Raw genomic sequence first — 144,179 nt, 5'->3', positions numbered from 1 at the left:
ATATGTGCTTCATAATTAACAGGAAATTTATGTTGGCACATTAACAAAGACTTGTATTTACACATTCAAAGGAACATTATAGGAAGACTGTGCAGTTACAGCATGGCTACGAACAACCCATGGAATTTATCACGTCCACAACCATTTATACCTGTTTCTGGTACACCCATGTTGAAATGGGAGGACTGGAGTGAATATTTTAAAAATTATATTTCTGCCATTGATGATGAAGTGGAACTTACTGTTGAAAAAAAGTATAAGATTCTTCTACATTGTTTAGGACCGGGAGGCCTGAAGATTTTCAAAAACATTAATAAAAAACCTAGACAAGAAGGCCAAGGCGATATGTATGTCAATGCACTTGAGGATTTGGATAATTATTACAGACCTAGGGACTGCGTGGCTGTAGAATGTTCCAAGTTCTTTCATAGGAAACAAGGGAAAGATGAAGATTATGTATCTGCCTTGAAGAATTTAGCAATTAATTGCAGATTTGGTGATTTGCTTGATGAGCTTATACGTGATCAGATCCTTATGCAATCTTCCAACTCAAGTATCCAGGATAACCTTTGGGCTAAAGGGGAAAGCTCATTGCAAGAAGTTATTGATATTGTGAAAAGGGCAGAGTTGACTGGGAAGTGTGCCAAGGAGGTTTTAAATGAAAGTAAGAGTGATGAAACTATAATCGCAAGGGTAAAAGGAAGGAAATCCACCAAAGAACTTAAAAAGAAGTGGACTGGTAAAACAGATGGTAAACAGAATTTTTTTAGAACTGACGATAAAAGGAAATGTTACAGATGTGGCAGTTATGATCATTCGGCAAATGATAAATTATGCCCAGCTAGGAAGCAGAAGTGTTCGAAATGTGGTGTGATGGGTCATTTCCAAAGTGCGTGTCAGAGGAGGATCAGAAATAGTAGTAAGGTGTTGGAACTGGAAAACACCAACTCTTCAGATGAAGATGATTTAAATATGTGTGTTTTGTGTGTAGATGCATTAGATGAAGATACAATTCTGTGTACGGGTCAAGAAGGGAAAAAAGGAAGAAAAAAGGAAGAAAAAAACAAGTTGTGAGGTCACTTTGGGTGGAGTAACCTCATGCATTGTTGTACATTCGGGGTCCCCGTATACCATTGTCAATAGGAATGTGTGGGAAAGAAGTTTCACACACATTGTGGGTGAGGAGTTGTGTTTGTCAGACATGACAATTAAGACATTTACTAGGGAATTCATTAAATTGTTGGGCTTCAAGGAGTTGAAATTTCAATACAGAGATAGAGAAACAACGGGAAAATTATATATTGCTGTAATAGGTCCCTCTGTATTGTGTTGGATCGATCAAGGTAAACTAGGGATAGTATTAGACCCTAACAATCCTGAACTAGTTTTGACTGTGCAAACAGGGTTAGAAATTGGTCAAGTGATTTTGCAAAAATGTCCTAATGTATTTGCTGGAAGAATTGGGAAAAGGAGAGGGTATATGTATTTAATTAATTTAAAACAGAATGCGGAACCACAAGTGCATAAAGTAAGGAACATTCCTATTCATTTGAAAGAAGGTGTTAAATCGCAATTGGATAAACTGCAAGAGGAGAAAATTATAGCACCCATAGAATCCTCGGAGTTGGTGGCCCCATTAGTTGTGGTAAAGAAAGCCAGTGGAAATGTATGCATTGACTTGAGAGATCTGAACAAGAACATGCTAATTGATCAATTTCCCTTACCACATATTAATTAAATGTTGTCATGCACTAAGTGGATGAGATGGTTTTCTTCTATTGATTTAAAAGCTGCTTACCATGAGGTACGGTTACATCCTAATTGCAGGGATTTACCTGCTTTTGTTACACCTTTTGGGTGTTGCAGATTTAGGCGAGTACCATTTGGTCTGGCGTCAGCGGCAGCCATGTTCCAAAGATTGATTAGTTCAATTTTGGCAGGGATTGACAATACTATGGTCTTCCAGGATGATATCCTTATAATGGGAAAGACTAAAGATGATCATGATGAAACTTTGATAAAAGTCCTAAATGTTTTAGGTGGGAAGGGGCTGACAGCAGAATTCAGCAAGTGTTAGTTTGCATGTGATCATGTCAACTATTTGGGGCATGTAGTGTCTCCAGAAGGTATCAAAGCAAAAGAAGAGCTATTATCAGCAATAAGTAAGGCACCCAATCCTCAGAACAAGGATGAGGTCTGTGCTTTTTTATGTTTAGTAAAGTTCTATTCCAAATTTGTTAAAGATGTTTCTCTGAAAACGTATAATTTAAGACAATTGCTCAAAGCAAGGAATAGGTGTGAGTGGACAGAGATGTGCCAAAATGCCTTTGATATGTTAAAGAATGACATTTGCAATGCTCCCCCATTGCAAGATTTTGATCCAAGCCTTAAGTGCATCATTACGACGGATGCCGATTGCAAGGGATTCGGAGCAGTCCTTACTCAAGAAAATAAGGAGGGCAGTAAAGATAGTATTGCTTTTGCTTCGTGTTTATTAACTCCAACTGAAGAAAAGTATTTGGTTATTGAGCGGGAAGCACTTGCTTGTGTGTGGGCGTTGGAACACTCCAGGCAGTATATTTGGGGAACTACAATTATATTAAGGTGTGATCACAAACTGCTGGTGAAAGTTTTAACTAAGAAAGGGTTGTACAAGGCCTCTCCAAGGTTGACGAGAATGTCAGTACGTTTATTTGAATACAACTATGTTGTACAGTATTTGGCTGGAGTGAAAATCATTGTTGCAGACTTCTTAAGTCGCATGCCTTTGCCAGCCAAGAATAAGGAGAAGGAAATGAGAGAAGATTTGTGGGTGGCTATTGTGGAAGAAGGTATCTGTCGGGGTATTGCACGAGATGAGTGTCAAACAGAACAAGATTTGGATGAGACAATGAAGGATTTGAAGGTATCAATTAAAAAGGGGTGGCCTTTTAAAAAGATGATTGTCAAAACTTTATTGCCATTTTAGGAAGTAAGGAATTAATTATCCATGGAAGGTGGTCTGTTCGATAGAAATGGAAAGGTGATACCTCCCACTACATTAAGGAAGAACATTCTTGAAATTTGTCATGAAGGCCATCTAGGCATTGGTAAAACAAAGAATAGAGTAAAGTATTGGCACTGTTGTCTAGTGTTAGACAAGGATGTGGAAAAGATGGTGAGAAACTGCCTTGAATGCGAGAATGCGGATAAGACACAGGTAACTTTGAGACCACCTTTACACCCTATTACTTCCCCCAACATGGCTTGGGAAAGGGTAGGTATCGATGTTATGTGACCCACTGGTGAAGGTTACAAGCAGAACTTCTTGCTCATACTAGTGGATCATTTTTCCAAATGGCCGGAGGTAGAAATTGTGAGAAAAGCTGATGCATGTAGTATCCTTAAATTCATGGATAAAAGTTTCGTGAGAGAAGGTTTACCAAAGTGTATTGTATCTGACAATGGATCACAATTCATGTCATCAGTCTTCCAAGATTATGTAAAAAGGAATAGAATCAAGCATCATACCACCTCGATTTATCATCCAGCTGGTAATGGTGCTATTGAAAGATTTAACCAGGTACTCGAAAGTATAAATCAATTGTCCAATTGTAATCAGTTAGTTTGGGAAACAGAATTATGGAAAACCTTGTGGGCATTTAGGATAACTACGTGTGTTAGTACAAATGCTAGTCCGTTTGAACTCATGAGGGGGAGGCCTCCCATGTCAAAGGACAATATAGGTTGACTCAAGGCTGCCAAGAGAGTTGAATGGTGTCCTGAAAGAGTGAGGATGAATATTGAAAGGGCCCAGGGTAAATACAAAAAGTATTTGATGAAACCCATAAGACTAATGAGTTTAGGTTATGTGTGGGTGACTTTGTGAGAGTCAAAACCAATAAGTACACAGGGAAATGCCAAAGTAAATGTTCTTCTCCTTTGAGGGTAGTTGCTGTGCACAATAATTCGGTGAAGCTTAGTCATGGTAAAGTATGGCATGTATCTGCTTTGTCAGTGTGTAAGGGTGCCAGTGTGGACAGGGAAAAAGAATATAGCATACAAAAAAATTAGAAATGTAAAGAATGGTTAGAAGAAAAAGATGAGGGGAATTACCAGTGTCAACATAGGGTTGATAGAAGCACCAGTAATGCTAACAATCTTCCGACAACATTGTTGTCTAACAGTTTCAATGGATCCAGTGGCTCTGAGGGAATTCTTGATAGGAGTGAGAAGAGGAGGAAATCTGGCAGAAGAATTATGAAGCCAAAGAGGTTTGATGACGATTTCTCTTAGGAACTGTCACATATTAAATGTTCAATGGTTATTGTTTATAGGATTAGAGTACAAGTATATTCTATTTTATTTTTGTATTTTTATTTGTTGTTTTCCTTCACATTATTTTCCATTGTAAAGAGGGAAGATATGTAATGAATGTAGAGTTGTCACCGTTCTCAAATGCCTCGTGAGGGTGGACGACTTTGAGGCATTCGAGAACTGCAACAAGAGGCGTTGGTTGGAAACGGACTGCGGTGACTGCGTGTCTCCCTTATTCCGTGAAGCAGTTAATGGAATAAAGTATTTATAACTCTTCAACCGCGTATGACAGATCCTTACAGACCACCTACTTGATTTACTACTTTAAACTATGCTGAGTAAGTTCTACTTGAAGAAAAAAATAATATTGTGGATATTAACTGCAAAACAATAGCTGAATTACATGTTTTGGATCCTGCCAATGTTTGCAGATATTTCATCCACAAACTTCAACTATGCACCAATACTTGAGCAACAAAAACAAGACTCCAGTTGGAGAGGCACTTGATTTCTTTTGGAAAAAACAGTATCAAGCAAGAGGTGTTTCGTGGATTAAAGGTGCACCTAAGTTTGGATACAACTTTGCTGAATCCATTGTACATTAATTTCAACCATATGTAACTTGTGAATATCCAAGCAAAAAGCAAAACAAGACACTTTTTGACCAAGTTTTACGCTTTTCATCACATAGGTGTGGTACTATTTCTTAAGAAAATATTGTAACAAATCCATATATTATTCTAAATTTCACTTTGGGTTTCAATGGCCAATTTTACTCAAAGGAAAAGTGAGCAATTTAATGTTATTTGTAGGACATGTAGTTACTGACAAATAACCAAAAATACTTACATTCATAGATCACAATTGATCAACGACTACAGCTTGTTACTTCTATGTGGGACTCTAACATGGAATGCAATGTGTTGTATATAACTACAGCAGCTTGCAAGTTATGTTACTTCCTATATTATTAAGGCTCAAAAATCTTAAATGAAGGAAGTATGGGATGAAATATCTTCTGAGCAATTTTTAAGTTAAAGGTTAGATCGATTTAGCCTTCAAATTGTATCTCACCAAGAGAACAGTAGCTATGAAGCATGTGGCCATTTGAGTTCTTTAGGCTTTCATAACTAAATCCCAGGCAATACTGTGGCTAGGCTGAGGATTGTCATCATCATCATGCCGGAGAGTTCTCTAAAGCTTACCTGAAATTGAATAACCTGCACATTTTTATCCATCCAATATATACATTTGAAAACCAATATATTGTACACATATTACCCCAAACAGATTACATTTGTTAGAAAACCTATAGCTCTATGAATTTGCTCAGTTTGAAACATATCGAAATAATGTAGCAGAAGATAATGCTGGAAGACCTGGAGTTCAAGGGACCAATGGATGTTTAATATGTCAATCAAATCTTGCTCTCATTAAACATCAGAAACTGAGTTGTGAGACAGGAGAAACAAAGAATTCAACTATTTAGCAACTATTTAAACCACGACATAAAGAGGAAGAGATTGAAGGATGCTATGAATCCTATGAACATGCATTTCATATATATAAAAGTGAGTTTGCAGTACCTCGATTTCAGGCATATTTAAAAATGTTGTACTAAGAAATACCAGAAAAGAATAACATGAATGTCAAAATACAATGCAATACTGCAACCCCTACTGAGTGTTCACTTCTAGGACTGCTGACTCACTTGCACAACCAATATTTGATAATGAACCCATGGTTGAGGTTGAACATGCAATGGGCGAAGTTAAAAAGGATGTGGAGAATTTAGACCACTTAGTATGTCAATTAAATTCAGAACTACAACAAACATACAAAGATACAAAGACATTAAGCAGTCAGTAGATCATGGACTTCAACAGGAAAATGGATTATGTGATAATAGTAGTTTTGAACCTATAGTACAATATGCTAGTGGCCAAGCCGAAATTGGAAAAATTATTTCTCGTCAAAATGATTTCTGCTTTTGTCCATAAAGCTACAAATTCAAATTCATCTTGTGTAGTCACTGCTCCTATTGGACTAGCAGCACATAACTTAAAAGGAATTATGTTACATTGTCTACTGTTACTGCCTGTGAAGCATGCTAACCAATTTGAATACTTTAAATTAAATATTGATACATGTCAAACACATGGGAGAGTTATAAAAAATTAAAGATGTTGATCATAGATTATGTCAGCATGGTTTCCAACTTAACATTGACATTTGTTCATCTACAAATGTTAGAAGTATCCTACAAGCTTATAAAATCCTGTGTAGAGGGAAACATGTCATTGTTTTTGGAGACTTATTAAACCTTAAACTTGTAAAAGATTAACCAATTTTCAAAATAAATTTGAAGGAGCAAACTCAGAATTCATTGAGTACTAAGGGGAATTTGAACATTTGGTAGAAATTTAGATACAGAGACCGTACACAAACTAATAGGCAAGGTAATGCTGAAGAATAAGGTAAAATGTTACAAGACATTTGCATTGGCATTCTCATTCTCACAATCAAAGCAAAGATTATCCTAAAGGAATTAACTACAAGTAAATTGTTCCCTAGCCATGACTCACCTGCTCAGGCAATGCATTATATTAATTCACTCTCACAACCTGTGGTTTGTTTACTGGTAACTCTTGAAGAATACACTCAAATAAATTATTGGATTGCTACATCTGGAAAAACAAGGTATTGTACATCTTCCGTAGAAAGATAAAGTAGTGAGTCATGGACTAAATATACCTATTAGCAAAGATTTATTTAAAAATGACAAAATATGGAAAAAACTGTCATGTATGGCTGTAAAAATTTACATGTTGAAGGAGAACATGTAAATGTAGCCACAGTATACTTAGCAGCCTTCATTTTGTCTACAAAGACTGAAGAGATTGAATTTATTGTTGTGAAATTTGACCACATTGACAAGCAAAACAAATCTTGCAGTGTGCAGCACTAAAATATATTTTTAATGATATAAACAGTAAACATCATCAATGTTGTCCATACATAAAATAGAAACATAGAAATTCAAATTACAACACAGACTATCTTGGCTTATTAAGCATGAAGAAGGGCCCAACACATTACGACAAATAAAGGGGCATACACCCATGTAGCAGGGGGAAAAAGACAATAATATGACCAGCAATGCAGCCAATAATATGTGAGATCCAGTGATAGTAAACAAATAGAGATCTGTTAGGATATATTGAACAACAAGGTAGAGCAAGATTATCAAAGATTTATATTTTTGAAAAGAACAGTTTTCTATTGATTTGGCCTTATGCAGTTACAATACATACACATAACACAAGTACTAACCTTATATTATGCAACCAATAGTACTGGCTCTATGCTAGTCAAAGAGGGAATGACATACGTTGCTCTGTCTCACATTAAAAAGTATAGACTATATATTATTGATTTTGTTGACACACAAATTAATGCAGACAGTAGCTGTGACAGTGAATACAACCGTTTGTGAAAAGCATATGCTCCTCATCTTAATGAATATCCCATTTTTACAAAATCTAAAAATGTTTTTCAAAAGACAACTTACATGTGACTACAATTATGAAGAAGAATTGAAACAACCTAAAAAGAAAAAAGAAAAGACAAAACATGCAGACATGGAGAGCCAGGACTTCAGGTCCCAGGGGTGACCATATGTGAGTTTTTATAGGTTTTCATAGGTGACCCTTTCTACGGATGTTATACAAGATATCCGTGTGTCACATACAAATGAAGGAATCATTGTGAAATATCTACCATCGGTTTGTCTAATCCTGTGCTCCAGTGTTCTTACCTTCTATCCTGAGCACCTACACTATTCAGTCATACCATTGCTGGTGGGGATAAAACCATCATAGCATTCCCAGAGTGAGAGCCTTCTTGTGGAGTCACATAAATTACCATCCAATGCACAGTAGGTGCCCAGAGTTTCTTGAGCCTGACATTTTGTTGGGAAATTAAATCCTTTCAAGGAGATCCCTAGTTACCGTCTGACACTTAATATGAGTGCAGGAATGCTGCACCCTATGGCCGGGTGGGAACATTTTGTGTTCTATACATTTTACTGTGATCTGTGGTTTCTTGCTGAATTTAATGCCCTGATGTTATAACCTATATCCAGCATTTATGACTATGTCAGTGTTCCCTTGCAGTGTCTACGAGACAAATCGTGTCTGCACAGTTGTATTAGTTGGAAGCAGTTATGATTCTTGCATAGGATGGGCTCTATTTATGGAGTATATCATCTGATTTTGTATTACCAGGATAACATGTACTATGTCAGTGATGACATGCTCTACACAGAACTTATGATTTATGTCATTTTGGTCTAATGATATATATGTGTAATACAGGAACTTATTATTATGTAATCGCTGTGGAGTCTCTTTTGTGGTGTATTTATTGTGTCACTAGAGGAGTGTGTTGCACAAACGCTTTACACATGACCTCTGAGGAGAAACCTGACTGCTCTGTACCAAGCTAACAGGGGGTGAGCACACGTTATCTTTGGTGTATAATTTACTCACTCTGACTAGAGTGGTGCATTCTGTCTGGCTTAGGTGCAAACCCTAGCCAACCAGAAACCCACATTTTTAACAGGACTTATCAACCATCCCTTGCTAAAAAGGTTCTCATTGATACCCTGTCTATATTTCCTATCACTACAGTGCCTGGGTCACCTAGCTTGCAGCTCCAAGAATGCAAGCTATGCACTTCCACTGTATGGGATGCTGTAGCTATTATTACTTTATGTCCCATTTTAAACCAGGGGGTTTCTAAAATGGATCCTATTAACGCCAGCAATAAGACTCTCACCACAACTCTGTGTCTTGACACTATCCACACTGTACATACACTCACTTCAACGCTCAGAAAGCATTTCAACACAAGCATCTATGTGTGTTTGCAAAGGTCCAGGGGCCAAGTGTAGCAAAGGGTTTGCACCTCGCAAACAGCGAAAAAGCCCTTTGCTATGCAGAAATGCATTTTGCGAGTCGGATCCGACTCGCAAAATGCATTTCCGACTCGCAAATAGGAAGGGGTGTTCCCTTCCTATTTGCGACTCGCAATGCGATTCAATTCGCGGTCGCAAATGGAATCGCAGTTACCATCCACTTGAAGTGGATGGTAACCCAGTCGCAAACGGGAAGGGGTCCCCATGGGACCCCTTCCCCTTTGTGAATGGACACAAAAATAATTTTTCAGAGCAGTTAGTGGTCCTATGGACCACTGCCTGCTCTGAAAAATACCGAAACAAAAGGTTTCGTTTTTTTTTTCTAAGTGCAGCTCGTTTTCCTTTAAGGAAAACGGGCTGCAGATAGAAAAAAAAAACTGCTTTATTAAAAAGCAGTCACGGACATGGTGGTCTGCTGACTCCAGCAGGCCACCATCCCTGTGAGTGCCCATACTCGCAATGGGGTCGCAAAATGCGACCCACCTCATTAATATTAATGAGGTGGGTCTTTGCGACCCCATTGCGAGTTGCAGAAGGTGTCTGAGACACCTTTCTGCATACCAAATTGCGAGTTGCAATTTGTGAGTCGCACGGACTCGCAAATTGCAAGTCGCAATTTGGCTTTTTTTCTACATCTGGCCCCAGGAGTATTTTAACTGGAAGAAGGGACCCATGAGGACTTACCTGATCTCCCTTGTGGGCCTGCACCAGGTCAACGACATATAATACAAACCAAAGAAAAGGTGAGTGAGACAAAAGAAGGACACAAACAGAAAGTACAAAAAAGCTGAGAAACAAAGAAAGGACTCTACTCCCAAAAGGAGGAAGATGAAGGCAGTGAACGAGCGGAAGGACAACAGGAGGAGGACCCAGAGGGAGCTGAGGGTCTGAAAGACATTGAAGGTCCGGGTGAACGGAAAAGCTACAGTGGGAATAGGGACAGACAGATGAGAAATGCTGTGCTTACTAAAGAGTCTCTTGAGCACAGACACCTCTGGAGAGGCCTGCAGTCCTGCCGCACTCCTGGAGGAGTGTGGCTAACCCAGGTGCGTGAAAGAGTACAGGAGTGGAGGGCACAGGGGGAGAGTAATTGGGTAATCAATCAAAAAGAGGAGGGGAGAAAAATCCTGCAAGGAGCATGAGCAATGACAGTTTGACATAGCATGTCACAAGAGCCTAGAAAAAGAGAAAAAATTGTGGAAATTCTATGACTAAGGTATAATTCAAATTATGCTAAGAGAATCAGAACCAATCGAAGGTATATACAAAAAAACAATCAGTCAGGATGATTTCAGTTGGAATTGTTTTTGTTTCGGAGAGTTCTTTAGGTTTCTTCTCCTTGCTCCTCAACAAACTGTTGAGAACGTCCTACCTAGTGGAAGCGAACGAAGAAGACTCCGTGTAGGCAAGATCAGTAAGGAGACAAGGCTATCATGAATACCCAGAAGGAACTGAGATGTAGATTTAGCCATTAACCAGGAATAAGACAAAGTAAAGAGAAGACACACTGAGATTTCCGAGAGAAAGTAAAAGGGTAATTGAAACCACACCAGAATAGAATACTTACCTGTGGTGTACTTTCTCTTCCTGGGGGATTCCAGACGGGACACCTCCACCTGAAAGGTGAAAACCAAAGGAAAAGTGAATAAAGGACTGACCACAAGACCTCTTCCACATGAACTTCGGGAGGACCCTGCTAAAAAGAGAAAAGAGACATATCATTGTGGTGATAGGTCTACAGAAGTGTCTACAGAAGTGAAAATAAAACCACAAACTAGCAATCCTACATCAGATTTCTATGTCATCCATTGATTTACCCTTACGGGTGAAGTCAGACAATGAACCCCTATTTAATAGAAAAAAGAATTCCCATGTGTGGGTTTTAAACATCACTAAAAAAGACAGGCTCTATGGGCTATAGAATCAGGTACGACAGCCCCACTGGTGACTCACCAGCTGAGCTGATGTTGGAGAGAAAGCTTCAAAGATACTGCAGCTTACTGATGAGCTAACACCTCCATTTCAGTTTATTGTAGGGCCTCATAATACAGAGAACAAAATCTAGATGAGACCATATGACAAAAAATGCCATAGAGTTAAAATGTCTGGCATGTGTCAAAGAGATCTTTTGCTGGTCAGCCTCTGCAGAAATTGCAAGAAGTATCCCAAATGTGATCCCCAAACCTATGTGATCTTTAACATCAAGGAATCAATGGCCTCCACATTTAGGGATGACCATGTCATCACTTAGAACTTCTCACAATTCAGAGGTTTACAAGATGACCCCTTCTTGTTGAGGAACAGTATTATGCATGAAGACACAATCTCAGAAATAGAATATGCACGCAATGCCTCAGATGCAGATGAGGCAGACTTCATTTCAGCTGAGCTTGATATGGACTGTGAGTCAGATTCTAACTGTGTCACATATCACAAACCTATTTCCGTCCTTCATTCCTCATTGACTCTTCCTCTTTCCTCTTCATTCTCTGAACCTTCCTCTGTATCTCTGATCCTTCTAGTCCTCATCTCAACCACTTTGAATCGTTAAACCTCCAGAATGGCTTATGGTTATCTTGGATTGCTCTGAATTCATGTATTTGTTAAGAGGTGCAGAAAGTTCCCCTGCATTGAGAAAGGGACATATTGACAGGAATCAGGCAGGAAAAGTGCCCAAGTGCAGGCTACGATGTACAGAAAATATGCTGTTTGCCTATCATCCTCTTTGTTGTTCCCACAGAGTGCCCTGGTACAAAGGCACTGTGTTGATGCATGGCTCATGTGTTACTTGTCAGCCACCGTTACTTAGGTTACAACAGAAATAGATTGTAATTTTTCAAGTATAAGTCTTGTTTTAAGCCCTTGGCCCACTTACTTGGGGTAGGTAGGAAGGGCCTGTCCTCCTCTAGGTATTCGTGGGTGTTAGAAATGGGGTCTTTGGTTGACAGTCAGGTTACCTCCTGTTCAAGCAAGGACCCTCACTCTAGTCAGGGTAAAAGAGAATCACCCTCAGCTAACCCCTGCTTACCCCCTTGGTAGCTTGGCAGAGCAGTAGGCTTAACTTCAGAGTGCTAGGTGTAAAGTATTTGTACCAACACACACAGTAACTCAATGAAAACACTACAAAATGACACAACACCAGTTTAGAAGAATAGGAAATATTTATCTAAACAAAACAAGACCAATACGACAAAAATCCGACATACACAAGTCAAGTTATGAATTTTTTAAGATTAAACTCAAAAATAGCGCTTAGAAACAAAAAATGCTTCGATGAGATGTTAACACGGCGTCGTGACGGAGTCGTTCCCAACAAGCCGACACCAGCGGCCCCAGACACGGAGTCGTGTAGACTCCCAAGTACAGTACCTTTGGTGAAGAGTGAAAACAAGCCGATGTGCAAAGTCGGGGATCGCGGCGTCTGTGCAAAACTTTGAATCCACGCGCTTCGAGCGACGTCGGTCACGACATGGTGCGGCGACTTCCACGGAGTCGCAGACTTCAGCGGGGCTGCCGCGGCGTCGGGCCTGTGAAGAGCGTCGTGTTCCAGCGAAGGTCACGGCGTCGGGTGCAGGGGGCGTTACCGGATTCAGCAGCGGCGTCGGTCCGAAGTCGTCCGAAGTCGATTTCCTTGGATTTCCACCAGCTTTTCTTTCAAGGGCCCAGGGACTGGATAGGGGCACCACTTGTCAGAGCAGGAGTCTCTCCAGAGACTCCAGGTGCTGGCAGAGAGAAGTCTTTGCTGTCCCTGAGACTTCAAACAACAGGAGGCAAGCTCTAAATCAAGCCCTTGGAAATTTCTTTACAAGATGGAAGGCACACAAAGTCCAGTCTTTGCCCTCTTACTCTGGCAGAAGCAGCACTGCAGGAAAGCTCCAAAAAGCACAGTCACAGGCAGGGCAGCACTTCTTCCTCAGCTATCAGCTCTTCTCCAGGCAGAGGTTCCTATTGGTTCCAGAAGTGTTTCTAAAGTCTGTAGATTTGGGTGCCCTTCCAATACCCATTTTAGTCTTTGAAGTCACCTTTCTTCAAAGGGGACTCAAACCTACTTGTGAAATCCTGCCTTGCCCAGGCAAGGCATCAGACACACAGCAGGGGGTTGGAGCCGGCATTGTCAGAGGCAGGCACAGTCCTTTCAGATGAGAGTGACCACTCCACCCCTCCCTCCTAGCAGAGATGGATAATCAGGAAATGCAGGTTATACCCCAGCTCCCTTTGTGTCACTGTCTGGTGTGAGGTGAAAAACAACCCAACTGTCAAACTGACCCAGACAGGGAATCCACAAACACGGCAGAGTCACAGAATGGTTTAAGCAAGAAAATGCCCACTTTCTAAAAGTGGCATTTTCAAACGCACAATCTCAAAATCAACTTTACTAAAAGATGTATTTTTAAATTGTGAGTTCAGGGACCCCAAACTCCACATGTCCATCTAATCTCTAGGGGAATCTACACTTTAATCATATTTAAAGGTAGCCCCCATGATGTCCTATGAGAGAGACAGGCCTTGCAACAGTGAAAAACGAAATTGGCAGTATTTCACTGTCAGGACATATAAACCACATTACTATATGCCCCACCTTACCCATTCACTGCACCCTTGGGGCTACCTAGGGCCTACCTTAGGGGTGCCTTACATGTAAGAAAAGGGAAGGTTTAGGTCTGGCAAGTGGGTACACTTGCCAAGTCGAATTTACAGTGTAAAAATACACTTACAGACACTGCAGTGGCAGGTCTGAGACATGATTACAGGGTTACTTGTGTGGGTGGCACAACCAGTGCTGCAGGCCCACTAGTAACATTTGATTTAGAGGCCCTGGACACCTCTAGTGCACTTTACTAGGGACTTAACAGTAAAACAAATATGCCAATCATGGAGAACCAATTACGTACAATTTACACGGAGAGCATATGCACTTTAGCACTGGTTAGCGGTGGGAAAGTGCTCAGGGTTCAAAAGCCAACAGCGACAGGTCAGAAAAAAATAGGAGGCAGGAGGCAAAAAGATTTAGGATGACCCTGCATAAGCAAAAGTCCAACACGACCCCCTACCAGCCTAAAGCCAGGGGAGAACAATCAATACCTTGATGTACTTCCCTGATTGGGGCGATAGAACAAGGACCCAGGCCCACAACAGCAGGGGCATGTTCCAGTTCTATGCCTTCCGGACTCCAGTTGGATCCCTCTGTCCATACTCTCAGGGCCCACTAAGCTAACCCATGGGGAACCCTTCTCCACATCTGCAGACACCATCTGTGCAGCGCCTAACTTTACTTTGCTCACAGATGTATTGCAATGGGCAGATAGTACCACCAGGGCCAACACAGTGGTGTTGCCCACTCCACCCCTGGGGTGTGACTCTCGTTCCCCCCCCAGGGGCAGCTCTGTCCACCAGGACAGCAAGCCACAGTGACCCTTGACAACTGTCAGGGATGAGAGCCTGACCTCAGGCCTCTCCAACCACTGTGACTGTGGAGAGTAGGGGGCGGTAGCCCCAGGTGCCTGACACCCTTTGACCACTCTACCTTCCACCAGGTCAGAGAAGATAACCTGACCCTGGTCCTCCCCTCTGGGGCTCTGTACCCTCCCTCCAGGAGCGGCACCCCCAGAGTAAAAAATTGTCGGGGTGCTTATAGAAGCAGTCCTGCACAATTCTTCCACCAGTGCAGGGATGTTAACCTGCAACTGATCCTCCAACCTGGGGTCTGTACCTTCAGGTTGGACCTGGGCCAGGGGTGAGGCTTCCCTCCCCCTGCCCTCTCTTCTGGGGTCCTGAACCACCCAACTAGGAGTGCCCTTCCCCAGAAGACAACATGGTAGGGGCACTGTTAGCAGTAGCCCCTTCCTCCAGGTCAGGGGGGACACCCTGAACCTGGCCTTCCAATCCAGGGTCTGTACCCTTAGATTGCTCTGGGGTCAGGGGTGAGTCTTTCTCTCCCCTTCCCCTACTCTCAGGGTTCTGCACCCACCCCTCAGGGAGAGTACCCCTTGAAATCACACCAGGGGGGGTGATTGGGCAAACCGCCCCCCCCCTTCAGGTCAGGGTTTATCCCCTGCACCTGATCCTCCAGTCCAGGGTCTGTACCCACAGACTGGACCACTGCCTGGCAACCCAGGAATTCCTGGGGGGCATACCTACCCCCACCAGGTCAGAGTTTACCCTCTGAACCTGGTCATCCAACCCAGGGTCAACACCCTGCGGTTGAACCACTGCCTGGCACACCAGGACTTCCAGGGGGGCACACTTACCCCCATCAAGGGACACACTGTCCCCAAGGGCCACACAAGAGTCTGGCTGGCGCAGGTCTCCTGACCTCTGCCCATCTGACAGAGTCTGGATTCCCCCCAACCCAGAAATGGTCTCACCAAGGTCATTCCTGGGGGGCTCTGCTCTCAGAGCTGACCCCTGACCCTCCAGGTTCTCCACTGGGGTCGGCAATCCCTCTCAACCCTCTGTCTGAACTTCTGCACCCCCTCACTAGGAGTGGTACTGCCAGACACCAGAACTGGTCGGACGGTGGCTACAGCCGCCCCCCCAAGTTCTCCTGACACTGTGGGATCTCCCTCAACAGATGGCCCTATGGTACAGGCTAGACTCCCCTCCTGGTGTTCCCTCATGGAACCCTCCAGGACCTGGGACCGGATCTCGGGCACCTTGGACCTCAGCCCATCCCCATTCCCTCTCCTCAGAGACTGGACATGGGGACCCTCACCAATCCCACTACACTGGGACCTACCTGGGACACTACAATCCTTCCCTACCTCACCCGGTTGGGAAATACATAGACCACTCCTCTCAGGAGCCCCCCCAAATGCCTCTTCAGACTCTCTGGTACTCACCAAGAGGTCTGCCTCCATTGTAAGCTCCCTGGGGTCAGAGAACTCACACTCCACCTGGTGTTGGCGTGGCTCTGGAAAATAAGGACTAGACATATACTCTCCAGCAATTACATCACTCAGCCCCTTACATGAATTAACCAAAGTACCCTTCAACCAACCATCCAGTGACTCTGCTTTGGGAAAGCACCCCACATCACCCTCCTGAGACTGGTGAGACAGTACCTGACTGTCCCTGACACTCAACCCACACTCTTCTGGGATGTCTTCACACTCCATAACCAGGACTTCTACCTTGGGGGAACCCCTCTCCCTGTCACTCTCACCTAGAGTCAGTAGAGCGTCCCTCCCACCAGTAGGAATATGACACCCCATGCCAGTTCCTCAATCCACCTCAGGGACCCTGTGCATCACTGGAGCTACCTCATACCCCTGAACCTCCTGGCGTGTGTTAACTCCCTCCTTCAAGTATTGCAGTATTTCACAGTCAGGACATATAAACCACATTACTATATGTCCCACCTTTTCCATACACTGCACCCTGCCCTTGGGGCTACCTAGGGCCTACCTTAGGGGTGCCTTACATGTAAGAAAAGGGAAGGTTTAGGCCTGGCAAGTGGGTACACTTGCCAAGTCGAATTTACAGTGTAGAAATACACTTACAGACACTGCAGTGGCAGGTCTGAGACATGATTACAGGGTTACTTGTGTGGGTGGCACAACCAGTGCTGCAGGCCCACTAGTAACATTTGATTTACAGGCCCTGGACACCTCTAGTGCACTTTACTAGGTACTTAACAGTAAAACAAATATGCCAATCAAGGAGAACCAATTACGTACAATTTACACGGAGAGCATATGCACTTTAGCACTGGTTAGCAGTGGGAAAGTGCTCAGGGTTCAAAAGCCAACAGCGACAGGTCAGAAAAAAATAGGAGGCAGGAGGCAAAAAGATTCAGGATGACCCTGCATAAGCAAAAGTCCAACAGTGGGTGTTATTAAGGGGGCCCGTCAGCCCTGCCAGGGCACCCACTCCTGCTTACAGAGATAAAGGGCCTGATGTACGGCCACTTTGGATTGCGATTTGCAAATTGGGAGACGCAATCTCTAATGTACAACAGTGTCTGAGACATTCTTTGGGATTCACAAATGAGTCGGAAGGGACCTGCCTCATCAATATTCACAAGGCTGGTAGCGATATGTGACCCATTGCGAATGGCTACAATCACAGCAATGGTGGACTGCTGGGGTCAGCAGGCTACCATGTCTGTGACTGCTTTCTCAATAAAGATTTTTTTGTTCAATGCAACCCATTTTTCCTAATGGAAAAATGGATCTATTAAAAAAAACAAAAACGAAAAGTTTCTCTTTCATTTTTAGGTCGAGCGTTAGTGTTCGGCCTGCTGTCTACTAAAGTATACAATAGAGTGAGTTCCGGCGTTTTGATTTGTTAGCTGCAGTGTCCTTCAAAAATCCTTGCTTGCTAGTGGTCAGTTCTGCCTCATTGTCCTGCCTTTTTTCACTTTGGGATCAGCACAAAGAACTGTGTAATTACGCTATGTCCTGTTTATCTCTTCTGAAGGGGACTTTTTCTTTCAGTATTGGCTTGTTTGCCTTGCACTGTGGGTGTGTGTTCAGTCCCTCCTCCCCACCAGCTACCTCTGTAAACATAAACCAACATCAGAGGGGGGCTTTTCCAGGGCTATCTCGTTCTTGCTCTTGCTCTTGCTCTCTTCCTTTTGTTATTTTCAGTCTGTGTGGCAATAAATGTCAAGACAATAATTCACGACGCTATGAGCTCTAACTCGAGCAAACACAAGACTATTACATTCCAAATGCTTGTTTGAAACTGACCGAAACAGGGAGGTGGCTTAAATTTAGTATAGCCTTGACGGAGATGCTTCAGTCGTGTTTTACCGTTATCAGGAGGCCAACATTCAAGAGCAGCTATTGCAATTTATATTCATATTATCGCTAACTTGCATAACAAAGAATTACCATTACATTTTAAGTTGTACTCTACCTGTAGCTTTGTGAGCAATATTTTTGTGAGTACGTCGTCCTTATGTGGGACGGGCTTGCTTCCGGGTTCTTTTGACCACGAAGCCAGCTTGCTTTGTACACAGAGGCAGTCGCCTTGTCATTTGGAGCGGTCTTCTCCTTCACTGAGCCGGTTAGTGTGTTTTTCGTGAGCAATATTTTTGTGAGTACGTCGTCCTTATGTGGGACGGGCTTGCTTCGGGGTTCTTTTGACCACGAAGCCAGCTTGTTTTATACACAGAGGCAATCGCCTTGTCATTTGGAGCGGTCTTCTCCTTCACTGAGCCAGTAAGTGTGTTGCTGTACTTGGGTCCCAGGCTTGGAGTAGATCTGCAGGCTCCGAGGATGATTCACAAGCTGCTGTTGGGGCTGAGCGGGTATCCGGGGAGCATCTTCACGTGGAACAAGCGCCCCGGCCTGCAGGTAACCCAGGACGAAAGTGGCGGCAGAGAAGTGGTTGCAAGAGTTAAGAGATCATTGAGCCCCATGGTACACATAACACAGGCAGGCTTGAAGGGTTGGGGCATCGAAAAAAGAGGGGTCCTGAGCAAGTGGACATTAAGACGTGGGGAGCAAAGGGGGCTTCATAATGTTTCCGGGTCAAGGGACCCGGGTACAGTAACTCACCCCTGAACTTGGGCAGAGTCAGCACAGGCAAGAGAGAGAGCAAAAGGAAGATAGATTAGCATTGGCAAATTGGCCATCATAGGCAGGGGTGCGTTACGGGCGTCTCCGCTCTCAGTTGTGTTGTTGAGTGTTCTGTCTCGTATCCCTCTGCCTTGTGATGCTGTTGCTTTCAGCATCATGCTTTCGTTGTCACGGCTGTGGCAATCTGCTCGGTAGACCTAAGAGGTCTATAGATAATAGATTTATTTTAATAGTGCCTCCATGTGGTTGTGCAATTAGGATGTTGAAAACTTCTCAGTATCTTGTTTCTTGCAAGAACTCTTCCATGCAAAGGATTTAATTTTAATTATCATAATATAAATATATAGGCCCTCATTACAACCCTGCTGGTCCAAGACCGCCAGGGCTGTTTCGGAGGAAGCACCGCCAACAGGCTGGCGGTGCTTCCCAAGGCATTATGACTGCGGCGGAAGCGCTGCGGTCGCACCGCCAGGGCCGGCGGTTTCCTGCCACAATGGCCCCGGCTGTTGTAATCCGCCAGGGCAGCGCTGCTTGCAGCACTGCCCAGGGGATTACGAGTCCACCTACCGCCAGCCTTTTCCTGGTGGTTTGAACCGCCAGGAAAAGGCTGGCGGTACGGGGAGTCGCGGGGCCCGTTGGGGCCACTGGCATGGGCAGTGCAGGGGCCCCCTGACAGGGCCCAATGCAGCTTTTCACTGTCTGCTATTCAGACAGTGAAAAGCGCGACGGGTGCCACACCGCTGGCTCCATTTGGAGCCGGCTCCTGTGTTGCGGCCCAGCAGCGATCTCCAAATGGCCGCGGCGGGGTGCGGCTGCATTGGCGGCCACCCGGCGGTCCGATCTTGGCAGGCGGCTGGTCGTAATGAGGGCCATAGTATTTATCGCGCTCCAAATGAGTGAAAGCAGCGAGGAATAGTCAGCGCGTCTGCATGTGACCGTTTTCAATAGGCCCTGTTACAAAAATGTTCATCTGAATAGGCCAAGGGTATGTTCGTGGGGGCCAATGAGGGCCCTTTTTTTTTGTCAATTCTGGAGGTAGCCTAAGAGCCCTAGATTTACATCATATCTTCTTCCAAACAGGCGTACAGTGCATCTAGAGAGTTATTTGAGATTATGAGCTGGTGTCTGTTCTCAGCAGCCACAATCCTAACAATTTCAAGCAGGCCAGGCTTTGACAGAAGTACCTGGATTCCAAGTGGACTGGGTCATGGTCGTTCAAGGTTAAGGAGGTTCCTGTTACCACACCTAAGCCTTGACATTTCGCACTATGAAGACTGGCATACTGTTTAGTTTGTAACTGGTCATTTTCATGTTCTTTGCAGCACACATATTAATTCTGGGACTTGTAGTTTTATTTTTATAATGTGATGCAAGCTGGAAACCAACCCTTGGAGTAGTATTCGTAAAGTTGTCCAACTACCTAGTTCGATGCGTGATTTGCTATTTTATGTTTCAACTTTGCACTCTGGGACTTGTAGTTTTATTTGTATAACTTGCTATAAGCTGCGAATATAAAGCAGAAACCTAACTAGATGAACTACACACATTTGAGTTTGTGAAACTTGAGCTGTGTGTGTGTGTATTTATAAAGCCAACATCGAGGAGAGCTTACAGTTGATTATTCTGTACGGTGATCAATATTTTATAACTAATATTTCAGTTGAAGAGTGACTGAGGATCATTAATATCATGTGAGGTGGCACTCCACAAGTGTGTGGAAAATCATGGGCATTTTGTTCAACTCCTCAAACTGCAGTGAAGGGGCAGTGATCCAGTAAGCATGCATTCTTGGAGTGCATTATTTATTCATTGCCCTGGGGGCTATGTCGCCTGTACCAACTGCCAAGTAATGTTTTGCAACTGGGATTAGTTTGTGTTTTAAGGGCCTTGTTTACAAAAATATTCCAGTAGGCCTTCTAGCCCTTTAGTTATTTTCTGGGCCACTGGAAAGTATGTGACAGAAAGGACCAAAATATGCATAGTTGACCAATTCATGTGGCAAAGAAAGTCCAGTTTGCATTTACAATGGCAATTGCTCCAACTCGTGTAAATGTGAGACCTATTGCATTGCAAATGCTTGTTTTAAAGTAGGCAGTTATCCATGGGGCAACTGCCTGTTCTGAAAAAAATGTTTGGGCCTTCACTCTTGCGAATGGGTTACCACCAATTTGAAATTGATGGTAACTGTAATTGTTTTGCGACTGCATTTCCGGTCTCAAAACAATCATATATCCCCTTGGGAGTCGCTATTAGGAAGGGCCGTCCTTGGCATGCCCCTTCCTAATAGCGAGTCGCAATCCTACTGACTTGCAATATAGAGATGGTACATGGTACAAGGCCATTTTGCAGTCGCAAAAGGCGAATTTTGCCTTTGCGACCGCAAAATAGCTTTGTACATCTGGCCCAAAGTGTATAGGAGTGTATTGCTCACTGGAGTTTGTAATCCGCGGGGAATGTCTACTGTGAAATAGATCAACAAGTGATGTTTATTTCTAATGTAAGGTAGCCCTGCCACAGGGCTACCTTAGATAATTGTATCTTATAATAGCAATAACAATCAGTTTGCTGGTTTTGCTGTGTTCCACCGTATGTGTCTACAGAGATAAAAACCACCAGACAGACAGGGGAATTGTCTGCTTCACTAGATTTGTTTTCCAAAAAAACATAAGTGAAGGTTTAGCCGTTGTTTTGAGATCCCGCTCGGGGAGGGGGGCAAGGACAGGGCGAGGATGGGTTAGAGTCAAAGCGCCCTCCTTATTGTGAATTATGTCCTTGGAGACTATCTTTGAAATAAGCCCTTCGGCATGCACACCCCACGGCCAATGCGTCCGTGCTGATATGCCTTCTTGCAATAGCGCGTCCTTCTGTGTGCTCCGCGCCGGTGGCAGGGAGAGGGCGCAATCGCTGGGCTCACGTACTGCAGCCGCTGGGAGAGCTAAGTAATTTCACTCACACACAGTATTACTAGTATGGACTTTTAATGCATCAAAATGTAGGCCGTGGACGTCATTTATGGGTCGGCAGAGGTCATAGCTGCAAACTCGGATATGTGTTTACGACCCCTGACACTGTTCTTGGGATATATAGCATAAGAGGGGCCAAAGGGTGAAAAAGAGAAAGCATGCTTGGCCATTCCTTTGGAAACAATAGTCTTGCTGTGTAACTTGCTCACACGCACGCCAGTGCTATATTTGTATTAATTGGGTTAGAACATTAACAAATATACAGAAAATAGTTTAATACTTTAAAAAGAGCTCAGAGATACTTGTAACTAATACGCACACAAATAATGAAGTTGCAGAGTAACAGAACATCAGTGCCATTTGAAAGGACTGAAAGGACTACAGTGCAGTGAAAAATGTGCAAATTCGCAAAGGAACCACATCAAATGCACCACACTGAAGAATACAGAATATTAAACTTGTCAAAATTGTATGAATTGTTGCTCTATAAAACAGAACGCAGAACCACAGAGGTCTTCCAAAACAGGTGCGCAGTGAAGTATTTTTTTGTTGGCATATTTTTACTTGTTTCCGTTATATTTTGCTACGTTGATAACCTTACACTTAACTGACAGAGCACTTTCTATAATGTGATTGTGACCAAAGGTTATGTGGCACCACTTGCTAAGATATCAGGAGGATCAACAGTCATAACATGTCACATCCTGTGATGTCATCAGGGTCAAAGGGTATGTGATGTGTCACTTCCGCTACCCTTGGCATTTTTGTGAATCGACGCCCGTGATGTAGACTGTCGTTGCTTTTCATGCTTTGTAAATACAGGCTTTGAATCGCGTAACTGTCATGCCGTTTAGAGTAGTCTCAGCCAGCATTGTGCACGTGTCCTCATGTGTGCCAGCTTAGGTGCGGTAGACTAACACAAAATAAGGGGCCCCCAGGGTAGGATTGGGACAGAAATTAGTCCTGGGCATCAAAGTAAATGTGGTTCCCATTATCAAATCAGGCAGCTGAAAAAGTAGCCCACATTTGCTAATCTGGGCAGTTTTCTACTTGTGTGAGGCATATATGTATTTTGCAGAGCATGGGCTACTGCACGCATTGTGATTGCTGCAGGTAATGTTTGCGGTAATATCTGAGAAATCATCCATGAAAATGGGCCCACCAGACGATTAAACAGGTCCACAAAAAATAGGCCTGTTAGACCAGATATCTGGCACTTCCTGATTGTCCTATAGGCCACTCTGACCCTGATGGGTCCTACTGTAGAACGTGAAGAGGTACCCCTGAGTCTCTCATTGCTTACATATATTTACCGGCAACTGAAGGATTAGAATGCCCCTAAACAGTTGAGGGCCCAGCTAGTTCATAAGGGTGCAGGAGCCAGTCTGAGTAAGGCTGCTGTTTAGATGATGTGGCGCTTTGTAACAGTTCCACTCCGCACTAATGTGCTAGAAAGGTGTAAGATGAAAACAAGAGGAAACCTCTGCTCATTTAACCCATCCTTGAACAAATCCTCTAAGAATATTTCCCATGCTTGCTACAAAGCAATGATACTCAAAGTCTGCATGCTGCCCTCCTGACCTTTTCTTGCAGGCCCCAGGTCAATATCAGCAATGGACTACTTTTTTGGGAGACTCAGCACTAACTTTAAAAAAATGTTAACTAAACACACTTTCAGGTTAATTGAAGTTAGAAAAAACGATGTAAATAGGTTATCTTGCACCTTTTAACTTGAGTTATACTTTAATTTGTAAAGACATCTTGCAGCAAACGTGTAAAAATATAACATCTCTTGAGAATTAAAAAGTGTATTTCATTAGCAAGCAGAACCGTTTCACCTTAGTAAGATTATGGGCCAGATGTACCAAGAAGGCCTTTTGCGAGTCGGAAATAGCAATTTTTAAGAAATCGCTATTTCTGATTAGCAAAATGTAATGTATCAGATTTGCGATTTGGTAATAGCGATTTTTTAAAAATCGCAAATGCTATTACCGAATCGCAAATTGCGATACCGGCCCCATTCGCATCTATGGGCCTGTAGGCCCATATCTGCTAATTTTTTGAATTTCCAAAATTGCGATTTCTTAACTGGAAATCGCAATTTCGGAAATGCAAAACCCCAGGGTGCTGGGGGCCTAAGGCCCCCTCTGCTTCATCCCAAAATAATTTTTTACAACATGGAAGGTGCACACATGCCAAAAGGGCATGTGTCCTTTACAAGTATATTTTAAAAATGCATTTTAAATGCATTTTTAATATTTGCACATGGGTACCACCAGGTTCAACCTGGTGGTAAATAGCGATTCCTAAATGCCCGATTCACATTTAGGAATTGCTTCTTACATGTGCTTTAGAAATCGCAAATAAGGAATCTTTATTTGAGATTTCTTATTTAGAGAGTCGCAATTTGAGACTCTCTAAACAGGGTCGCAATTTTAAGGAATCGCAATTTTAGCGATTCCTTAAAATTGCTTTCAGAATGCCTTTAATACATTCTGAAATGGCTTTTTGCATTCGCAAATGGGCATTCGCTCCGTTTGCAAATGCAAAAAGCTTTCATACCCAAGGGTAGGTCGCTCCCCCTGCCGCTGCAGCTCCTCCAAGTTCCCGAGTTCCTGTGTTCCTGAGACCCACCTAACTGTAAGTACCCCCCTCCTCCCAGCCCCTCGCCCTGCCCCGCGCCACTCACCTTCTCTCCTGCTCCTGCTTCTTTTCCTCCTCTCTGTCTCTTCCTCCTCGCTCCCCCTCTGCAATCTTCTTCTGTGTTCTTCTGTTCTTCTGTTCTTCCCTTCTGTTCTTCTGTGTTCTTCCGGTCTTCTGTGTTCTTCTTCTCTGTTCTTCTCGGTGCTTCTGTGTTCTTCTTCTCGGTTCTTCTGTGTTCTTCTGTGTTCTTCTCTGTTCTTCTCTGTTCTTCTGCTCTTCCGATCTTCTGTTCTTCTGTTCTTCTGTCTTCTGTTCTTCTGTTCTTCTGTCTTCTGCTCTTCCGGTCCTCTGTTCTTCTGTCTTCTGTTCTTCTGTCTTCTGTTCTCCTGTCTTCGGCTCTTCTACCTCCTCCGTCTTCTTCCCCCGAGCCTGCCCTCCCGCTCCTTCCTCATCCCCCTCCCTCACTCGCCTCCCCCTCTCTCACCCCTAGCTAACCCGTTCGCTATCTACCTCCCTCACTCCTCCTATCTTCCTATCTCTCTAGCTCCCTATCTCACTATCTAACTCCCCCACTCTCCACCTCCTCCTACCTACCTATCTGTCTATCTATCTATTTCCCTATCTATCGACTTCTCTATCTATTTTCTCTATCTATTTCTCTATCTCTCCCCCCCTCCCGCCACCCCCTCTACTACCTATCTCCCTATCCTCTCACTCTACCTCTCTCCCTCACCCACCTCTACAACCCCCCCTCCCCTATCTTCACAACCCTACTCCTATCTCTCTCCCTAATCTCCAAACCTCCTAACACTCACCCTCCTCCACCCTAAACCCCCTCCCCCAGCTCCTCTCACTCTACCTGTCCCCCCCCTCCCTCGCGCTTTCCCGCCGCGACCTCCTGCACGCCCCCGCCCCCCAGCTCCCATTCGCCCCCAGCTGACCCCTCCCCCCCCCTCCTACCTCTTATGGCGGCCGCTGCGCGACAGTGGTAGCGACCCTTGACCCAAGGGTAGGTCGCTCCCCCTGCCGCTGCAGCTCCTCCAAGTTCCCGAGTTCCTGTGTTCCTGAGACCCACCTAACTGTAAGAACCCCCCTCCTCCCAGCCCCTCGCCCTGCCCCGCGCCACTCACCTTCTCTCCTGCTCCTGCTTCTTTTCCTCCTCTCTGTCTCTTCCTCCTCGCTCCCCCTCTGCAATCTTCTTCTGTGTTCTTCTGTTCTTCCCTTCTGTTCTTCTGTGTTCTTCCGGTCTTCTGTGTTCTTCTTCTCTGTTCTTCTCGGTGCTTCTGTGTTCTTCTTCTCGGTTCTTCTGTGTTCCTCTCTGTTCTTCTCTGTTCTTCTCTGTTCTTCTGCTCTTCCGATCTTCTGTTCTTCTGTTCTTCTGTCTTCTGTTCTTCTGTTCTTCTGTCTTCTGCTCTTCCGGTCCTCTGTTCTTCTGTCTTCTGTTCTTCTGTCTTCTGTTCTCCTGTCTTCGGCTCTTCTACCTCCTCCGTCTTCTTCCCCCGAGCCTGCCCTCCCGCTCCTTCCTCATCCCCCTCCCTCACTCGCCTCCCCCTCTCTCACCCCTAGCTAACCCGTTCGCTATCTACCTCCCTCACTCCTCCTATCTTCCTATCTCTCTAGCTCCCTATCTCACTATCTAACTCCCCCACTCTCCACCTCCTCCTACCTACCTATCTGTCTATCTATCTATTTCCCTATCTATCGACTTCTCTATCTATTTTCTCTATCTATTTCTCTATCTCTCCCCCCTCCCGCCACCCCCTCTACTACCTATCTCCCTATCCTCTCACTCTACCTCTCTCCCTCACCCACCTCTACAACCCCCCCTCCCCTATCTTCACAACCCTACTCCTATCTCTCTCCCTAATCTCCAAACCTCCTAACACTCACCCTCCTCCACCCTAAACCCCCTCCCCCAGCTCCTCTCACTCTACCTGTCCCCCCCCTCCCTCGCGCTTTCCCGCCGCGACCTCCTGCACGCCCCCGCACCCCAGCTCCCATTTGCCCCCAGCTGACCCCTCCCCCCCCCTCCTACCTCTTATGGCGGCCGCTGCGCGACAGTGGTAGCGACCCTTGACCCAAGGGTAGGTCGCTCCCCCTGCCGCTGCAGCTCCTCCAAGTTCCCGAGTTCCTGTGTTCCTGAGACCCACCTAACTGTAAGTACCCCCCTCCTCCCAGCCCCTCGCCCTGCCCCGCGCCACTCACCTTCTCTCCTGCTCCTGCTTCTTTTCCTCCTCTCTGTCTCTTCCTCCTCGCTCCCCCTCTGCAATCTTCTTCTGTGTTCTTCTGTTCTTCCCTTCTGTTCTTCTGTGTTCTTCCGGTCTTCTGTGTTCTTCTTCTCTGTTCTTCTCGGTGCTTCTGTGTTCTTCTTCTCGGTTCTTCTGTGTTCTTCTGTGTTCTTCTCTGTTCTTCTCCGTTCTTCTGTTCTTCTGTCTTCTGTTCTTCTGTTCTTCTGTCTTCTGCTCTTCCGGTCCTCTGTTCTTCTGTCTTCTGTTCTTCTGTCTTCTGTTCTCCTGTCTTCGGCTCTTCTACCTCCTCCGTCTTCTTCCCCCGAGCCTGCCCTCCCGCTCCTTCCTCATCCCCCTCCCTCACTCGCCTCCCCCTCTCTCACCCCTAGCTAACCCGTTCGCTATCTACCTCCCTCACTCCTCCTATCTTCCTATCTCTCTAGCTCCCTATCTCACTATCTAACTCCCCCACTCTCCACCTCCTCCTACCTACCTATCTGTCTATCTATCTATTTCCCTATCTATCGACTTCTCTATCTATTTTCTCTATCTATTTCTCTATCTCTCCCCCCCTCCCGCCACCCCCTCTACTACCTATCTCCCTATCCTCTCACTCTACCTCTCTCCCTCACCCACCTCTACAACCCCCCCTCCCCTATCTTCACAACCCTACTCCTATCTCTCTCCCTAATCTCCAAACCTCCTAACACTCACCCTCCTCCACCCTAAACCCCCTCCCCCAGCTCCTCTCACTCTACCTGTCCCCCCCCCTCCCTCGCGCTTTCCCGCCGCGACCTCCTGCACGCCCCGCCCCCCAGCTCCCATTCGCCCCCATCTGACCCCTCCCCCCCCTCCTACCTCTTATGGCGGCCGCTGCGCGACTGCGCCCGTCCGCGCCTGGCCCGCGCCCAGCGCCACAACCCCTGGTCCCCAGCTCCCCCAAGCCCCGCTGATCCGCTATGACCCCACCACCCTCCACGCCCTCAACCCAGGGCGCTCCAAAACCTGCTTCCTAGCTCACCCCAAACGCACCCATGGACCCTTCGCCTGCAACTCCTGCAAACGCATCTTCCACCACGCAACTACCACGACCACAAGCCCACGCGCCATCAACCACCTCAAGTGCATCCTGATCAACGCTCGTTCCGTCCACAAGCACGCCGTTGAACTTTGGGACCTCCTGGACTCCACAGCCCCGGACGTCGCCTTCATCACGGAGACATGGATGAACGCCTCCTCTGCTCCAGACATCGCTACCGCCATCCCCGAAGGCTACAAGATCTCCAGAAAAGACCGCACCAACCAAGTAGGAGGAGGTGTCGCCATCATCTTCAAAGACTCCATCAGCGTCACCACCTCCACCGAAGACCCCCCCCTCGCTGCTGAACACCTGCATTTTCAGATTCGCACCGACCCAAGGACCACCCTCAGAGGATCCCTCGTCTACCGTCCTCCCGGACCTCGCGCCTCTTTCAGCGACGCCATCGCCGACTTCATCTCCCCGCACGCCCTCGCCTCACCGGACTACATCCTCCTAGGCGACCTCAACTTCCATCTGGAACAAAACAACGACCCCAACACCACCACCCTGCTCGACAACCTCGCCAACCTCGGCCTCAAACAACTGGTGAACACCGCCACCCACATCGCCGGACACACGCTCGACCCTATCTTCTCCGCCAGCAAACACGTCTTCTTCAGCCACACCTCTGCCCTACACTGGACCGACCACAGCTGCGTCCACTTCACATTCCGACGCGAGACCTCCCACCTCCGCACTCAACCCATCCCTCATCGACAGTGGAACAAGATCCCTGAAGAGCAACTCTTCTCCGCTCTCGCCGCCAACCAACCCACCCTCACCACCGACCCCAACGACGCAGCTCTCAACCTCACAAACTGGATCTCCAACTGCGCTGACAACCTTGCTCCCCTCAAACGCACGCATCGACAGACCAACACCAAAAAACCTCTCTGGTTCTCTGACACCCTCAAAGAATCAAAGAAAACTTGTCGTGCCCTTGAGAAGGCCTGGCGCAAGGACCGCACCGCTGACAACATGACCGCCCTCAAGAACGCTACACGCGAACACCACCACCTGATCCGCACTGCCAAAAGGAACTTTTTCACCGACAGACTAGACAAAAACAGCCACAACAGCAGAGAACTCTTCAGCATCGTCAAAGAGTTCTCCAACCCCAGCGCCAGCGCCAACGCCGTCACGCCCTCACAGGATTTGTGCGAATCCCTCGCCACTTTCTTCCATCGCATGATCAGCGACCTCCACGACAGCTTCGGACACCAGACCCAACCATACACCACTGAACCCGCTTCCCCGGACATCACCCTCAACAACTGGACCCACATCAACACGGAAGAAACCAAATCCATCATGAACTCTATCCACTCCGGCGCCCCTTCGGACCCCTGCCCGCACTTCATCTTTAACAAAGCCGACGACATCATCGCCCCGCACCTCCAGACCGTCATCAACTCTTCTTTTTCTTCTGCTACCTTCCCCGAATGCTGGAAACACGGCGAAGTCAACGCCCTACTAAAGAAACCTACGGCTGACCCAAGCGACCTGAAAAACTTCCGCCCCATCTCTCTTCTACCTTTCCCAGCCAAGGTAATAGAAAAGACCGTCAACAAACAGCTGACCACCTTCCTGGAAGATAACAACCTGCTCGACCCTTCACAAACCGGATTCCGAACCAACCACAGCACGGAAACCGCCCTCATCTCAGTCACAGACGACATCAGAACCCTGATGGACAACGGTGAAACAGTCGCCCTCATTCTCCTCGACCTCTCGGCTGCCTTTGACACCGTCTGTCACCGCACCCTAATCACCCGCCTACGCTCCACCGGGATCCAAGGCCAGGCCCTGGACTGGATCGCCTCCTTCCTCGCTAACCGCTCCCAAAGAGTTTACCTCCCTCCGTTTCGCTCAGAACCCACCAAGATCATCTGCGGCGTACCTCAAGGCTCATCGCTCAGCCCGACACTCTTCAATGTCTACATGAGCCCCCTCGCCGACATCGTACGCAAGCACGACATCATCATCACCTCCTACGCCGACGACACCCAACTTGTACTCTCCCTCACCAAGGACCCCGCCAGCGCCAAGACCAACCTACAAGAGGGTATGAAGGACGTCGCAGATTGGATGAGGCTCAGCCGCCTAAAGCTGAACTCTGAAAAAACGGAAGTCCTCATCCTCGGCAACACCCCGTCCGCCTGGGACGACTCCTGGTGGCCCACGGCCCTCGGCACCGCACCGACCCCCGCAGACCACGCCCGCAACCTCGGCTTCATCTTGGACCCTCTTCTCACCATGACCAAGCAAGTCAACGCCGTGTCCTCCGCCTGCTTCCTCACTCTCCGCATGCTCCGCAAGATCTTCCGCTGGATCCCCGCCGACACCAGAAAAACCGTGACCCACGCCCTTGTCACGAGTCGCCTGGACTACGGCAACACCCTCTACGCCGGGACCACCGCCAAACTCCAAAACCGCCTGCAACGCATCCAAAACGCCTCGGCCCGCCTCATCCTCGACGTACCCCGCAACAGCCACATCTCCGCACACCTGAGACACCTGCATTGGCTCCCAGTCAGCAAAAGGATCACCTTCCGTCTTCTCACCCACGCACACAAACCCCTCCACAACAAGGGACCGGAATACCTCAACAGACGCCTCAGCTTCTACGTCCCCACCCGCCCCCTCCGCTCCGCTGGCCTCGCACTTGCTGCCGTCCCTCGCACCCGCCGCTCCACGGCGGGTGGGAGATCTTTCTCCTTCCTGGCGGCCAAGACCTGGAACTCCCTCCCCACCAGCCTCAGGACCACCCAGGACCACTCCGCTTTCCGGAGACTGCTAAAGACTTGGCTGTTCGAGCAGCGATAACCCCCCCTTTCCCCCCTAGCGCCTTGAGACCCGCACGGGTGAGTAGCGCGCTTTATAAATGTTAATGATTTGATTTGATTTACATCTGGCCCCATATCTTATATTTGTTTTTTAATGTGATATTTTTTAAAACATGAACTTGGAAACATTTTTTTTTTCCCTAGCAACAATGCTGATTGTAAGATACGGGGTATGTCAGTTGTTATGTGACCCTTTGGGTGGTCTGGATTCCTATTATACATGGACATTATAGTTTATTAAACACAGGAGAAAGTATGGTACAGTGTGCATGCTGAAGTCCTGTTTGATGAGTCATCTGACATGATAATGGAGGGAAAGTGAAATAAAACATCTGCCTAGGAACACACAATTTGGTAACGTTTGGAAGCCGGGATTAATTCCATGTTTTCTGGTTTCACATTCTGCAATTCAGCCAATAGGTGTATATGCTTTGCTTCCCCTAAACTCATCTTACCTCCAACACTCCCTCCATCCAGCCCCTCCCCCCCCATCCAAACACGACCACCACCCTGTTGGCATCAGTGTGGCCCTTGGTTACATCACAGACAAAAATGTTGGCTCCTGGGAAAATCTTTGTGAGTACCAATGGTGTAAGGTCTTGTTATGCCCTTGGCTGTACCACGGGTGGGCACCAACACCACAAAGCTGCTTTCATTCCACTTAGTACTTTTTCCACTGGAGCACCAGAGCTTTTGTATTTAATAAGAGCAGCCCTTTCTGCCATGGATGCCTCACTGTAAATCCAGAAGTACTTGCTGCTGTCCCTGGGGACAGGCGCCATCTGGTATCACCGAAACACGACACACGCGCTTGCTGTCGCAAAGCAACATTTCAACATACTCGCTAATAAAATAACATTTGCAGTGAAAATGAGACTCCAGGGGTTTGCACACAAATCAGACGGTCAGCTCACCACATCTCTAAGTACTCGACTAACCCCAGGGGCGGTTAGTCCCTAAAGTGGGAACAACACACAGATATGGAACTGGGCGTCGCCGTCTCCAACCTCTTTTCATTTTCTCTGCCAAGATGCTGCCTGGCATGTAATGCGTGGGCTGGGTCACAGTACACTCCTTAGTAGCAGCGATTTACAATCAAGGTTTCACTTCACCAATCAGACGAAAGACTTTTAAAACAGAGGGTTTACAGCATGACTTGCCTTATAATTGTAATCTGATATACTCCGACAGTTCAGAGACTAATTTTAAAAACAAAAGAAAATACCTCTCCTGGCCAAAAAAGAATTGTTTTAGATAGCGACGTTCTTACTGGACATAAACGTGCTAACACTAACAGTTTCTCTTCAAGTACATACAATATGTTTTAACACGTTGTCTAACAAGCGCCAGAGCCTACGAGTTATTTTTTAAATCTGTTGTGTATTTAGCCTGCTCTTGAACTTAATGAGATAAAACGTACACTGGGAGTATTGGGTACATTGCAGTTTCGAAGCGCTAACCATTACGTCCTGTGTAAATAATTGACAGCTTTTAGAAAACGAAAAAACTGTATAGCCCTCCATAGGTCAAACAATACGTTGTTTGTCACGTGCTAGTTTAGTGTAGGGCGTATGGTTGCCCACAGCATTATCTATTAGCTGTCTTATCGAACGGTCATAATAACACGCCCTTTGCTGTCATCTAAATTTTCAAGTAACGTGTGGCACGCCGCGGTCGAACCGCCTTTGTATTTTAATATCTTTATACTTCAATTTTAAATACAGCTTCAGGCTGAGAACTGTTCGTGTGTGGTTGTTTTCTCACAAAGACTTTCCACTATATTCCTGTTTTAGCCACGTCTGTTAATATTTAAATGTGTCCCTGTGGGAGATTCAGTTGTCAGGCACATTTTCCCTCAACCCCCTCCAGCTTCCTAAGAGCAGAGGGACTGCAAAGCCAGTGATGGATTGGATTTATTGTGCTTATCAAGAAGTTATTGTCTGAAATTGATATACTTCGTAGATGCTTTGGAGTAATAATGTAAATTGACGTTCTATTGACAACTACTTGCTGCACTCCAAAGAAATCATCCATCCAAAGGTGAAATCTTTGGGGGTGATTACAAGTGTGGTGGACCGACCGCCACATTGCAACCCTGGCGGTCAGAACACCAGGAAACCACCAGCTCTGCCAGTATCTCGGGTCCCGGAGATGGTGGCGGTCCTAATCTGCCAGGGCAGCACTGCAGGCGGTGCTGCTCTGGGGATTAGGACTCCCTTCCCCGCCAGCGGTTTCATGGCACTACCACAGCCCTGAAAGTACTGGCGGAGAACGGGTGCAGGGGCCTTGGCATGGGCTTTGCAGGCCCCCCCCAAGCCAGCAGCATCACAAATTTCACTGTGGGTGCTGGTGCACCCTGTGGGTTACAGCATTGCCGCCTGCTCAATTACAAGCCAGAGACAATGCTGTAGCCTGTGTCCTGCTGGGCCAGTGGGTAGTAACTTAGATTCTGCAAGCTGACCTAGCAGGAAACCCATAATAGCTCCAGCAGGGAGGTCACTGCATGGGTGGTGACCACCCTTCAGGAGTTTGGCAGACAGAATTTTCCATCCACCAAACTCAAATGACCCCGTTTGTGTTTAAAGGAATAAGGCAGGGGACCGAGCTGGAGCTTTTTTCCATAAAGGCGATTTATTTTACTTGATTGTCCCTTTGAAATATGTATTCAGGTATCTGTGTATTATTGTAATATTTCCAATATTTCTCATCAGAAAGTGGGCTATGGCTTTAAGAAGGAGGTACCTTACAGCTTTAATGAACATACCTTGCATTGGTGAAAACATAGTTGCAGGAGAAACTTTGTCATCTCTATTAGCTGTGGCATTAATAATATGCAATTCACCAGAGAAATAGATTTTAAGTTCAAGTAGCAGCAACAATTTCAAATTCAAGAAGAAATCCATACAATTTCCAGATCAGACTAGATAATACATTAAGTAATTCATAGACTAGATCCAACATGATCTAAGAAATCACAAAGCACAAGTCATGCTTCATGGTTCATCTGGACCTAGGCATTATTTCACATGACTGTAGTTGAACAGATAATAGCTACACCAAGCAGGTTGCACTGACCAAACTTTTTTACCTCCCACCAACTCACTTGTTCTAGCTGAAGTCTACTCAACAGCTTTAAACATTGATATGCTGGCGGTTTTTGAAAACCAAACATTGTTACATGACTTTGACAGCTGTGGATCCCAACAATTTTACTTGCATGAAGCTTTTTATGCTGGGCTGATTCTTCCTAACCCAAAAGTACATCCTTAATTAGTGACTACTTACTGACAATATCCCTACCTACCTGCTACCACAGGCCAAGCCATTGTCTAGGTTATTATGTAGCCATTCCATGATGTGTAATGGATATATGAACCTCTTGTCAAGGATGCCACAGTCAGAGAAGATAGTTTGAAGCTTTTGCAAAGTACAAAAGCTACAAACAAATCTGTCATTGTTTACATTACTACCTAACTCATTCAGTGCCAAACCACAGTAAACAGCTACCCATTGAGAACCATTTTGAACAGGTTGAAAATGTTACTGACATGCGTTACTTTCTCATATCTTGTCTTTGGGATCAGGACGTGCCTGGTGCTAAATCTCCTCATATTTGTGGTGAAATTGAGGTCACAGCTATTACTCCCATTCTGAATAAAATCACATCAATATTCTATACCTGCTCCATCATTTCAGGTATGTGTCCACCAGGGGTAGCTTGCAACCACCAAAAGTGGTAGGGCGCTCAAATAGGTGGGCATGCATGCGTGCTACATGAAAGGGGGAGCATAAAAAAACAAAATAACTTACCTTGTTTGAAGTTGCTGACAGATGCGTCCTCCTCGTTCTGGTTTCCTTCCTCACTGTAGCCACCACCTCAGGCCTCATGCAACTCCCTTAACCAATCCTGGCGTTGCTCTCATGCTGGTGACCAGCAAGAAAGCAGTGCCAGAATTAGAGGGAGGGGTCTTATTCAGCACTCCTGAGGGCACTGGAGGCCTGGACTTTCTCTAACACATGCTGTCCTATGACAGCTGGGTTGGAGACGTTTAAAATATGCATGTCTGGCCGGCCGTTGCAAGACAGCTGGCCAAAGGGACATGCACACTTTAAACAAGTGCACAGGCAGCCTACCCTCCTCTCTGCAGCTGTCACTTAGGTAGCCCCACCCCATTCTAACACTCAGTTCAGTACGGATGATGAAAAATAAAATATTGTTAAATTAACTTTATCACCATTTTATTTTTAATCTCTGGGCAGTGCCTAGGTGCATTTTTCCCATGGGGGCCACACTCCTCCGCTCTAAAGGAAGGGTCGTCCCTGGTGTTCAGGCATGTGTTTACACAATGCCCACTATATTTTTCTCCTCATTGATTCCTTGCTCCATACATTTTGGCCATTAGTATTCCAATTCTTGCCTGTTCTTTGTCTGCTACAACTCTCCCTTCCAAAATTCTAAACTTTATTTAAACTCGATTTGACATATACTATGCTTGCGAGGGCTTCTACAACTTGAAAATCAGTTGGCTAAGATCCAGTGAAAGTGATGCATCTATACTTATGCATGAAATGCAGAACCTCAGCAAAGGAAAATGCATGTTACAAACAGGATTAATGAAATGCTGAGGCTGAAATATTCCACTTAGAGCCTAAAGCCCTGTTTCAAGTTCATGAAAACATGTAAGGAATACCAGAGAAAGATTTTAAATGCTAGTCTAGTTTTTACCCACTTGGGAGGTATGGACACACTTGAGATGTTCAAAGCACCAGTTCTCAGGTGTCAAGGACCTGCCCAGCACATCCAAATATCCACTGTAGAAGCACTGGCACTTCCTCTTTCACCGTCTCTCCTCCACCAGTAATCTAAAGATGTCAGCATGTACCCAGTGTTGCAAAGTGATCAAGAGGCCCTGGGGATGCACCTGAAACAATTTGCTTTCAGACCGTATGCAAGGGAGGACCTGTTAGGTAAGTGCTTCCACCTGGGTGGGGATTGAGCAAAAAGAAACACACCATGAAAAGGAAAGAGTTTTGATTCTCTCCTAGTGTCTCTCTTCAGTGCATACCTGCTGAAGGATCCCAGGGTATGAGTGCAATTACAAAGCAGGCATGCACCCACTAGTTCACCATGTATTGTTTTTGGTGGGAGAGTGACCCTTTTGGCAACAGTCACTCCCAGATTTGGCTTACATATATTTTGTCTGTTTATCACCACCCTACTGCGGGCAGATCAGTCATTTTCTAGGCCGATATGCTCTTTGGGTGGGGGGGTATAGAAACCCACTAGGCACCAGGGATATAAATAATAATTCTTTATTGGGAGCAGCCCTTTTGGGCAAGGGTTGTTTCCCTGAAGGGGTCGTTTTTAGGGTCGAGCCTGTGAGCTCATGTGCTAGCGTTGCGTCTCGCTTGCAAGACTCTGTTGTGTTCAGTATAGGACTTGGAGCCCACCTGTGACTCACCATCTGTTGGTTAATTCGTCAAGGGATGCTTGGCGTCACTTCTGTTTCTCTGTGGGGAGCAAAGATCAAGCACTAATTGATGCAACTTAATTAGTGCTTGTCCACTGCTCCTGAAGTGATCAAGGTACTATTTGTTGTTTATAACTTTGAGTGCCCCACAAACAGAAGCCTTGTGATTGGCAAAAACAAAACAGGCACAAAATTCCATAGTTTTATTTTTTAAAGCTAACTTTCTTTTATTTTGCCAAGTTGTCTTTTCTCTATTTCTTCTCATTTTTTCTTTTTTTTTGCTCATACGTCCTGTTGTCAAAATATGACAATTAATTTGGTACTTTTGTTTCCACCTTGCCTGGGGGGAAGATCCGCCATTTTTAAGACTGCTCTGCCCCCGTTGGTGGGAGCGGTGGACAATCAATTTAGATCAGGGAATATGTTTCTTAATGTGGGGGGAGCTGTCCCTGGGGGTAAGGGCTGGTTTCATTCTAGGGTGCAAAAACTTGCCCTTTCTTTGTGCCCCTCTAAAGTGTAGATCTCCCTTTTTGATTCCAATATATCTTTCTGAGCAGACTTAATTGTGCTTTATAATGTTAACTGTAAATAAATTTTTCTTTCATTGTAGAGGTGTATCCTGCTTGTGGTTTGGCATTTCTAGGTCTGCCCCAGTTTCTACAGTTGCATGGGTTTCGTAAGGAAATTATTTTGTAATGTTTACTTCAAATGTATATAATTGGCATGTTTGACTGTTTTTTTCTTACTGTTGTAACAATATTAGTAAATTATGTTTATGTTTTATTGTCTTTCAAATTCATGTTTGGATCTATGCAAGATCTGTAATGTACCTGTTGTGTGTAATTTTATTTGTGTTTCCTTTCTAGTGAGATATCTTTAGTGTTTGCTGTGTCATGCCACATGTTGCAGCATGACACACAGCTCACACTACTGCCTCCATAGTGTCCTCATTTGTACAGTGGGATGCACTGAACACTTACCTGCACCCTGAGGAGTCCTGCAAGAGGCTGCAGCGGGCCATTGTTGGACTCGCTTGACGGGTAAGCTGGAGCCATTTCTCTCCTTTGGGTCCATACTTGTTCTCTGTAGTTTCTTCTTCCTAGAATTCCTGGGGAAGGGTTTTATTTAACAAATCCATCACAGAGGCTTTATCGTGTATTGCTGCCAGCATTTCCCAATCCATCATGTCAGCTTCACTTATTCCTTTGTGTCACTTTCTGTTTATGGGTATATGAGGAGCAGAACTGTCTTTCTTGTTTGCGTTACAACACTCCTCGCTCCTGCTAGTGTCTCCTCACTCCTGCTGGTGAATCATTGCTTCTGCTGGTGTCTCCTTGATCCTGCTGGTGATTCTTGCTCATGTTGCTTCCCTTCTGAAACATTCTAATCTCCTGGTTCTGGCATTTCTACTACCCTTGTCTGCACCTTCTGAGCCTTGCTACAGTCCTGGTCTTCTATCATCAGTACCAGTCCTCATCAGCCTTCCAGGAGTCTCGGATCGCCATCAGAGTTTTTTTCCCTTATGGGTTTTTCCTCTTCTTTCTGGAAGGCACTATCTGATTAGACGTTCCTTTGTTGAAGGCATAGTGGCTACTATAAGGGTTCCCCCTACCTTTGGCAGACAAGGAGAGTCAAATCCTGGGCTCGCAGATTTTCCCATCACTCCAAGGCTGCAGATAGAAGTCTGTCTGCTGAGGAACCTGATGTGTTGTGTCTGTGCAGAGTAGGTGCAGTTGATCTTCAGTCTAGCTGTCTGTGGCAAATAAGAGGTATATAGGTATCCTTTTATAGTAGTAAGTTCATTGTGTGATTGGTATTGATAGTTTCTTCCCAGATCATTATATTTCAATTGTTGTATTGGCTGTTTTGTTCTGTTTATAATTGTTTTTTTATGAAAGTTTTATCAGTAAACATTACAGCTATTTGCAGGTTGACTGCTCAAAAGGTTGTTGGTTTGCGTTTTGAATTTGCCTCTGTAAATTACTTTGAGATTCCTGCATCTGCAGAAGAGGAGCAAGAATGATGAATCTACTATTAGCGCTGATGAAGTTTCTCTTTTAGAGAAGGGCATTGAGGTGCTTGCAGTGCAGCATGAGTGAGCTGGCATGCAGCCAGGGTCTGGAAGGCTTCTTATTGGAAGGGCTGATCCCTGGGTTGCCCCTAACATGGTGCAGCCTGCTTTCCCTGCCCTTTAGTGGTGTTACAGGGGGGGTAGAGTTAATACAGAATACTTTTGACTATCCATTTCTTCCAGCTCTTTATTGATGATGTGTTTCTGGATGATATTGTTGAGCAGACAAATGTATGCAGAACAGTATTTGTAAATAAACACCCTTTTAGATTCAAATTCCTTTTGCATATTGGTGGTTAGAAAAGAGCTTGGCCACTGCTGATTTATTTTGATTACTCATCTGACTATTGAGCCTGTGTTAATTCTATACTAGTTTAGTAGCCCTAGCTGTCATGCCTGAATAATTCATTTTGCAATGGGAAGTATTTGCAAGTATCTCATGGTATAGTCTGCTCTAATAACATTTTCTTGTTTTGCTAGGAAATTGATGGATATAACTTCACACTTCAATTAACTTCCACTTTCTAATCTTTTTAACCTGTGTGTTTAGACTTGCAAGTGTGTGCCAAATACCAGTCTTTTCTCCTGGCTATTCTGATGGTACTGACAGAAAAAAATATGCAAAACCTATTTATGTCTCCAAAATATCTTTAGTATAATCACTGGGAGAGACTCCCTGTTTGATGTTCCTCATTTGTTCTTGCAAGACATCTCCCTGATCTGTGATTTTTTGGGGTCTTAACATGTGACTATGAGGAAGATGTTTAAGTTGTGCAGGATGAAAGGATTGACAATACAGGTAATTGTTTCTGTCTATAGTTTTTGGTGAAGATAGTAGTATGCCAGTGATTGCTATCTTTGCAAAATGTGAACATCCAAAAAACAAATTTTAATGTCCAAAATTTCACTGGGGAATTTAACAGTTGTTGGCAACTCATGAAGGTTTTGAATGTTCATCCGCAACTGCTGTTTACTGCCACATGGATTTTTTTTAACCAGATACAAAAGTGGCAAAAGGGTTTTTTCATTAACATTCTTTCTGCAAACCACTGGAATTTTGATAGGTTAAAATCTGGCCAGGGCAATGTCAGGCTATAAACTCATTCAACAGAACATAGGGCCCAATTCACAAAGTAAAACTTAGCAAGGTTAGACCAAAAGTCTAAGCTTATTACTTTTTGATATTCAACTAAGGTAAGTTACAAGTAGTATCTTTAAGTCCACACTTAGGTTGGAATCTCCTCACTCTGGGCTGACTCTCTCCACTTGGGGTGGACATTCCGAAATCGGGCAGACTATGCGCACTCGGGGTAGAGGAATTAATCTTTCAGACTGATAACCCTATGTCAGTACCTACCATCCCCCCACCCAGCTCTAGCTGAAACTCCTTAATCCCAACAGCCAATTCCAGCCTTGCTGCACACATCAAAGCAGAACTGCCGAAAGCAAACCAGTTCAGGCCTTTTAACATGTCGCTGAATGTGTTTTTTAGTTTGCCCCTTGCCATGCGACAGAAGGATTTGAGGAGAAGGAGAAGCAGGAGAGTAGAGAGGATTTTCATTCAAAGGATAAACCTCTTTGGGATGTCCAGTCAAGATGTCATGGCCAGATACCATTTTCCATCTTGAAGATGGTTTGTGAGTGGAGGCAGGATCTGGACTCTGTGACCTGCCACTCCCATGCCATCCCAGCCTATGCCAAGATCCTAGCGGCACTCAATTTTTTGTTACAGGGGCATTCCAGAGGGTCTCCAGTGACCTTGTGGGCATCTCTCAGGCAACTCAGTCCTGATGCTTGCATCAGGTACTGAGCTACATCAATAGGAGAGCCCATCTCCACCCATATACAGGCCAGAAGGCAAAAGTTAGCTAAGGATTTCTACCCATTTCCTGCCGTCCACATGTGCTAGATGCTATTGATTACACTCATGTGGCTGTTCAGCCACCTTGCCACAATGTACACATCTTCTACAACAGACACCGCCAGCACTCTATGAATGTGCAGGCTTTCTGTGATGCCAGTGGTAGCTTAATTGATGTTGTGGAGGGTTCATTATACACTCTTCTTGGGCACACATATTTTAGCTTCGCTCAGACCTGTGGCCTGTGCCCTTTTACCTACATATGTGCTCTGATTTCATGTATTCAGTTTCATTAATTTTAAGTTAGCCTGCTTTCAGCAGGGATGTTTTTATTTCTTAGTCAGCTGTAACTTTGTGATTGTGCAAAAGCATTGTTATCAATATTCTGTGCATGACATTTCACCATGTACCCCTGTCCAAGGTTAACAAGTCTGAGGACATGGTAATCCAGATTGCAATTGTCGCCAAAAGAGTTTGAAAACAGTCTGACATTTAGGCCCTTGCCCATGTCAGGCTTTTTCATGGAACAAAATTATGTTTTCCAATAAAACCACTGTGTAGGCCAAGGGATAGCAGGGAGGTCATTCCCGCCAGGATTCTGTCCACGCTGCATACCATTTCATTGCTGCCTTGTCTCTACAGCCAACCACCATAGAAGATGGGCAGACCCCCAACCTTCAGGTAATGGGAGTGAGTGCTCCTCTTATGGACTAAGTATGGACAGATTGGGCTATCACCGCTATGCTCTCACTTAGGAGTTAGGGTTTAGGTAGAATTGATATAAGTATGTTATTCCAATATGTTGGGACTGTTTATTTTCTTCTTGCTGATCACCACTATTCTAATACTGTTATGACTTATTGCCCTAATATTTGCAGCTCATATATTTTATTGTTAAATGCAGTATGTATTGAAAATTGTCCTGCATCTCTGTCTTTGGCCTATGTGTGTGTGTATGAGACCTTTTGCTAATGAAAGAAAAGGGTGAGACTTATCGATCACAGCTTCCCCAAGAAGCCACAGAGTGTCATGTTTCAGGCTGCCACAAATAATCTTTTCTTTCAGGTGTGGGTGAGGTTCTGCTAGCTAGCCAAAAGGGTTTCTTCGACAGCTGCCAAGATGGTGTGGTATTGACTCAGTCACCCACAAACAGTGGTGCGGCCACTCCTAATCCAGCAGTCTCGGTCTCACAGTGGGAGTCCTATGACATGGTGCTGCCATTGATGGTTAGACACTAATGACACAGGTCCCTGAGTTTCTCTGTCTCAAACACACAAAGGTACCCTAAGTACCATTTTATGGAGACGTCCATGGCCTTAGGGAAAATCCTCCTCAGCCGAATAGGGAGCACCTATCTAGACTGTAGGTTGATCAAGCTTGAACCTTAAAAGGATTCCCCCATTGGTGTTCCAGACTCTGATGCCTGTTCCTTAATATGGCACAAGCAGTAGATATTCAAGAGAACTGTAGAAAACCTGTTACACAGTTCCTTTTGGCCAATGGCTTAACAAATGAGAGTGGGGGTGTCACATTCGTAGTTGTACAGAACATACCAATATTAAGTAATACCTCTAAATTATCCAGAACACCAAGATTGGTTTAATGGTGCTCTTTCACATGTAATACAACCCATTAGGTTAGGTCCTTTAAGAAATAAAGGTCCAACGTGACCAACATTGTCCACAGAACACACAACATCCCTATGTGCAAGCCAGTAGCAGGAGAATGCATGCTATACAAAGAGCTAGTAGCAATACACAGATGATTAATACAATTCATAGTGCAGACTTTAGACACACTCCAGTGAGGGCTGCTCCAGCTATAAATCTATTTTTTGCTACAGGGATTAATCCACAAACTGCCCTTTCAGTAATGGGAAAAGCGCCCACTGAGCAGGAAAAGATTCCATTCGCGGTTGTGCAAACAGCATATCAGGTGGAAGCAGTGTTTCCCAATACAGGACCCCAAGACAAACATAGAAATCTCACAATGTGCTTCCCATTTAGAATGGTTCCCTCAATAGAGGACTACGCCTCTTGGGGCACAGTCTTTGCCACAATATATACCTCTACACGTGGTACACTCACACTTGTGAATCTACAGGATGTGTTGAAGCAAATTCCAAAAGAACACGGGCAGCCCCAGCCCCAGATCTGGGGATGAAACTGATGCACAATTTTGACTCAGTGTCCTCAGCAAGACCAGGAGCATGAGCTGCCAAAGATTAATTCTGAAACTTATACTAGTTTAGGTCAGGTTGGTCTGGGGGCCAGGCCAACTAAACCTCAACTTCAGAGTACCACCACTAAGGTAGGTACTAAGCAAGCACAAGAGAGCTCTAAAAAATGCTGAGATAAATCAAAACAAAAAAAAGATAGAAGACCACAAAGAGGAGAATCTCCACCACCAGAGACCTCCCAAAAAATGAACAACCTTAGGAATAGAGATACTTTAAAACTACAAGAGCGATATCAATATTCTGACAGTCATCCATCTCGTTGCTTCCAGGACACACTGGATAAGTGGAGTGACAGAGCACTGAAACGACTATGTGAAGCAGGAAAAGGACTCACAATGCTCCTCAGAGACTTTCACAAAAAAGGAAGTGAAACTTCTGCAGCAAAAGCCTCAATGTAAAAAGAAAAAGGTGGCAGTAATTTTAATTATAGATGCCACTCGTACTGGGAATGTTGTTGAAGAACAAGACATGGACAGTGACTGTTCTAGACAGCACAGCAGAGGTCACAATATGTCATTAGAGCCTTATAGATCTTATGTATGTGAAACCAACTAACAACTTCCTTGAAGCCAAGACAGTGACAGGCGTGTCTCTGACCCGACAGGGTCTACAGATTAAACATTCAGATTGAGGGAGGCATTGAGCGCACTAATAAAGTAATCTTCTGGAGAAAACGAACACTGAATTATGATATTTTATTGGCAGAAAAAGATTGGCCAATTGAATTTGTCTGCTTGCTTCCACAAGGGGAAGATGCCATTTTGCCTTCTTTCTCAGTCTTAGTTCTAGATGTAGTAAAGGAAACCTACTCTGCTGATTGGGCTTTGGCACCGGCTCCTGCACTGTATCGCAACCATTGAGGGTGGGATAGAGATTATCCCTGTCATATGATACCAATTACATCTACTGCACAGATCCAGCCTCAATATCCAATCAAACATGAGCAAAAGTACCTGTGAGAGAGAGCCTCCGACATCTTGGGCGCCAGGGAGGAATTGAACCCTTCATCTCTGCAACGAATAACCCATTATTCTCCTTAGCAAAACCGGACCATTCATACAGAAAAGTCTTAGATTACATACACTAAAACAGTCATACAAACATTTGCAATACAAAATGCACACAACACAGCACTCATTAACAATATAGTACAAAAAAATACAAAACAACTTTGAATATTTCCAATGTTTTTTCCTGCTGAAATCAAGCACCTGAGAAAGTCTGGATCTATGCGCCGTTAATACATTAGGCTCTCAGCTGCGTTTTTGTCTCTTGTCCCAAACGTATAACAACAGCCCATTGGTATTTTCTGCCAGTGTAACATTGAAATTACATGATATTGATCCAGAGGGGTTGTCTTGTGTTGATGACGTTTCCCTAACAGATGATGACCTCAATGCACATTTGGCAAGGGTGGATCGCATTGTTTTAGTATTTGCTGCCCAAGGCTACAAATTTAACTTTAAGAACACCAAAACTGCATTCTTAAGTGTCCTATTTTAGGATTCAAATTGTCTGATAAATGCAAAAGCCTAGCCCCCCACTTTCTCGAAACGTGTACTCAACTTCAACCTTCAAACACCATCAACTGCAGTCCTTACTAGATTTCTTCACATTTGGCAGAACATAAATTCCAGATTACTACTTTATGATTTAGTCCAGATTTTTCAACCAAGCACTGGACACAAGAACATACATGCATACTTAGAGATTGCAACAAGACATGCTAGAAGAACCACACTTACACACACGAGACAACAAAAAACATCAGAGTAATTCCTGGTGCCATCTAGTTCACCTATGTCACATTTAATGAGGGTGACACAGTACCCAAAACATACAAATCATATTTTTACTCCAATGCAGAACAGTTTGCACCAACAGAAAAAGTACTGACTGCTGTATGGATGGCTGTTGTTGGAAAATAGCCTCTCTGAAGGGTCACTCCAAACTTATTGCCTTCCTCCTCTTCCTTTCTGACACTGTTTTTGCTGGTTTTAGGACTCTGCACACCTCACCACTGCTAATCAGTGCTAAAGTGCATATGTTCTCTCCCTTAAACATGGTAACATTGGTTAGTCACCCATTGGCATATTTGATTTACTTATAGGTTCCTAGTAAAGTGCACTACATGTGCCCAGGCCCTATAAATTAAATGCTACTAGTAGGCCTGCAGCACTGGTTGTGCCATCCACATAAGTGGCCCCTTAAGCCTGTTTCAGGCCTGCCTTTGCAACGCCTGTGTGTGCAGTTTCACTGCCACTTCGACTTGGCATTTAAAAGTACTTGCCGAGTCTTCAACTCCCCGTTTTCTACATATATGTCACCCCAAAGGTAGGCCCTAGGTAACCCATAGGGCAAGGTGCTATGTAGGTAAAAGGCAGGACATGTACATATGTGTTGTATATGCCCTGGTAGTAGAAAACCCCTAAATGTGTTTTCCACTACAGTGAGGCTTGCTCTTTTCATAGACAAGCATTAAGACTGCCCTCATATCCTTTTGAGTGGTAGATTCTGATCTGAAAGGGGTAACCAGGTCACATTTAGTATGGCCAAAATGTAAATAGAAAATTCTGCTTATTCGTGAGGATGGATTTTATATTTCTATTTTAGAAATGCCACTATTAGAAAGTGACCATTTCTCTGCACTTAAAACCATCTTTGCTTTACAGCCTGTCTCCAAACAATGTCTGGTCAGTGCTGATTGACAGCTCCCTTGTGCATTTCACCCAGACAACCACAAACACATGACACTCAGTCACACCTGCATTTATTTGCATACCCAATGGGTCTTCCTGGGCTGAAAGGGTGGAGGGCCTGACACGTACAATTGAAAGGCCAGTGGTCTGCCCTCACACAATAGACTGATAACCCCCCACTGGGACCCTGGCAGACAGGACTGGGCTAAAAGGGGAACTTGTGCACTTCAAAACCACTCTTTTAAGTCTCCCACACTTCAAAGGCATTTATGGGTATATAAACTGGGCTTCTGACCCCACCAATTCAGACACTTCTGGACCTATACCTGCACCCTGTCAGAGGATCTGCCTGGCTGCCCAAAGGACTCATCTGGACTGCTTTGCTGGGAAGGACTACTGTCCTGCTGTTGCCCTGCTGCCCTGCAGGCCTCTGACTTTGCTGAGAAGGACTCTGCCTTTCCCAAAAGTGCTCTCTAAGGGCTTGGATTGAGCATGCCCCCTGTTTCTGAATTCCATGGGTCAAAAACAATTCACCTCTTCAGGAAAGTCCTTGTGCGTCAAAAATTGACGCACTGCCTACCAAAATCAATCCGAAGCCTGCATTGCGACCGAGAAATCACTGCACAGCTGACCGAAAAGATGAAGCCCCCAACTTCCCGACTGGAAATTCGATGCAGCGCCTGCCTTGTGACGGAAAATTTGACACTTCACCTACCGGATTGTCGCAGCACCAGTGCCTACTTCCTGCACGTCAAGGATTTCCCCCGCTTTGTCCCTGGGCGTCAAAACATCCCCGCACCCCAGTGAGGAACCGAGACTGTGCGCCGAAAAGCTACACAAACTCCTGGCAACGTGGAAAGAAGTGACACATCATCTGTGCTGCGTCAGAAACTTCAATGCAACACCCTATTTTTCCATGCATCTCCTCCTCTGCGGTCTCCATGAGTCGTTATTTTTTACCCATACCAGGTACTGTGTATAACCAAGAGATAACTGTTTATTTCTAAGCATTAAGACACTTTTAAACCTATTAAAAGTGATATTTTAACTTGGGCTTATTGGATCTTTGTAATTTCAACTTTATTTTATTCAGCTAAATATTATCTATTTTTCTAAACCTGTGTGGTGTATTTTTGTGGTGTTTTCACTGTGTTACTGTATGATTTATTGCACACATACTTTACACATTGCCTTCTAAATTAATCCTGACTGCTTAGTGTCAAGCTACCAGAGGGTGGGTACAGGATAATTTGGATTGTGTGTGGCGTACCCTGACTAGGATTGTTGTCCCTACTTGGACAAGGGTGTATACCTGTCCCTATTGGATACCTCATTTATAACAGCTGTCTTTAAGGAGAGGCCACTTTCCCAAGGGAAATGCATTATTGTTGTTACCCAAAAGCCAGCCCTTGAGGTAATTACTAAAGCTAGAATCCAAAATGCAAAAGCATTACATCCATGCTAGATTCAATGGACAACCTCCCTGACTACCACAGATGTCGATTGCAATTTTGATCCCATACTACAGACCCAAGAATTCCTACAATATGAACTTGAGTACCCTTGCCCTCTAACATCCTGCCTCTTGATCAATACAGAACGATAATTTACACTAATGGTTCAGCACAATCAGCAGTAGGTACAAAATATCAGTACTCCACCACTTGCACAGCAGTTAATGTAGACATGAGGGATGATACTTTCCACCCTCAAAATACCTACACGCATACCTTAGGGTCACTGCACTGCACAACTTGCAGAGCTCAAGGTTCTAATATTGGCACTGGAACATACAGATCTCAACAATCCATCTTGATTATGTGTGATTTGTATTACTGTGTCCAGTCATGCAATGATTACTTACATCATTGGCTCCTGAACAGGTTCAGAGATTCAAAAGGGATCACACACAAAAACTTGTGGGGGATGGCAGCTGATCTTAACGAAAGACTACTAAGGGCTCATGTAGTCCATACACTGGGCCACCAATGTGTAGGAGTACACGTTTTATGAAACACATTCGCTGATGAAGCTGCCAAATCCACAGCACCGAGGATTCTGTTGCTGCAATTACTCTTTCTCACACAAGACTGGACAATGAAACACCAACTGCCGTGAATGCCTCGGCTGAAGATAAGCCCCTACCCATGGCATACCCTGCTAAATGTACCTACCACCTCAGTGCCCAAAATATTGCATTCACAACAATTCTAGTGGACAGTGATCATGTGATTCCCAAACCAACTTCAGAGACCAGACCTCATTAAAGCAGCACATGAGGGTGTTGCTTCTGCCCATGCTGGTGTGGCAGCTGCTATATCAATGCTATTGGTGGCCAGGTCTGTACAAACAGACCAAACAGTATGTCCTTTGCTGTGACATTTGTCAACAACTCAAAGGTTCTACCATCAAACGCTCACCGCAGACACCCCTCCTGGTATTCAATAAACCACTACATTGTGTGTACCTGAGCCATTGCAACCTGATGCTGCATACAAATACATCTTAGTCGCTGTTGATTCATGTTCTAGATTCCTGTGGGTATGGCCACAACGATCAGCTGACACTGAACTGTTTTTACAGGTGTTGGACTTGTTTACTTATGCAGGGTCATCCTCAATCTTTTTGCCTCCTGCCTCCTATTTTTTCTGACCTGTTGCTGTTGGCTTTTGAACTCTGAACACTTTACCACTGCTAACCAGTGCTAAAGTGCATATGCTCTCTGTGTAAATTGTATTGTCGATTGGGTTATCCATGGTTGTCATATTTGATGTACTAGTAAGTCCCTAGTAAAGTGCACTGGAGGTGTCAGGGCCTGTAAATCAAATGCTACTAGTGGGCCTGCAGCACTGGTTGTGCCACCCACATAAGTAGCTCTGTAATCATGTCTCAGACCTGCCATTGCAGTGTCTGTGTGTGCAGTTTTAACTGTAAATTTGACTTGGCAAGTTTACCCACTTGCCAGGTCTAAACCTTCCCTTTTCCTACATGTCAGACTCCTCTAAGGTAGGCCCTAGGTAGCCCCAAGGGCAGGGTGCAGTGTATGGTTAAGATAGGACATATAGGGGTTCATTACAACCCTGGCGGTACAAGACCGCCAGGGCTGTTATGACGGAAGCACCGCCAACAGGCTGGCGATGCTTCCCAGGTCATTACGACCGCGGCGGATGCAGCGCTGGCCAGGGGATTAAGAGTCCCCCTACTGCCAGCCTTTTCCTGGTGGTTTGAACCACCAGGGAAAGGCTGGTGGTGCGGGGAATCGCGGGGCCCCTGGGGGCACCTGCACAGCCCATGCCAGTGGCATGGGCAATGCAGGGGCCCCCTGACAGGGCACCGTGCAGCTTTTCACTGTCTGCATAGGAGACAGTGAAAAGCGCGACGGGTGCAACACCACCCGTCGCATGGCCGCAACACCACCGGCCCCATTTGGAGCCGGCTCCTGTGTTGCGGCTGAGATCTCCGCTAGGCCGGCGGGCGGAAACCAGCGGGGATCTCCAAATGGCCGCAGCGGAGTGCGGACACATTGGCAGCCTCCCGGCGGTCCGATCTTGCCGCCCACCAAGGTCGTAATGAGGGCCATAGTAATGTGTTTTATATGTCCTGACAGTGAAATATTACTAAATTTGTTTTTCACTGTTGCAAGGCCTGTCCCTCTCATAGGTTAATATGGGGGCTACTTTTAAATCTGATTAAAGTGTAGATTCCCTTTGGGAGTGGATGGACATATGGAGTTTGGGGTCTCTGAGCTCATAATTTAAAAATACACCTTTTAGTAAAGGTTTTAAGATTGTGTGCTTGAAAATGCCACTTTTAGAAAGTGAGCATTTTCTTGCTTATACCATTTCTGTGACTGCCTGTTTGTGGATTCCCTGTCTGGGTCAGTTTGACAGTTGGGCTGGTTGCACCTCACACTAGATAGTGACACATAGGGAGCTGGGTGTAGTCTGCATTTCCTGATGATCCATCTGTGCTAGGAGGGTGGGGAGGAGTGGTCACTTACACCTGAAAGGGTTGTGCCTGTCCTCACACAATGCAGTCTCCAACCCCCTGGTGAGTGTCTGGGGCCTGGCCTGGGCAAGGCGGGATTTCACATTCAAGAGAGACTTTGCTTTGAAGTAGGCCTACTTCAAAGGAGAAATTGGGTATAAGAAGGGCACCCAAAACCACAGACTTTAGATCACTTCTGGACATCAAGAGGAACATCTGCCTAGAGAAGAGCTGAAGAGCTGAGGAGAAGTGCTGCCCTGCCTGTGACTGTGCTTTGTGGAGCTATCCTGCCGTTGCTGCTTCTGCCTGTGCAAGGGGACTTTTTAATATATATTCCTGTTTGAGAAGGACTCTCCAAGGCTTGGACTGAGCTTGACCCCTGTTCTGAAGTCTCAGGGCCATCAAAGACTTCCCTAACCAGCACCTGGACTCTCTGCTGAGACTCCTACCATGACAAGTGGTGCCCAATCCAGTCCCTGGGCCCTTGAAAGGAAAAACTGGTGAAAATTTAAGGAACTTGACTTCGGACAACTCCGGACCAACGCCACAGCTGAATCCGGTGACACCGCCTGCAACCGACTCCTTGATCTTTGCTGAAACACAACAACCTTCGCAGGACCGATACAGCTGCAGCCCCGCCGAAGTCCACAACTCCATGGAAGTCGCCGCACCACGTCGTGACCGGCGCCGATCGAAGTGCGCGGATTAAAAGTTTTGCACAGACGCCGCGATCCCCGACTTCGCGCATTGGCTTGTTTTCATTCTTCACCAAGGTACTATACCTGGTGGTCTGCGTGACTCCGTGGCTGGCGCCACTGGTTTCGGATTGTCGGAAATGACTCTGTCATGATGCCATGTTTCCACCTTATCAAAACATTTTGTGTTTCCAAGTGCTATTTTTGAATTTAATCTTTTAAAATGTATAACTTGACTTGTGTATTGTGGATTTTTGTAGTTTTGGTCTTGTTTTGTTTAGATAAATATTTCTAAACCTGTGGTGTGTCATTTTGTAGTGTTTTCATTAAGTTACTGTGTGTGTTGGTACAAATACTTTACACCTAGTATTCTGAAGTTAGGCCTACTGCTCTGCCAAGCTACAAAGGGGGTAAACAGGGGTTAGCTGAGGGTGATTCTCTTTTACCCTCACTAGAGTGAGGGTCCTTGCTTGAACAAGGGATAACCTGACTGTCAACCAAAGACCCCATTTCTAACAAAAGGTTTGCAAGTTTTCATCGGGACACATATGGTTGCAGCATTCCACTTGGACCAGGTGTAGGAAGTTGGCTCTGTATGCACTATTTCAAAGTAAGGAATAGTATGCACAGAGTCCAAGGGTTCCCCTTAGAGGTAAGATAGTGGCAAAAAGAGATAATTCTAATGCTCTATTTTGTGGTAGTGTGGTCGAGCAGTAGGCTTATCAAAGGAGTAGTGTTAAGCATTTGTTGTCCACACACAGGCAATAAATGAGGAACACACACTCAGAGACAATTCCAGGCCAATAGGTTTTTGTATAGAAAAATATATTTTCTTAGTTTATTTTAAGAACCACAGGTTCAAGATTTAAAAGTAATACTTCAAATGAAAGGTATTTCAGGTAGGTACATTAGGAACTTTGAATAAGCAAATTATCATATACAGTTTTCACATAAATGACATATAGCTATTTTAAACCTAGACACAGTGCAATTTTCAACAGTTCCTGGGGGAGGTAAATGTTTGTTAGTTTTTGCAGGTAAATAAACCACCTACGGGGTTCAAGTTTGGGTCCAAGGTAGCCCACCATTGGGGGTTCAGAGCAACCCCAAAGTTACCACACCAGCAGCTCAGGTCCGGTCAGGTGCAGAGGTCAAAGTGGTGCCCAAAACGCATAGGCTTCAATGGAGAAGGGGGTGCCCCGGTTCCAGTCTGCCAGCAGGTAAGTACCCGCGTCTTCGGAGGGCAGACCAGGGGGGTTTTGTAGGGCACCGGGGGGGGACACAAGTCCACACAGAAGGTACACCCTCAGCGGCACGGGGGCTGCCGGGTGCAGTGTGCAAACAAGCGTCGGGTTTGTAATAGAAAGCAATGGGAGACCAAGGGGTCTCTTCAGCAATGCAGGCAGGCAAGGGGGGCTCCTCGGGGTAGCCACCACCTGGGCAAGGGAGAGGGCTACCTGGGGGTCACTCCTGCACTGGAGGTCGGATCCTTCAGGTCCTGGGGGCTGCGGATGCAGTGACTTTACCAGGTGTTGGGTCTTTGAAGCAGGCAGTCGCGGTCAGGGGGAGCCTCGGGATTCCCTCTGCAGGCGTCGCTGTGGGGGCTCAGGGAGGTCAACTCTGGCTACTCACGGTCTCGCAGTCGCCGGGCAGTCCTCCCTGAAGTGATTGTTCTCCACAAGTGGAGCCGGGGGCGTCGGGTGCAGAGTGTCAAAGTCTCACGCTTCCGGCGGGAAACGTGTGTTGTTTCAAAGTTGCTTCTTTGTTGCAAAGTTGCAGTCTTTGGTGAACAGAGCCGCTCTCCTCTGGAGTTCTTGGTCCTTCTAGATGCAGGGCAGTCCTCTGAGGCTTCAGAGGTCGCTGGTCCCTGTGGAAAGCGTAGCTGGAGCAGTGTCTTTAGAAGTGGGGAGACAGGCCGGTAGAGCTGGGGCCAAAGCAGTTGGTGTCTCTGTCTTCTCTGCAGGGTTTTTCAGCTCAGCAGTCCTCTTCTTCTTAGGTTGCAGGAATCTAGTTTCCTAGGTTCTGGGGTGCCCCTAAATACTGAATTTAGGGTTGTGTTTAGGTCTGAGAGGGCAGTAGCCAATGGCTACTGTCCTTGAGGGTGGCTACACCCTCTTTGTGCCTCCTCCCTGAGGGGAGGAGGGCACATCCCTAATCCTATTGGGGGAATCCTCCATCAGCAAGATGGAGGATTTCTAAAAGTCAGAGTCACCTCAAGTCAGGACATCTCAGGGGCTGGCCTGACTGGCCAGTGACTCCTCCTTGTTTTTCTCATTATCTCTCCTGGACTTGCCGCCAAAAGTGGGGCTGTGTCCAGGGTGCGGGCATCTCCACTAGCTGGAGTGCCCTGGGGCATTGTAACACGAAGCCTGAGCCTTTGAGGCTCACTGCTAGGTGTTACAGTTCCTGCAGGGGGGAGGTGTGAAGCACCTCCACCCAGAGCAGGCTTTTGTTCCTGTCCTCAGAGAGCACAAAGGCCCTCACCACATGGGGTCAGAAACTCGTCTCTCTGCAGCAAGCTGGCACAGACCAGTCAGTCCTGCACTGAACAATTGGGTAAGATACAGGGGGCATCTCTAAGATGCCCTCTGTGTGCATTTTTTAATAAATCCAACACTGGCATCAGTGTGGGTTTATTATTCTGAGAAGTTTGATACCAAACTTCCTAGTATTCAGTGTAGCCATTATGAAGCTGTGGAGTTCGTTTTTGACAGACTCCCAGACCATATACTCTTATGGCTACCCTGCACTTACAATGTCTAAGGTTTTGCTTAGACACTGTAGGGGCATAGTGCTCATATGCCCTCACCTATGGTATAGTGCACCCTGCCTTAGGGCTGTAAGGCCTGCTAGAGGGGTGACTTACCTATGCCACAGGCAGTGTGAGGTTGGTATGGCACCCTGAGGGGAGTGCCATGTCGACTTATTTTCTCCCACCAGCACACACAAGCTGGCAAGCAGTGTGTCTGTGCTGAGTGAGGGGTCCCTAGGGTGGCATAAGACATGCTGCAGCCCTTAGAGACCTTCCCTGGCATCAGGGCCCTTGGTATCAGGGGTACCAGTTACAAGGGACTTACCTGGATGCCAGGGTTGTGCCAATTGTGGAGACAATGGTACATCTTTAGGTGAAAGAACACTGGTGCTGGGGCCTGGCTAGCAGGGTACCAGCACACTTCTCAGTCAAGTCAGCATCAGTATCAGGCAAAAAGTGGGGGGTAACTGCAACAGGGAGCCATTTCCTTACACCAGGGCCTTGCTTTTGCCTCCAGGGCCTTCAAAGACACAATGGCAATGATGGGTGTTAAACTCCATTATTTGTCACTGTATCATACTGAGGGAAATTCTGTTGTGGAGAGGAACAAACACGAATTAAAGCAATCCTTAACAGCAAGGACATTAGGTTCTGGTCGTAGTTGGCTTCATCCCCTATGTGGGGTCCAGAAAGCACTAAATAATATGTCCAGAAGGTTTTGGGAGGACTCACCCCTTAGGAGGACTTGTTTAGGATGCCTATTCATGTCTTTGATCTTGATGGCCCTGGTGCGGTCATGGCAGAAACACCATTTGACATGAATGAACGTGTCACTATTTTACAGGAAACACAAAAATGATTATGCCACCACCTTAGGAATGTGGAATTTGCCAACAACATCAACCAGATGGATTCCTAAAGATGGGGATCTAGTATGAGAAAATTGCTGTGAAGAAGGAATTTGGCCCATTCTATGAAATACCTGTTCCAGTCCTGGGAATACACAGTACCAGAACTGTCATCATATCATGTCAAATTGCACCATGTGGCCGATTCTGCACAGTAGACTATGAGGATTAATGTGTAGTTCCCTCACCTCCCTCACTACCCAATGGCATATACCTCTAAAATCACTCAACAATGCTTTTACAAGTACCAATGCTACATTTGTTTCCCTGCGCTTGGGGAGGGCCGAGAACAAGCTTCCGCTACTGTCACCACGTCACCAGCAAGGAACGTCCAAACTATGGATATTTTACACAGACAGATGACACTGTTTATTATGAACCCCCACCATTGGGTCCATCTACCAGTTCGGCACTGGCTCTGGTCCTTGCACAAATAGCATTAGGTTATTTTGTCAATATATATGACTTTTCTTCAAATTCATCTGCATCTGCAACTGCACCCGATTCAACATCATAGAAGCATTATCACTGGCTTAAAAAAAATGATTTGGTTCATTCATGGTACTGTCTATGGATAATGCTGACATTGCTTACCTTCCTGCTTTGGATTGGTTTAATCATCATTTTCTTTCTGCTGATAAATGGTTATTATCTTACTGAACGCTCTGCTGTTGAACTGGTGGATGAGGTTTTGACACCTTAGCTTTTTTCCCACAAGGTCCGAAGAGACATGTCCCTTTTGAACATTTTAGCTGTTCCAACTCCTGATGGGATTGTGTGGGATAAAGTACCATATGATATATTGGGCCCTACTGAGATCATTCAAATTCCATATATTTCTAAAGCTTCTGTAAATGATGCTATTACACATGGGGTTGTTTCTGGTGATTGGGATGTTAAAACAGCTGATTCCAGGCTTTCTAAGCTTGAATATTATACTATATTTGAAAGTGAAGATGTATTTATGAATACAGAGAATTATGGGGAAATGTTTTGTTACCACCATTATAAGCATCACTTTCTGCACCAAACTAGTATCGCAGGATTTTTTTTTAATTACACACAATTGAAGCATTGTCTGACTCCTCCAGTGGGGAGTTCCAAAACGTATGAAGAAATATTTGAATATTCTTCTGTGCATGATGCTAAAAATGCCCATTACTTTAAATTACCTCCTACCAATATGAGGGACATTTTGCTAACTGACACAAAACTATTCTATCCAGATTCTTTTGTTTCCCGACTGACCATTGTGGGAAATGAATTCTGTAAAAACTCTGTTGATATAAAGATGGTATGGAGAACACATGATTGGCAAATAAAGTGTAGGGAAGCTTTATTTAGAGCATGCCTTATTCCCGTACAAAAAATATTTCTGAATGACAGAGTTCAACAAACAACCTGCCTGGGGTTAGCAAAAATAAAAGAAGTGTATGCTCCCAGTATCGTGAAACCAGCAAAGTTTCACAATTGGCAGACATTTGTAAATGCCACTGAAGAGCAGCTTACTAGTTGGGTTTAGGATGGTACCTTCAATTCTTACTTTCACGTCTCGGCAGGTGGTTATTGTGGCCAGTGGAAACAAATGGTTGTCAGGCACTTTTTTTGTCAATTCCACACAGGGTTTCAGAGCAAGCCAACCAAACCCTCGACATGTCATAGTTCAAAACTCAGGTATCATTACTACATATAGTGAGGGTAAACTTTGCCAACATTCGTTACATTCCACCATGTTAGCAGCTGTCAAAGACGGAAGAAATCAAAATACAAGATTTCTTGCTGGGTGCTAGAAAACCATGCTCAAAACATTTTCTATATGCCATATATATTGAAATTTGGAAGCTATCACAAATGGAAGCTGTTGCACGTCTAAAGCAGATTGATAAAGAAAACATGGAAAAGGCTTTAGCCATTGTCGATAATGGCATGACCACACTGTCAAACTTCATTCACACACAAAATAACATTATGTCATTAGCTATAATGATCATTCAAAATGATTTGTCGATTTTATAGCATGAACAGATTCAATTTAGGCTAATTATGCGGCTGGGTTGGAAATTGCAGGTTCTCAAAAGTGATGGTGTATCCGGGCAGCATGTTAACTCTACTGAGCTATTTGCCGCCTTTCTTGTGCCGAGACAACAACAGATATTGGCTAAAAAAGAAGCTAGTTATGTTATGCTCAACACTAAGACATTGGGAAAGTTGCCTTTTACTGCAACGGTAATTCCATCAGCAGTATTGCTAAAATCCAGGTTAATCAGACTGCCCGTTTCCCCATTTCACTTTAGCAAGTGTTTGAAACATTTTGCAGCTGGCTGATTTGAGCAGCTAGGGGACAGTTCCATCCACGAGGTGTGGAAGTTGCCTTTCTCTTACAAATGTTTAAATGGCCAAACAGAGGTCTTTCTTAGCAGAAGTAAACGTGAGATTACTGATGGTCATTCTATGATTTGTAAGCAGGTGTCCTTGCAGAGCACTTGTAATGCTGCCATAGCGAACTTGGCATGCTATCTGAAGGGTACTTCTGTCTCCTTGATTCACCCAGTATTTCAAATACTTTCAAATGGAAGTTATATGATGCTGAATGAAGCCTGGAATTGACTATGTAATTTTGATTTCTCAAGTTGTAACTTGCTGAGGCTATGTGTTAAATTCCCTCCACATGAGAGATGAAAGTAGAAGAAATGTGGCTGCACATTGCTACTTCAAATGTAAATTTTGACATGATGAGCAGACTAAAGGTGCTATTGTTCCTAAAACAAGTAGCTCTGACGCCAGCCAGAGAGACCTATGACCTACAACTTGCAAGGTCATCAGCAGAGATACAGTCTTCTTTAAATATCAACTTCCCCAATCATTTTGGAGAGTTGGTGAATACATTTCTCAGCACATCCAACACTGTGGAAATTTTGCACTGTTTTAAGGCTGTCGGATCTGGAATTATGAGCACATTCAAAACTACTGGGGTCAGGGTAAATGTGGCGGTCCCACTGCTAACAGGCTGGCAGTGAAGACCGCCACATTATGAGTATGCGGGTTGGCCTCTGCCAACTCGCCACATCTCCACTCATACCACCATGATGGTCTGAACCTCTGGGCTGAAGATGTTCATCTCCGACACAGCGGTCCACAGAAGATTGCCGGCGGGATTAGGAGCCGGCCTTCCGACATGGTTTCCGCAACAGTAGCACCACCATGAAAACCATGGCGACAAGGCTACCGGTGACAGGGAGTTCCTTCCCTGTCACTGGTAGATGGTTCCTCCACCCCCCCAGCAAGCACTAGACCCCCACTCCAGTCCAGTGCCCTTATCCCCTCTTCTGACATAGCGCCCCAACCCCCCTCACCGCATACATGCACACATTCACATGCACCATGCATACACCCATTCACCTACACTTACATGCACCCATTCACAACAACATCCATACATGCATTCACAACTTTAAACATACACACATTTATAACTCCATTCATACATGCATTCATGCACGCATACTCACACCCATCCAAACATGCATACTCACACGCATATACACATACATACAGACACGCATACACACTGACTTACAGACACACATACCATTCACACACACATTCATGCACACACGCAGACACCACACACTCACACACACACACACACACACACAACACCCCCCACCCTCCTCACCTGTAGATCACCTTACCTGGTTGAGAGAGAAGGTCGTCCGTCAGGCAGCATCCCGCCACCCGGACTACTGGTGGGGCAGGACCGCTGGTGGAACCGCAAGAGAGCCTCCACCTGCCAGCACGACTACTGCTGGATTTTCATCCAAAGTGTGGTGGAAATCCAGCAGTACCCATGATATGGCGGGCGGGAGACAGCCAGCACTGGCAGTCTCCTGGTGCCCAAGGCTTTGGCAGTCTTCAAGGAAGACTGCCAAAGTCAGAATCAGGGCCTTTATTTGGAGTGGTACCTTCAGCTATCCATTCACTCTTCTCGAGTGTCTTTGGTGGAGAGGTGGTTGATGATGACACTATTAAGTGTGTGAGACCTCCTCTTCCATAAGGAATGCCTTCTCTCTATGTTTGGTCTGTTGACCCAATTTAGGCAACGACCTGTAGAGTATATTGATCTACCACACTTTAGGTGTTAAATGAATCCGATTGATTGCCATTTTTGCCTCAAATACTAAATTGGCCATTAATTTGGCCTGCCTGTTGGCCTGCCTTACTTGTCATCTTCAACATTTTATCTCTTTTGTGTATAGTTTAACATGCTTTTAGTGTTTAGGTTTAGCAGCACTTTTAGGTTAACACTCTTTCCCCGACAATGGGGAGGGTGTTGTGGGTTAATTTTACACTCTGCTTGGGCACTCATATTTTAACTTAGCTTAGGCCTGTGGCATGTGCCATTTTACCTACGTATGTGCTCTGATTTCATTAATTCTGTTTTATTCATTTTAAGTTAGCCTGCTTTCAGCTGGGATGTTTTCATTTCCTAATCAGCTATAACTTTAGGATTCTGCGAAAGCTTTGATATTATTATTCTGTGCGCAACATTTCACCATGTACCCCTGTCCAAGGTTGAGAAGTCTGAGTATATGGTAATCCAGACAGCAATTGTCCCCTCAAGAGTTTGCAAACAGTCCCACACTTAGGCACTTGCCCATGTCAGGCCTTTTTATGGAACGAAAATATGTTTTCTTATAAAAACACTGTGTAGGCCAAGGGGCAACAGGGAGGTCATTCCAGCCAGAATTCTGTCTAAGCTGCTTACTATTTCATTGCTGACCTTGGCCCTGTCTCTAGAGCCAACCACCGGAGATGACGGGCCGACATCTATCTTTCAGGCAGTGGGGGTGGGAGCGCCTCTCATGGACTAAGTATGGACAGATTGAGCTATTACTGTTATGCTTTTGCTTAGGAGTTAGTAATTAGGTAGTATTCATCTATGTATGTTATTTTAATATGTTGGGACTGTTTATTTTCTTCTCGTTTGTCACTCCCGTTCTAGTCCTGCTATGCCTCATTATCCTGTTGTGTAGCCATTTTTGTTATAGCTCCATGCATGTTATTTTAGCATACTAGGCCTGCCGCTGTGCACTTTAACCTAGATATATTTTATTCGGCTTAGTTTTATTATTCTTATAATAGTCACTTTTGCAGTTTTGTTTTATGTCTTTCTATGTAGCTGTTTTTGCCTAGGCCAGCACAACGTTCTCAAACAAGACATTCTTGCTCACTCTGTGCTTCTTTCAAGGCTATAGTAAGATAGGTTGTTGGTGAACGTGGTACAAGCTTTGTTGCAGACATTCTTAGAAAACACACATCCTTCCATAGGGACATTTTCTCAGAACAACAGCTGTTTTATTATAAAAACACTTCCCTGTCTCTTACACGTTAGAGGGAGATTCCAGCCAGAGAACCACGACTGTATGCTGATTGCTCAACGCTTCACAACAGCTGCTTATGCAGACTTCAGGCCTTTGCTCAGGTATGGGGGATGATGTCTTCCCAGGGGAACCTGAAGGGCAGAATTAGAGCTTAACACCCTGTGCTCTATTATAGAATAGGTAGGAATTAGTCTATTGACTCTAGGCACAATATGGTAGCGTTATTTCCATGCTTTACTCTTCTTGTCACTATTCTAATCTTGTCATGCTGTATCGTTCTGGTTATTGCGGCACATGCTTTGCTAACTAAGATGCAGTCCCTTCATTAAAATCTTATTGAAACACATACTGCCTCTGTTTGTCATTGTGTATATGAGACTAATGTAACAGAGAGAAACGGATGAGACCTGAGTGACCACAGTTTCCCTGAGAAATCAATTATGTCATACACTCGGCTGCCCAGTCATCCCTGCCCTTGGGTAGAGATGAGGCACTGCTAGTTAGCCAGAGCAAAACCTGGGTTGGGGCAACAGGTGTCATCCGTACTGGGTCAGACTCAGTCTCCCACACCGCAGGCGATTCTGCCGCTCAAAATCCAGTAGTCTCATTAGAATAATGAGAGCCTTTTCGACAATCCTACCAATTACAGCTCATATATTTTATCCTCAATTGCAGTATTTTCAATAAATGTATTGAATATCATCCTACATCTCTTTCTTTGACTATGTGTGTGTGTGTGTATGAGATCTTTTGTTAACAAGAGAAAGGGGTGGGAGTCGTCAACCGCGACTTCCCCTGAGAAGCCACAGAGTGTAATGATTCAGGTTTAGGTGAGGTGCTGCTAGCTAGCCTAAAGGGTTGGGCCGACAGCTGCCAAGACAGTGTGGGATTGACTCAGTCACCCACAAACGGTGGTGCTGCTGCCCCTAATCCAGCAGTCATGTTCTAACAACAGGAGTCCTATGACAATATGCATGCAGTGTTCCCAGGCAGTACCCGTGGCAGCTGTGTATTTCCCAGGTCACTTCTTGCTCAGCTGATGGCAGCAGGAAAATCTGGCAACATGTGGCTACTGGGTAAGTACCAATCACCACACATATCTGACATGCACATTTGTTTTTTAACATACACAACCATTATACAACATTAATCCTTTTGCCACATACATGCCCTCAAAAGACACATCATGTACTATTTCATACATCATGTATTTTACAGATGCAAGAGGGACATGTTTAAATATTACATAATTTTCTTCCTCAGGTAATGCTGTATATGCACTCTCCCCTCATCTCCTCACACCATACAGATGTGCAACCACTATATCTCAGCAGAGGTGCAATAGGGCACACAGACGTACATAAGCCATCATTGAGCACAGTTTTGGTCTCTTGAAGTCAAGATTCAGATGTCTTGACCATATGGGGGGTGCAGCTGTACTCTCCTCAAGTTGTATGCAAGATTATAGTAGTCTGTTGTGTTTTGTACAACATAGCATTAAAGCGTGGCTTACACATACCACTGGACCCTCATCTAAGTTTGAATCTGGGCAACCGGCCCATTGTACAAAAAAGAGGACAGGGTATGCAGGTGCGTGACCAACTTATTGACAATTTTTTCACCTGAGCAACCTGGTGTGTCATGGCCTTCATGTGGTTTGCGGTTTGCTGTCAATGATGATAGTTGGACACACATTCCACCCTGAGACTACTTTGTAAGCCATATATGATGTCTGTAAACAACAGCCGTTGACAAGAGTCAAAAGATTGGTTATGCAATACGTTATGTGCATGTCAGTGATTAGTGTGGACAATGTCTTTAATGGCTCCACTGCTCCAGGGTATTAAATGTCAGTGCATATGTGAGACCTCCCTGGAAAGTTCACAGGAGAGGTCTGAGTCACTAGGGGTCCCTGCCCTGGGTGCGGAGGTGCCACATCAGATGGTGAGTTTCTGTACTCAAGGCCCTATTGCTGCAATGAGATTTCACAGTGTAGAGATCCTGCCCCAAGTGTAGAGACTCCCCCACAACTGGGGGATATATGACATGGAGAGACTGCCACTGTTTGAGCTGGTAATGTTGTACTTGCACACACACCCTGATGTAATGGCACATCTAGGTCCATTGCAGGTACAAAGAGACACTACCCTGCAGTAGGCAGTGAATAAACACCATTGGGCGTATGCTACAAAGTGCCCCAGGTGCAGAGCAGGAATGTGCCCCCGCGCTGCACACCCCCAATGCACTTCTGTATTACAGAAAGGGCCACAGATGCTTGTGCTGCCCTTTCTGCAATACAGATAGCACTGCTGTAGATGTAGTACCTGCACTATCACCAGTGGGTTTCCACTCATTAGCATGGGGGCATAGCTCCATGCAAATTAGAGAATCCCTTTGCCTCGCTTCCTAAACCATATATTACATATGAACGCAGAGGCAAAGAAGCTGTCAGGAGGCACACTGATGGGTGTGCCACATAAAAGGTGGGGCACTGTCAGTAGAGAGGAGAAAGATGGTGCCACGGACCCTTCTGGCATACACTTGTAGGTGGGTGTAGTCACTCACTGCACCTGTCTACAAGGGCATCTCTAATCCTCCTCAAATGTGCATGCAGGTTGATGGCTGCATAGTGCTACACGGAGCGGATTCTTTCAGACTGCTCCTTTTTTCACTTTGTGGTTGCCCTGGGGGAAGCAAAGTCATTGTAATGGGGGAAAGTTATTCTGTTTGTTCATGGAGCCCCTTTTTCAAGGTCCGCTACTGTGCAAACAGAGAAAGTGTGTCCTATGTGTAAGGAGGTCCCCAATCCTATTGTATCTAGCAGCACTCATCTGTTCCTCTGGGCCCACAAAATGCAGCGACTACCTATCAAGCAACCCCCCAGTTAGTATGGTCATATCAGCATCACAAAATATGTGTGTGCCTTGTCCTCAGGTCCCTCAGCCTTGTTGGGTGAGGTGGGTTCAACAGTGCAGCAGGATGGCAGAGGATTCTGCTTGGATGTGAGGCTGATTCAGAATTACCATAAAATGTATGTCTGCCGCTCTGAGTTTCGAAGGGGATTGGGAGTGCTGCTCCCTACTGATGAAATACGAAATCCAGAAACACATATAAAGGCCTGATTCACAATGGTTCCCCATACTTGAAAATCTCATTGTAGAGATACTGCCCAAGTGCAATGGCTCCCCTCAGCTACTAGTGTGGAAGTTGTTTACAGGACTGCACTGGCTGTGGCCAGCATTGGGGGTTTCCCTGGTAGGCTGTAGAGGTAGGGTCTGGTTTTGTTCTGGGGGCTGGTCCAGAAATGGTGCTGCAATATTGGCCCCACCAGTAACAAAAGCAGAAATACAGCATAATCCACTTACTCTTGTTTCCAGCATCTGTGTGGAGGCTGGTCTGACAAAGTTGCCAGGGATGCCCTGTCCATTTGTGAATCAGGACCTATGTGTCTAGGGATCAACAGCACTATCTACCCCAACTTTGGTGTAATCCCAGAGTCTACTTTGATGTAAATGCCAAATATGGATCGCATGTACCATACTGCATAGGGGCAAACTGTGCTGGGATGTAATGTAGTATGTACCTAACACTCTTCCCTTCCTGAATTTGACTTCCTGACCTTCTTTAATTTTATTTCAGATTTTACACTCATTACACCTTGTTTCCATTCAGAGTGCAGATTATCTCCCCCCAGTGTGCATTCGCCACCCTGAGAGTGAAGTCAATTCCCCAAGTGTGAAGAGTATGCCCGAGTGCAGTAACTCCGCACACAGGAAAAAACTTTTCCTGTTCAACCTTGACCTCTTTCCCACACATCCCCCACCCCGTCCGTCTCATAGGATTGAACAGTGGGCAACCCACCCACTGTAGAGACCTGTGAGACTGTGGCTTTGCAATCCCCAGGTTTGAACAGTGGGCAACCCACCCACTGTAGAGACTTGAGAGACTGTGGCTTTGCACTCCCCAGGATTGAACAGTGGGCAACCCACCCACTGTAGAGACTTGTGAGACTGTGGCTTTGCACTCCCCAGGATTGAACAGTGGGCATGGGGCCCCCTCGTGGATTTGGCATCGTGCACTCAACCGGCTGAGGTGCCCCACCTTTCCCTTCCCCCTAAGGTGCCTGTTTTATTGGTATCTGATGCCCCTGCAGTGCTCTCTCCGTCATATGCCCCCTCGTGGATTTGGCGTTGTGCACTCAACCGGCTGAGGTGCCCCACCTTTCCCTTCCCCCTAAGGTGCCTGTTTTATTGGTATCTGATGCCCCTGCAGTGCTCTCTCCGTCATGTTCGGGTATTGAGTGAGGGCCTCGCCCATGCAGTATGGGCCCAGTGCTCCACGGACTTCAATGGAGCAATACCTGGACTTGAATTCTTGGTGTATGTATTTGTTTATAGTGTAAATATATTTTTGCGTACTGGATTTTAATAGATGACAATGGTTACACTCATTTCCTTTTGTCTTCGCATTCTTCCGGGGGGTTTGGAGGGTGTAACTGTAATGTATCATGCTGTATTGGTGTGTGTGTTGTCGTGGGTGAGGGTGGGGGTGTTGCGTGTTGCGTGTGTGTGTCCCTGGTTTTTCCCTCCCCCCTCCCCTCTGTCGTAGGTGCAGTACTCACCGTGGTCTTCGCCGCTGGCGTTCATGCTTCTGGTAGAGGAGCAAGAAGAGAAGGGCAGGAAAAATGTGAAGCTCTGGTTCCATGGCATCCTGGTTCCTCGTGGGGTGTGTAGAGGTGAGCGTTTTCCCTTCGAAGTCCTCTTTCCACCGTGTTTTTGTTCATGGTGAATCCACCCCAGAAAAGGTGGCAGATTGGTAGGTTGTGATACTATGGGTGGTACATTGTCCTCCGCCTGTCTGTTGGCGGTTACCGCTGCGGTGTTTGTTTGTACCGCCTTGGCGGTCGGAGTATTAAAGCGGCTGTCTTTGTTGGTGGTTTCCGCCACGGTCGTGATTCCAATTTTTTTCCGCCGGCCTGTTTGCTGTGTTACCGCCGCTTTAACACCGACCGTCAGGGTTGTATTGACCACCAAAGTCTCTTTCAAGCACAAAGTACCTGGGTTGGAGTGAAAAATTTCCGCAAAGGGCCACAGAGGAGGAGATGCGTGGAAAATGGTGTGTGCGTCGGTTTTGCTCCTTCACACATGGACTTGCGTCGTTATTTTTCACGCGGGGAAGATGTTGCGTTGATTTCGAGTGCGCGGACAGGTCTCCCTGTGGTCTGTGTGTGGAATCCTGGGCTTGTTGTCCGGCTGCGCGTCGTTCCGGTGGGCTGTGTGTGGAATTTTCTCCCTCACGGCAGGCGCTGCGTCGATTTCCCCTCTGGAAGTCGGGCGGCGTTGTCCATATGGGCCGTGCGTCGAAGTTCCAGTCGCACCGCAGGCGCAGCGTCGATCTTTTCATCGCTAAGTCGACTGGCGTCTTTCCGGTCCGGCGTGCAGTGAATTTTTCACCGCGGAACAAGCTGTGCATTGAATTTTTCACCGCACAAGGAGTCCAGTTGGAAGAGAGAAGTCTTTTTGGCCCTGAGACTTCAGGGAACAGGAGGCAAGCTCTATCCAAGCCATTGGAGAGCACTTCTGCAGAAAAGCAAGGGAGCAGCAAGACAGCAGGGCAACAGCAAGGCAGCAGTCCTTTGTAGAAAGCAGTCAGGTGAGTCCTTTAGGCAGCCAGGCAGTTCTTCTTGTCAGGGTGCAGGTTCTGGTTCAGGTTTCTTCTCCAGGAAGTGTCTGAGGTGGTAGGGCAGAGGCCCTGTTTTCTACCCAAATGTGCCTTTGAAGTGGGGGAGACTTCAAAGAGTGGCTTAGAAGTGCACCAGGTCCCCTTTCAGTTCAATCCTGTCTGCCAGGGTCCCAGTAGGGGGTGTGGCAGTCCTTTGTGTGATAGCAGGCCCTCCACCCTCCCAGCCCAGGAAGACCCATTCAAAATGCAGATGTATGCAAGTGAGGCTGAGTACCCTGTGTTTGGGGTGTGTCTGAGTGAATGCACAAGGAGCTGTCAACTAAACCCAGCCAGGCGTGGATTGTAAGGCACAGAAAGATTTAAGTGCAGAGAAATGCTCACTTTCTAAAAGTGGCATTTCTAAAATAGTAATATTAAATCCAACTTCACCAGTCAACAGGATTTTGTATTACCATTCTGGCGATACTAAATATGACCTTCCTACTCCTTTCAGATCAGCAGCTACCACTTCAACAATGTATGAGGGCAGCCCCAATGTTAGCCTATGAAGGGAGCAGGCCTCACAGTAGTGTAAAAACGAATTTAGGAGATTTACACTACCAGGACATGTAAACTACACAGGAACATGTCTTGCCATCCATGTACAAAATAAATACCAAGCATAGTAGTCCAGGTAGTGCACTAAGATAGTCCGTGGAACACTGGGACCACACGGTATGGGCGAGGCCTACACAAGATCCCCGACCATGACGGAGAGAACATTGTAGGGGCATCAGATACCAAGAAAACAGGCACCTCAGGGGAGGGAAGGGGGGGGCACCTCAGCCGCTTGAGTGCACAACGCCAAATCCACGAGGGGGGCCACATGCCCACTGTTGCATCCTGGGGAGTGCAAAGCCACAGTCTCTCAAGTCTCTACAGTGGGTGGGTTGCCTACTGTTCAATCCTGGGGAGTGCAAAGCCACAGTACCTCAAGTCTCTACAGTGGGTGGTCTGCCCACTGTTTAATCCTGGGGAGTGCAAAGCTACAGTCTCTCAAGTCGCTACATTGGGTGGTCTGCCCACTGTTCAATCCAGGTGAGTGCAAAGCCACAGTCTCTCAAGTCTCTACAGTGGGTGGTCTGCCCACTGTTCAATCCTGGGGAGTGCAAAACCACAGTCTCACAAGTGGATGACAGTATCCACTGGTTCTGGAGGGGGCATGGTGCCCAGAGTGCTTCATCCTGTTAAGGACAGAGGTAGTGGATGTCAGTCTCCACTGGTTCTGGAGGGGGCATGGTGCCCAGAGTGCTTCATCCTGTTAAGGACAGAGGTAGTGGATGTCAGTCTCCACTGGTTCTCGAGGGGGCATGGTGCCCAGAGTGCTTCATCCTGCTTGTGGCAGACTCAGTAGCATCAGTGCCCTTGGCGCTCATGGGCCAGCGGTGCTTGTGGTAGCAGTGTCCTGTTCAGCGGTGCTTGTGGCGGCGGTGTCCTGTTCAGCGGTGCTTGTGGTGGAGGTTTCCTGTTCAGCGGTGCTTGTGGCGGCGGTGTCCTGTTCAGCGGTGCTTGTGGCGGCAGTGTCCTGTTCAGTGGTGCTTGTTGCGGCAGGGTCCTTGGCAGCGACTCAGCTGCTGGCGGTCCTGTCTGGGCCAGCGGGGTGGTGCTGGCGGTCCTGGCTGGGCTAGTGGGCTGGAGCTGCCGGTACTGTCTGGGCTAGCGAGGCTGGTGTTGGTGGTCCTGTCTGGCCCAGCGGGTCTGGTGATGGCGGTCCTGTCTGGCCCAGCAGGGGTGGGGCTGGCGGTCCTGTCTGGCACAGCGGGCTGGTGCTGGCGGTCCTGTCTGGCCAGCGGGGATGATGGCGGTGGCCTCCTGGCCAGCGAGGCTGATGGGGCTGATGGCGGTGGCCTCCTGGCCAGCGGGGCTGATGGCGGTGGCCTCCTGGCCAGCGGGGATGATGGCGGTGGCCTCCTGGCCAGCGGGGCTGATGGCGGTGGCCTCCTGGCCAGCGGGGCTGATGGCAGTGACCACCTGGGCAGCGGGCTCATGGCGGTCTTCTCCGCCGTGCTGCTCTTCCCAGACTTGCTGGGGTTTCTCCACACTCCCACCTGTACCCCTGGGAGCGGCTTTGGTGGCTGGAGTCTTCCCCCTCTCCCGCCGGGCACTGGGCAACTTTTGATGCTTGACAGGTGGGGGATTGTCCATGCTGTGGCTCCTTGCCACACTGGTTGCCCTGCTGCCTGATGCACTCCAGAATCCAGTGACTACTGGCACCACTGGTCCCGGAGATGTTGTGGCTGAGGTGCTAGGTTGGGACCTGGAGAGTCGGGCCCTAGGAGACTGACGGGGTGGGGGAGGTGAGGGAAAGAGGTCAAGGGTGGACAGTAAAAGTTTCTTGGGAACACTGGGACGGGTAGCTGGAGGGGGTTTGGGAGTGGAGGAAGAGGTTGTGGTTGTAGGAGGTGTACGTTTGGTGACTTTGGGTGAAGGTGCATGCGCTGGAGGCTGTCGTGAGGTGGATGGCTGTTGGGTGGGTGTGTGCCCACGTTTTTGTACCTTGGGAGGTGGCGTCACAGACACACTGGGAGAGGACACAGGGAACGTGTGAATGGTAGTGGGGGTGGTGACTGCACGTGAGCGGGGTGTGGTGGTGTGTGTGCTGGTGGTGGAAGTAGTGGCTGTAGATGTAGTGCATGCAGGTGTGAGTGGAGACGAGACTGCGAGGGAGGAGGGAGATGAGGAGGAGGAGGAGGAGGACACAGTGGAGGCAGTGGATGTTGGTGTGTCTGCATGTGTGTGATGCTTGCGTGAGTGCCTGTGGGATGTGTGGTGCTTATGTTTGCCTGAGCTTCATTTGTATGTTGAGGTGTGTGCATGCTGGTCTGATGGTGTGCTTGGGGTAGGCTGAGGTACAGGGGATTGGGTCTGGGTGGAGGAAGTTGGAGGGGGAGGCTCGAGACAGAGACAATGGCTGCCATCAGTGCTGAGGCCAGAGTCTGAAATGCTCGCTGAAGGGCTGCCTGACCAGAATGAATGCCCTCCAGGAATGCATTGGTTTGTTGCAACTGCCTCTCTACACCCTGGATGGCATTCAAAATGGCAGCCTACCCAACAGTGAGGGACCTGAGGAGGTCAATGGCCTCCTCACTGAGGCAGCAGGGGTGACTGGGGCAGGGCCTGAGGTGCCTGGGGCGAAGGTGATGCCCACCCTCCTGGCTGAGCGGGTACAGGGCAAAGGCTGAGGGGCTGCTAGGAGGGCGGTGCTGGTGGCGGCTGTATCTGTAGATGCGGGGGCAAAAATGTTGCCGCCACCACAAGGGAGCTCCCATCAGAGGACGAGTCTGTGTCGCTGGTGTCAGCTCCTGTCCCCGCCGTGGAGCTCCCCTCGCCCTCCGTCCCACTAGTGAATTCACACTCCGAAGTGTCGCCCTCCAGGGCCATGTGGGATGCAGCTCCCTCATGCTCCATTGCCACTGCTCCTCCGCCTGATGATGCTAATCCACACAAGAACAGGGAGACAACAAAAAGGGGGAGGAGACAGAAGAAAGACATGTTGAGTGCATGCATTACCGCTAACACTGGCAGACACGACAGACACAGAAGCCCCCTGCACTACGCCGCGCTCTTGGGCTCCACTGTTCAATTGCTGGGAAATGGCCTACAAGCCTTTGGACGACATCTGCACACATAGATGACACAGGGGCATGACTAGCTGTACTTGGCACTCTACAGAGGTGGGCTGGGGTGCCACATGGCCTGACATACGGAGGGACCTTGCGTACGGAACTCGCCCTGGCCTAGGGAAACCCACAGCCCTCCTCCCCCACCCAGACACCTCCACTGCGCGCAAAGTCAGCAGAATGAGAGTGTACTTACCCCCTTGTGGCTGCTGTGATGCCCTCAAGCGCCCATCCAACTCCGGGTAGGCCACCGCCAGGATCCTGAACATCAGGGGGGGTCATGGTGCAACGGGCACCCCTCCCACATTGGGAGGCCATCCCCAGCTGAGCTTCTGCCGTCATCTTGCTCCAGCGGTGAATGTCCTCCCGTCTTTTCTGGCAGTGGGTGCTCTGTCTGTGGTAGACCCCCAGGGTCCGGACGTCCTTGGTGATGTCACGCCAAATATCTTTCTTCTGGTGGGCGCTGACCTACATGAAATGTACAGGGGAAAAAGAAAAGTTATTACCAACTACACCATCACAGTCATTGGTCCTCACCCCTACCCTTGCCATGTGGCACATGCACTCGCCATCGTTTCATGCACACCTCATTCTCCCCGTCCCCCATCTTTCATCCACCCCACTCCACACAGGCATAGACCATACAACATGCTCCCAGTGTACTTACCTGTTTGTTTGGAGGACCGTAGAGTAGCGTGTACTGGAGGAGGACCCCATCCACGAGTTTCTCCAACTCCTCCATGGTGAAGGCAGGGGCCCTTTCCCCAGATGCACGTGCCATTGTCTCTTCCAGACGGAGGTCACAGCTGCACTTGCAGTGTAGGTCCTCTCCTGTCGAAGATCATGTATCGAGTGATTGAACAGATAGAAAATGTCAGTCACGTCCGCGGCGGTGCGTACCCTCACCGCCGGCGTACTTCGTCATTGGCTCCTGGGACCCATAGGGTCCAATGTTAACCAATGCAGAATTGCACTGCGGTCTTTGACCGCCTACCGCAACAGTGTACAACGCCAGCGCAGTTTCCTCACATCCCATTGCCCCACTTTACAGGTCAGGCAGCCGCCATTTCAGGGGCCCACATGGCTTAATTTTTTACTGCGTCACACATACCTAGGCCTTGCCTCAACACTCATACATGCAAATTTCAGACTATGAATCGTGTTCTGTGTAAGTTGTGTGTACGTACCTCTGAGTTAGTTGACTCTGTGCTTGCTGTTGTCCTTCATAGGCACCGTCCGCTGGGACATGTGAGGAGATGGCGGCATCCTCCGGTGTACAGACCGCTGGTGGACCTGTTGACAATGGAGGAAAGACATGTGATCATCACCTACAGGCTTGATCGTGCCACAATCCTGGAACTGTGTGCCCAGTTGGAGCCAGACCTGATGTCAGCTATCCGCCATCCCACAGGAATCCCCCCTCTAGTGCAGGTGCTGTCAGTACTCCATTTCCTTGCAAGTGGGTCATTTCACACAACAGTGGCCATAGCATCAGGGATGTCCCAGCCTATGTTTTCCAACGTGTTGTCCAGAGTGTTGTCTGCCCTGCTGAAACACATGCGGAGCTACATTGTTTTCCCTCAGGTGGAGGATTTGCCTACAGTGAAAGGTGACTTCTCTGCCCTGGGACATATCCCCAACATCATAGGTGCCCTTGATGGGACACATGTGGCTTTGGTACCCCCCCACAGGAGTGAACAGGTGTTCAGAAACCGGAAGAGTTATCATTCGATGAATGTGCAGATGGTGTGCTTGGCAGACCAGTACATCTCTCATGTGAATGCCAAATTCCCTGGCTCAGTGCATGACGCTTACATCGTGCGGAATAGCAGCATCCCTTATGTGGTGGGTCAACTCCAAACGTGTGTGGTTATTAGGTGAGCACCTGGAAGCAAGTCAGTGGGAATGGTTGTCTGGGTCTGGGGATATCCCTACCGGTTAGTGTTTGTCTAACAGTTGTCCCTCACCATTTGCAACCCCAACCTGTCATGGCTACTGACCCCAGTGAGGAATCCCAGGACAAGGGCAGAGGAACGCTACAATGAGGCCCATGAGCGAACTAGGAGGATTATAGAGCGGACCTTCGGCCTCCTGAAGGCCAGGTTCAGGTGCCTCCATATGACAGGTGGTTCCCTATTCCACTCACCAAAAAGGTGTGCCAGATCATTGTGGCCTGCTGTATGCTTCACAACTTAGCTTTGCGACGACAGGTGCCTCTTCTGCAGGAGGATGGTCCAGATGGAGGTGTTGTGGCAGCTGTGGAGCCTGTGGACAGTGAATACGAGGAAGCAGAAGAAGAGGACATCGACAACAGGACCTCAGTGATCCTGCAATACTTCCAGTGAGACACAGGTAAGAATACAAACCTGCCTACTAAATGTACTTTAACACTACTACCTCTCTACTGTCTATCGTTTTCACCCAGTGTATGGTCACTGAGTTGTCACAGATGTGGGTCCCACGGTGTGACATCTGCTTTGTTTCCTCATGGAATAGAGCTGTGTGACATAGGTATATTGACATTACAATTGAAAGAGCATTTTGTCACTGTAATTGCTAATACACTATTTCGAAATCACAGACAGACTCCAGATTGTTTTGTGCTTTAAGGGTGTTTATTTAAGTGCTCAATATTGGAAGGTGCTGTAAAATGGTGATGGTGGAGGAATGTCCATGGCAGAGTCCAGTCTATTAGTCTCACAGGTACATTGTCCAAAGGGGCATAGGAAGTGGAGCTGGGGCAGTTTGAGGATGGACAGGGTGACAAGGTGGGACAAAAGGATGACATTCAGTGCGGTCTCATTTATTTGCGGGGGTCTTGGCATCATTCTCTGTCTTTGTCCTGGATCTCAGGGACCGTTTGCGGGGTGGCTCTCCCTCTGCAGGGGTGGGGTGCTGGTATGGTGGTCCTGTGGCGGTGCCTCCTGTCCACTAGCACCGGCAGAGGTGGTGGGCAGTTCATTGTCCAGGCTTGTGTCAGGGGCCCCTTGTTGTGCCACAGTGTCCCTCCTGGTGTTGAGGACTTCCTTCAGCACCCCTACGATGGTGCCCAGGGTGGAATTGTTGGATCTGAGTTCCTGCCTGAAGTCCAAATACTGTTCCTCCTGCACCCGCTGGGTCTCCTGAAACTTGGCCAGTACCGTTGCCATCGTCTCCTGGGAATGGTGGTATGCTCCAATGATGTTGGCCTTGTGGAGAGTGGGTTCCCTGGGCCTGTCCTCCCCCTGTCGCACAGCAGCCCTCCCAGTTCCCCTGTGTTCCTGGGCCTCTGTCCCCTGGACCGTGTGCCCACTGCCACTGCCCCCAGGTCCCTGTAGTTGTGGTGGTGGGTTCACCTGGGTTCCCTGTACTGGTGGACACACTGCTGATTGACGTGTCCTGCTCTGTGGTGGCTTGTGCCAGTGTGAGGGGAACCGACTGTCCCAAGGTCCCAGATGGGCCGGGCTGGTCATCTAGATCCAGTTGGACAGAGCTGCTGTCATCACTGTGGGTCTCTTCTGTTGGTGGTGTGGACATGTGTGGACCCTCCTGTCCGGTGACGTTGGGTAGGGGTCCTGCAGGGGTATAAAAGGATGTTTATTGCATCTGTGTGTGACATGGTGTGCAATGGATGGGTGACCGTGTACCCCAGTGCTTGCATTCCCGTGTGGGACCTTGTGTGATGGTGGTTTAGGGGGGGTATGGGTATGTGCAGTGGCCATGCTTTGGTGATGGGTGTCCATGCTTTGTTGTTGCATGCAGGACTTGGCGTTGGGATGTGTGGTTTGTGATATTGGGACATTTGTGAGGAGTTGGAGTGATGGGGGTGAGGGCGAGGGTGGGGGTATGTGATGGCATGCAGGTAGGGTGGGGGATATGGTAGTAACGCATTGCCTTACCAGAGTCCATTCCTCCATCTACTCCTGCTAGGCCCTCAGGTTGCAGAATCACCAAGACTTGCTCCTCCCATGTTGTTAGTTGTGGGGGAAGAGGTGGGGGTCCGCTGCCAGTCCGCTGAACCGCAAGGTGGTGTCTTGATACCACGGAACGCACCTTCCCCCATATGTCATATGCATGCCATCACATACCCTCACCCGTACCCTCACTCCCATCACTCCATCACCTCACATATGCCCCACCATCACAACCCACACATCCCAATATAAATCCTTGCATGCAACAACAATGCATGGACACCCATCCACCGCCCTGCATGGACACCCATCACCACAGCATGCCCAGTAGAGAGACTCACCCAGCCCACACAATCACACAAGGCCAAGGCGACAGGGAAAGCACAATTATACAGGGAAACACACCCATTGCACAAGATGGCACACACAGATACAATAACAATGCATTTACATCCCAACAGGACCCCTACCCAACGTCACCGGAGAGGAGATGCCACCAACATCCAGCCTCCCCCAGAAGAGGCCCACAGCCATGACAGCAGCTCTGCACGCCTGGATCACGATGACCAACCTGGCCCATCAGGGACCTTTGGACTGTCGGTTCCCCTGCCACAGTCCCAACCCAGCACAGAGCCTCCCACCTCAGAAACACCAGCACAGCACCCACCCAGTGGACCCATTCCACTGTCCCCAGGACATGTCAATCAGCAGTGTGTCCACCACTACAGGGACCCCAGGAAACCCCACACATCCAGGACGATTCAGGACCTGGGGTCAGTGGCAGTGGGCATACGGTTCAGGGGACAGAGGCACAGGACAACAGGGAAGCTGGGAGGACTGCTGTGCGACAGGGGGAGGACAGGCCCAGGCAACTGACCCTCCACGAGGCAATCTCAAACATCATGGGAGCATACCACCATTCCCAGGAGACCATGGGCACGGTACTGGCCAAATTACAGGAGACCCAGGGGGTGCAGGAGGGGCAGTACCTGCAGATTAGGGAGGACCTCACAAAAATCTACACCATCCTGGTCATCATAGCAGGGGTGCTGGCTGACACGGGCAAGACCATGAGGGAGGCAGTGGCACAACAAAGGGCCCTTGACACTAGCCAAACCGAGGAACAGCCTTCTACCTACGTCGGTGCTAATGGACAGGGGGCCCCGCCACAGGACCAACAGGCCACCAGCACCCCACCCCCTGCAGAAGGAGAACCACCCCGCAAACGGTCCCTGCAATCCAGGCAGAAGACAGAGAACATTGCCAAGACCCCGCCAGGAAATAGGACTCTCCTGATTGTCACTCTTCTGTCCCACTATGTCACCCTGTCCACCTTGAACTGCCATCACTCCCCTTCTTATGTCCCATTGGACAATGCACCTGTGATACCAAGAGACTGGATTCTACTTGGACCTTCCTCCACCATCACCCCAGACCCTTGCTTGTACCCCCATACTATATAGCACAAACAATAAACACCACTTAAATATAAACCATACTGGAGTCAGTGTAATGATTGGAAAGATGTATTCTTATAACATTATCAAAGCATTGCAACGTCTATGTTCATTTAATTATACCAATGTATGACAGTTGGTGGGCAGCAGTACACATAGCAGGAGCCAGAATGGGGTACACAGATCTTAAAAAATGGAATACAAAGGGAACAGTCAGTGGACATAGACAGAGGATAAGAGGCTGCCATGTACAATGTCCAAAAGCATACTGAAATGTGAAGAGGAGTTACAGTTTCTTATCTGTGTGTCACTGGAGGTACTGCTGGCTAATATTTGTTCTGTTCTCCACATCTTCTTCATCTGCCTCCTCTTCCTCACTGTCCACAGGCTCCACCGCTGCCACAAGACCATCACCAGGCTCATCCACCAGCAGAAAAGGCAGCTGGTATCTCAAGGCCAGGTTGTGCAACATACAGCATGCCACAATGATCTGGCACACCTTCTTGGATGAGTAGTACAGGGATCCACCAGTCAGATGGAAGCACCGGATCCTGGCCTTCAGGAGGCCGAAGGTCCTCTCAATAATCCTCCTTGTTCGCCCATGTGCCTCATTGTAACGTTCCTCTGCCCTTGTCTTGGGATTCCTCACTGGGGTCAGTGGCCATGAGAGGTTGGGGTAACCAGAGTCACTTGTAAATATTGAGGGACAACTGTTAGGCACACACTAACCATTAGGGACAACCCCATGCCCAGACACTTACTTATACTGTGTGGAGACCTTGGGCTCACCTATTAGCCACACCCGGTGCCTCTGGAGTTTGGCCCATCACATAAGGGATGCTGCTATTCCTCAGGATATAGGCGTCACGCACTGAGCCAGGATATTTGGCATTGACATGGGAGATGTACTGGTCCACCAAACACACCATTTGCACATTCATCGAATGATAGCTTTTTCTATTCCTGTACACCTGTTCATTTCTGTGGGGGGGGGCACAAATGCCACATGTGTACCATCAATGGCACCAATGATGTCCCAGGGCATAGAAGTCAGCTTTCACTGTGGCCAAATCCTCCACCTGGGGGAAGACGATGTAGCTGCACATGTGTTTCAGCAGGGCAGAAAACACTCTGGTCAACACTTTGGAGAACATTGGCTGAGACATCCCTGATGCCATGGCCACTGTTGTTTGAAAGGAGCCACTTGCCAGGAAATGGAGCATTGACAGGACCTGCACTAGAGGGGGTATTCCTGTGGCCTGCAGATAGATGACATCAAGTCTGGTTCCAATTGGGCACACAGTTCTTGGATTGTGGCACAATCAAGTCTGTATGTGATGATAATGTGTCTATCCTCCATTGTTGACAGGTCCACCAGGGGTCTGTACACCGGAGGATGCCCCCATCTCATCTGCCTCAGCGGTTGTAGCCTATGGACGAGAATGGTGAGCAGAAGGTCATTTACCACATAGATAGCACAACTGTGTTTGAATTAATGTCACAGAAGGAGTGTTTACATTTCAGAGTCAGTGTAGGAAGTTGGCTCTGTATGCACTATTTCAAAGTAAGGAATAGTATGTACAGAGGCCAAGGGTTCCCCTTAGAGGTAAGATAGTGGCAAAAAGAGATAATTCTAATGCTCTATTTTGTGGTAGTGTGGTCGAGCAGTAGGCTTATCAGAGGGTAGTGTTAAGCATTTGTTGTACACACACAGGCAATAAATGAGGAACACACACTCAGAGACAATTCCAGGCCAATAGGTTTTTGTATAGAAAAATATATTTTCTTAGTTTATTTTAAGAACCACAGGTTCAAGATTTACAAGTAATACTTTAAATGAAAGGAACTTCACTTAGGAACTTTGAATTAGCAAAATAGCATATACAGTTTTCACACAAATGGCATATAGCTATTTTAAAACTAGACACTGCACTTTTCAACAGTTCCTGGGGGAGGTAAGTGTTTGTTAGTTTTTGCAGGTAAGTAAACCACCTACGGGGTTCAAGTTTGGGTCCAAGGTAGCCCACCGTTGGGGGTTCAGAGAAACCCCAAAGTTACCACACCAGCAGCTCAGGGCCGGTCAGGTGCAGAGGTCAAAGTGGTGCCCAAAACGCATAGGCTTCAATGGAGAAGGGGGTGCCCCGGTTCCAGTCTGCCAGCAGGTAAGTACCGGCGTCTTCAGAGGGCAGACCAGGGGGGTTTTGTAGGGCACCGGGGGGGACACAAGTCCACACAGAAAGTACACCTTCAGCGGCACGGGGGAGGCCGGGTGCAGTGTGTAAACAAGCGTCGGGTTTGTAATAGGAATCAATGGGAGACCAAGGGGTCTCTTTAGCGATGCAGGCAGGCAAGGGGGGGGCTCCTCGGGGTAGCCACCACCTGGGCAAGCGAGAGGGCCACCTGGGGGTCGCTCCTGCACTGGAGGCCGGATCCTTCAGGTCCTGGGGGCTGCGGATGCAGTGCCTTTACCAGGTGTCGGGTCTTTGAAGCAGGCAGTCGCGGTCAGGGGGAGCCTCGGGATTCCCTCTGCAGGCGTCGCTGTGGGGGCTCAGGGGAGTCAACTATGGCTACTCGTGGTCTCGCAGTCGCTGGGGAGTCCTCCCTGAAGTGATTGTTCTCCACAAGTCGAGCCGGGGGCGTCGGGTGCAGAGTGCCAAGTCTCACGCTTCCGGCGGGAAACGTGTGTTGTTTCAAAGTTGCTTCTTTGTTGCAAAGTTGCAGTCTTTGGTGAACAGAGCCCCTGTCCTCGGGAGTTCTTGGTCCTTCTAGATGCAGGGCAGTCCTCTGAGGCTTCAGAGGTAGCTGGTCCCTGTGGAACGCGTCGCTGGTGCAGTGTCTTTAGAAGTGGGGAGACAGGCCGGTAGAGCTGGGGCCAAAGCAGTTGGTGTCTCCGTCTTCTCTGCCGGGTTTTTCAGCTTAGCAGTCCTCTTCTTCTTAGGTTGCAGAAATCTGATACCAAACTTCACAGTTTTCAGTGTAGCCATTATGGTGCTGTGGAGTTCGTTTTTGACAGACTCCCAGACCATATACTCTTATGGCTACCCTTCACTTACAATGTCTAAGGTTTTACTTAGACACTGTAGGGACATAGTGCTCATGCACTTATGCCCTCACCTATGGTATAGTGCACCCTGCCTTAGGGCTGTAAGGCCTGCTAGAGGGGTGACTTATCTATACTTCATAGGCAGTGTGAGGTTGGCATGGCACTCTGAGGAGAGTGCCATGTCGACTTAGTCTTTTAATCCCCAGTAGCACACACAAGCTGGCAAGCAGTGTGTCTGTGCTGAGTGAGGGGTCCCCAGGGTGGCATAAGACATGCTGCAGCCCTTAGAGACCTTCCCTGGCATCAGGGCCCTTGGTACCAGGGGTACCAGGTACAAGGGACTTACCTGGATGCCAGGGTGTGCCAATTGTGGAAACAAAAGTACCGGTTAGGGAAAGAACACTGGTGCTGGGGCCTGGTTAGCAGGCCTCAGCACACTTTCAAATCAAAACTTAGCATCAGCAAAGGCAAAAAGTCAGGGGGTAACCATGCCAAGGAGGCATTTCCTTACAGTCAGTATATGTGCCAATATGTGCTGTAATACAGTTAGGTGCCATGCTATGTGCCCCCCTGAAATGGCGGCTGCCTGACCTGTGAGGAGGTACAAGTGGAAATGAGGCAACTGAGCTGGCGTTGTGCTGCGTCGCAGTAATAGGTCGATGACCACTCCACAAGTCTGCATTGGTTATCATTGGGCCCTGTGGGTTCCAGGAACCAATGGCGATGTACGCCGGCGGTGATGGTATGCACCGCAGTGGACGTCACCACCATTTTCTACCTGTTCACTCACTTGCGACCTGACCATCAACAGGAGAGGACCTACACTGCAAGTGCTGCTGTGACCTGAGTCTGGAAGCGACAAAGGCTAGAGTGTCTGGGGAAAGGGCCCCTGCCTTCACTGTGGAGGAGTTGGAGAAACTGGTGGATGGGGTTCTCCCCCAGTACACATTACTGTACGATCCTCCAGACAAACAGGTGAGTACACTGTGAGCATGATGTGTGGGCAATGCCTGTTTGGAGTGGTGTGGATGTAAGCCACATGTTGGGGGGTGTTATGGCATCCTGGCCTGAATGCTGCATGAGAGGTGGTCAGTATATTTGCATCAGGGCATGGGTGGGAACGGTCCGGAAGGGTGAGTAATTACAATTTCCGCCGTCTTTTCCCTCTAGGTCAGTGCCCACCAGAAAAAGGGTATTTTGAGTGCCATCGCCAAGGAGGTGAGGACCCTGGGGGTCTATCACAGGTGGAGCACCACTGCCACAAGAGATGGGAGGACCTGCGCCGCTGGACCAAGAAGTCTGCGGCTGGCCTCCCAATGTGGAAAGGGTGCCTGTCACACCATGAGAAATATGTTGCAGGCAACCAAAACAGGACCTGGGGACTTAGGGCCACATGTACAACGCATTTTTATAGTCGCAAATGGGCCAATTCGACTATTTTTTTTGGGGGGGGGATGTACAAGGCCCAATCTGCGATTCGGTACCTTGTTACCGAATCGCAAATTGGGTTTTACTATTCAGTATTAAGAAGTGGTGTGTTCAGGGCGTCCCTTCCTAATACCGCTTCTAAATGGTATGTATGATTTCTTTATGACCATGAATGTGGTTGCAAAACAAATGCAGTTAGCACCAATTTCAAATTGGTGCTAGCACATTCACAACGCATGGGAAACATTTTTGAAGAGCAGGCAGTGGTTCCACGAACCACTGCCTACTCTTCAAAAATGAAACTGAAATGTTTCATTTTCTTTCTTTTTTAACACAGCTTGTTTTCCTTTAAGGAAAATGCGCTACGTTTAAAAAAAAAGATTGCTTTATTTAAAATCAATCACAGACATGGTGGTCTGCTGACACCAGCGCGCCACCATCCCTGTGATTTTTGTGATTCCAGGTGGGTCGCAAATTGTGACCTGCCCCATTAATTTTAAGGAGGTAGACCTATTTGCGACCCACTGGGAATTGCAAAAGAAACTCAATTTTCTTACATTTGGAATTGCGAATAGCGAATTGCGATTTGCATGGAATCACAATTAGGGAATCGCGATTCCAAATATATGTGCATGTTGCCCTTGGGCCCCTGTCCTGAAATTTAAGAAAATAGTATAAGGGGGCAGGGTAGGGATACACTGATCCCTTTGGCCCCATGGGGGAACCCAGAGGGATCACCCAGGGCCAAAAAAGAATAACAATCAGCAAAAAATGTCACAATCATGTGAAACTCTCGCAAGATTGAAACCCCCCCAAAAACAAATAGAGGCTAGGACGCATTTAATTATTTTTGCCCCTAGGAGCCCGATCCTAGGGCTGATTTCATGAAGGGGAGGGGGTTCTGGGGCCATCCTCCCCAAGCCTCTAGAGGCAAAAGGGGGCCGACCCAGATGCTAAGTTCGGGGAAGCCTGCATCTAGTGTGCTCCCAGTGGGCATGCGCTTCAAAAGTTCTTATGCCCTCTGGGTGTGGACATTAGATCTGTTTCCCTACCCACAGTAATGTGGGTTGGGAAACTGATGTAAGCATTGCTTCCTCCCATAGATAGCAGCATTATGAGCTCCCTGTGGGCGGGAGCAATGCCGACTCCATCTGGATGCGGGAAGCCAGCTGGGGCCATGGGGGCCCTGTGGCCTCCCAATGACAGTATGGTGGGTAACATAGGTGGGCACCAGGGCATCCACATTTTATGCGGCAGGCCCCAATGGGATGGGGTCAGGGACTGTTTAACCCCTCCCACTGAGTATGACACCAGGCCCTGGGGAATGGGATCCTTGGAGCTGAAATCGGGTGAAAGAGGGGGACACTTATTTTTAAAAATACTGCCCTTGGGGCTAAGGTTTCTAGAACCTAAAGAGGCTCAGGGAGGGGGCCATACTGCCACCTCCCCTTTATTTAAATAAGTGTGCCAAAGGATTAGGTCAGGGCAGAACTAGGAACCCAAAGCTGACCTGGCAAATTTTGCAGACCAGCCCCCATAGGGTATATAGCGATCAAGCCTGACCACTACAATGGGGACTGGGGGGGGGGGGTGTTCTCTGTCTGTGAAAATTTTGATTAAAATGACAAAAACAGTACATTCTACAATACATTTTTCATTATATGTTCAAGAATATTGTGTGTTTTTAAAGCAAAGGAAATGATGGCCTTACAGAGCACCATGAGACGACTATCTTTATTGTAGCTCTTTAATTGATTGCCTCACCATCACCCTCTAACAGTGCCTCTCATCTCGCCACAGCCCCTCTCTTACATGTATTTCATTTGTTTCTTAGCACCTCTCTTACAAAGCATAGGCCGTTGTAACACTTTACATCACACACACATACAGAGACAATGAATAATACATGTGTAAATCAGCATTTAGGAAAAGTTAAACAAGACAAAAGGGACTACAAGGTGTAGGATTCAGCTGTCATCCATACTGTTAGGCATTTTTTTAAGAGTGCTTGGTCTGAGGCAGCATAAAATCATGATTCAGAATGTAACAAAGTGGGTAGGGATGTCTCTACTTTTAACAATTTATTTCTACCCAAATAAACTCTCTTTGGCAAACTTAGGATAGTCATACACTCAGAAAAAACTAACTTTTTACCATGCAGTATGCATGCAGTTCTTGACGGCAGTTCATAGATCACTATGCTAGATTATGATTGCAATTTATGAACTGCACAGTAACAAAAGGAGCCCTGTGACAAAAGGTACAAGAGGTATAGACATAAAATACTGTTCTGTGTCTGCGTAGTACATGTTCTTTGAAGAAGGCATACTAACCCTCAGCGCTACCTTAGATGAGTCAAAACTGCCACTAGACAAAACTCTGATCTCTATCAAGCAGGTACATTAATTACAAAAGTTATCTTGTCACTTTTATTGTTGCCTGAAAATTGTTGGATGAGCAAGGAACTCTGCAATGCTTTTAAAAATTCTGCACTGCTTCAAAACTGGCCCCCCAGTAACAAAGGCACCCCCAGCCTTCCAGACTTCCAGGGAAATGTCTGATGCTCAGTAAGGCCAGTCCAGCCTTGGATTAGGTTTCCTTGGGCAAAATAAAAGACCACAAGACTCCTGTGGGAGCAGAAGTAAAAACGTGGCAGCCAGGGCTGCATTATTTAATTAAGGGGAGGTGTGGGTGTGTGACCTCCTTCTAGCCATTACAGGCCTATTATCATAAGGGGAAGGGGGTTGTCCCTTGTCTAAGTCATTAATGACCCCAGGGAATCCACTCCAGTTTGAAATGTCCATGTACGGGGGCATGCAGCCCCCCTCCGTGAGCCTACTAAGTCCACTGGAACCCCAACCCCCAGGACTGCTTTTTTTAATTAAAGGAGAGGGGGGCCATCGGTTGTCCCCCTCTCCCAGAGCACTCAATGGCCCAAGGGGCCCCATCCCCCAGGCTCACATACTGTGCCCCAGGGAGCCCACCCCATGGACACAGTAGTTTCCCTGCCTATACTGGTACGGGCAGGAAAACCTGTGTTTGCTCCCACGTGGCAGGAGTATTTTTGAAACTCTCACCAAACAGGAGCAAACATAAAGTCTCCTCCCAGTGGGTGGGAGCTTTACAAATGCTCCTGCCAGCTGGGAGCAGTCTTGAGATCTTTTACTTTGCCTGCACTGATTTGGGCAGAGAAACACTACAGAAGATTGTTTCTGCCCAGAGGGAGCAACATAAATAGCTGCTCCTGCCGATCAGGAGCAATACCAGCTCCCACAGCACACAGGAAACTGGCTGCTCCCACAAAACCACCAACCTGTGGGCACAGGGGTACTCACCTATTATAAGGACATGCCCCAAAGGATGGGGTCCTCAGGGCCAAAATAAGTTTGGGGAAGGGACCAGTTAGACCCCCCCTCCCCTTTAAAAAAAAACACAATCCTGGGGGATGAGGTCCCCAGAGCCTTTTTTACAGCTCAGAGAGGTAGTTGTGTGGCCCTCCTCACCTTTATTATCACATGGGACCCTGAGGGATGGAGGTCCCAGGGGCAAAATGGCTCAGGGTGCGATAGCGCACATCCCTCTCCCCTTACCAAATTGATTGGGCCCCAGGGGATGGGGTTCCCGCTGGCAACAATGGCACATGCCCCCACCCCATAAATATTGTCCCTGGCCCTGGACGACGGGTCCCCAGAGCATAATCAGGTTTGTGGAGAGGGTCATATGGCCCCCTCCCTTTTACATAAAGTTTGGGCCCTAAGAGCCAAGGTCCCAAGGGTCTTTTGAGGCTTGAGGAGGGGTAATGCAACCACCTCTGCTTTAATAAAAAAAACACAGCCTCAGGGGATGTGATGTACGGGCCAGATAATGCTCAGGGGTAAATGTAGCCCCTTTTAAACAAAATACAACTCCATGTCCCATGAAGGTTCTGAGAGGGGGCCACATGGTCTCCCTCCCCTTTTGTCATTATATTTGGACCCAGGTGATCGGGTCCCTGGGACCTATGAAGGTCCTGATAGGTGTGCCACATGGTGCCCCACCACTTAATTTATTACATACGGCCCTGCTCAAAACCTTCAGAAGGCCGCCAGCCCTTACACCAAGCACAGCTTTTGGTGTGCGCAGTTTAGAGTTGTCCTTCAGGACATGGGGAGCCCATCCCTAGGGCCAAAATATATTATATATGAAGGGGAGTGGCACAGCCTCCGCCCCAACCTTTACTTGCCACTGGGGACCCAATCCCTGGGATACAGAGGAGGAGAGTGTGCAGCCGCCGTCCCAAGCCTTAATAGGTCTCAGGGACGACATCGCCTGAGGCTAAAAACAATTAAAAAAAGAATGGGGCGCATGGTCCACCGTCCATCTTTATTGTATTCGGTCCCAGGGTCGAGATATGAGGACCAAGCAGGCTTGGGAAGAAAGGCGACGTGGGTCCACCAGAGACTAAAGTTTTACCACGTTCACCGGCAACCTATTTTACTGCAGCTTTGAAAGAAGCACAGAGTGAACAAGAATGTCTTGTTTGAGAACGTAGTGCTGGCCTAAGCAAAAACAGCTTGGTAGAGAGAAATAAAACAAGACCGCAAAAGTGGCTATTGGTAAAATATTAAACGAAGATGAATAAAATATATCTAGGTTAAAATGCACAGCGGCAGGCCTAGTGTGCTAAAATAATGTGCATGGAGCTATAACTAAAATCGCTACACAACACTGCACAAACATGCCCGTAATAGTAGCCTGGATTTTTTTCTTTTCTGGGGCCACTGATGTAGGTGACTTCAGAGAAGTAGGAGGTGGTAGACTCAATGTGCGTCGTGGGGGCAGTCACTGTATGCAGAGGTGTCTCCATCTAACTCATGTGCTATTTCAAGGTTACTGAGGTGGGTGAAACTGGCACATTTCTGTGGACAGAGCTGCTTTGTGTGACGATGGCACTCTCTTCTTCCTCATCAGCCTCTCCACCCACTGTGACTGGAGCTGATTTACGCACTCCTCACCTTCACAACCTGCAGCAATTTGTTTAAGGTGCTCCCTCCCACCTGATTTCATGATGTTTTTCATAGTCATTTGGCCACCAGTAACCATAGTGTGAACCAGGCTTACCTCAATGAACACTCACACACCAAATGAAGGATGCTACAATATTATCCTCCTGCTTGCTACTTTAAAAAAAGTCTCAAACTGGGTAGGAGAACTTTCTTAGTGTGCCAGTGCCAATCCCTGAAGAACAAATGGAGGTAGGTGGGTGTTTTGTTGATTGCCTCTACTGAGTTTGAGGTTGATGCAAGTCTCAGCGGGGTCCTTACAAATATGTGAGTTGGCGCTAGTGCAAATACATAGGTTGGGGAATATTTTTCCATTCCTGTTGCTGTTGTGTTTCTGCCGGTGTTCTTGTTGCTGGTGCTAGCTGCCAAGAGACAAGACTGCCCTCTCTGGAAGTTGAAGATGGCACCTCAGTGTGGTGAATCCAATTTAGTTTTTACTGGGACTTAGGAGATTAGTTTAGCCCTTTGGCTTGCAGGTCTGTGCTCCTGTCACCTAGTGACTTTTAACCTACTATGCTTGATCTGCTTTAATCTATTTATTTCATTATTTCTTTTAAGATGGCTGCCTTTGTTTATATCTATAAAGATGTTTTGATTTGCATTATCAGAGCCACTTTGTGAAGGTGTCACTATCAGCAGCATAATCAAGTGATGTACGTAGGTATTAACAGCATATCCTTTTCCCACTTCCGTGCATCAGGAACATAATGTACACTTGTTGGAGATTGTTTATATAATTGCCAACCCAAGCCTGCCTTCTTACCAATTATTTGGGACATACCTGCATCAGGGGTCCTACATGATCTGTATAAATACATCTCACCCAGATAAGGTCGTTAGAGCAATTCCTTACAGATTCCATCTATACTGCACGTCACCTTGCTGCAGACCTTAGCCTTTGAGTCACCACTGAGTCTGATCTAGAGACCTCATTCTATGGTAACAAGGGTTGGGGGGGCACTTCTCATGGACATGGTAGGAACAAATAAGGTTTATCATACCTAGCTCTCATTAGGTTAGAGATTAGGGTCTCTGTACTAAGGCTTGTATCGCTCATGTTTATTGTAAGATGGTGGGGGTCTTTGAATTCACAACTCTCATCTTCACAATTATGCTTCTTTTATTGTTTGTCACCCTAATCATTGCAGCTCATGAATTTTACTGTAGATTGCAATCTTTTCAATAAACCTATTGAGAACTCTCTTGCATTTCATTTATTGTCTGTGTGTGACCAAAACTTGTTGCTTACAAGAGAAAAGGGTAACTTCGATTCCACCAAGACTCCCCTGAGATGTCGCAATCTAGAGTACATGACTAAATCTGCCAGAAATCACCTTTTACTGTTTTGGGTTTTTGGTGAGGTACTGCTTGCGAACTGGGAGGGTTGGGCCAACAGTTGTGACTTATTGTAGGAGTGACTCAGTCACCTACAAACAAAAGTGCTGTCTCCCTTAATACAGCAGTCTCGCCTAGGAGAGAGAGTCCAACTATGGCACCAGAACGTCTGCCTCAGAGTGGGACTTCCAGCTCTCTGACTTGTTCAACAATCAACGTCTTGTATTTAGAAACATCCCTTTCAGAAAAAAGGAAAGCAAAGTGGCCAGAATATTTGTGTACCGTGGATCAAGTAGTGTGGCACAGATGTACTCTTTGGGCAATATGATGTTTCTTTACAGCCTTGCATTAACAGCCAAGTGAAAGATTAAGCTCTCAACCAAGGCATGCACTTCTGCATTTTCATTCACTCCTGCATATCTTTCAGATACCTTTTTAACTGGTCCTGTAGCAGATGCAACAACAGGATAGCTTGGCCCATCATACTGTCCTCCTTGTTGACTTCCCATGTGAAAACATAAAATGGAAGTAGCATCTTTGTCAGGTATTTGTTTAGACCCATTTGTCCGCATCCATGGGCATACTTTTCACAATTGCATCCCCTTCTCTTTGAATGACATTATCATTGATCTGTTTGTACTGTTCAAACAAATGTTGCAAAATGTAATAGGTCCAGTTCCAGTGTATTGGCACCTCCTTTATCAGGGCTTTAACTGGTACTCTACTAGCATGCTGAATGTTCCTCAACTGCATCTGGGCTTTAAAAGAATGGCTGATAAGAGTTCAGATTATTCTGCAGGGGGCCAGTATGTTGCTGACTATGTCTTCTGTTTTGGGAAGTCCTGTTCAGCCAAATTGATGCAATATGCCAAACACAAGACCTATCTGACTTATGTACCATTTCGAGGTTGCTGAGGTGGATAATTCTGGTGCACTGCTGGGACAGGGCTGCTTTGCGTAACAATGTCACCCTCTTCTTCCTCATCACCTTCACTTCTCACCATGATTGGAGCTGATTTCCCACTCTCCTCACCTTCACAACCACTACCTCCAGCAATTTATTTAAGGTACTCCTCTCACCGGAATGCTTGAGCAGTACCAATGCTTGGAGAATAACTGGAGGTTGATGGGTGTTTCATTGATTGCCTCTCTGCAGTGCATACTTCTACTGAGGTATGGGGTGATACAGGTCTCAGCAGGGGCCTTACGAATATGGGAGCTGGACCTCGCAGTTATAACAGTGTCACATCCCTCAGAACAGGTTGAATAAGATGGGTAATATCCATTTCCTCTGGACCAGTTTTCATGATAATGACTGCTTTGTCAGCCTCATCCCCTTACATAATTCTAAGGCTTTCAGGAAATGTTTTTTTCCCTAGCCTCCCCAGCACATCTCAGACTCCGCCAGGGTCCAATCCATAACCAGATCATCAGAAGGGATGCTTGTAGAAGATGGTGGAGTACCCTTACTTTTTCTTGCTGGAGATCTGGGAGTCAACGATTCTAAAAGAGGAGGTTCTTGCTCAGCAGGAAGGTCAACCTCCAGTTCTGCTCCTAATTCAGGAAGATCTATTATTCCCTGCTGCAAAAGCTTTCCACTCTGCTCAGTTTCCTGTAACCATTGGCTACTACTTTGCGAAAGGGACAAATCCATTTCAGTGTTACTGCTCATTGGCATCTCCATGATTGCAATAACTGCCTCGCTGACCGACATGGACTTGTACTTAGGTTGGGGTGGTGCCCTTGATGTGGGATTGCCGCTCCCAGCTTCCTCCCCGGAAGCCGGTGTGGCAGATACAAGTTTCCGGAAGAGGGTTGTGGTCAGCATGCCAGTGGTCGAAAGCTGCTTCTTCTCCCGGCCACCTTTTTTTTAATAATAATATTTATTTAATTTATAAAACCTTAGTAATTCACAGAAAAAATCAAAGGTTAAAGGGACATTACAGTTAGGTAAAAATGTCAGTTAAAACATAGGGGGTCATTATGAGTTCGGCAGGCAGCAAAGCCAGTGCGGTCAAGTCCCCGCTGGCCGTATTTTGAGTTTCCCACTGGGCCGGCGGGTGGAAACAGTGTTTCTGCCTGCCAGCCCAGCGGAAAACAGGGCCTTTACATTAACGCTGGCAGTGAAATGTGTGACCGGGCTGTCCAGGGGAGGCCCTGCACTGCCCATGCCAAGTATATGATGTATATATAAAGGAATTTGGAAATAATGGGTACGTTGGTAAGTGGAAAGGGATTTGGATCCCGTGGAGGCACCTATGATGGAGGTGGTGAATGACTAGTGGAACAGTATGGTAAAAGGCTAACAGTCATATGTAGATAGCTTTTTTATGGTCACAAATGACCCGATTCTCAGAGTCAGGCCATTTCTGACCAAAAAATGAATTTTCCTATGTACAATTGGGTATCCTATTACCAAATTGCAAAATGGGGTTTGTGACTCTGCATTAGAAAGGGGCGTGACAAGGGCATTCCTTCCTACTAGCGACTTGCAAGGGGATAAATGATTGCAGTAGGAAATGTGGTTGCAAACAAACAGCAGTTACAACCAATTTCAAATTGGTATTTATCCATTCGCAAACAGGAAGGGGTCCCCAAAGGACCCCTGCCCCTTTGTGAATGGGTGCCCCAAAATTTTTTTCAATGCAGCCAGTGGTCCCAGGGAACATTGCCTGCTCTGAAAATTTTAAAAAAAAACTTTTTCTTTTCTTTTTGGTAATGCATTAGTTTTCCTTTAAGGAAACAGACTGCATTTAAAAAAAAATACTTTATTTAGAAAGCAGTCACAGACATGGTGGTCTGCTGACCCCAGCAGGCCACCATCCCTATGAATGCGGCCATTCCCCAATGGGTCGCAAATTGCAACCTGCCTCATGATTAATAATAAGGCAGATCCCTTGCAACCCATTTGAGAATAGTAAACAGTGTCTGAGATACTGTTGTGCATCAGGTTTTGCGAGTCACAAAACCTGACATTTGTACATGTGGCTCTTAGTTATAGAACTATTAACTGTTACAGATCAGCAGATGTCTGCAGGTGGCAGTCAGCTCAATGGTAGGAGTGACGAGAAAAATATTTTGGTTTGTAGAGTCCTTAAAAACACAAGACTAAGGAGAACCCCTTAAACTAGGTATGATGTATTGTGTGATGTCAATTTGATTCTAAATTTGTTTTTTACATGGCCCGGTAACAGTTATTAAGGTCTGAAAAGCTTAACTATGAAACTGGCTTCCTTGTTGTGCCTCATCTTGTGTTGAAGAGTTTCTGATGTTAAAGCTTTGGAAGTGAGTAACAGAGTTTATGGCCCCTTTGGAGTTTCATTTGATATTGAAAAAAGAACCAAGACTGTGCCATATACTATGTTTTATTCAGAATTTGATACTTGTAAGAAACTATGTGGACTAGATTGTTTGAGAGAATATGATTCTTGCATAGATGAACTTCACCCCGATAGAGTAACTCAATTAATGATTTCCTTTGTGCAGCCTTTTAAAGCAGTAACTTCTGCCGCTATTACAAGATGGGTCAAATGTACCATGCAGCAAGCAGGAGTACATCTACAGATATTTAATGCTCATTCAATCAGTCAAGCCTTTTGGAAAGGTAGAAGATTGGAAGATATTATGCCAGCTGCTGATTGGGCAAATATTTCTGTATTTGCTAAGCATTACTGTAAACCAATCGAACCCATGTCAAATATTGTTTTGGCAGGCTACCAACATGCATAATGATAGCCTCTAGTCTTCCAGTGAAATAGTGAATCTCCAAATAAAGTGCAAAGAGAATCTGAATTTCATTAAAGACAAGGAGGCTAGCATTATCCGGCCCTCCCTTCCCTATTTTTAAATAAAGAATAAAAAAAGAACAATGTAATATTATTAACTTTAAAAGATATCTTGATTAAAATAAAATGTGCTATGTATAGTTTTGAAATGTTTACTATTCAGTTATTTTTCAAATGCAGTTTCTTTAACAAAGGATGTTATGTTTTTTTCAGACAAATCATTAATAATTTGAAGATGATTTGGATTATTTTGTATGTAAGTTCACAATTTTTATTTAAAGAAGGTTCGCTGACAGAAAACACAAGTTTGCATTGAAAGAGAGAGATGATTCTTGGCATAGGTCTTTTATATGTTATAAAGATTCTGTTCTGGATTGTTTTCTTGCAGGCCTATGCCAAAGCACACTTGCTGGGTATACAAAATGACCGCTGGCCACAGGGTCGAACAACAACAGTAAGCAAGAAGGCATGGAGAATGAAGAACACATGCAAGTCTAAGGCACAAGCACACTGACTGGCTCTACAAAATGGCCAGCGGCCACATGGTCAAACAACAACAGTAAGCAAGGAGTCATGGCCACAAAAAAGAACACATGTAGATCTATGGAAAAAGCACACTGGCTGGTTGCATAAAATGGCCACCAGCCACATGGTAAACCAAGAATCAAGGAGGCATGGAAAACAAAGAACACATTCAGAGGCATTGACACCAACTACACAAAATGGTCCCTGGCCACATGGCATGGAGAGCAGAGACAAATGGTGCCCTATAACAAACACACTCACACACTGTAGGAAAGTCCTCCTTTTTTGCCCTGATCACCCCCACACTTTTTGGACAGGTACTGGTGGTTACTGACCCTTGGCTGTGCCCTGGGAACTGCTTACCAGTCCCAGGGCCAGTGCTCTGTGTAAAATGGATATGCAAATTAGGCTAATTATAATTGGCTAAGTTAACCTACCTATAAGTCCCTAGTATATGGTAGGGCATGTAGGTTTAGGGACCACAGCATAGGTGGTGCACACCTAGGTGCACTGCTGAGGTGCCCAGTGTCATTTTAAAGGCAGGCCTGCCTTGCTGGCTGCTTTTAAATTAAAGTTATATGCAAATTCGACTTTGGAATTAAAAGTAGTTCCAAAGTCTTAAACTACCTTATTTTTACATATAAGTCACCCCTAAGGTGTGCCCTATGTGCCCCTAGGGCTGGGTGCCATGTAACTATAAGCAGGGACTTTATTAAAATAGATTTATAAACCCTGGTGAGGTAAAAACAGCCAAATTCGTTTTTCCCTCATTGAAGTAAATGGCCTTCATAGGCTAGAATGGGGAGACTTTATTTTAAATTTTAAAGTCTCCTTAAATGTTGCATACCAAGAATTTGGTATCAAATTAATTGTTGTAATACATCCCACAACTTCCAGTTGTTGGATTTAATATAACTTGTTCAGGTAAAGAGTTTTAGACTTTACCTAAAATGTTGCCAATTTCAGCCCTGCATTGTTTTTGCTGCTGTGCTCTGATTGGCCAGCCTGCAGCAGCTTAGTCAAGCTGCCTTGATGAGGTGTGAAGTGGCCTGGCTTCACACAAAGGAATGTGCTTGTGGGAGAGAATCTCCCCTCAGCAGATGGTGAGGCAGGAAGGGGGAGGGCTGCCAAACTGGTCTTCAAAGCAGAGAAGGACATCTGGAGCAACCAGCAACACCCCCACATCCTGCAACCCCAGACAACTAGGTGCCCCCTTGATTAGATTAGGAGAGGGCAGGAGAGGGGTGTGTTTATGATTTTTAGCCACACCAGTGGGTGAGCTCAGCCAGATGTAACCTCCGAAAATCAGATTCAGCCATGTTGGATTTTTAGAGAATGTTGCCTTTTGGGATGGATTTTTGCCACACTTCCCAGGAAGTAGTCATCACAGGGGGACGACCCTGTACCTGATTGGAGAACCAGGACCCCCCTGCTTTTCACCCAGGAGCAAGGATAAAACTGGCAGACCTGCCCTCACACCTCAGATCCCCGCCAGATTTCAAGAAGAAAAGAACTAAAGGAGAAGAAGGACTGCCCTGCTGGACCCCTGGCCTGCACCTGGAACCTGCACTCAGAAGGACTGCACCAGCTGCACACTTGGGCTTCACCACAAGAAGGACTTTGCCTGGCTTCAACTGGTTCAAGGAGGGACTCCCTGTTTGCTACAGGTGAAAAATTGCTATCCAGAGTCCCCCTGCACCAACTCCTGAAAAGTGACCAGCTGACCACTGTCCAGTGGCCAAAAAGGAGTTTGCGCCAGGTGCATTCTGGGAGTTGAAGTCCGCACCCCCCAAGGACCATCTCAGAACTTCTGGACCCTTGGGGTGAGCCGTGGACCCCAAAAGAACCTTAAAAGAACATCTAGGTGAAGCCCCAGAAGTTTGGAGAAGATTTGAGAATTTTTGTAAAAAAGCTCCAGAGAGGGACCGACACACCGCGGAAATTCTAGCCGGCTTGCCTCAACCGCGACCCGGCCTGACTTGGTGGTTCGTCCCGGTACAGAAAAATCTCCGAAAAAGAGACTAAGTCCGAAGGTAAAAAGTTGACCGGGACCTCCCAGCCATCGTATCCGAGAAGGGCTCCACGGACGTCGGATCAAGATCCAGGTTTACCCCGGTCGAAGGATTTTCACCTCGAAAAAACGACTAAGTCCGAAGGTAAAAATCTCCACCGAGGAATCCAGCATCGCGTGTCCGGACAAGGGCTTCAGGAGGTCGGATTCGACTGGCAGGTTCGTCCCTCTGAAGAAAATCTTCAAAATAAAGACTAAGTCAGAAGGTAACTTTTTAACCGAGGCCTCCCGCGACTTGTAGCCGAGCAGGGCTCCATCGCGGTCGGCCTGAAACTTTGACTTTGCCCCGGTCGTGGTGCAACCAGATGACCCGATTGGCGCTTTTTGTTTCTAAGCGCTAGAAAAATAATAATTCTTTAAAAATTCATATCTCCGGTTCCCTTTATCTGATTTTATTCATTTTTGTGTCATTTTAAAGATAAAAATATAAACTATTTTTATAAATTGGTTTTGTTTTTTAAACTGTTTCCTGTGTTTTATTTAATTACTGTTTTGTGATATTTGAATGCTTTTCACACTGTCTCCTAAGTTAAGCCTTGACGCTCGTTGCCAAGCTACCAAGGGTTGAGCTAGGATTAATTTACTGAGACCTAACTGTACCTAAGTGGAGGTTGGTGGCTTGTTGCTAGGTGTAGGTACCTACCTGCCCTTACCAATAACCCATTTTCCAACACACACACACTGGCCAGATAAAGGAGGAATGGTAGAAATGAAGAAAACAGTACCAATAATTCAGCGGTGCCAAACAAGAAAATTAACTGAGCTATAAAAACTTTATAACAACACACATACTCCCATGGCATCAAATATTACCCGACCTATACACTTTTGCAGGCAAGCAATTCAAAATATAAACAATAACCTACATTTTGTAAATTAATCTAATGCCATCTCTGCCCTAAATGATGTTTTGTTTTTAAAGTAAAACCACATATACTACAGAAACAGTTCCTTTCTGCACTGATGACTAGTATTGGGCCTACTGGCTGGATGGCCTGTGGGCAGCCTAGGCCACATAATAAACTAAATTAATATTGTAATTGTAACAAGCATGGAGAAAATGTACTGAAGTGTGCAACATGTTTCCCTTTCAAAAGATGAAAAATGAAATACAAACAAATAACCAGGCCCCTAATGAAACTCCAGGGACTCACCACAATTAAATCTAAAAATGAAATAAAAATACAAAGAAATACTGGTGAATGCCCTATAAAACAAACAATACGTTATGCAATAGTTTTTTAACTTACTTGTGATGTCACAAAAACAATTTTTTCAGTGGTATATATGCAGCAAAAAAAGATAGTGATCCTTCCACCTCAATGTCCAAGTGAAAAGTGACCAGGAGATGGACTAAGCACTGGGAGGAGCCTTCTGGAGAGGAACAGGAAGTTGGAGTCTCTGGGGCATTTCCTTCCTGCTGAAAGAAAAGAAAGTTAAAAAAGACTTCCTGTACTACAAAACAACTTGAATCATGTGTTGCAGTAACATATCCCCTCAAAAACATCTTTTAGAGAAGATTTAGCTGTTTTTTGAGTAGTTAATCTGCTCATGGCATAGTTGCAGTAGCTCGTGGTCGCTTGCACTCACCAGCACATGAAAAAAGGCACTAGAAAAAGGTGCTGTTGTGGTCAAAAGCCATGCTAACAGGCCCAAAATCTCATTTGTGCTTGCAAGGAACCTAAATGTATTGTGGTGCATGCCAGCACATGCAAAAACAAGTGGCACACATGCAAACAGGAAATAAATTCTGCCACGTGCTAGATGTCGCGATCTCTCGGGAACTCCACGTTACACGTGTAGCACTGAATTCCCTAATTTTGCCAATTTTGCAACAGAATGATTTTTTCCACCCACTCCTAGACCCCCAGCCAGCTACCTTCTTGGACACTCCAGTGTTGATCTAGAGGTCTGCCTCCTAAGCAAGCTTCTTGCGTTCAATGAGCTTGGTATCTATCAGGTGTTGGTGAAACTCTGTAAAGCAATTACTGAACATGTGCTCTTTTAAAATCATGTTAAACAACCCATCAAAATTCCTCACATTGCTGCCCCTCACCCAGTATTCCACAAAATCTACCTAAGACCAGTTAGTTTGTTTCTGAATGTTCCTAAATTTTCATCTAGACTTTTTAGGGGAAGGGACCAAAGTTGATGGCAAGGGCTACCTTCATCGGAATATAGGCCAACTGCTCAGCTACCTATAAGCCCAATAATGTATCCTTCCCAACATGTGGCATATGATTTCACAGACCAGCACCCGAGTACTTCTCTGCAACCCTATTTATATGAAGGGTTCTCTCTTATGCAGCATAGCAATTGCAATATAATCCCCCACCACATAACTAGGCACTAGGTATTTATGGATGTGGATCTTTCTATCTCCATTGGACATAGTTTTGTTGTTGCCACAGTTATTACTGGATTTTGTGAGCTGTTTGACATTTAGTTCCAGCTCTTTCTGAATGACTACATGAGACAGCAATATTTTTTTCCTTCCAAGTCTCTTTCTGCCTCAGCCTTCTCTTTTGCCAATGCTCTCTCTGCTTTGGCCTTGACCTTTAGCATTGCTCTCCATACATTAACAAGTCTCTCCCTTCAGAACGAGCCTGCTTTCCGCCAGGGCCCTTTGTGCAGCTGACTTCTCTCTAGCTGCTTTCAACTTCAGCTTGGCCAGCTCTAGTTTGTGCCCTCTTTTAGCTCTCCTGTTCTGTGGCTCCTCAAGGGATAGGTTGAGAGAGGACACACTACGCCCTGCACTGGTATGGTAGGTACCCACCACTATGTAATTTAGCATTCTTTTCCTGTGGCAGGTTACCCTCGTACTCCTGCTGCAACTCTGGGCCTGAGGCCAGGCTATCTCCTTCCTCCTCCAGTTATTCTTTCTCTCAAACCTGCTCCTTATCCTCCTGTGCTATTGATTGTAGCAGACAGGCCTCATCCTAAACTAGAAGAGATACCTTGATCTCATTTTTCATTGAGCTCTTTGCCATTGGTAGACCCCTATCCCTGCACAGCTGTTTCAGCTCCACCACGGTTGCTCAGCATGTGCCTCCATTTTTGCAAACAAGTGTTACAGGTACACAAGTACGAGTCAGGAATGAGTTTGGGGGAAAAAGAAAAAATAAGGTCGGTCAAGAAGAATTTTAAAAAATCAATTGAAATATCAGATTATTTATATAGGAGTTTCATTTTCAGTTTTACAAAAATCGCTGAGTGGTACTACACAACACAAATTATAAACCCGCCACTGAATTCCAATGTATGAAACTGGGTTATTAGTTGAGAAAGGTGAAGGACCCACTCAAAATTAAACACAATCCTTGTCATAGTGAACCACAAAAGTCACTACATTAATTTGTGCTCATCTCTCTGGTTGCATGACACAAAGCAGTCAGGCCTTATTTAGAGGTAATCTACAAAGCTTTTATGCAGAACTCAGACAGTGATAAAGTGAAAATACAGCACAAGAAAAATCCCCAACCAATTTAGAAAAATTGAGTTAAATTTACTTATGGTTGTCTGGTCATACTGGACTGTGGGAAAGTCACAAGCTCAGATCTAGCATTGTGCAGCATCAGTCTATGCAAGGACTGGATTAGCTCCACTGAAGATACCAACTCACTCATGAGCAAAGGATGCCTTTTGGGTTGGAGGGGCCATGAGGACGTGGGGTGCTCGCGCAAAGGACAGATTGGGCATCATGGACGATTGCTGTTGTAGTGCGAAGAGCTGGTCTGTGCTCTAGATTTGTGGTGGCAGTCCTCACCTGCTGATGCTGTTGGCACGAAGATCAGGTCTTACTAGAGCTTTGCCTTAGTGGTTGTCATGGTTGATCAATTCTCAGCACGGAGAGGTGACTGTGTGGTCATGAAGAGCCTAAACCTTTTTTAACTTCACTTTTTCCTTCTGGGGGACTTCACACTGATGCTAGCCAAGGGACGAGGACCCTCTTGGATATCAGGGCTCACTCCTGCAGAGGCCAACAATAGGGTCCAGGCAGGAGTAGGCATATCCATTTGTTGATGGTCACCTTAACAGTTACGGGGAGGCCTCTGGAAGCTTGTATGACTGCAGCTACACTGGAGGTCAGCAAAATGACCTTTGGATTCACTCTGTGTAACATGGGTACAAAACATGCAGGACCAATGCTTCTTCACTCAGCAGGGCAGTCCTTCTTCCCCAGACAGTAGGGCAACCTTTCTTTCCAACCTTCCACAGGTAGAGGAGTGTTCTAATGAGAGATTCTGAAGATGCCACATTTCTATCCAATGCCAGCCTTTGTGGGGGGGAATTCCCTGAACTATACCCCAAGCTGGTTCTGATGAGTTCTTCCCTTCCCCTGGGTTTAGCTCCGGACTGTCTAGCAATGCAAATGCTAGGGCAGGCCTGGTTTGAGGTTCCTTTGTGTGTGTTTCAGGCAGGGCCCTTTGAAATGTTATTATGGCAAATCACAGTCCCATCTCAGCCATCCTGTCAGGAAGACCCTCTCCACTCACAGCTAGACTTCTTTTGTCTTAATATGTGAAATAAATATGTGACCTACAACAGGAGAGCCATTCACAGTCATGTGGCCCTGAACACAGTTATAAAGGTTCAACTGGAGGAGAAAGAAAAATAACAACTTTTCAAAGTGACATTTTCAGAATAGCAACTTAAAATCCAACTCTACCATTAAACATAATTTTAAATTACAATTCACTTGAGCGTAAACAGCATATCTCTATTTGGTCCCAAACAGAAGTTAGCACTTAATAAGTGTAATAAAGTGACCCACTATTCAACTATGGGAGAGAGAGATGTACAACAGTGAAAAGCGACTTTAGCAGTTTTACACAGCTAAGACATGTAAAACTTAAAAACACATGTCTTACTTTTTAAATGGCATGAACTGACATATGAGCCTTTAGGGCTGACTAATTAGTATCAAAAAGGAAGGTTTAGGCCTGGCAAAAGGTGATTTTCTATGGATTTACAAGTAAATTAAATGTGCAATTAGGTATAAATAGTTGTTTTACAATACTTTAGGGAGAGAGCAGAAGCTCTTGAGCATTGGTTAGCAGGGGTAATACGCACAGACTCCTAATGCCAACAAAACAAGTTCAGCATTACAAAGGAGTGCAGCATACATAAGTGGTGTAGTACAGTCCTTTCCACTTTCACTTATAAATGAGCTTGGGAATGCAAGGTTAGATATTGAAGGCTAGCATCTTGTTTTTCAGGACTGGTCTAGTGACCCCATTTCTGACTCAGATGCTATTGCTTGTTCACTGCAAAGTCTATGATTGACACTAAGGTTGAATTTATTAACAGAAGTGTCACCCTTCATCATTGATTCATCAGGCCAAATGGCTGTGTCCCCTTTGATTGATTAAATGTGGTAAACTGGTACAGTTAAGTATATATTTACATATGCTGCACATCAAAAAATAGTGTTGCTTTTTGTTTTACATAGCAGACATATCTGTTGTGTTTGGTCTTCTTTTTAATCTGGAAAATCATGCTTAAATTTAGGGAGGTCGTCTGAGGGGTGATTGCTCACCACACTGGTGGTGTTCAAGAAACTTCTCTCATCTGTGGTCATATCATGTGAACCAACCAGAATGATCACCAAAACATTAAAACTTCAATTGTTTACCCAAGCCCTTCTCATTAGTCTCATAGACCATTTGACTTTCATTAATTAAGCCAAGTGACTTGTTTCCAAACTAGTCTGGTTTCTATTTACATGTTTCCTTTTCCATGGAAGCTACAAACATAAGCAATGGAGTCCTTCCTATACTTACTGCAGAGCATGGAAATGAATAGTTAAGCATCTTGTTCCTTCTGGAAATGGAAGTGTCTATTGCAGCCTTAGAGACCTCTTGTTCATTGAAAAGTCTGTGTTGACCATAAGCTTGCATTCATAAATTGTCTTTGAAAGTCACGACCCAGTCACTGGGACAAAATGGATATTTCTACCTTAAGTATGTGTCTGTTCCTTAGAAAATAATTCAAATTAGTTTATTTTCTCACAATGCTTAAAGCATCAAGTATAAAAATAAAAAACGTTTTTCTTCCTTTCTTTCTAGAAACATTTATGTTGTGTTACTATAATATTAGTATTCATTTTTTAGTCCCAAAAGTAGAATTCATTTTCAAATCCAGGGACTGTGGCTGGAGGACAATCTCTCCAAACACCTGCAAGGTCTGAGAAATCACCCTCATGCATTGTAGTGTCTGCTGTACCCTATCATGTTTGGGTATAACATGTGTATTCATTTTAATCACTGTCAGTCTTACAACCTTTTGAGGAAAGAGTGTGCCTCTTCTGACTGTGGAAAATTTCCCCAGATGCACTGAATATGCTTTCCAAAGTTACAGTGGATACAGGGCATGCTGCACACTTTATTGCAGCCTGCTGAGTTCTCACCACTGCTCCTTCTTCCATGCCTATAGGTCAGTGGGTCATAAATCAAGTAACTCTCTGTTAGGTCATTCAGATTATCTGGTGAAATCTTCTCAACTGTCAATATTGTCAACACTTGTTTATTACCTGCGCACTTGACATAAATCCCGCCAACAAACCCTCTACAGATGGTGGAATTGAAGTTGTTGGTTTTGTAGGTATAGTAGTTGGTGTTACCACTGGTGAGTGCAGCTGCTGAAGTTGTTTCTGGACTTTGGGCCAACACTGCACTCTGAAGGTAGAACGTAAGTATGGTTATGGCCTCCAACTTGCAATTGTACATTGTCTATGTCATCAGTTTTCCTGATGATCTAATTATGGGCAAACATCCACCTTTAAAAACGGAATGAAAGTGAGCCGCTCATTTATATTCTGTGGATTCAGTATTGTGGCACAGATTTACTCTTCAGAGAAACAACCTCTTTTTGCAGGGACACAGTCTCATTTTGCATCCTTTGATTTGGATTCACATGAATGATTATGCTGTCGACCAAAGCAGGTGGTTCCTCATTGAGATTGGTAAATGTTTGTTCGACATTTTTCAAATCTTCCTGCAGCATATGCAACAGTGGGATTGCTAGGCTTATGGTACTATACTTCTTGCTGACATCTCATGTCAAAACCCCAAAAGGCACTGGCATTTGGATCAGGCACTCCACTAGTCCCCATTTGTCAACCTCCATCTTCTTGCCTCTGGCAGTTGCATCCCTTCTCCTTTGTAGTGTCTAATCAATGATAGAGCTATACTCCTCAAACATGCATTAAAGTGTGTAGAAGGTGGAGTTCTAACCAGTTGGCACCTCCTGTATGATGTGTATTACAGACTCTGTTAGCATGTCGCTGCTTCTGGGATTTGAAAGAAGAGGCAGAAATGACTGCAATGGGTAACCAGTACATTGTTGACTACAACTTATTTTATGAGGAACTCCTGCATAATTAGATTCATACAAAACACAAAACATAGGGCTCTGAAGTATTCTCCTTTACCCATGGCCTTACCAATATTATTGCTGTTGGAAATGGCCCTTTCTGCAGGGTCATCCCTCGACTTTTTGCTTTCCTCCTCCTTCCTGTTCTTCTAACTCACTCGCTAGTTTTTGGGATTCTGGGTACTTTGCCATTGCTGAACTGGTGCTCAAGTACAGATGCTCTGTTCTCTAAAACATGGTAACATTGGTTCAGCCACATATTTAATTTACTTGTAAGTCCTTAGTAAAATGCACTACATGTGCCCAGGACCATTAAATTCTACTAGTGGGCATGGAGCACTGATTGTGCCATCCACTACAGTAGCCTTTCAAACATGTCTGAGGCCTGTACCTGTTTGCTTTAAAGTATACAGTTTTAAACTGTCATTTTGACCTGGCAAGTGCAACTATTTGATAGGCCCAAACCTTCCTTTTATAACATGTGTCACCCCTAAGGTACACCCTAGATAGCCCCAAGAGCAGGGTACAGTGGATTTAAAAGTTGTACATGTACTTTAAGTTTAACTCGTCCGGGCACTGGTAAATTCATTTTTCACTATTGCAAGGCCTTTCTCTCCCTTTAGATAACATTGGGATTTCTTTAAAACATCTTTTAAGCATAGCTCCCAATTAGGAAAAGTTAGAAACGTGGAGTTTGGTGTCTCTAGACTCACAATTTAAAATCATAACTTATGGTGGAGACAGATTTTAAATTGTATGTCTGAAATGCCACTTTTAGAAAGTTGCCAATTTCTTACTTCAACCATTCTGTGCCACTGCCTGCCTCTGAATACATGTCTAGGTTGAGTGAAAGTTGGGCTCAGTGGATTCCCTCTAGACAGCCACACATAATGGGAGATTAGGTGTGATGTGATGGGCCTAATTGGGCCTTTGTCAGTAATTAACTAGCTTGATGGGGGTGGAGCTTAGCACTGCCTCACTTACACCTGAATAGACTTGTCCTGTCCACAGTAATAGGGCTTAACAGCCCTCTATTTTCACACCAGCTTAGAGCCAGGACAAGGGAGTCAGGGCATCTGTACATTTTAAAGGCCTGCTTCTGAAAATCACTCCCACCTTCCAGAACCAGGGTACCCAAATATAAATACTAGACTCCAAACCCCATGAAATCAGAACTCTACTGGAACCAACAACACTGTGTAAGGAGATGGACTGCTGAGCAGCCAGGAAGGACTGCCACTCTGCAACTACATTTGCTGTGTTGAGCTACTGCGTGCTGTGTGCTGTGCTGTAGGAAGGACTTCACTTTGCTACTTACTTTGCTGTGTTGGCTTGCTGTTTCTTACCTCCAGTGAGAAGGGCTGGACCTGTTCTCTACATCCTTGAGCCCAAGATTCTCCAAGGACTTATTAGCTTGCCCTCGGTTCTTCTGCAATCTCAGGAACACCAAACTTCCAACTCAACTGCTACAACACCTGGACTCTGCCATTTGTGAATCTACCATGCCAAGTTGTGCCACCCCGAACTGGACCCTTGGAAGTGGGCCTACGGTGCTCTGCCTTCAGTGTTTTTCATCAGTAATTCAGCAAAGCAAACAGGAAGCCTTGCAAAGCAAACCACACAGACCGCATACCAGGATTTAAGATACTGTGTTCAGCGGACTCAAGTGGCTTTTGTATCCTGCCTGCACTCTATCGCAGTTGGCCTGAACTCTTGACTTTGTCCCAGTCTAGTGCACCCAGATAACCGCTGTTGGAGCTTTGCTGTTTTTGCGCTATTTTCACCTGAATCTTTAACATTGCATATCACAGGAACTATTTATTATATTTTTGTCATTTTGGTCTTGTTTAAATTTTCTATTTTCTAACTTTGTGTTGAGTCCTTTGTATGGTCTCTTTCACTATGTTACTGTAATTAGGGGTCAGGCAAATACTTTACATACTATCTTCTAAGTTAAACCTGCCTGCTCTGTGTCAAGCTACTTGAGTGTGCGCACAGGTTAATTTAGTTTGTGTATCTGACTTACCCTGACTAAGATTATGGTCCCTACTTGGACAGGATGCATATCTCTGCCAACTAGAGATCCAATATCTAACAATTGCCATTATGGTGCTCTTCACACATGATTGTGTGTTGATTTTTCATTTCAAGTCAGCTGGCACCCAGTATTGTAATGTCCTCCTTGCATACCACGATGCACTGGTTTGTGACAAAGTGAACATTCGTTGATGAGCTCCACATGTGACCCCCACCTACGTGTAAACAGGTGAGAGGATGTGGAGATGTGGAGTAACAGCCAGAGGTGCCGACTTTTGCACTTGGGAACCAGGTTTGAGTCTCGGTGTTGGCTCAACATCCTATGATTCAGGGTGAAACATTTAATCTCCCTGTGCCTAAAAAACTAAAAATATCATGTCCTTGTGCAATGTAACTGGTGCTCATGTAAAGTGATCCAATACCTTCAGACCAAGTCCACACTATATAAAAAACTAAACTGCAAACTTTCAAGTCCTAAACTGGAGAGGAGAGCTTTCTTATTGAGGCAGTGCCTGAAGAACAAGGTGACTGTGATTGACTTTCCCTAGGGTGGGTTGTGACTGCAGTAGGCATGGTGGTGGTTACTGCTGGTGTTTTTAGTTCTTGACAAAGATGGAAGCAGGTGATGCGGTTAGTACTACATGACCCAGAGCAGGTTGAATAGAGATTGTGCACACGTTCTCTCTTCCACTCTCCACATGACTAATCTTTGTTTCTTCAACTTCCTCAATTCCAAGGCTTTAGGGAACCTTCTCTTTTTCTTTTCTCTCATGATAGGTCTTGGTTAGGGTCCAGCCCATATCAAGGGAACTGGAGATGGTGGGGGGCATTCTTTTTGTTCCTTGCATAAAATCACGAAGACAATGGGACTGACTGTGACTTCGGGGGAGGGGATTTCTCCTTCCCAAAAGTGACAGTTGTCCCGCCCGCCATATTACGAGTTCAATAGTATATAATGTGCTCATAATTCAGTGGGCGGGATATCCGTCACATTTGGGATGGAGTAATCCCCTCCGCCGAAGTCGTGATCAGGCCCAATGTGTCCATGGAAGAGCAGTCAGAAGAACATCTCCCTCAGCTCAACTTTCTGCTCTGCTCCTCCCTCTGGAAGATCTGGAAAAGCATACTGTGATTTCCTGTGAAGAAGATTTGTTTTGCTGCTGTTACAAATCAATTTCAGACTCACTGCTCTCAGGCATGACTCTAGTCATTTAAGAGCTGAGATACATCTCCTTCAATTCTTGTGGTGGTGCTGTTATTGATCCAGGGTTATCTTGCTTGCAGTCATTTGTTGCCCAGAAGAGGGTGCATAAGTATGTTGCATTGCCAGGAAAAAGGACAAAGGTTTGATGCCAGTGAGGGCGACAGACTTCTCCTCACAACCACTGGGTCATCTTCTTTCTTTCTTCTATGGGTCAATCACACAAGCAAAAACACTTAGCAGAGAGGTCACTGGACTCCTGTGTATGCTAATTCACAGACTTCTCTTCTTCTCAGTGAGTATCTTTGTGTGCACCTGAAGGCAATAATAAATAGAAAGTAAGCAAGAAAGAGACTTGAAAATTCTTGTTGAAGTAGCACATTCCATCATGAATAATCACTATCATCATCAAAACAATATCATAAAAATCTAAAAAATAAATAATCACATCATCATCAAAAAATATTACAAAAAACGAATATACTCATGGTAACAACCGTTGGTGTTTTTCCATGACCCATGGCACCCCTATGGGAAGTGGGAGCGAAGTAAAAATAGGTTAAAATATTAACATTATTAGTTGGTGTCCAAAGGGACCACTATGGGAGGTAGGCTACAATCATAAATATTAATCTAAAATACCTGATGTCCCTCCAAGGTCCATGGTGCCCCCATGGGAGGCCAGAAAAAATGTAATAAATTTATCTAAAAATACCTGGTGTCCCTCAGGTGTTCATGGACTCACTATGGGACACAGACACAAATACTTTTAATTAATAAATATCAGGTGTCCCTCCAGAGCCCACAGGATCCCATGGGAGAAAGGCAAACATGAAGAAAATAATTAATGACCATCATGTACCAGTTCATGGCAAATGTGGACCCTATGGAAGGCAAGTAGTGTAAGCAAAAGCTATTAAAAATTTATAAAAACAATAGTTGGTGTCCCTGACCATGCATCTGCTATGGGAGGCAGAAAAGGCAGGCAATAATACAATAATAAATAATACAATAATTAATAAATATCTTACGGACGCAGGAAATAATGGAATAAGTTCAAGAAAAGACACCAGCCATTCCTCCAGGGTACATGGGAGGCAGACCCAAATGTAATAAATTAAAAACATTGAAAAAGTAATGTTAAAAACAGCAACTGTGTACAACAGACTAGACCTGGCTGGAGTAGTTGGCAGAATTTTGGTAATTTTGTATTAGAAAAGTTTAAACAAAAGTACAGAGATTACATCATTATGCCACGTTGTGTAATTTAGGGGAGAAATGTTAATAGGGTATGTACTGTTCAGGTCATTTTTTAACATGAGCAGTATTTCAGGTAGATATTTTACCTAAATGGATCATTCAGGTAATTTCTGAGAGGAAACCTACAAATATGAACATGAACTGCAATGTTTTGCACACGAATAGCAGTTGCTTTCACATGGGTAGTCAACAAACATTCAGGTGCATTGTTTACCTGAGCGGACCTTTTGGGTAATTTTTTAGTACAAAAACACAAATCTGAATGTGAGCAGCAGTGTTTTGAACATGATAAATCAGCGAACAATTATATTTTTGAGTTGAACTTTTCACCCATAAAGACCGTGAAGGGAATTCTGAGTTTGAGATGCATTTTAAGTAATTATGCATTATGTTCTGCAATGTTGCAATAATTTCTTATAATAACAGTACATAAAATTACACGAGCTATGCCCACCCCTACTACAGATGACTACTACAATCAGACACAAGCACATATAAATACATTTGTGTTTCCAATCTATATGCCGTGGGCACTGGTTATTTCTAAGGGATATATGGGGTTTCTACCTACCCATAGACAGCTTTTCACCAATGACCCATTATCTAGAGCATTAGATACGGTGTATACTGTATGATATCAATAATCTCCAACTGCCTTGATAGCAATAGATTGATGATTCTACCCTTGTATTGTGAGCTGCTACATCACAAATCTGGTGAATGCTTACCTTTAACCAATAGCAAGTTGAATAGGCGGCATAGCTGCCAGGTGTTGTTTTCTTTCTGTCTCATCTCCCTTACCCCTTTTTACCCCTAACAAAGTCACAGTAGTGAGTCTTTACATTTACCTGTTCTCACAGATAGTAGATTGCTGGAATATCATCAGAACCTGTCTCGAGTTTGCACTTTTGGGTAGACCTAGACATCCCACGCAAAGCTAATCATTCAGTTTCTTGAAATTCAATATGCAGCTCTTAATACCTCTAAAAGTGTATGGATGAAAAGGATTCTGGGTTCCTCTGTCTCAGGGTCTGCGATTTGCAATATAATTTCCTAGTCAAACATTGAACTAAAGATTACTGTTATTCTCTGTTCTTACATCAAATCGAATGAGTGTTTTGTTTTGAAGGATTTGACATTAATGATAACATTCTAGAGAAACTTAAAAAATACCCAAGAATCTCTCTAGCAACAAATGCATTATAATAATCCCTCAACATATCAATGACATGGTGCTTTTTTCTTGCTAGAGCCAAGGGAATCGCTATGAGACTGGGTCTGTTCTGATATCCTACCACAGTTGTTAAAGATTCTCAAGACGAGGCACTGAACAGAAACAACGGTTCACTCAGGAGTTGTCATTAGACTCTTTAAAGGCCCAAGATACATTTCTTAAAGGTCATCTTAGATGGTGAGGCAAAGTTCCAGTTTGTAAACGAAAGAGGTAATTAAGAGTTCTCCAATAGTTTCACAAACTAAACAAATACATCTAACTCTCCTTACCTATCACTAACCTAAAATCTCTGAAGATAGAGGTGGAAGGGGTTGAAGAGGTCAAAGAGACCCAAGGGTGCAAGAATATTCTTCAAAGTATTTAGTGGATGTAGTTAAGCTCTTTGGAGTGACACTTCAGAAGTTCTAAGAAGTACCACAAGCTAAAACTTATGTGAAAGGGAACTTAGAATCTGGTTTAAAGATTATCTCAGCTGAAGTGCTAGGAACACATGTGAAGAGTAAAGCCCAAGGGAGGGCTTTGTTTCATAAACGGTGAGGTAAGCCAAGCACCTGGCTATGCCCTGTTTGAGCTTTTACAGACTACACACGTCTTATATCCTCATGTAGATGCTTGAATCCTGGGATCCTCAAATCCTGTGGTAGATCCTTGAACCGCAGGATCCTTAAAACTGATAGAGGATCCTTGAAACCTCCTGTAGCCTGTCACTATGATGGGCATATGGTCACAGGTTTTGGATACTCACATAACGCCAGATTGGCTGTGCTGGTGTTTAGGTAGCACACATTGGCAGCAGACACATGCAGGCACAATCCTGTGTGCCATTACTCTTGTCACATCTACATGGATGATATCCTGAGTGGCAATGTCCTGAGCAAAGGATGAAAGGAGTAGTAAATATTAACCAGGACCAGAGGTAGATGAGAATGAGAGTGAACAGCTATGGCATGCCATTAGAATATTTTCACTACCTACACATAATATAAAAAATTATGGCTACAAGTGGCACCTCTGTGGCCTACCTGGACTGTAATTTAAAGGCACTAGAGTGACCCATGGCAAGGAAAAGTGTCTTTGCAATATACGAAACCTGATGTTCTTGTATTAATGTCATACTTGAACAGTGTCTTATAAGCACTTGAGGAAAGTTGCCTAATGAATAAAAAGTTAGCAAGTAGATATTTCACATAGGGGCCCACACAGTGACTGAAAGCTTAAACACTATCTACACTGTGTAGACTCAGAATTTTGTTTTATAATACAAGCCTGGGTGTAATTGAAATATATATTTTCCAACCTTGCATAGAAAAATACTAGAGAAATAATTAAAATCTTTTTCCCCCTTAGTTTAAAAAAATGTCCTGGTGAAATTGGGTTTTTGATAACTAGTAAAAAAGTAATTATGAAAAATTTAATTTGAGCTGATTGAGCCAGAAATGGCTTAAACAGCGCCTCTGCCACTCATCACACCCCAGACAGTGTGCAAAATTTGTGTGGTTCGCTTTCAATAATATTTCAATAAATTAGGCTAAATTATGTGTAAATATGTGAAATGCACATCTGTCCATTTGCATGAAATGTATCTTGGTGTCAATATTTGAGGCAAGGACGCAATTCACACAACAAAATTGCACAAAGAAGCAATTGCTGTGAACAGCCAGCACTTGTGTCTTGGTTGTTTGCATTGTTCCCATGCTCTTGTGCCATAATTTTACTGTGAATGGTGACCTAATTATGAAATATGGCGCTGACAGGATCTTCTATGATTCATTCTTAAAGCTTTCCTAGACTCTTTGGCTTGAACCTAGGTAGGCAATATTTTCTGTTTGGACCATGACACAGGGCAGGTGACCTCATCTGAACAAGAGAGTGGCTCAAGGATGGAGTGGAGCTCTTCCAGAGGAAAGAAGGCTTCCCTCTTCTTGGGTTTGGAGATTTTTACAGTTAAGCAAAGAGGAAGTGCTGCAAAAAGAGATGGGCAAAGGATAACAAGTAGACAGTATTTGATAATTTTCCCTATCCAGTCCTACCTACATCTCACGCTACGCCTACATCTTTTTACAGCACTTCCTGTTTTCTGTACTTTAAGAATTCCCAGACCTAGTTAGTGGACGTAATAAGGATACCACCTTACGACAACATTTGCAGAACTTTCTGGACCCTGGAGTACTACACCTGAAAACACTACTAGAATAAAGAAAACTCCCCCCTCGCACTCAAGGAAGTGAACTCAAGATCTCACTCCTACTGGCAGGTAGGGACTGGAACTTCTCAAAGGTTCATGTGGCTTGAGTCCATGAAGCAGGGACACAAAAGTCCTGATTCCCAGATGGCCCACTGATCACAGGGCATGGAACCCTGAAGGAGTGCTGCCTGTAGGGAATTTAGGCCCTCAATACAACCCTGGTAGTCGGTGTTAAAGCAGCGGTAATACCACCAACAGGCTGGCGCCATCCAGGGCCAAGTGGGATGCAGCTCCCTCCGGCTCCGGTGCCACTGCTCCTCCGCCTGATGATGCTATTGCACACAAGAACAGGGAGACCACAAAAAGGGGGGGAAGGCAGAAGAAAGACATGTTCTGTGCATGCAACACCACTACCGTTGGCGGACACTACGGTACAGACACAGCAGCCCTCTGCACTACGCCATGCACTTATAGTTCCTAGATTTATCACATGCCCATGGGGTACAAGGCCTAAGCCCGATTGCTGCACAAATGGAAGTCACAGGAGCCTGACTAGGTGTAGATGGCACTCCCCACTAGTGGTGCTGGGGCTCCACTGAACCTGCCTCACAAGAGACCTTGCCTACCAAGCTCGCCCTGGCCTAGGGGGAACCCACTGCCCACCTCCTCCACCCAGACACCTCGTAATGCGCGCAGAGTCAGCTGAATGTGACTGTACTCACCCCCATGTGGCTGCTGTGATGCCCTCAAGCACCCATCCAACTCCGGATACGCCACCACCAGGATCCGGAACATCAGAGGGGTCATGGTGTGACGGGCACCCCTCCCACGTTGGAAGGCCATCCCCAGCTGGGCCTCTGCCGTTTTCTTGCTCCAGCGGCAAAGGTCCTCCCATCTTTTACGGCAGTGTGTGCTCCGTCTGTGGTGGACCCCCAGGGTCCGGACGTCCTTGGCGACAGCACACCAAATATACTTCTTATGGTGGGCGCTGACCTAGGGGAATGGTACAGGGGGAAAGGAAAATCTTTACCCGTCCGGAGCGTCATACTCATTGGCCCACGTTCCCACCCTTGCCCTGATGCACAGACACACACCGTCCGCTCATGCAGGCCTCGGCCCCCCCTATGTATCTTCCATCCACACCACTCCAAACAGGCATTGCGCATGCAGCATGCATCATGCTCACAGTGTACTCACCTGTTTGTCTGGAGGACTGTACAGTTGTGTGTACTGGGGAGGACCCCATCCACTAGTTTCTGCAACTCCTCCGAAGTGAAGGCAGTGGCCATTTCCCCAGACATTTCCCCAGACACATGAGCCATCGTCGCTTCCAGACTGAGGTCACAGCAGCACTTGCAGTGTAGGTCCTCTCCTGTTGAAGGTCAGGTAGCAAGTGAGTGAACAGGCAGAAAATGGCAGTCACGTCCACGGCGGTGCGTACCGTCACCACCGGCGTACATCGTCATTGGCTCCTGGGACCCATAGGGTCCATAGGGTCCATAGGGTCCAATGTTAACCAATGCAGGATTGCGCCGCGGTCTTCGACCGCCTACCGCGACGGTGTAGAACGCCAGCACAGTTCCCTCATATCCCCTTTTCCCAACTTACAGGTCAGGCAGCCTCCATTTCAGGGGGCAACATGGCATTAATTTTAAATGTGTCACACCGATGTAGGCCTTGCATATACACAGTAACAGACACGTTACGGATTAATAACGTTTCTGCAAAATACACATTGTGATACCTCAGTGTTGGCTGACTCTCTGCTCGCTGTTCTCCATAGGGCACGTCCGCTGGGGCAGGTGATGAGATGGCGGCATCCTCCGGTGTACAGACCTCTGGTGGACCTGTCGACAATGGAAGAGAGACATGTAATAGTCACCTTCAGACTTGATCGTGCAACAATCCTGTAACTGTGTGCACAGTAGGAGCCAGACCTGATGTCAGCTATACGCCATCCCACAGGAATCCCCCCTCTAGTGCAGGTCCTGTCAGTGCTCCATTTCCTGACAAGTGGATACTTTCAAACAACAGTGGCCATCGCATCAGGGATGTCCCAGCCAATGTTCTCTAACGTGTTGTCCAGAGTGTTGGCTGCCCTGCTGAAACTCATTCGCAGCTACATCATTTTCCTTCAGGTGGAGGATTTGCCCACAGTGAAATGTGACTTCTATGCCTTGGGACATATCCCCAACATCATAGGTGCCATTGATGGGACACATGTGGCCTTGGTACCCCCCGTAGGAGTGAACAGGTGTACAGAAGCCGGAAAAGCTACCATTCGATGAAGTGCAGATGGTGTGTTTGGCCGACCAGTACATCTCCCATGTGAATGCCAAATTTCCTGGCTCAGTGCATGACGCCTACATTTAGAGGAATAGCAGCATCCCTTATGTGATGGGTCAACTCCAGAGGCACCGTGTGTGGATAATAGGTGAGGACAAGGACCCTATACAGTGTGAATAGTTGTCTGGGTATGGGGTTGTCTCTACGGGTTAGTGTGTGTCTAACAGTTGTCCCTCGACATTTGCAGGTGACTCTGGTTACCCCAACCTGTCATGGCTACTAACCCCAGTGAGGAATCCCAGGACAAGGGCAGAGGAACACTACACTGAGGCACATGGGCGAACTAGGAGGGTGATAGAAAGGACCTTCGGCCTCCTGAAGGCCAGGTTACGGTGCCCACACTGAATAGGTACACTGTTCCATAAATCTAGGGGAACATTAATGTTCAGGAGCAAGAGCCCTCACACACCCAAATGGATGTCATGCTTCATCATAGGGTTGCTCCTCGTCAGACTGGCAGTGCAATATCCGACGGGCTCCCCGTTCGGGGGCTCTTTGCCAGAGATCTTTTTATCAGTGGCTGCCGTAATACTGAAGGTCAGACACTAACTGCGGCAGGAGGGTGAAAGGTTAAAATTGGTTCTCAACCCCACAAGAGTCTGTTCAATTCAATGTGCTAATGAGCGAGGCTGTGACCAAGATTAAAAACAAAGAGAAAGTGGAAAATGAGGATTCATGTTCAACCACGTTACAACAGAGCCTAGAGGTTGGGGAAATTATCACCTGACCCCTAAAATATCGTCAGGTTACGGTGCCTCCATATGACAGGTGGTTCTCTCTACTACTCACCAAAGAAGGTGTGCCAGATCATCGTGGCCTACTGTATGCTGCACAACCTGGCTTTGTGACGTCAGGTGCCTTTTCTGCAGGAAGAGGGTGCAGCTGGAGGTCATGTGGCAGCTGTGGGGCCTGTGGACAGTGAAGAAGAGGAGGCAGAAGAAGACGATGTCAACAAGAGAAAAACCGTTATCCATCAATACTTCCAGTGAGACACAGGTAAGAAGATGTCACTGCCTCACACATCTCATACTATTGTTTGAGCTATCAGAAGTCTGTCATTTTCACTCAGTGTATGGACCGTGAAATGTCACTTTGCCTTTCTGTTTAACAGATATGGGTCCCACTTTGTGCCCTCTGCTATATTTCATCCAGCCCTACAGCTATGTTTCATCGGTATGTGAACAATTAAATTGACATTGCTATATTCCATTGTTATTGCAATTACACATTTGTGAAAGCACAGACTGACTCCAGATTGTTTTGTGATTGAAGTGTGTTTATTTCTGTGCAAATAAGTGGAGGGGTTGTAAAATGGGCAGGGGTGATGGCGGAGGAATGCCCATGGCAGAGTCCAGTCTATTTGTTTCACAGGTGCATTGTCCAAAGGGGCAAAGGAAGTGGAGCAAGGGCAGTTGATGGATGGACAGGGTGACAAAGTGGGACAGAAGGGTGACAACCAGGGGGGTCTCATTTCCTGGCGGGGTCTTGGCAATACTTTCTGTCTTGTTCCTGGATCTCAGGGACCGTTGGCTCTCCATCTGTAAGGGGTGGGGTGCTGGTGTCGTGGTCCTGTGGCGGTGCCTCCTGTCCACTAGCGCCGGCAGAGATGGAGGGCTGTTCATCGTCCAGGCTAGTGTCAGGGGCCCCTTGTTGTGCCACAGTGTCCCTCCTGGTGTTGACAAGGTCCTGCAGCACCCCTGCAATGGTGACCAGGGTGGTGTTAATGGACTTCAGTTCCTCCCTGCTCCCCAGATACTGTTCCTCCTGCAGCAGCTGGGTCTCCTAAAAGTTGGCCAGTACTGTTGCCATCATCTCCTGGGAATGATGGTACGCTCCCACGATGTTGGGGGGGCCTAGTGGAGAGTGGATTCCCTGGGCCTGTCCTCCCACTGTCGCACAGCAGTCCTCCCAGTTCCCCTGTTTTCCTGTTCCTCTGGCTCCTGAACCGTGTGCCCACTGCCCCCAGGTCCGTGATTTGCCTGGGGTGGTGGGTTTGCCTGGGTTCCCTGTAGTGGTGGACACACTGCTGCTTGACGTGTCCTGGGGACAAGGTATGGGCCCGCTGGGTAGGTGCTGTGCTGGTGTTTCCTGAGGGGGGAGGCTCTGTGGTGGCTTGTGCCAGTGTCAGGGGAACCGACTGTCCCGAGGTCCCAGATGGGCCGGGCTGGTCATCTTGATCCAGTTGTGCAGAGCTGCTGTCATCACTGTGGGCCTCTTCTGTGGGGGGACTGGTTATGTCTGGAACCTCCTGTCCAGTGACGTTGGGTAGGGGTCCTGCAGGAGTGTAAAGGCATGATTATAGAATCTGTGTGTGCCATTGTGTGCAATGGGTGAGTGACCCTGTACTCCAGTGCTTGCATTCTTGTCTAGGTCCTTGTGTGATATTTATTTTCGGGTCTGTGTGGGTATCTGTAGTGGACATGCTTTGGTGATGGGTGTCCATGCTTTGGTGTTGCATGCAGGGCCTGGTGTTGGGATGGGTGGGTTGTGATAGTGGGACATATGTGAGGTGTTGGAGTGATGGGGGTGAGGGTGAAGGTGGGGGTATGTGATAGCATGCAGGTAGGGTGGAGGATATAATAGTTAAGATTTTACTTACCAGAGTCCATTCCTCCTGCTACTCCTGCCATGTTGTTAGTTGTGGGGGAGGAGGTGGGGGTACTGCAATCTGGTATCTGGAGACCACGGAACGCACCTTACCCCATGGGTCTTTCCACCTCTTCCTGATGTCATCCCTAGTTCTTGGATGCTGTCCCACTGCATTGACCCTGTCGACGATTCTGTGCCATAGCTCCATCCTCCTAGCAATGGAGGTGTGCTGCACCTGTGATCCGAATAGCTGTGGCTCTACCCGGATGATTTCCTCCACCATGACCCAGAGCTCCTCCTCAGAGAACCTGGGGTGTCGTTGAGGTGCCATGATGTGGGTGATGTGTGAGGAGGTCTGTGTTGTGATGTGTGAGAGGTTGTGTTGTGTGTTGTTTGAGGTGCGTGGATGTTGTGTGAGTGATGATCTTGTGTGTCTGTGGATGCTAGTGTTGTTTCTGGTGGTGTCTCTCTCTGGACTTCTGTTGAACATTTTGTAGTAAGGGTTTGTGGGTGATGTGGGTGTGTGCTTTATATTGGATTGGGGGTCTGGGAGTGATGTGTGTATGTGTATCAGGGGTGTGTATTTCGAATTGTCCAATGTGGTTGTGTTTTGTAACTGTGTGTGTATTTTGAGCTGTAGCTGAATTCTGCCGCCGCAGCAGTGTGTTGGCGGTCTTCTGCATGGCGGTAAGTGGAATTTACCGCCAATGTTGTAATGAGTGCCTTAGTGTCTAGAAGCATGCCCTGATCTAGGATCAGTATCTATATTCTAAAGAGCTGACCAGAATGAAAACTAACAGTTGGAGAAAAGTAGATCATTTTTCAACAAAACAAAAATTAAATAAAAATGAAAATGTTTCTTACCTTGTAGAGTACTGCCCAATTGCATTTTCCAGTCATACTTCCCTGTAGAATTCTGAGGGTTCTGAATGTAACTATGCTTAAATGTACAATTTCGGAAAAGGGAAAGTTGGCAAATCCATCCTGGGGAGAAAAAGCAATATCGGTGTCTATGAAATCCAGCCCTGTCCCATGCACAACTTTTACTGCCCACACAAAACACTTCTTCGATTCTATTTCAGAGATTTAGGGCTTGAATTAGACTTTGGTGAACTCCCTACCATCTGTCAAGGTGGTGAGATTCTTTCCTCCGCCACCCTGGCTGGACTACTGCACTCCATATTTTGAGATCTCTGCTCTTCCTGTAGAGACCTTTGGCTCTTCAGAGGAGTTGCCTTCACAGCAGCTTCTATAAAGGCAATGGCCTTTCAAGAATGTTTCAGGAGACCACTCACAAAACATTTTTGTTTCCCAAAAACAAACTCCCAAACTAGGACTTTGTTTGAGCATAAGTTGTGCTAATTTGCTACAGCATATTTACACAAAACAAAAGGGTCACAGAATTATGTGAGAAGTGTATCCCAGCATTTTGCAGTTTTTTCCAAAATGAACCAGAGAATGCATTTTGTGCTAAGAAAATGGCACTAAATGCAACAGACCATAGGCAGCAGTAGTCAGCAGCTGCTTGCGCTTACTAAGTTTGTTGTTCCTGTACTCCTGCAGTAGGATTTTAGTGCCAAATTACTCATAATTATGCCAATTGAAATGAGAAATTACTGAAAATACTTTGATTACTTCACTGTAATCAAGATTTGGTCCAGGTCTGGAAAAGATCATATTTTGCATGGTGTACCCTCAGATTTTTGGCCTGTGTGTTTTTGCTGCATGTAGAACTCTGCACACTTTATCGCCGCTAACCAGTAATAAAGTAGTGTGCTCGTTCCTATAAACATGATTGAATTGGCATAACCCTAATTGACATAAACTTTCTGATTAACTTGCCTGTAAACCCCGAGTATATGGTACAAAGTGTGCCCAGTGCCTGCACATTAAATGCCATTAGTGGACTGCATCACTTATTGTGCCACCCACTACAGTGGCAATATAAAACATTGATTTTGGCCTACCATTGTAGCCTGAGTGGAGCGGATTAAATACTGCAGCTCAATTGGTCAAAGAAGCCCTTTAGACAGGCCTAAATCTTCCTTTTAAATATTAATACACCCCCACCGCCCAGTTAGGCCAAAAGGTAATAAAGCTGGGAGCATGGTATCTAAAGGTTTGATATGTAGACATTTGGGCGGTCATTTTGAACCTGGCGGTAATGACCGATACGCCGGCGGTAAATACTGGCAACAGGCCTGCCGTGCAAACGGGCAAATAATGAAGCAGAGGAGAAAAAGCCAGCGGCCCATCCACCAAAAGCCATCTTGGAAGCACTGCCGACGATGGCAGAGGCCGCCTCTAGGCCGGTGGAAGGCCCCAATCAGTTCCGGGGCGGGAACCACTGCCACTAAAAGCCTGGTGGAAATGACCCATATAAAGGGAAACACTCACTGGCGGCCCACAGAACACGCTGACGCCAACATGGAAAGAGAGTTGGAAATAATGCCAGTGCTTTTCCTTGCCATATTCCTCCAATACCATGACTGCCGATGAAGACAACAACGGTAAGTCCCCCAGCCTAGCACACAAGGGAGGAAAGGGCACAATTACACACCCATCCACCCCACCCAAACCGCAACACCCACCTAACCCCTCCCACCACCCCAAGCCATTCACACCCTAACAAAATTTACTTACCAGACACAGACCAACAAATACCTGCACCAATGCACACTCCTGTGGACACCACAACCCCACAGTGAAATGCAGCACAATGGCTCAATTTAGCACCATCATGTCTGCTGGGCAGCAAATTTTAATTATAAAAAAACTATTTACAAAAAGCCAGTGGCCAATACAAAGCCCCAGTAGGGCAAACATAGACCACACATGACTCCCACAATGCAAAGGAACACTCCACTGAGAAGGGGCATCAATGGTGCAGCCAGGCACCTCAGGGTTCAGGGGCAGAGGGTGGCAGGGGTGGGGGCTCATGTTTGGAAGGGGGGTTCTTGGGCGTAGGTTCCAGAGGTAGAGAGGGTTTGGGCTTGCCCTTAGGAGGTTGAGGAGTGGGCCTGAACCGGGAGGTGGCAGAGGGACCAGGGGCAACACAAGTCTTGTTCTTCTCTGGGGGGAGGGGCACGAGAATGGGTAGGGTGGACTGTGCACGACTTAGATGAGGAAGGAGGGGCTTTCAGGAGGCCAAGGGAACACTTAGGGACAAGACAGGGTGGGCCAGTGGGTTCGAAAAGGTCAACATGGGAAAGGGAAAGCTTACGAGGTGCAGCTGGAGGCGTTTTTGGAGACAGGTCTGGGAGTGGAGGATGAGGGAGTGGAGCTATGGGGTGTAGGTCTGCTGTGCTTAGATGTCTAGGAGCGTTTCTGTGTCCTGGGAGGATGGGGGTGGACACAGTGGGGAAAGTGGATGTTGGTGTGTCTGCCTTTGAATGTTGGGTGTGTGCCTGCATGTGGTGGGGCATGTTGTGCTTGTGTTTGTCTGCATGCTTCTTGGATGTTGATTTGGGTGCATGGTTATCTGGATGTGTGCTTGAGATGGGAGAAGGGAGTGGGATACTGGAAGGGGTAGAGGTTGTGGGAGAGGGGACGGAAAGACTAGGGACATTGGCTGCTGTCAAAGAGGAGGGCAGAGCCTGAAAAGATCCCTGGAGGCCAAACATGGCACCGTGAATGCCTTCTATGAACGCCTTGCATTGCTGCATCTGGGATGCCAGCCCCTGGATGGCATTCGCATTAGTTGTCTGACCAACAGAGATGCTTCTCAGGAGGTCAGTAGCCTCCTCAGTGAGGGCAGCAGGGCTAACAGGGGCAGGAGGTGAGGTGTCTGGGACGAAGGAGATGCCCACCCTCCTGGGTGAGCAGGCACAGGCCACATCCTGGGGAGCTATTGGGAGGGCAGTGATGGTATGGGGGAGGTGGAATGTGTTAAGGAATGGATGGGCCCAGTAGGCTCCTCCACCACCAGGGAGCTGCCATTGGTGGAGGTATCTGAGTCACTACCTCCAGTGATAGTTGCCTCCCCCGTGATACTCCCCTCGTCCTCCAACCCACTGGTTCCGTTGGAGTCGGTGGACTCTGCCTCCTGGGAACTGTGGGTTGGAGCATCCCGATGCCTCAGCTCGCTCACCAGATGATGCTAAAGCACACAAGGATACAAGAGCACAGAGGGGTGGACAAAACAAGAAAGAAGTAGGTCAAATCTAAAATTAAAAATACTTGTTGACATACATATACCCCCACTCATCTAACGCACTAACCCCAGCAGACAGAGTTATTCACCTGAATGTGCCCCTGACTGCTAGTCAACATCCCACAGCACACTACATGACCAGTCTGGCCCTCTACTCGGTAACACTTTGCAATGGGACACAATGAGAGATGTTGGCAAAACAACAAATCTGCCAATCCATGAGGCTACATCTGAACAATAGCCCAAACATGGGACCCCTCACAGGCCTACATTCCCAGCCATACCTACCTAAGGACACTATCCCATGGACGTAGAGGGGGGCAGGACTGCAGAGATACAACTGTCTATGGGCCTGCCACTACACTGCATGCACCCCATGGGACCTAACTACACTCAGCATAGTAGCATTACATTAGTGTAGGTACTCACCCCCTTGTGGCTGCTGTGCTGCCTTCAAGCGCCCATCTAAATAGGGATAGGCCACCTCCAGTATGCGGGCCATTAGTGGAGTCAGGCACTGACGGGCACCTCTCCCTCGTTTTGAGGCCGTCCTCAGCTGGGCCTTTCCGGTCTTCCTGGCCCAGCGCTGCAAGTCCTCCCACCGCTTCCTGCAGTGGGTGCTCCACCGGGTGTAGACCCCCAAGGTCCGCACTTCCTTGGCGATGGCTTGCCACATTCCTTTCTTCTGATGGGCGCTGACCTGCATGGGACACACAGAGTAAAGAAACAGACATCAGTGTGGGTGCCCAATACACAAATGCCATGCCAGTTCTACCTCACATGGCCCATGGAGACACACATATTGACAATAGCCAAGATGACAACTGCCAGACACATCACAGGTAAGCATCCATACAGCCACTAACAACGCCTACAGGCATCCGCCACATTCACACACTTTCAAGGAGGAATAATAGCAACTTATCTGAGCCTCTGGTCGCCCATACAGCTTCGCATACAGGGGTAAGACCCCGTCCACCAGTTTCTCCAGCTCCTCCGCGGTGAAGGCCGGGGCCTGTTCCCCTGTAACACATGCCATTACTAGGCCCAGAGTCAGGACACAGCAGCTCACACAGTAGAGTTCCGTTCCTTTCGAGGTGAAGGAGTCAAGTGGCAAGGGCATGATAAAATGGTGGTATTTACCGCGGCAGTTTGTATCGTCACTGCCACCGCAACCAGTGATCGTGATTGGCCCTGCTTCCCCATAGGCACCAATGCTATCCAATAAAGAGGTGCACAGCGGTGAACACTGCCTACCGCCATGACGATTAACGCCAGTGGAATGTGGTCACTTCCTACAATACACTACCCGTAGGGCAGAGGGCTGCCATTTTGTATATACCACGCCTCCATAGTCTGTCCGAGGTCCCTATCCATGGCTACATTCCTCTACCCTTCGTCAGGTAATGGTATGATGAGTGATCCTCCTCACAGAATCATAGTTGGAAGAGTGCCTACACTGTGATGCAATGTAGAATACACACCACACCAGGCAATACCCAAACAGGATTACCATGTTCTCGTCGTCTGTGTGAGCGGCAATAGTGTTGCATGTACAAGTTGAATTGTAGAATATTGTGACTGAAGTGTTTGTGGCAAATCAATGTGTCCCTCCCCCCATAAGTACAGACCCATGTGGCGAGGGAGGGCACCATCTGTTTACAGATCCCTGGTTGATCTGGCCACCATGGAGGAACGTCACATCATCATCACTTACCGCCTGAATCGTGCCACTATCACGGAACTCTGTGCACAAATGGAGCCTGTGCTGATGCCATCTAATAGGAATCCCCATGCCATCCCTACAACTGTGCAGCTACTATCTGTGCTACATTTTCTGACTACAGGCTTATTCCAAGTGACAGTGGGTATGGCAGCCTATGTATCTCAGCCAATGTTCAGCCACGTCCTGTCAACATTTCTGGATTCCTTCGTGCAATACCTGCAGAGTTATGTCCAGTTACCCCAAAGGGCAGATCTCACCTCCATCAAATCTAGATTTTATGCATTTGCAAATATTCCCCACATGATAGGTGCCGTTGATGGTACCCACAGAGCCCTCATACCCCCAAGAGTAAATGAACAGGTATTCAGAAATCATAAAAACTTTCACTCCATTAATGTCCACTTGGTGTGCACCACTGATAAGTCCATTATTCATGTCAATGCTAGGTTCCCAGGAACAGTCCATGGCTCCTCTGTCCTGACAAACAGCAGTGTGCTGCACATGATGGGACAACTAGAGGGGGACAGAGCTTGGCGAGTGAGTGTGTATGACACTGGATCAGTTACATAGCTAACAGGCAGGATGTATGCAACTAGATGTTGTGAGTTTTAACCCTCTTTCACCTACTTTTGCAGGGGATTCTGGCTACCCAAACATGCAATGACTCCTGACACCTGTGAGGAATCCCAGGACAGATGCTGAAATCCATTATAATGAGGTATATGGTCGCACTAGGAGGGTTATTGAGAGAACCATAGGACTCCTTCAGACAAGATTTTGCTGCCTTCATCTCTCTGGAGAGTCCCTGTGCTATGTCCCTGACAAGGTGTGTCAGGAAGATCTGTGTTTCAAGGGGTTTCCGGGAACATGGCGCCCGGCTAAAGAGCTGTCAGAACGCCCGCTTGGGAAAGTCCACTGTGTCGCTGGCGTAGTAATGCACGCCGCTAGCTTTTCCTGGCAAGCGGCGCACCGGTGAGGGTTTTTCCCTCTTCTTACCTTCTGTTCTTGCTGCGCTGTCGTCCATGGTGGACCTGAAGATCTAGGCCTGGAGCTCAGCGGTGAGCACGCTCTGGGGGCAGGGTACTGCTAGGTGAAGACCTGGTCGGGAGCAAGAGGGGTAGAGTCAGCACAAGAAGGAAGTGCCGATTTTAAGCAGAATTGAGTGCTGTAATGAAGGAAAATGCCGAGGGCAGTGCGATGAGGCAGATGAATGGGGTAGGTTGTTAATGGAGAATGCTGACAAACTTATGCGGTGAGTTGGCTCAATGGGTAGCAAGCGACTGTGGCACTCAATGTATTAAGCTTATGAAGCAGGGCAGTGTGATAAGATATTCTTTCAGGTCAATTACACCTCGTAATGTGCTGGAGGGCAGTAATAACTCTAACACTGATGCTGAACAAGTGTTTCGACAAGGACAGATAAATCCCACTTCAAGAACCCTTTAATTAAGTCCCCCTACTCTAAAAATTCTTCTAAAACAAGAGCAGTAGCAGGAAAATCCTATTTGAGGACACAAGAGTGCTAGATAGGAACCCTAAGACAATCACACTCTCTTTGAAGTCCTACTTCAAAATTCAGTCTGATACAAGCAACGGCCTCATGGTGGATGAGAGGGAACATTTAGCCCCAATTTCACAAAGTCACAAAGTAAGAGGGATGGATACTGAAACATCTATTATTGACCCTCCCTTCTACCTTAGTAGAGCCAACTACTCATAAAACCTCTGCAGGTTCGGGGACGGGTCCTCTTGATGTCATTGAGAGGGAGATGTGTGGAGGAGGAAGCAAAGAGCACCCAGGATTCCAAGAGGCCAGAGAATTAGAGAAATTGGGTATGTAGGAGTGTGAACCTAGGGGCTGGGAGGTGGTGCAGTTGACCCTGGCCTAATTGTCCCAAGAAATTATAGAATGTTTTGCAATTTTGGAGTCTAATCAAACTGGAATCAGGCCACCTGTTCTAGCCTAGAAGCTAAAGTTGAGAATTTAGCCCAACGTACACACGGTTTAGAGGAGGAGTTTCAGGTGCTTCAAGTGGTGGTGCAGGAAAATGCCCAAGAGGTTTCACGTCTTAAATTTAAACTTGAATGACCTGAAAATAATGCTAGATGGATCAACATTGGGATCCTAGGGGTAAAAGAGTGCCTGGAAGGGTCGGATATTAAAACATTTGTGGTTAATCTGCTGAGAAATGCTTTTCCGCAGGACAGCTGGATGGACAATTTAGAGGGAATAATTCACCGTGTGCATGGAGACCCGTTTAAACTTCATTCTAGGCAGAAGAGTCCCTGCAAGATTTTGGTTAATTTTCTCTCATCGTGTGAAGGAGAAGCTGTTGGGCTTAGCCTTAAAATCTGGGTCCCTAAAAGCGTTAGGGGCCTCATTTAGGTTTAGATCCCATATGTCTAAGGAGACTGCTGACAGGCAGTGGGAGTTGGGGAAGAGGCTGGAGGACTTAAGGAAGTAGGGTGCTACTGGCCAACTGAGATTTCCCACCATTGTGAAGGTTATGTGGTAAAACAAGATGTATAACTTCATGGAACTAGCAGATTTGGTTATTTTTATTTTTCGGATAATATAGGAGGGGGTCCCCTTCAGAAATTAGTGTAATGAAGCGGTGTTGGCTTTACCACAGGAGCGGGTGGAATGGGCATCAGGATATGCCTAGTTATAGATGGGAGGGTTCCCAGGGGAGGGGCACTTGTGGTGGGGAGCAGTGGGAAAAGAGAAAAAAAAATAAGGTCCTCAATCATAGCCAAGTGGTCTGTTAGAATAACCAGTAAGGTAACTAGGAGATGGAAGGAAACTTTAACCAGCCCAGTTGGGTCAGGGCACAGTAGAAATCAGTCCGGAATAGATGGCTATGGGTGAGGGTGTGGGTGAGAGAAACACAATGAAGTCTTGGTTGATCCTTTGCTGGAATGTAAATGGTCTTCGGGTTGTCGAAAGGTGACTTGCGGTCTCCAAATATTTAAAGGATAGTAAAGCTCAGGTACTGATGCTTCAGGAGACTCACTTATTGAGAACGGAATGCAAGGATCTCTTTTCTAGGCAAAGTTGAGTGGGAACTATACTAGCAACAGATCAGCAATATTGTTCTGAAGGAGTGGCTCTGGTTCTGAAAACAAACTCAGGGGTTAGTTTAGTAAGATATAAGGCTGATACGGAAGTGCATTGGGTAGTAGCAGAAATAAATGTTTTTGACGCTGTATATATGTTGGTAAGCTATTATGGGCAAAATGAGGAGGATATTTCTGCAATATGTCAGCTTTTTGACAATTTGCTTGCTTTTAAAGTCCTGATTATCTTAGGAGGGGGTTTTAACGTATTGCTGGATAATGTTTTGGATAGATCCTCTGAAAGAATACAAATTAACTCCACAAAATGAGAGCTTACCTCCTAGATATGATGGATAATTTTGATTTATGTGATGTTTTGCGAAAATTGAGAGGGAATAGTAGGGAGTACTCCTTTTACAGCAAGAAGAATAGTCACTATTCTAGGTTGGATTACTTCCTTGTTGAGAATAAACAGATGGAGAGTGTTATCAAATTAGAATACATGCCCATCCATTTATAGGACCATGCAGCTTTAATTCTAAAAATTCAGCAGAAGCAGGCATGGAAAGAAAGGAGGTGGACAGTGGATAGAAGAATGTTTCTGGTGCCCAGAGTATGTTGACGGGGTATTATTACTGTCTAAAGAATTATTTTCCCAGAATCATGCATCAGCGCCAATATTTGTGATATGGGACGCATATAAGGCTTGGGGAGATAACTAGCATAACTTTTCAATGGGTAAGGCAAGAAAAATTGCAACAGGTTGATTTGGAGGGGGAGATTGGGAGGGTAGAAGAGATGTTATAAGCAAACCCAATACGTGAGGTAGGAAAGGGGGCAGTATTAGAACACCTACAAGAATTGCAGTTAAAATATTGGGTTATGATGGAGGGAAAGGTAGCACAGCAGTGGAAAGCCAGCAAGTTGCTCAATATTATACACAGTGAAAACTATGGTAAGCTGCTGGCATGGAAAGCCAGACTAGAAACGCACCAGAAAAAAATTAAGAAAATTATGAACGATACTACAGGTCTGGTGGTTGAAGACACCTCCAAGACGATAGTGGTCAGGAATTGTATAAAGAAGATTAAAACCCGGATCAGAGGGCAATGGAAGTGTGGCTCGGACAGAAGTACTTGCCAAAACTAGCAAGTGAGCAAGATCAGTTTATTTGTCAAGAAATATCTGGTAGTGAGATTTTAGGCGCTATCAGGAAAGCAAAGAAAGGGAAAGCTGCCGGCCCCGATGGGATCCTGAGTGAGCTGTATGCATTATTGGAGGAGGTTATTATTCCAGGTTGGGTGCATCTGTTCAATGCTATATTGCTGAAGAGCTCTCCTATTCCGAATTCTTGGGACGAGGCAGTAGTCTCTTTAATATTGAAGCCCGGTAAGAACCCTTTACACTTTCAATCCTATCGTCCAATATCATTACTTAATTGTGATTATAAGGTAATTACTAGTATTATAGCAGATCGATTTAATAAAGTTGCCGGCCAGAAGATACATCAAGATCAGCAGGGATTCCTGCCGGACAGGAATATGAAAGGTCTTAATCATGCCCTAATTAGTTCTATTGACCTGGCCACAACATTAGATATTCCTCTGGCGGTTATAACGTTTGATGCCGCTAAAGCATTTGATCACGTGAATTGGAAATACCTTATGACGGTTTTGGCTCATTTCGGAGTGGGTAAACCCTTAATTGATGTGTTGGCAAATATTTAAAGTGCACCCTCCACAAGAATTCTTGTTAATGGTGTATTAGTTGAAAAAGTTGAAATAGAAAGAGGAACTAGACAAGGCTGCCCCCTCTCCTGATACTATTTGATTTATATATTTAGACTTTCGCAGAAAGTCTGAGGTTAAATGACCATTTTAGACCATTTGTGAATGGGGACTTCTATGGGAATATAGCTTTATATGCCGATGACTTGGTGGTGTATACCTCTGATCTTTCATCGGCTATTCTAAATCTTATAAAAGAAGTGATGATTTTTTTCAAAACTAGCCAGTTACGAGGTGAATGAGGAAAAAAACAGAGATTATGGCATGGAATCAAAATTGTGAAGACCCTAGAAAGGTTGTAGAACTGACATATTTGTGTGTAAGGATAACACATAACTTGGGTAAGTTAGCCAGTAGGAACTTAGAAAAGGTGACCGCTGAGATTGTCGCAATCTATATGTGGGTGAGTTAACTTGGTTAAGATGTCTATTCTTAACTTAGCTCTGAGGAAAGCTATTCCACTACTGGATGTGGTGGATGCTGTCCAACCACCCCTGCCACCTCAGAGGATGGATGAGAGTGATAGGGAAAAGGAGGGGTAAGACATCAACTCCAGGACCAAGCTAATCCCGCTATACTTCCAGTGACTCTCAGGTAGTGTTCTATGCTACCAATGGGTTTACTGCATTGTTTCAGAGTGACTTATGTGCAAAAGTGCTGTGGTGTCCCTTACTAGTGATGTGTAGACTTCATGTTTGAGGAAGGAGATGTGTGTTACAGCAATGGAATGTACAGTGTGACAGACTTGGAACACTGCAGTCTGTTAGACCCCATCATGCAATAAAACAGAATTATGATGTAAACTGCCCACTATTTTCACATTTGCATTTGTTAGCACATATAAATGATGGACAGATATTTTTATTTTTAATTTTTAATTGAAACAAAACACATCCATGGCTGATGGGACACAGGAAGGGAGTGGGCACATGGTGTGCAAAATATGCAGGTTCTTTTCCACAGCTGTTGGTTGCACAGGGGCATAGTACATGGGGCCATTGGAAGACGGTGCAATGGCAGTGGCATGTTGACAAAGTAGCTCAGTGGCACACAAGGGAGACAGTTCAGGACAGAGTCATTTTCTGGCAGTGGGCTTGGTCTTGACTGGTGTTTCACAGGGATGTCTGGTTCTAAGGGCACGTTTGCGAGGGGGAAGCTGGGCTGCAGTGGAAGGGGTGCTGGTATCCTGTGTGTGCTCTGGCAGTGCCATGTGCCTCATTATACCATTCCTCAGCCCTTGTCCTGGCATTCCTCAGAGGGGTTAGCAGCCACAATAAGTTTGGGTAGCTAGAGTCACCTGCAAGTATTGAGGGAACACATTTAGCCTCACACAACCCTATGGGGTTAATACCAGAATGCCTATACTAACATACAGTGGGTGGGGACCAAGGCTCACCTATTAGCCACACCCTGTGCTTTTGTAGTTGGACGATCACATTTGGGATGCTGCTATTCCTCTGAAGAAAGGCATCATGCACCGACCCGAGATACTCAGCATTGATGTGGGAGATGTACTGGTCTGCCAGGCACACCATCTGCACATTCAGTGAGTGGAAACTCTTACGATTCCTGAACACCTGTTCATTCTGGCGGGGGGGACAAACGCAATATGTGTACCGTCAATCACCCCAATAATATTGGCGATATGTCCCATTCCATAGAATCCGGCCTTCACAGTGGACAATTCTTCCACCTGGGGGAAAGAAATGTAGCTGCACACTCTTGCCAGCACGACTGAGAACATTGGCTGTGACATTCCTGCTGCCAAGCTTGTAAAGAACCAATTGCCAAGAAATAGAGCACTGATAACACTTGCAGAAGAGTGGGGATCCAAGTTGGATGGCGGATAGATGAGATCAGGTCTGGCTCCAATTGGGCACACAGCTCTGTGATTGTGGCCCTGTCCAGTCTATAGGTGACGATAATGTGCCTGTCTTCCAGTGTAGTGAAGTCCATAAGGGGTCTGTACACAGGGGTATGTCTCCACCTCCTATTCATCCACAGTGGTAGGTATCTAAGGGACAGAAGAGTGAGTAGGCTGTCACAGTTGAAACAATGGAACCACAACTTATGAAATGGGACAGTGTTAATGGTGAGGTATGTGCCAATATAATCTGTGACGCATTTTATGTTGATATGACGCCCCCCCAAAATGGCGTCCGTCTGTCCTGTATGTAGGGACAGGTGGAAGTGAGGTAATTCCGCTGATGTTGGTCGTCGTGGCTGAAGACGGTCTTCCACCGCCATGCAATTCCTCATTGGATAATATGGGGCTCTATGGAGTACAGTGGCCAATGGGGATCTGCGCCGGCGGTGACGGTGTACACCGCAGCGGACGTGACTGCCATTTTCTATATGATTCCTCACTTGTTTCCTGACCTTCAAAAGGAGAACACCTACATTGCGTGTGCTGCTGTGACCTGTGTATAGAAACTAGACTGGGGAAATGGCCCCTGCCTTCACTTCGGAGGAGTTGAAGTGACTGGTGGATGGGTCCTACCCCAGTACGGACTGCTGTATGGGCTTTCAGACCAACAGGTGAGTACACTTTGGGCACAATGCATGTAGGAAGGATGCATGGAGATGTGTGTGCAAGCATCGTGTCATGGGGGAGGGGTCGGGGAATGTCTTGTGGTAGTGTACATGGTGTGTGCCGTACGATGTGTGTGACAATGGTGATGGAAACAGGTATGGTGGGCCAGTTGTGTGACAGGCTAGACTGTTTGTTTAATGGTATTTTCCTGTCTGTATTGCCTCTGCAGGTCAGCGGCCATTAAAAGAAGGGATTATGGCATGCCATCGCAAGAACGTGTAGACCCTCGGGGTCTATGGCAGGCGGAGCACCCACTGTTGAAAACGGTGGGAGGACCTGAGACGCTGGGCATGGAAGACCGTGTAGGCCCAGCTGGGGATGACCTCCCAATGAGGAAGGGGTGCCTGTCAAAACCTGACTCCCCCGATGGCCCGCATACTGGCTGCGTGGGTTATCTCTAGGGTAATGGGTGTATAGCAAATGCAGGTAACCTAGCTTGTTAGCAGTCCATTTCAGGCAGGGCATCATCGGTCCCAGAAGGGCTCTAATTGGCGGTGTGTGGCCCTCATCTTGCCTTAGCATCTAGCCATATCACTGGCAGTGCAATGCATGGTGCTTAAGCCTGTTCCCTGTGTGTGACGGTGCTGTGTAAGCCAACTGTGGAGTTGGTGCAGTCATTGACCCAGTGTTTCCTTTGTCTCTCTCGCCCCCTTTTTTGTTCTGTCATCCTGTCCTTGTGTGCATTAGCATCATCTGGTGGAGGAGCAGGGGCACCGGTGACAGAGGTATCTGCATCCCACAGGGTCCAGGAGACAGAGTCCACCAACGCTGAGGGAACCAGTGGGATAGAGGGCGAGGGCAGCACCACGGTGGAGACAAGAGGTGACACCACAGACTCAGATACCTCCTCTGATGGAAGCTCCCCAGTTGTGGCAGACACCTCTGTGACCACCCCAGTTGCAGGTATAGCCGCCAACCCTGTACCAGCACCGCCCTTCCAGTAGCCCCTAAGCGAGTTGTCTGTGCCCGCTTACCCAGGAGGGTGGGCATCTCCTTCACCGCAGGCACCTCAGGCCCTGCCCCAGTGAGCCCTGCTGCCCGGAGTGAGGAGGCTATTGACCTCCTGAGATCCATATCTGTAGGGCCGTCAGCCATTGTGAATGCCATGCAGGGCCTGGCATCCCAGATGCAGCAATGCAATGCATTCCTAAAGGGCATTCACAGTGGAGTGGCGGCCCAACAGAGATCAATTCATGCTCTGACCTCCTCTCTGATGGCAGCCATTGTCACTGTTTCTACCATCCCCCCTCCAACTACCACTTCCAAGTCCCATTCTCCTCAACCCCAACCCATCCCAGGCACACACACAGATAAGCATGCACACAAGACAACACCCAAGAGTGGCACAGGCAAACACAAACACCACACTTCATCCCACAAGCACTCATGCAAACACCAGACAGTTGCAGACATGACAACATCCACTGCCTCCACTGTCTCCCCTCCTCCTCCACCTCCCTCCAATCACATCCACACTAACATCTGCATGCACTACATCAACATCCACCACCAGCATCACCACACAAAGCAGCACACACACCTCACTAGCAGACACCTCCACTACATCCATGCACGCGTACCGTGTGTCCTCTCCCACCCTGTCTGCCTCCCCAAAGGACACAAACGCAAGCACTCACACACCCAACAGCCATCCACTTCACATCAGCATACAGCCTATGCACTTGCACCCAAATCCAGCAGACATACACAACCTACCTCCACTCTCATCACTCCTCCTTTCTCCCGCCCCATCGTCCCTAAGAAGCGTTGCATTGCCTAACTTGTCCTCTTTCCTCCCTCTGCCCCTGTCCTGCCCGTAAGAGCAGAGTCCCAGCAACCCAGCCCAGCACCTCAGCCAAACAGTCAATGGGGACAGTGGTGGCACCACCTAGTCGTGGTGGGAAGGATACCACACCTCCAGGCAAAAGAAGGAAGGAGCCTTCACCTCCAGGCAAGAAGGGGAAGGAGCCTGCACCTCAAGGCAAGAAGGGGAAGGAGCCTGTACCGCCAGGCAAGAAGGGGAAGGAGCCTGCACCTCCAGGCAAGAAGGGGAAGGAGCCTGCACCTCCATGCAAGAAGGGGAAGGAGCCTGCACCTCCAGGCAAGAAGGGGAAGGAGCCTGCACCTCCATGCAAGAAGGGGAAGGAGCCTGCACCTCCAGGCAAAAATGAGAAGAAGCCCTTGACATCTGCCAGGAAGGGTAAGGAATCCACACCCCTTGTCATGGAGAGGACAAATCCCTCTACTCCAGCAGAGGCTGTCAGGGTGACACCTCCACCACCCATAACCTTTTGTCCACATAAGTTATCCATGCCAAATGTGTGTCTTTTTTTCCAACATCCTGGAGATTCTAAAGGTATCTAGTGGTTGTGGATTCCCCTGGAGGGGACAGAGAAAGTAGCACAAATACAGCAACCTTTGGTTTTTTGGGAGAAAAATGGAAAAAAGTAAGGCAGAAGAAAACGTCTGTTTTTTAACTGCAAATGGCATCAACAAAGGGTTTGAAGTACTAAAATCACCATCTTCACAACTTTCATGAACAGGCAGACTAGAATCAGAAAACCAAATTTTTCAGCACAGTTTTGGCATTTACCAGGGCATACCCCATTTTTCTTGTGCTTTCATCCTCCTTCCAGTTAGTTACATAATTAGGTATGAAACGCATAGTGGATCCTGGAAAGCTAAACATTTCTAAAAAGTAGAAAAAATTCTAGATTCAGCAATTTATGTAGATTCTTCAAGGTTTTCCTGTAGAAAGTAACACTTGAAATAAAAAAAATGTTGAAATTGAGTCGAAAAACAGCAATTTGTGTCTTAGTTTTCATCTGTAATTTTTTCTAAGTATGGCAGATTTTTTTAAGCATTACACAGTTTAAGTCTGCTGGACTCTTCTGGTTGCAGGGATATATCAGGCTTGTAGGTTCTCCAGGAAGCCACGCTACCCAGAGCCAATAACTGAGCTGTATGTTGTAATGGTTTTTCATTGTGTACCGGGCATACAGCAATTCATTTGGTAAAATATCAAGAGTGAAAAATAGATATCAAGGAAACCTATGTATTTCTGAAATGGGCGTAAGATATGGAGATTAGAAGCAGTGGTAATTCGCACATCTCTGATTTTAGTTTACCCATACAAGCATGTGAATTGCAGGGCATTTCTAAAAATGACTTCTTTCTTACACACTGTCTTACATTTGGAAGGCACAAATGCAGAGAAAGACAATTGTTGATAACACTTGTTCTGCTATTCTGGTTACCCCCAAGTTACCAGATAAAAATGGTACCTCACTTGAGTGGGTAGGCCAAGTGCCAGTGAAAGGAAACGCCCCAAAACCACTGAGCTTTCCCCTTGGTATCCCAATAAAATTTTTACCTCACTTGTGTGGGTGCCCAAAGCAAAGTCAGCCTCAAAACTTATTTGAAAAACTTCACTTTTGAACATTCTTTGGTACCCCCTCAATCTCTACACATTTTTGGCCCTTCCCTGTCGGTGGCACTTGGCTCACCCACGCAAGTGAGGTATAATTGTTATCAGGAGACCAAGGAGAATGGTGAGTGGTAGGAAATTTGTGCAGGCGCTGTGGTCCAACACAGGAATGTGACAAAAATGTGATTTTCTTAAAGCTAAATTTGAAGTTTGTAGGGTATTATGCATATGAAAATGTTGGGGGATCCATGCAAGTTACACCTCCCTGGACTCCCCCGGGTGTCTAGTATTCAGAAATGTCTGTAGTTGATAGGTTTCCATAGATGGCCACCAATTGCAGGACCAAAAAGGCAAGTGCCCCCATGTAAAAACATGTAGTTTTGTGATAGATAATTTTGATGTGTCCATGTTGTGTTGTGGGCCTTCCCTGTCGTGGGCACTTGCCCCCCCCCATACAAGTGAGGTAGCATTTTTATTGGGAGACCAAAGGGAACACTGGATGGCCAGAAATATCTGATTTGGTTCTTTTTCTGTAAGAATATGGCACAGAAATGCAAGAAAAATGTGTGATTTCAGTCACATCTTGAGTTTGCAGGGCATTGTGCGTAAGAAAATCTGTTGGAATCCACGAGAAGAACACCACCCTGTAGTCTCCTGGGTGTCTATTTTCTAAGCATATTTAGAGTTGGTAGATTTTCCCTAGACAAGAAGCGAGCACGATACCAAGTCTCTCACTTTTGTGATGTTCCAAACACTCAAATTGTGAAAAAGGCCTAGTTGGAGGCATGCTTCATCATTGGGGTCCTACCCAAGACACCTAGCATGTCAGTGTTGTGCTTTGACGCCTAATTACAATGGAGTGGGTTTTTATTGTGAGTTGAATTTCCAACTGAAAGGACAAGTGCAATGAAATTGTCTTGTGGTTGTGGTTAACCACCAATATGGTGTGCTTTTAATCGTGGTAACCTTGGGCAAAGGGAGTGTTTGAGACATCACAGAAGTAAGAGACCTGATAGCGTGCTCACTTCTTGTGGTTGTTGATAATAATTTGGCTCTCTTTTCTCACTCTCTTCCCTATATCTACTGGTTGGATATGGCACGAGGGTGAGTGATGGCTCAATATATAAAATGTTATTACCATGAGATTTCACACAAAATGAAATGTACTGTTAATATTTGATAGGTCAAAAAACTGAACCAATGACTCACAGCTCATGAGCTGTAAAGCCATGGCAAGGCACTAATGGCTGTACAGGCCATTTACATGACAGACACAATATCATTCACACCACCAGCCGCGGGCCCAGCACATTACAATATTTACAACAAGAGAAAATGTAGAGACAATGTTCACCCTGGCAGTGAAAGACAGAAAAGACAATCATTACTGTATAACCATATATTCATCAAGTACACACACATACTGGTTGGATTTGCCATGAGGGTGAATGATGGTTCAATAGATGACATTCTATTAACAAGAGAGTTCACAAAAATGAAATGCATTGTTAATAATTGTAAGGTCAAAAAACTGAACCAGTGACTCAATGCTCACGAGCTGTAAAACTGCGTCAAGACACCAACTGCTCTACTGCGAATTCACACACCTTTCATAAATGACATACTCAAGACCGCTCACACCGCCAGCCACGCACCCAGCATATTACAACACTCACATCAACAGACAGTGCCATTCAAGGGCCCATCACTTTCATACGCCCACATGCCTGACACAGCAGCCACACCAGCTGACGGAGTGAGTGGACTGGCATTTGGCTAGCAGTGTGTGTAATGACTAGCAGCAAGTCACTACTCACACACGTGCAGCCAAGCACCAGCTCACGCACACCACCAGCCAAGTACTATCTCACTCATACCGCCAACCTAGCGCCAACTCACTCACACCGCCAGCTAAGCACCAGCCCATGCACACCACCAGCCAAGCTCCAGACCCCTCACATCGCCAGCCAAGCACTGGTCCACTCACACCTCCATCACATTTGTAACAAAAAAGAAAACACAAACCAACTGTAAGTAAATACAAAACTACAAACACAACATTTCCAACTAAATACATCACACTAATGCCAACTGTGAAACTGAACAAAAAATATAAAATGATACAGACCAGGCAATGCTCACGGGTGTTCACAAAAATTGTTTGTCATGTGGTACATTCTAAAATAGGCACACACACACAGCCATGGTTAAGAGGGACAATCAGAGGAATGCATATGACTCTCCTTCCACATGGCTCCTGTCATACAGACTCTACATCGCTTGCAGGGATTTTCTTTTTGACATGGGAGGAATGTGATCAGCAAAATGGTGATCTTTTAATCTAGCTTCATCGTCCACCACTCCAACTATAGGAGTACTTGCCTGTTCAACTACAACGCTGCTTTTCACAGATTCCTGAGTCTGAAAAAAAAAATATTTGAGTCTGGAGCCTTGAACACAACAAAAGCATTAGAGCTTGCTAAACAGAAGAGATAGAATGCCAGCTTCTTATACCAAATGTAAGCCTCAAGAACGGCAGCGTAAGGTTCCAACCTCTGATCTACTTCACCCATGTGCTTATTGTAGTCTAAAATGTACACAGGTTTAGGCACTTCTACAACCTGACCCCAAACAGTCACAGGTGAAGTGCTTTCATCATAGATGGTAGTCAGCATGTAGACATCCCTCCAGTCTACAAATTTTACTGCTTGCAGTTCATCATTTCTTAAGGCATTGCACTGTCCCCTCTCAGGTTTTTTACACACAACCTCCTTTGGATAACCTTTACGGTTAGAGTGGTCACAAGCAACAGTGCCCACTTAGACATATCCTGTGCTACTCTGAGACAGCATATACATCCTAATTCCATAATATGCCCTTTTGCATAAAAAACAAGTGGCTCATGAACAGGACCAAAGACTCGTCCACAGATATTTCTTTCCCTGGAACATAGATCTCTGAAAATCAGTCTACAAAGTGATCAAGGACAGGCCAAATCTTACAAAGACAGTCACAATCAGGGTGATCTCATAGCAATGCTGAAGCATTATCAACAAAGTGCAGCATTCAAAACACAAGCAAATACCAATCACGACTCATGATTGCAGGAAATATGGCCATTGTCATCAAGGGACTGGTAGACCAATATGAAGAGAGTGACAGCTTTCTTATCAAGCTCATCGAAAAAAGTTAAACCCAAGAACTTCCTCAACTCTTCCAGATTTCTGGGAGTCCACTGGGTAGCTATAGAGCTTTTAAGTCTGGCACTATTGTCCCTCAAATACTGTTCAGCATACACATTATTCTGCTCAACAATCTCACCCAAAAATACATCATCCATAAGCAACTCAAAGAAATTTATAGGCAAAAAGGTTTTAGTATTCACTCTACACTCTAAGGTTTTTAGTATTTGTGTTAGAAATGGGATCTTTGATTGGCAGTCAGGTTACCCCCTGTCCAAGCAAGGAACCTCACTCTAGTCAGGGTAAGTCACACACAACCCAAATTATCCTGTGCCCACCCTCTGGTAACTTGACACTGAGCAGTCAGGCTTAACTTAGAAGGCAATATGTAAAGTATTTGTGCAATAAATCATGCAATAACAGAGTAGAACACCACAAAAATACACCACACAGTGTTTAGAAAAATATATAATATTTATCTGGTGAGATGCAGGACAAAATAATTAAGATGCAATAAGTGTATGTTGAAATATCACTGTAAAAATGATATAAAGTGTCTTTAGTGTCTTAAAAAGCAACAAGAGTCTCTTGCAAGCACAAAGTACGTTGTTTGTGTTCAAATTCTCTGCAAGGGACCGCAGAGGAGGAGATGAATTGAAAACGGGGAGGTGTGCGTCGATTTTTCCGGTGCACACACGCGCTGCGTCATTGAGTTTTCATGCAGGGCAGGCTTTGCGTCGATTTCCGGCACATAGACTGGGATCCTCTTCAGGTTGTGGGGTTTTCAGAAGCTCCAGGTACCGATCCGGTGGGCGATGCGTGGAAATCACTACCACACGGCAGGCGCTGCGTCGATTCCTCTCAGGAAGTCGGGCTGCGTCGTTCCTACTCAGCTTTGCATCCATCAAGTGGACCGTGCGTCGAATTTCCGGTCGCTACGCTGGCGCTGCGTCGATCTTCTCCTTGTGAAGTCGGGCTGTGTCATTCCGGTTCGGCATGCAGTGATTTTCTCACCGCGATGCAGGCTCTGTGCCTTTTCTTGCTGGCGCTGCATCTATTTTCACCACACAGGGAGTTCTTCTTGCAGGAATGAATTCTTTTTGGTCATGAGACTTCAGGGAACATAGGCAAGCTCTATCCAAGCATGTGGAGAGCACTTCTTCAGCACAGCCAGAGAGCAGCAAGGCAGCAGGGCAACAGCAAGGCAGCAGTCCCTCTCAGAAAAGCAATCAGATGAGTCCTTTGGGCAGTGTAGGAAGGTAACCTCTTTCTAGCCTTGTTACCCCCACTTTTGGCCTGTTTATGAGTATATGTCAGGGTGTTTTTACTGTCTCACTGGGATCATGCTAGCCAGGACCCCAGTACTCATAGTGAAGACCCTATTTGTCAGTGAGTTTTATATGTCTCACTGGGACCTTGCTAGCCAGGACCCCAGTGCTCATAGTTTGTGGCCTGAATGTGTTCCCTGTGTGGTGCCTAACTGTGCCACTGAAGCTCTGCTAACCAGAACCTCAGTGCTTATGCTCTCTCTGCTTTTAAAATTGTCACTGCAGACTAGTGACCACTTTTACCAATTCTGATTGGCACACTGGAACACCCTTATAATTCCCTAGTATATGGTACCTAGGTACCCAGGGTATTGGGGTTCCAGGAGATCCTTATGGGCTGCAGCATTTATTTTGCCACCCATAGGGAGCTCAGACCATTCTTACACAGGACTGCCACTGCAGCCTGATTGAAATAATGTCCACGTTATTTCACAGCCATTTTACACTGCACTTAAGTAACTTATATCTCACCTATATATCTAACCCTCACTTGGTGAAGGTTAGGTGCAAAGTTACTAAGTGTGAGGGCACCCTGGCACTAGCCAAGGTGCTTCCACATAGTTCAGGCAATTTCCCCGGACTTTGTGAGTGTGGGGACACCATTACACGTGTGCACTACATATAGGTCAATACCTATATGTAGCTTCCCAATGGTAACTCCGAATATGGCCATGTAACATGTCTAAGATCCTGGAATTGTCCCCCATGCCAAATATGGTATTGGGGTGCCAATCTCATGCATCCCCCGGGCTCCAGCATGGACCCCGGGTACTGTCAAACCAGCTCTCTGGGGTTTTCACTGCAGCTACCGCTGCTGCCAACCCTCAGACAAGCTTCTGCCCTCCTGGGGTATGGGCAGCCCAGGAAGGCAGAACAAAGGGTTTCCTCTGAGAGAGGGTGTTAAACCCTCTCCCTTTTGAAATAGGTGTTAAGGGCTGGGGAGGAGTAGCCTCCCCCAGCCTCTGGAAATACTTTGAAGGGCACAGATTGTGCCCTCCTTGCATAAGCCAGTCTACACTGGTTCAGGGATTCCCCAGCCCCTGCTCTGGCGTGAAACTGGACAAAGGAAAGGGGAGCGACCACTCCCCTGTCCATCACCACCCCAGGGGTGGTGCCCAGATCTCCTCCAGTGTGTCCCAGTCCTCTGCCATCTTGAATGCAGAGGTGTGGGGGCACAATGGAGGCCTCTGAGTGGCCAGTGCCAGCATGTGACGTCAGAGACCCCTCCTGATAGGTGCTTACCTGACTAGGTGGCCAATCCTCCTCTGAGGGCCATTTAGGGTCTCTCCTGTGGGCTTCTCTTCAGATAACGAATGCAAGAGCTCACCAGAGTTCCTCTGCATCTCCCTCTTCGACTTCTACAAAGGATCGACCGATGACTGCTCCAGCGCGCCTGCAAAACTGCAACAAAGTAGAAAGAAGACTACCAGCGACATTGTAGCGCCTAATTTTGCCGGCTTTCTCGACTGTTTCCTGGTGGTGCATGCTCTGAGGGCTGTCTGCCTTCACCCTGCACTGGAAGCCAAGATGAAATCTCCAGTGGGTTGACGGAATCTTCCCCCTGCTAACGCAGGCACCAAACGTCTGCTTCACTGTTCCTCTGGGTCCCCTCTCATCTTGACGAGCGTGGTCCCTTGAACACAGGAGCTAGATCCAAGTGACCCCGACAATCCAGTGGTCCATCTGTCCAAATTTGGTGGAGGTAAGTCCTTGCCGCCCCACGCTGGACAGTAATCATGTGTACTGCGTGAACTGCAGCTGCTAGGGCTTCTGTGCACTTTTGCAAGGAATCCTTCATGCACAGCATGCCCCAGGACCCCAGCACTCCATCTTGCATTGCTCAACTCGCTGAGTTGACCACGGGGCTTCGTGGGACCCTTCTTTGTAGTGTTGAGACAACAGCCGTGCTCAGTTTTCTTGAACCCGTGTTCAAGTGCTTCTGCGGGTGCTGCCTGCTTCTGCATGGACTCTCAGTATTGCTGAGTGGCCCCTCTGTCACCTCCTCGAAAGGGTGACCTCCTGGTTCTTCCTGGGCCCGGGAAGCACCCATTTTCTTTAACTGTTATCTTTGCAGCCAGCAAGGTTTGTTTGTGGTCTTTCTAAGTGGAAATAACACTCTGTCCTCCAACACGCCGTGGGACATCTTCTGTGCAAAGGAGAATTTCCTGGCATCTTCTACTGTTGCAGAATCTTCAGCTTCTTCCACCCAGAGGCAGCCATTTTGCACCTTCATCCGGGGTTTAGTGGGCTCCTGCCCCCGGACAGTTTCATGACTCTTGGACTTGGTCCCCTTCCTTTGCAGGTCCTCAGGTCCAGGAATCCATCTTCAGTGCTTTACAGTCAGTTGTGGTCTTTGTAGAATCTCCTATCACGACTTTAGTGTGTTTCTTGGGAAGTAGGGTAACTTTAATCCTACTTTTCAGGGTCTTGGGGTGGGGTATCTTGGACACCCTTAGTGTTTTCTTACACTCCCAGTGACCCTCTACACACTACACTAGGCCTAGAGTCCCTAAGTGGTTCGCATTCCACTTAATTAGTATATGGTTTGTGTTGCCCTTAGGCCTATTGCATCCTATTGTATTCTACAGTGTTTGCACTACTTTTCTAACTGTTTACTTACCTGATTTTGGTTTGTCTGTATATTTTGGGTATTTTACTTACCTCCTAAGGGAGTATATCCTCTGAGATAGTTTTGGCACATTGTCACTAAAATAAAGTACCTTTATTTTTTTAGTAACTCTGAGTATTGTGATTCCTGTGATATAGTGCTATATGATATAAGTGGCATAGTAGGTGCTTTGCATGTCTCCTAGACCAGCCTAAGCTGCCCTGCTATAGCTACCTCTATCAGCCTAATCTGCTACAACACTACTAATCTACTAATAAGGGATAACTGGACCTGGCACAAGGTGTAAGTACCATCAGGTACCCACTATATGCTAGGCCAGCTTCCTGCAGGCAGCCATGCAGTTCTACTTGGCAGGTTGCAGGTTCTGGTTCAGGTTCTCCAGGAAATGTCTAAGTTGGTAGGGGCAGAGGCCCTGTTTAAATACCCAAATGTGCCTTTGAAGTGGGGGATACTTCAAAGAGTGGCTTAGAGGTGCACAAGGTCTCCTTTCAGTTCCATCCTGTCTGCCATGGTCCCAGTAGGGGGGGGGTCAGTCTTTTGTGTGAGGGCAGGCTACTGTCCTTTGACATGTAAGTGTCAGGCCCTCCACCCTTCCAGCCCAGGAAGACCCATTCAATATGCAGATGTATGCAAGTGTGACTTAGCATCCTGTGTTTGGGGTTTGTCTGAGTGAATGCACAAGGGAACTATCAACTAAACCTAGCCAGAGGATTTAAGTGCAGAGAAGTGCTCACTTTCTAAAAGTGGCATTTCTAAAATAGAAATAAAAGGCCAGCTTCACCAGTCAACAGGATTTCATATTACCATTCTGGCCATACTAAATATGACCTTGCTACTCCTTTCAGATCAGCAGCTACCACTGAAACAGTATAAAAGGGTAACCCTAATGTTAGCCTATGAAAGGAGCAGGCCTCACAGCACCCTGCCCTATGGGTTGCCGAGGGTCTACCTTAGGGGTGACTTATATGTAGAAAAATTGAGGTTTTAGGCTTGGCAAGTACTTTTAAATGCCAAGTCGATTGGGCAGTGCACACACAGGCCTTTCAATGGCAGGCCTGAGACATGATTAAGGGGCTACTTAAGTTAGTGGCACAATCAGTGCTGCAGGCCCACTAGTAGTACTTAACCTAGAGGCCCTGGGCACATATACTTTACTAGAGACTTATAAGTAAATTAAATAATCCAATTGGGTATGATCCAATGTCATCATGTTTAAAAGGAGAGAGCATATGCACTTTAGGTTAGCAGTGTTAAAGTGTGCAGAGTCCTAAAACCAGCAAAAACAGTGTCCAAAAAGTCGAGGGACGCAGGCAAAAAGTTAGGGGTGACCACCCTAAGGCTGTCAGGTCTTACATGTGTTCCCCCTAGCTGAAAGTGGGGAGAGCTACAGAACCTCCTGGGAGCTCTCATCACTAAGGCAGAAGTACCTGGAGAGACCATCAGCGTTGGCGTGGTCAATCCCAGGGGATGCTCCACCGTAAAGTCCATCCCCTGTAGGGAAATGGAACACCTCAAGAGTTTAGGATTCTCACCCCTCATCTGTATGAGCCATCTGAGGGGCCTGTGGTCTAACTGAACCCGGAAGTGAGTCCCAAACAGGTATGGTCTCAGCTTCTTCAGTAGCCAGACCACAGAAAATGCTTCTCTCTCAATTGCACTCCACCTCTGTTCCCATGGTAATAGTCTTATGCTAATAAAGACTACTGGTTGGTCTAGGCCCTCCTCATTTATCTGTGCTAGAACAGCCCATGTACCATGCTCTGAAGCTTCTGTCTGCACAATAACTTCCTGGGAGTAGTCAGGGGCCTTGAGCATGGGGGCCGTGCACATGGCTTCCTTTAGGGAGTCAAAGGCTTTCTGACAAGCCTCTGTCCAATTCAACAACCTAGGTTGCTTTTTGGAAGTAAGTTTTGTCAAGGGTGACAAAATTGATCCATAGCCCTTGACAAATCTACAATAATATCCTGTGAGGCCTAAGAAGGCTCTCGCCTCTGTTTGGGTTCTAGGTAGCTGCCATGCCTTGATAGTTTTAATCTTAGTCTGGGGGGGCTGCACCTTGCCACCACCCAAACACCACAAAACCCTGCTCAATCGGACACTTACTGGCCTTGATGGTCAGGCCTGCCTGTTACAGAGCCTGAAGCACCTCCTTGAGGTGGAGCAGGTGTTGCTCCCAGCTGGAACTATAGACGGCTATGTTGTCTAGGTAGGCTGCACAGAAGAGATCCTTGCCAGCTATGACCCCGTTAACCAACAATTGGAAGGTAGTGGGGGCATTTTTCAATCCAAAGGGCATTACTTTGAACTGGTAATGTCCCTCAGGAGTGGGGAAAGAGGATCTCTCTTGAGTCCCTTTCGTCAAGGCGAACTGCCAGTACCCTGACGTAAGGTTAAAGGTACTAAGGAACTTGGCAGAGTCGAGTCTGTCCATGAGCTGATCAGCTCTGGGGATGAGATGAACATCTGTCTTTTTGACAGTGTTGAGACCGCGGTAGTCCACACAGCAGCCTTGGGAATCAACACCACTGGGCTGGACCAGGGACTGCTGGACTTCTCTATCAACCCAAGAGCCAGCATCTTGGAAACCTCATCCTTGATACTGGACCTCACTTTGTCTTACACCCTGTAAATTGTATTCTTCACAAGTGGACTGTCTCTTGTGTCAATGTCATGGACACACAAGTGTGTAAGTCCAGGAGTGAGGGAGAACAGGGAAGAGAACTGCTCCAACAACTCGTAGCAGTCTCCTCTCCGATCTAGAGTTAGGGAGTCAGAGAGATTGAGACCCTCCACTGACCCATTGCCTTCTTTGGCAGCGAGGAGGTCAGGGAGAGGCTCACTCTCCTCTTCCATGCCCCCATCTGTCACAAGGAGCATACTGACCTCAGACGTCTTAAAATTAGGTTTTAGTTGGTTTTGGTGGAGAATCCCTAGGGGGTGTCTAGAGGTCTTGAGGTCCACTATGTAAGTGGCCTCCCCTTCCGCTGCTTGATCTCAAATGGGCCAGTCCAGTGGTCCTGGAGAGGTCTAGGCTCTACTAGCTCCATCAACCACTTTGTCACAAGATGAGAATTCAACCAGAGTGGCCTTCCGGTCATACCACTCCTTCATCACCTCTTGACTGGCCGCGAGGTTACTCTTGGCCTGCTTCCAGAAGCACTGTGTCTGGTTGCAGAGGGCCAGCATGTAACTGACCACATCCTGGGGAGGTTTCTTGGGAGCTTTCTTCCATCCCTCCTTCACTATGCTTAGTGGTCCCAGGGTGACCATAGAGAAGTTCAAAGGGGCTGAACCCCATCCCTTTATGGGGCACCTCCCTATAAGCAAAGAGAAGGCATGGCAAGAGGACGTCCCACTTACTCCTCATGGCCTCATGGCCTCAGGTAGGCCAGTAATCATGCCTTTCAGAGTCTTGTTGAATCTCTCAACAAGCCCATTGGATTGAGGATGGAAAGGGGTGGTAAACCGGTGGGTTACCCCACACTCATCCCACATGGACTTCATGTATCCTGGCATGAAGTTTGTGCCTCTTTCAGACACAACCTCTTTTGGGAACCCCACACGAGTAAATACTCCCATCAGAGCTCCTGTCACCACTGATGCAGTCACTGTCCTCAGAGGGATTGCCTCTGGGTAGCCGGTGGCATAGTCCACCAAAACCAGGATAAACTTGTTGCCTAAGGCAGTTTTGGGGTCCAAGGGACCAATGACGTTGATGCCCACCCTTTCAAAGGAGGTGCCAATGACGGGGAGTGGGATCAGGGGGGGCCTTAAGCCTTTTCCCTATTTTCCCACTAGCCTGGTAGGTAGGGCAGGCCGTGCAGAAATTATCTGAGGCTACCCTCATTCTAGGCCAATGGAAGTGGGTGACAAGCCTGGCAAAGGTCTTGTCTTGGCCCAAATGTCCTGCCAGGGGGATGTCATAAACCAGGCCCAGTAGGAAGGCCCGATAACACTGGGGGACCACCAGCACATGTGCTGCCCCAGTGGGCAGAGCCTTAGGCTCACTGTAGAGGAGATCATTCTCCCAGTATATATGGTGATCGCCAGAGGCTTCACCTGCTGCTTGGGCTGAGGCCTGTTGCCTCAGACCCTCAAGAGTGGGGCACTCCTTCTGCGCTTTGCAGAATTCCTCCCTGGTTGGCCCACCCTCTACTTTCCAGCCAACAAGTTCAGGCAGGTTACCCAGGTCGGCAATATCCTCTCCAGTTGGCTCAGGGGCCTCCTCCTCTGGGACCCCATGTCCCACAGTGGCAATTTCTGAGGCGGGTTTCCTGTACCTCTTGTCCTTCCTCTGTGCAGCTGTCTGGGCCATTGTTCCAGGCTCCAGATGCCCTTGACTCCCTTCCCGATATCGATAGCACGGTCAATTAGTAGGAAAGTATAATATCTCTAATTCACATTCAATGAGACCATAAATCTATCCTTGATGAGGCAATTTAATTGCTCAAAATTCACTCATTTTTTCATGCCCAACAGGTAAGACACTTTGGGGGTCATTCTGACCCTGGCGGTCATGGACCGCCAGGGCCAACGACCACGGGAGCACCGCCAACAGGCTGGCGGTGCTCCCATGGGCATTCTGACCACGGCGGTACAGCCGCGGTCAGAAACGGGAAACCGGCGTTGTCCCGCCGGTTTCCCGCTGCCCAAGGGAATCCTCCATGGCGCCGCAGCAAGCAGCGCCGCCATGGGGATTCCGACCCCCTTACCGCCAGCCTGGTTCTGGCGGTTTTGACCGCCAGAACCTGGCTGGCGGTAACGGGTGTCGTGGGGCACTGCAGGGGCCCCCTAACAGGGCCCCACCAAGATTTTCAGTGTCTGCCAAGCAGACACTGAAAATCGCGACAGGTGCAACTGCACCCGTCGCACCCCTTCCACTCCGCCGGCTCCATTCGGAGCCGGCATCCTCATGGAAGGTGGTTTCCCGCTGGGCTGGCGGGCGGCCTTCTGGCGGTCGCCCGCCAGCCCAGCGGGAAACTCAGAATTACCGCGGCGGTCTTTTGATCGCGCAGCGGTATTAGGCCGGCGGGACTTTGACGGGCGCCCTCCGCCGCCCGTCAAAGTCAGAATGACCCCCTTTGTTCATTAACAGGAAAAAAATCACACATATGATGTCAACATTAAACAATATAAACAAACATATTCAACATTACACATAAGTCAATGGTTCAGCAATCCTCGTAAAATATTGGTCCAATATTCCTCTCCTTTTCCTCATGTAACCATGCGGTACTCAATTAGAACTAAACCGAGAATCCTCATATGAGAGATGGTTGTCTACTTAGTCCCAGTCCTAAATCATATTTGCTTATGTCCGTATTCAGGGAGAAAAAAGGACTGTACTACAGATTCTTTAAATGGTGAATTCAATTTTCATTACAACCTCTCAGTGTATAAACAGTCGACGCGTTTCGGCCCCTTTCCAAATATGGGCCTCTTCAGGACTAATGGAGAGAGCCAAACCTAATAAATACAAACAACAATATTACTCAAAACTATCTAGTCCAGACCATGGGAAAACCCTTCACCTTAAAATAGACACCAAGGGGCTCATTCCGACCCTGGCGGTCAAGGACCGCCGGGGCCGGGGATGCGGGAGCACCGCCAACAGGCTGGCGGTGCCCCGCAGGGCATTCTGACCGCGGCGGTTTGGTCGCGGTCAGAAGAGGAAAACTGGCGGTCTCCCGCCGGTTTTCCGCTGCCCGACGGAATCCTCCATGGCGGCGCAGCTTGCTGCGCCGCCATGGGGATTCCGACACCCCATACCGCCATCCTGTTCCTGGCGGTTCGCCCGCCAGGAACAGGATGGCGGTATGGGGTGTCGTGGGGCCCCTGGGGGCCCCTGCAGTGCCCATGCCAATGGCATGGGCACTGCAGGGGCCCCCGTAAGAGGGCCCCACAAAGGATTTCAGTGTCTGCTGTGCAGACACTGAAATCTGCGACGGGTGCAACTGCACCCGTCGCACCTTCCCACTCCGCCGGCTCCATTTGGAGCCGGCTTCCTCGTGGGAAGGGGTTTCCCGCTGGGCTGGCGGGTGGCCTTCTGGCGGTCGCCCGCCAGCCCAGCGGGAAAACAAGAATGGCCTCTGCGGTCTTTCGACCGCGGAGCGGCCATTTGGCGGTTCTCAGATTGAGGCCCCAAGTTCATAAGGAACACAAATCCAGTGATACTGTTTAAAAAATGAATGCGTGCTCTATGACATAAAATTAATTAGTGATTGGAAAACACCCACAGTGTTTGGAGAATTCGATGTGCTCCCTCTATTGCGCATAGCCGCCGGGTGATTTATAAATAGGCAATGTGAAGGACCCAAAATCGATGTCTACAGTGAGCATTCCGTATTTCATATTGTACTCACCCGAAGAACTGCGGGTACTTATTTATATCTCATCCTGTTTGGAGAAAGTTGTTTTTTTAGAAAATGAAAAACGGAGCGGTCCTATCCTGTAACTACCTATGAGGCAATGGACTCTTTTTAATTATTTAACAGTACATCGAATTCTTATTAAAAGAACCATCTGCCTTCTTTCCTACTTAATTTATGAAAGAGTAGCACTGCCGGTCTCTATTATTGGCCAAACTACAAATTGCCTCTTTTTCCATTTTAGTGCAATTAGAAAAATGTGATTAAAAACCTTTTTTCACGACTCCAATCTAGGTACAGAAATGAATTACAGTGGTTTGCGACCTACGTCATCATTCTGTCCAGAGAGGAAAGACATGCCAACAGAAATATTTATTTTTGAAGATGTGGTTCTAAGAGAAATAGACTCTTTGAATACCAAAAAGACCCTTTTCAAAGATAATTGCACTAAAATGGAAAAAGAGGCAATTCGTAGTTTGGCCAATAATAGAGATATCATCATTAAGCAAGCCAATAAAGGCGGAGGCATAATAATATGGAGCAAAGAACAGTACCAGTTGGAAGTCATGCAACAGTTCAACAATGAAGAGCATTACCGTCTTATTGAGGAAGATCCTTCGAGGCACTTACGCTTTAGAATTGAATCTATTAGAAACGAAGCCCTCGATCATAAATGGATCTGTAAAAAAGAATTTTAATTTCTCAATCAAAGCGATGGAAGAACACTGCACTTTTACATCTTACCCAAAATCCATAAGAACCAGGAGAATCCACCAGGTAGGCCAATTGTTTCAGCCTGTGGATCGATATTAGAACCACTGGCCCAATATGTTGATACCTTCCTTAAACCATTCGTAGCACTATCTTAAGCATATGTACGCAATTCAATTGGCGTGAGCAATAAAATTGAAAATTTCCCATTTGAGGAACAGAATCACATTTTAGTGACCTTTGATGTGGAGGCAAACACTAGCTAGAAGGGCTCCGCCAGTTCACACTCCCACTGAATTTTTTACTATTTTGGCTAACTTATGTCTTACAAAAAGTTTTTTTGCACATAAAGAAATGCTGTTCCTACAAATCAAAGGAGTAGCCATGGGGTGCAGCTTTGCACCAGAAGTAGCAAACTTATTGATGGACTGTTTCGAAAAGAAATGGATATATAATAACCTGAACCTTTTCAATGGAAACATTAAAAAGTGGTTCAGATACATAGATGATACATTCATGATTTGGCAAGGAGACCAACGACCATCTCTTCATTTCACCAATGGCTTAATCAGCGTACATTAGACTTTAAGTTTAAAATGCATGCCAATAACAACACAATCAACTTTTTAGATCTTGGATTATTTCCAAAGAGGGCCACTTAGAAGTCAGTTTATATAAGAAACCTACTGACTGTAACACCTTACTGCATTTCTCCAGTGGCTATCCTAGGACATTGAAGGAAAATTTGCCATATGGCCAATTCCTCCCAATCAGGAGGAACTGTAGTAACAAAGAAGATTATTTCAATAATGCTTCAGATTTGATAACCAAGTTGATTGACAGGGGGTACCCTAATAAATTGGTTAAATCAGCATAAAAAAGAGCTTGGTTCACTCCTAGGGAATCCCTCCTCACTCCCAAACAACTTACGAAAGAAAATCCATTAACCTGGGTTATTACCTATAGCCCCAAGGCCAAAAAGGTCAGGTCGATTATCGAAAGGAATTGGAGAATTTTGGGAGGATTAAACATTGATAAACCTTTATTTGTGTTTAAGAAAGCCCGTAATTTATGAGAACATTGAGTTAAGGCTGCACAACCGGCAGAAAACAAAAAAGATTTGAGATCATTGCTACAATTCCTTCCTTTGCAGGGGCACTTCAAATGTAAAAATTGTGTTGCATGCCAATTTACCAGTGAAACAAATGAAGTAATTTTGAATGGCTTGACACACTGGCAAATCAATTTCTCAAACTGTAATACGAAAAATGTCATATACTGTATCAAGTGCCCATGTGAGTTGTTTTACATAGGGCAGACATCACAACCGGTAAAGACCAGGATTTTACAGCATAGATCAAGAATTAAATGTGTCCCTCAGAAGTGCACCATCGGTAGGACATTACTGTGAAGCCAATCACAAACCGGATGACATATGGTGGGCAGTTTTGGAGGTTGTACACACTAAAAGTGATGGACGATCAGTCTCCGATGTCCTAAATAGAAGGGAGGCAAGACTCTTTGAAAAATTTGGAACGGCCAGACATGGACTGAATGATGAGGATGAAATGTGGACCCTTATATAAATGGCCTGGTTATTGGGCACAGTGAAATTCTGTTTGTAATGCTAGACTCTCTTACAACAAATACCACTTGCTGTAAGTGTATTATATTGATTTGCAACTTCTGTACTTCTTAAGTAGGTAATATGTGCAGATGACACCTTATATATATTTTAATGTCAGAAGGAAAGAATATTGGGAGGCAGTTTTGAGAATACACAGTAATCTATGTTAACCTTTTGAATTCGATTTCCCCATTAGTTATGCAGTATTTATCATCACATTATTAAACCGAATAGGATATAGAACCTATAGTTATTGACCCCATTAGGTACACTCAATGATCTCCACTTAAAGATGGCCACCGCATGGAGTATGCACTGCTTTATAAAGATGGCTGACACAGAAACAGTAAAACTTTTATACTTCTGTGTTTCTTTGTCTCCCGGTAACACGAGGAGACGGCGTACTGGGCCGGCGGAAAATGACTTTTCGAGACCCGCAGTGCTACTCTTTCATAAAGTAAGTAGGAAAGAAGGCAGATGGTTCTTTTAATAAGGATTCTATGTACTGTTAAATAATGTAAAGCGTCCATTGCTTTATAGGTAGTTACAGGATAGGACCGCTCCGTTTTTCATTTTATAAAAAAACAACTTTCTCTAAACGGGATGAGATATAAATAAGTACCCCCAGTTCTTAGGGTGAGTACACTGTGAATTACGGAATGCTCACTGTAGACATCAATATTGGGTCCTTCACATTGCCTATTTATAAATCACCCGGCGGCTATGCGCAATAGAGGGTGCACATAGAATTCTCCAAACACTGTGGGTGTTTTCCAATCACCAATGATTTTTATGTCATAGAGCATGCATTCATTTTTTAAA

This window comes from Pleurodeles waltl, chromosome 1_2, assembly GCF_031143425.1.
Source record: "Pleurodeles waltl isolate 20211129_DDA chromosome 1_2, aPleWal1.hap1.20221129, whole genome shotgun sequence".
Lineage (NCBI taxonomy): Eukaryota > Metazoa > Chordata > Amphibia > Caudata > Salamandridae > Pleurodeles > Pleurodeles waltl.
Note: the sequence above shows the minus strand (reverse complement) of the source record.